Source organism: Myotis daubentonii, chromosome 5 (genome assembly GCF_963259705.1).
Source record: "Myotis daubentonii chromosome 5, mMyoDau2.1, whole genome shotgun sequence".
Taxonomy (NCBI): Eukaryota; Metazoa; Chordata; class Mammalia; order Chiroptera; family Vespertilionidae; genus Myotis; species Myotis daubentonii.
This window is the reverse complement of record NC_081844.1, coordinates 6,267,180-6,396,212: the sequence shown is the minus strand read 5'-3', so window position 1 is coordinate 6,396,212 and position 129,033 is coordinate 6,267,180. Positions and strand designations below refer to the sequence as shown.

At 53.3% G+C, this 129,033-nt stretch overlaps 9 protein-coding genes across 22 annotated transcripts; 6 read left to right on the top strand and 3 right to left on the bottom strand.

Annotated features, from left to right (window-relative positions):
- Window positions 1-37,610: 37,610 nt before the first annotated feature.
- On the top strand, window positions 37,611-52,161 carry CAMSAP3 (calmodulin regulated spectrin associated protein family member 3). Of its 9 annotated transcripts, none has more exons than XM_059695705.1 (19): window positions 37,611-37,880; window positions 43,127-43,380; window positions 43,669-43,791; window positions 43,867-43,962; window positions 44,127-44,159; window positions 44,988-45,035; window positions 45,270-45,408; window positions 46,114-46,274; window positions 46,356-46,449; window positions 46,522-46,576; window positions 46,721-46,794; window positions 47,126-47,195; window positions 47,354-48,743; window positions 49,999-50,138; window positions 50,218-50,483; window positions 50,818-50,917; window positions 51,252-51,358; window positions 51,435-51,553; window positions 51,632-52,161. In XM_059695705.1, the coding sequence occupies exons 1-19, from the start codon at window positions 37,733-37,735 to the stop codon at window positions 51,935-51,937; spliced, it is 3,723 nt and encodes a 1,240-aa protein (XP_059551688.1). In that variant the 5' UTR covers window positions 37,611-37,732; the 3' UTR covers window positions 51,938-52,161. The 9 variants fall into 9 exon arrangements, with proteins under 9 accessions (XP_059551688.1, XP_059551684.1, XP_059551686.1 ...); XM_059695701.1 differs by having other exon boundaries at window positions 47,303-48,743; XM_059695702.1 differs by having other exon boundaries at window positions 37,612-37,880; window positions 46,135-46,274; window positions 47,303-48,743.
- A 1,237-nt stretch (window positions 52,162-53,398) lies between these two features.
- Window positions 53,399-72,446, bottom strand: XAB2 (XPA binding protein 2). Its single transcript, XM_059695711.1, has 19 exons — window positions 72,316-72,446; window positions 70,103-70,251; window positions 69,725-69,848; window positions 69,303-69,500; window positions 68,652-68,786; window positions 68,403-68,567; window positions 57,340-57,484; window positions 56,722-56,873; window positions 56,511-56,630; window positions 56,278-56,409; window positions 56,053-56,184; window positions 55,848-55,961; window positions 55,167-55,329; window positions 54,893-55,083; window positions 54,515-54,637; window positions 54,254-54,425; window positions 53,853-53,982; window positions 53,620-53,729; window positions 53,399-53,521 (listed from the first exon to the last, which is right to left on the bottom strand). The coding sequence occupies exons 1-19, from the start codon at window positions 72,364-72,366 to the stop codon at window positions 53,460-53,462; spliced, it is 2,568 nt and encodes an 855-aa protein (XP_059551694.1). The 5' UTR covers window positions 72,367-72,446; the 3' UTR covers window positions 53,399-53,459.
- A 117-nt stretch (window positions 72,447-72,563) lies between these two features.
- Window positions 72,564-73,981, top strand: LOC132234616 (protein PET100 homolog, mitochondrial). The gene is made up of 4 exons (XM_059695715.1): window positions 72,564-72,695; window positions 73,282-73,368; window positions 73,506-73,538; window positions 73,838-73,981. Exons 1-4 carry the CDS (start codon window positions 72,669-72,671, stop codon window positions 73,919-73,921), a joined length of 231 nt encoding a protein of 76 aa, XP_059551698.1. The 5' UTR covers window positions 72,564-72,668; the 3' UTR covers window positions 73,922-73,981.
- On the bottom strand, window positions 73,967-76,251 carry PCP2 (Purkinje cell protein 2). Its single transcript, XM_059695432.1, has 5 exons — window positions 76,231-76,251; window positions 75,787-75,900; window positions 75,149-75,263; window positions 74,764-74,888; window positions 73,967-74,157 (listed from the first exon to the last, which is right to left on the bottom strand). Exons 1-5 carry the CDS (start codon window positions 76,249-76,251, stop codon window positions 74,038-74,040), a joined length of 495 nt encoding a protein of 164 aa, XP_059551415.1. The 3' UTR covers window positions 73,967-74,037.
- Window positions 76,252-78,972: 2,721 nt separating this feature from the next.
- Window positions 78,973-86,338, top strand: STXBP2 (syntaxin binding protein 2). 3 transcript variants are annotated; one of them, XM_059695713.1, is made up of 19 exons: window positions 78,973-79,072; window positions 80,275-80,324; window positions 80,564-80,645; window positions 80,918-80,994; window positions 81,149-81,227; window positions 81,321-81,424; window positions 81,709-81,857; window positions 82,055-82,139; window positions 82,217-82,347; window positions 82,458-82,565; window positions 82,887-82,944; window positions 83,042-83,107; window positions 83,245-83,325; window positions 83,499-83,637; window positions 83,989-84,098; window positions 84,773-84,868; window positions 85,550-85,635; window positions 85,747-85,904; window positions 86,185-86,338. In XM_059695713.1, the coding sequence occupies exons 1-19, from the start codon at window positions 79,036-79,038 to the stop codon at window positions 86,268-86,270; spliced, it is 1,782 nt and encodes a 593-aa protein (XP_059551696.1). In that variant the 5' UTR covers window positions 78,973-79,035; the 3' UTR covers window positions 86,271-86,338. The 3 variants fall into 3 exon arrangements, with proteins under 3 accessions (XP_059551696.1, XP_059551695.1, XP_059551697.1); XM_059695712.1 differs by having other exon boundaries at window positions 84,731-84,868; XM_059695714.1 differs by lacking the exon at window positions 86,185-86,338 and having other exon boundaries at window positions 84,691-84,868; window positions 85,747-85,885.
- A 14,254-nt stretch (window positions 86,339-100,592) lies between these two features.
- RETN (resistin) lies at window positions 100,593-102,183 on the top strand. The gene is given in 5 exon segments (XM_059695431.1): window positions 100,593-100,659; window positions 100,662-100,709; window positions 101,553-101,587; window positions 101,590-101,745; window positions 102,148-102,183. Coding segments are annotated over 5 exon segments (342 nt in total).
- Window positions 102,184-113,657: 11,474 nt separating this feature from the next.
- Window positions 113,658-116,420, top strand: MCEMP1 (mast cell expressed membrane protein 1). 3 transcript variants are annotated; one of them, XM_059695699.1, is made up of 8 exons: window positions 113,658-113,718; window positions 113,858-113,966; window positions 114,271-114,360; window positions 114,711-114,824; window positions 115,029-115,079; window positions 115,168-115,314; window positions 115,596-115,661; window positions 115,758-116,420. In XM_059695699.1, exons 2-8 carry the CDS (start codon window positions 113,876-113,878, stop codon window positions 115,778-115,780), a joined length of 582 nt encoding a protein of 193 aa, XP_059551682.1. In that variant the 5' UTR covers window positions 113,658-113,718; window positions 113,858-113,875; the 3' UTR covers window positions 115,781-116,420. The 3 variants fall into 3 exon arrangements, with proteins under 3 accessions (XP_059551682.1, XP_059551683.1, XP_059551681.1); XM_059695698.1 differs by having other exon boundaries at window positions 113,673-113,966; XM_059695700.1 differs by lacking the exon at window positions 114,711-114,824 and having other exon boundaries at window positions 113,671-113,966.
- Window positions 116,421-116,862: 442 nt separating this feature from the next.
- TRAPPC5 (trafficking protein particle complex subunit 5) lies at window positions 116,863-118,642 on the top strand. 2 transcript variants are annotated; one of them, XM_059695696.1, is made up of 3 exons: window positions 116,863-116,948; window positions 117,406-117,523; window positions 118,030-118,642. In XM_059695696.1, the coding sequence occupies exon 3, from the start codon at window positions 118,044-118,046 to the stop codon at window positions 118,608-118,610; it is 567 nt and encodes a 188-aa protein (XP_059551679.1). In that variant the 5' UTR covers window positions 116,863-116,948; window positions 117,406-117,523; window positions 118,030-118,043; the 3' UTR covers window positions 118,611-118,642. The 2 variants fall into 2 exon arrangements, with proteins under 2 accessions (XP_059551679.1, XP_059551680.1); XM_059695697.1 differs by lacking the exon at window positions 117,406-117,523 and having other exon boundaries at window positions 116,876-116,948.
- A 1,392-nt stretch (window positions 118,643-120,034) lies between these two features.
- FCER2 (Fc epsilon receptor II) lies at window positions 120,035-126,482 on the bottom strand. The gene is made up of 12 exons (XM_059695430.1): window positions 126,444-126,482; window positions 125,936-126,041; window positions 125,592-125,645; window positions 124,963-125,025; window positions 124,704-124,766; window positions 124,535-124,597; window positions 124,365-124,427; window positions 124,177-124,239; window positions 123,989-124,078; window positions 121,819-121,970; window positions 121,580-121,686; window positions 120,035-121,278 (listed from the first exon to the last, which is right to left on the bottom strand). Exons 1-12 carry the CDS (start codon window positions 126,480-126,482, stop codon window positions 121,140-121,142), a joined length of 1,002 nt encoding a protein of 333 aa, XP_059551413.1. The 3' UTR covers window positions 120,035-121,139.
- Window positions 126,483-129,033: the final 2,551 nt, after the last annotated feature.

Here is a 129,033-nt window from a genome sequence, read left to right as displayed (position 1 = left end):
CACTCATTCTCCCGCCCCTGGGCTGGTCATACTGTGTGCAGGTACTTCAAGTTTTCTGTATGTTCCTATCATGTGCACTGCTGAGTCTGGTTCCTGAGAGACACGCCATGTGCATGCACATGTACATATACAGGTACACACAGGCACAGGGTTCAGTGACTTTAATCTGTTTCCCAGGCATTGTTCCTACTGTGTGCTCAGCTGAGGTCACACAGAATGAGCCAGTCCCTACTGTGCACTCTTGCCCACTGTCCTGGCATGTTGGTCAAGAGCTTAAGAGTGTGGAGCCACCCAAACCGGTTTGGCTCAGTGGATAGAGCGTCGGCCTGTGGACTGAGGGGTCCCAGGTTCGATTCCGGTCAAGGGCATGTACCTGGGTTGCGGGCACATCCCCAGTAGGAGATGTGCAGGAGGCGGCTGGTCGATGTTTCTCTCTCATCAATGTTTCTAACTCTCTATCTCTCTCCCTTTCTCTCTGTAAAAAATCAATAAATTATATTTAAAAAAAAAAAAAAAAAAAGAGTGTGGAGCCGAACTGCCTTACGTGAAACCACAGTCCGGCCTTTTAACAAAATTCTGCTTCACCTGTGAGGTGGGGGTGTGAGAGCGTCTGCCTCACCAGGTGCTTCTATTACCGGACTCTCCTGCCAGCAGGGTTGGCTTAGGGGGACAAGGCTGGAGGCCAGAGACCAGGGAGAGATGACGAGGCCTAAATTAGGCAGCGGACGTGGAGACGGTGAGGAGAGACAATGCCCCAGAAATATTTACAATAAAATTGGGCAGAACAGAGAGATTAGTGGGCAGTGGGGGAGGCGGGGTTGGGGATGCCAAGGAGGATGAGGGGAGGTTGGCATAGGTGGTGGGGGGACATTTTCCCGAGGCAGAAGGAGGGGGAAGGAGAGGGATGGGAAAGTTGTAGAACTCCATTTAGAACTTGTTGAGTTTGAGTAGCTGAAGGGACCATCAGGGGAGCGGCCAGGGCTCTGGACATTTGGGGGTGGGCACTTAGGAGAGAGCTGTGCCAGGAACACGTCTGAGTGTCAGGAAAATGGGGAGACGGCGGCGGTGAGAACAGCCCTGGGGCTGTGTTGGCCCCACTGTGGGTGGCTGCTGTCTCTACAGGCTCCTCTAAGCTCCCTCCTGGCCTTGAAGAGCCTGGCAGTTTCAACCTGCTGGGGGAGGTGGGCTTCCTTCCTGATTCTGGTGACTGCGTTTGGGGGCACTGCTCTTCCAGAGGGGCTTGGGCTGAGCCTGAGAGGGGCTGGAGTGTCCCACAGTCCCAGCTTCCAGGCAAAGCACCACAGCTGGGGCGTGGAGATTTATTATCAGGGTCTGCAGGCTGGGGGTCTGCGATCAAGGTGTCTGCAGGGTCGGTTCCACTTGGACTTTGTCCCTGTGCCCCCACATGGTCTCCCCTCTGTGTGTCTGTGTCGCAATCTCTTCTAAGGACGCCCATTCTATTGGGTCAGGGCCACCATAACAGGCTCATTTTTTAAATTAATTACCTTTTTTTTAATTGCTTAAAGTATTACAAAGAGTATTACATATGTATCCATTTTATCCCCCCGCCCTAGACAGTCCCCTAGGCTCCCCTATCCCCCAGTGTCTTATGTCCATTGGTTATGCTTATATGCATGCATACAAGTACTTTAGTTGATCTCTTACCCCCCTACCTCCTGCCCCCCAACCCTCCCCGGCCTTCCCGCTGCAGTTTGACAATCTGTTTGAGGCAGCTCTGCCTCTGTATCTATTATTGTTCAAAAGTTTATAATGGTCTCTATTGTCCATGAATGAGTGAGATCATGTGGTATTTTTCCTTTATTGACTGGCTTATTTCACTTAGCATAATGCTCTCCAGTTCCATCCATGACGTTGCAAATGGTAAGAGTTCCTTCCTTTTTACAGCAGCATAGTATTCCATCGTGTAGATGTACCACAGTTTTCTAATCCATTCATCTACTGATGGGCACTTAGGCTGTTTCCAAATCTTAGCTATGGTGAATTGTGCTGCTATGAACATAGGGGTGCATATATCCTTTCTGATTGGTGTTTCTGGTTTCTTGGGATATATTCCTAGAAGTGGGATCACAGGGTCAAATGGGAGTTCCATTTTCAGTTTTTTAAGGAAACTCCATACTGTCTTCCATAGTGGCTGCACCAGTCTGCATTCCCACCAGCAGTGCACAAGTGTTCCTTTTTCTCCACATCCTCTCCAGCACTTGTCGTTTGTTGATTTGTTGATGATAGCCAGTCTGACAGGTGTGAGATGGTACCTCATTGCTGTTTTGATTTGCATCTCTCGGATGATTAGTGACTTTGAGCATGTTTTCATATGTCTCTTGGCTTTCTGAATGTCCTCTTTTGAAAGGTGTCTATTTAGGTCCTTTGCCCATTTTTTGATTGGATTGTTTATCTTCCTTTTGTTAAGTTGTATGAGTTCCCTATAAATTTTGGAGATTAGGCCCTTATCAGATATGACATTGGCAAATATGTTTTCCCACACAGTGGGTTTTCTCGTTGTTTTGTTGATGGTTTCTTTTGCTGTGCAGAAGCTTTTTATTTTGATGTAGTCCCATTTGTTCATTTTTTCTTTAGTTTCAAGTGCCCTAGGAGCTGTATCAGTGAAGAAATTGCTTCGGCATATGTCTGAGATTTTGTTGCCTTTGGATTCTTCTAGAATTTTTATGGTTTCCCGTCGTACATTTAAGTCCTTTATCCATTTTGAGTTTATTTTTGTGTATGGTGTAAGTTGGTGGTCTAGTTTCATTTTCTTGCATATATCTGTCCAATTTACCCAACACCATTTATTGAAGAGACTATCTTGGCTCCATTGTATGTTCTTGCCTCCTTTGTCAAATATTAATTGAGCATATTGGTTTGGGCCGTAATTAATTACCTTTTAAGCACTCTGTCTCCAAACACTCACATTCCGAAGCTCTGAGGACTAGAACTTCAACATGAATTGGGGTGAGAGGGACGCAGTTCGCCCATAAACCAGGGAGAGTGTGTGTAGCCTGGGGAGGCAGTGCGGGCCACTGGCCTGGATCAAACCACCTGATTTGAATTCCTGTTTCTTCCAATTCCCTCTAGGGCCTGCTGTGCACCCTCCCACCCCTGTGCCCGGCATAGTGCCCAGCACATCCTAGGTGTTCACTGGAAAATGCCTTTTCTTTTTTTTCCCCTGATCCAAGAAGTGAAGATATTTTCTCCACTGATTTTTAGAGAGAGTGGAAGGGAGGGTTGTAGGAGAGGAGAGAGTGAGAGAGAGGAGAGAGAAACATTGATGTGAGAAAGAAACCTTCACAGAAGAGCTCCTGGCTCTTAGTAGGTGCTCAATCAATGTTTGTTGAATGAGATCAAGCCCTGAAGATGAGGAAAAGATGCCTGAGGTGTCTCCCACGCCCTCTGAGCCACAATGAAACCACAGTAATTTCCCCTTTTAATATGTTTTTTTAAAATTGATTTCAGAGAGAGGAAGGAAGAGGGAGAGAGAGATAGAAACAATGATGAGAGGATCATTGATTGGCTGCCTCCTGCATGCCTCCTACTGAGGATCGAGCCCAAAACCTGAGCACATGCCCTGACCGGGAATCAAACCATGACCCCCTGGTTCATGGGTCAACACTCAACCCCTGAGCCACACTGGCCGGGCAATCTCCCCTTTCTTTTAAGCACATATGAACACCACCAGCAGCAATAGCAGTGGTAGCTGATTATGGCAGGATTGCCATATATCAGGTATATTCTCTTTGATTTCTCATAGTAGCTCTAAGGAGAACACGTTATGATCCTCTAAGACCATCCTGCATTTCAGATATTTACATTACGATTCATAACAGTAGCAACATTACAGTTATGAAGTAGCAACGAAAATAATTTTATGGTTGGGGCACAACATGAGGGACTGTATTTAAAGGGCCAGAAGGTTGAGAACCACTGATATAAAAGAAGAAACAGAGGCTCAGAGAGGTGTCTAAGTTGCACAGTTGTTGGGAGATGAGTCGGGGTTCATGTCCGTAAGCTTTCTCACCATCCTGTGCTGTTTCCCCAGGGGTGGGTTTGTTGAGGTTTCCACTGCAGTCTGCAGTCCTGGGAGCAGCACTTGATCCCCAGGAAAGAAGTCTTCCATGGACCTAGAAGGAGCCCCCTAGAACCTCCTGCTACGATGTCCCAAGTCTCACCAACTTAGACTGGCATCAGCCTTCACTCATCCTGGGCAGGATGGGACCCCTGGCACCTTGGAGTTGGAATGGAGCCTGTTCTAACCTGGATTGTGTCCCTCAATTCATATGTTGAAGTCTTAAGCCCCAGTACTCAGAATGTGACTACAGGCAGGGAGGATCTTTAAAGAGGTACCTAGGTCTTTGGGGGTGTCCTAATCCACCATGACTGGTATCCTGATACATAGAGGAAGTTTGGACACACACACACACACACACACACACACACACACACACACACACACACACGGGAAGACAGGGAGAACGTCATGTATTTACCAACAAACGCCAAGACCACCAGCAGCTAAGAGAGAGGCGTGGGACAGTCTCCCTCACAGCCTCATAAGGAACCAACTCTATTAACTCCTTGATCTTGAACTTCAGCCTCCAGAACCGGGAGAAAATACATTTCTATTGCAGCCCCCCAGTCTGTGGTCCTTTGTTATGGCCGCCCCAGCAAACTAATATAGAGACCTTGGTGGCAGCCAGGTTATGTGGCTGGGTTGGTGTATCAGTCAGGATAAGTTACAGTAACAAATGACCCCAAAATCTTGAGGGCCTAAAACAATGCAAAATTGATTTCTTGCTCTCAGGATGTACCCGTGACAGGTCACTTGGGAGTTTTTCCCCATGTGCCCCACTCCACCAAGGTGATTCAGCAGCCACTGCCTGGAATGGTTCAGGCCTCTGTAGCAGGGGAAAGAAATCTCTGGGGCCCCAGCAATTAAATGCTCTGGTCTGGAAATTATACTGCATTTCTGCTCACTGCTCATTGGCCAGAAGAAGTCACATGGCCTACCCAGCCAGAGGGGGCCTACCCTACCAGTGTATTCCGGGAGATCGATGTAAGGATTCGTTAACATCATTCATGACTGAGTTAGCCGGGTTTCCACTGGAGCTTCCAGGCGACTTCTCTCTGGTTCCAGAACTTGAGGTTCAGCTAATGCCAAGAAATCTTGGGGTTCCAGTGAGGGCCTGAGTTCTAGGTCAGAGGACCTCCCCTGCATGCAACTCGCAGGAGTTGGAGGACGCTGATGGGGTCAGGCTCACAAGAGGGTTTGCTTGGTGTGTTTCTGGCCTGGTCTCTGGAAATGGCCATGCAGAGGCCAGACAGGGAACTGACAACCGGATCAGACCCCAGGATCTGGGAGGCTAAGTTAAAAGGCCTCTCATACATAGTGTTACCATAGGACCCCTCAAACCCCTCCCTGGTCTCTACCCAAGAGAAGGGAGAAGACCTGTCCACCAAAATCTTGTACTTGAAAGTTCATAGCAGCATTATTCATAGTAGCCCATCAAATGATAAATGGATATCAAATGCCTGTCGAAGGATGAATGGATAAATTTCTACCCATACAGTGGAATATTATTTAGCCATAGAAAGGAGTGGAGTCCTGATACAGGCCACAAAGTGCATGAAACTTGAAAACATTATGCTAAGGGAAAGAAGTCAGATACAAAGGCCACATATTGCATGACCCCATCGGTATGAGTGATTTATGGTATGAAGTATCTAGATAGACCAGGGGTGGGCAAACTTTTTGACTCGAGGGCCACAATGGGTTCTTAAACTGGACCGGAGGGCTGGAACAAAAGCATGGATGGAGTGTTTGTGTGAACTAATACAAATTCAAAGTAAACATCATTACATAAAAGGGTACGGTCTTTTTTTTTTTTTTTAGTTTTATTCATTTCAAACGGGCCGGATCTGGCCCGCGGGCTGTAGTTTGCCCACGGTTGAGATAGATAGTAGATGAGCAGCTGCCAGGGGATGAGTAGGGGGATGTGGAGTGACTGCTAACGTGTGTAGGGTATCTTTTGGGGGTGATGGAAGTGTTTTTTTAAAAAGTTTTAAAATATATTTTTATTGATTTCAGAAAGGAAAGGAGAGGGAGAGAGAAATAGGAACATCGATGATGAGACTCATCGATCGGCTGCCACCTGCATGCCCCACACTAGGGATTGAGCCTGAAACCCGGGCATGTGGCCTGACCGGGAATCAAACCATGACCTCCTAGTTCATCGGTCGACGTTCAACCACTGACCCACACTGGCCAGGTGAAATGTTCTTCTTTTCAGCTTATCCTATCTAATAAAAGAGAAACATGGTAATTAGCCGTACCTCCGCTACCCTTCCCATTGGCTAATCAGGGTGATATGCAAATTAACTGCCAGCCAAGATGGCGGCTGGCAGCCAGGCAGCTGGAAGCAAACATGAGGCTTGCTTGCTTCAGTGATGGAGGACTCCAACATTCCCCGCCTGCCACTGCCGGCCTCTGAACTTGCAGTTTGAAACATTGTTACAAATATAGAAGCTAAAAAAAAAACCAGAAACCTGCTTTCAGCCAGCCAGGATCTCAGAGCTGGAGTTGAAACAGTGTTTCGATTTTAGAACCCAAACAAATCAGATACCTGCTTTCAGCAGCGGAGGCCTAAGAGCTGGAGCCAAGCCTCAGAGCTAAAGCTGGCCCAGAATAAAAAAGAAAAAAAGAAAAAAAGGAGCGGTTGGGAGCTTCAGTCACCCGCCAGCCTGAAAACAGCCCTCAGCCCCTCACCCAAACTGGCCAGGCACCCCAGTGGGGACCCCCACCCTGAAGGGTGTGTAACCAGCTGCAAACAGCCATCATCCCTTCATCCAGGCTGGCCAGGCACCCCAGTGGGGACCCCCACCCTGATCCAGGACACCCTTCAGGGCACACCAGCCGGCCCCCACCCATGCACCAGGCCTCTATCCTATATAGTAAAAGGGTAATATGCCTCCCAGCACCGGGATCAGTGGAGCCGCGAGGCCTCCCGGCCCCAGGATCAGCGTGACAGGGGGCAGCACCCAAACCCCCTGATCGCCCTGCAGCTCTGTGTGTGACCGGGGTCGGGGCCACAACCTCCCTATCCGCCCTGCTCTGTTCATGACAGGGGAAGGCACCCCAACCTTCTGATCAGCCCTGCTCTGTGCCTGATAGCGGGGAGCTCCCCAACCCCCTGATTGCCCTGTGGCTCTGTGTGACAGGGTGCAGCGCCCCAACCCCCCCCCCCCAGGGGCCCTGCTCTGTGTGTGACGGGGTAGAGCCATAACCTCCCCATCAGCCCTGCCCTGAGTGTGACAGGGTGCGGTGCCCCAACCCCCGATCCGCCCTGCTCTGTGGGTGATAGAGGGTGGCGCCCCAACCGCCCCCCACGGGCCCTGCTCTGTGTGTGACAGGGTAGAGCCATAACCTCCCCATCGGCCCTTCCCTGAGTGTGACAGGGTGCGGCGCCCCAACCCCCTGATCTGCCCTGCTCTGTGTGTGACAAGGGGCGGTGCCCCAACTCCCCTATCAGCCCTACTCTGTGAGTGACGGGGGGAGCTCCTCAATCCCCTGATGGGCCCTGCTCTGTGAGTGACAGGGGGCAGCGCCCCAACCCCCTGATTGGCCCTGCTCTGTGCGTGACAGCGGGCGGTGCCGCAACCTCCCAATCGGCCCTACCCTGAGCATGACTGAGGGTGGCATTGCAACCTCCGGATCTGCCCTGCTCTGTGCATGACAGGGGGTGGTGCCCCAACTCCCCAATCAGCCCTGCTCTGAGCCCAACCAGGGGCTGCACCTAGGGATTGGGCCTGCCCTCTGCCACCCGGGAGCAGGCCTAAGCCAGCAGGTCGTTATCTCCCTAGGGGTCCCAGACTGCGAGAGGGCACAGGCCGGGCTGAGGGACCCCCCCCCCACCCCCCCGAGTGCACAAATTTTTGTGCACTGGGCCTCTAGTTGTTGTATAATTGACAAACAAAACTGTATAATATATAAAGTGCACAATGTGATACATATGCATTGTGGGAGGATTCCCCATGGAGTTAACACCTCTATCACCTCACCAATTTACCTTATTTGTGGTGAGTACATTTAAGTTACACTCTCTTAGTAAATTTCAATCACATTACACAGCATTATCAACTCCAGTCACAACGTTTAACATCAGGTCCTCAGACCTTCGTCATTGTATAGCTGGAATTCTGTGCTCTTTTCCCAACCTCCTACCCCCAGCCTCTGGCAATCACTTCTCTGTTTCTATGAGCTCTACTTTTCAAAAAAAAAAAAAAAAAAAATATATATATATATATATATATATATATATATATATATATATATATTGATTTTTATAGAGAAAGGAAGGGAGAGAGAGATAGAAACGTCGATGGGAGAGAAACATGGATTGGCTGCCTCCTGCACAGCCCCCAGTGGGGTTCAAGCCTGCAACCCAGGCATGTGCCCTGACCAGGAATCAAACCAGCGACCTTGTGGTGCAGGGATCGACGCTCAACCACTGAGCTACACTGGCTGCCTGTTCTACTTTTTTGTTTTAGAGTCCATATATAAGTGCTACCATGAAGTATCTATCCTTCTCTCTCTGACTTATGTCACTTAGCATAATGTCAGGTTCATCCATGTTGTTGCAAATGACAGGATCTCCTTTTTAAAGGCCGAATAATATTCCACATTCCGAATAATACGTGTGCACCACAGCTCTTCACCCATCCATCCAGGCACAGCTACGTCAGTTGTTTCCCTGTCTTGGCCACAGTGAATAACGCTGGAATGAACATGGGCGGTGGGCAGGTCTCTCTTCGAGATAAAGATTTCCTTTCCTTTGCATATATATCTAGAGGTGAGATTGCTGGACCCTGTGATAGTTCTATTTTTAATTTCTTGAGGAAACTTGACGCTGTTTCCCGTAATGGCTGCAATTTCCATCCCCAACCACAGTGCCCGAGAGTTCCCTTTTCTCCACACCCCGTGGTGGAAGCGTTCTCAACGAGTGTGATGGTCGCACAGCTCGGTGGATACCGTAACACCCCTGAACTGTACACTTTCAATGGGTGAATTATGTGGTATGGGAGTTAGACCCACAGACAGGGCAGGGAACTTTTGGGGGCAGAGCACTCAGCGACTAAAAACAGGCATGTGGCCCTGGCCAGGCGGCTTGGTTGGTTGGAGTGTGGCCTGTTCACCAAAGGTTATGACTCTGATTCCACGGCAGGTCAGGGCCCATACGTAGGTTTCAGCTTGATTTCTGGTCCGGCACCTGTGGGAGGCAGTTGAATAATGTCCTCCCCCCCGCCCCTCCACTCTTCTCTCTCTAAAAATCAATTTTAAAAAACCATACCCAAGTTTGAGGATTAAAAATAAAACTGAGCTTGGACTTTTCTGAGCTAGGGGACTCTGCCCTTGTCAGGTGGGTGACTCAGATTTCCGACCTGCCTTTTACATAATTCAATCCCCAACTCAAAGGGCTGCTTTGTGATTTAGATAAAATGAGACAGATTCTTAGAGGAAGGGACACGTGCGCACCCAGGCCTGCACGCACCCCTCCCTGATGGCCACCAGGGAGCGATCCTGTTGTGAAGTTCGGGTCTGTTGCCGCGAGAGTGGAGATGTCAGGGCGTAGCTTTCTTCTGCGGGCTGTGGAAGGGTTGTGTGCAGCAGTTCACTAACTCCTTGCTTTTTTTTTTGGCCTTTAGTGTAAACAACATTTATTGGGGAGTAGGTAATGCTTTTTTTCATTATGTATTAAATGATTACCCTGTGCTTAAAACAAAGCATAAAAGTAAAGGTAATATGCATTCATTTGGAGCTATATATTCACTAGAGGCCCAGTGTACGAAATTCATGCACTTGGGGGGGTGGGAGAGGTGTCCCTCAGCCCGGCCTGCACCCACTCACAGTCCAGGAACCCTGGAATCTATCGCCCCACAGAGGGAGGCCCCGCCCACCCACAGCCCGCCAGTCAGTGGCCTGGGCCTCCCTCTTCGGGGTGATCAATTGCAAAGGCCCCTCGATCAATAGCCCTGCAGAGAGTGGCCTGGGCCTCCCTCTTTGGGGTGATCACGGAGCCCCCCTGACTGATCACCCCGCTTGCCGGTGACCTGGGCCTCCCTCTGCAGGGCAATCGTGAGGCAATGGCAAGGTCCCCGGCCAATCGCATCGCACCTGCCTTCGCTGGCCTGGCACCAGCGTGTGTCATAGCGTGGTCGTCCAGACAGGAGTTCTGCTGTTTGGCCGTTCAGTCGATTTGCATATTTCACTTTTATTATTATTATAGATGATATATGTTCATTATAACATTTGGAAAACAGTATAAAAAGGAAAACAAATCATCCAAATTTCATTGCCCAGACATAACTGCTGCTATTTTCTTCTCTTTTCCCAGTTTCTTACTCTGGGTTCAGTTTAAATGTCTGGTTTTTCTTTTATTGAAACTCAAGGCCATGAAAGAAAAGATGGACAGATCTGATGACATGACAAAGAAAACAGACTGATAAAGCAACAGCCTGGAAGGAAATATTTGCAAAATAAATTATAGGCAAAAAGGTCAATAATTGCTAGTGTTTATTGAATACTTACTATATACCAGGTGCTGCTCTAGGTGCTTTCTATATACAAAGTAATTTAATGTTCAATCCTTTGAAATAGATATTATTACCTCCATTTTACAATGAGAAAGAGAGACACAAGGAGTTAGGTAACTTGCCCAAGGGCACACAGCCGGTAAACATCATACCTTGAATCAAAGCAGCTTGGCCCCATGGTACATACTCCTAGTCCCTACATCATTTTCGGGTCTTTATATAGTTTAGGTTGACACTGGAACTATGTAAGCAGTAGAAATATTTACAATATGTAACAGTACAACACAAACAGCAAAAAAAAAAAAAAATAACCACATGCTCAACTTTCCTAGTAATCAGACAAATTTTAGTTTTCTTTCTTTTAGTGCGTTTCTTCCCCAATCCTTAAGTATAGTTTTCATGTTAAAAATATGTAAAACGTCAGATTTTATCAGAGAGTTGGATGAATGATCAGTCAGCATGGCCACACTATTGGGCGAGGAAATGTAAATTATTGAGCCTCTTGGGAGGGAATCTGACTGTGGTTGAACAAAATATTTAAAGCAGGTCACTGATGCAGCCATTCTAAACCCAACAACTAATTCCACTAATATAGGTGCCTGATGATGTGTGCCCATTGCAGCCTGGCTTGCAATGATACCGATGCTTGTAAAACTGAAGCAGGGAAAACAGTCTCGATTACTGGCAATAGGGGCATAATTAGGCAAATTAAGGCACGGCATGCTATGGGAACAGTCTGCACCCATTAAAAAGAGAGAGAGAGTGAGCCCTGGCTGGTTTGGCTCAGTGGATAGAGCGTCGGCCTGCGGACTGAGAGGCCCGGGATCGATTCCGCTCAAGGGCACGTGCCCGGGTTGCAGGCTCGAGCCATTGGGGGGGTGTGCAAGAGACAGCTGATCAATGATTCTTCTCATCATTGATGTTTCTGTCTCTCTCTCCCCTCTCCCTTCCTCTCTGAAATCAATAAAAATATGTTAAAAATAATTTTTTAAAAGAGAGAGAGACAGACTTACATTTCCTGACATAGAAAAATCCTAGGTGTATTGCTCCATGAGACAAAAAGCCAGGGAACACTGTGTACAGCGTGATTAGATTTATGCTAAAAAACACGAATGACACACAAGTACATACATGCAGAAGACGCCCTAAAAGTTTGTTCCAAACAGTCACAGTGGTTCCTTCTTGGGAAGAAGTGGCAGGGTGAGAGTTCCAGAGGGATTTTTGTATTTTCACTTTTACAGTTAGACTGTATTATATTGAGAGTTCTTAAAGCCCCAGAAAATATCTTGTTGTTAAATATTCCTTTAAAGCATGACTCCTTCCTCTCTCTCCCACTCCCATGACTGCATCAGTACTTAACCAGTTCCTGGCTGGGTATTGAGGCTGTTCCAACTGTTCACCATTAAAAATTAAATCGGAATGAACACCCTTGTACATTAACCTTCGTGTGCCTTTCTGGCGATTTCTTTATGCTACCCCCAGTTCCCTGGGAGAAATAAACGGACAAGCACACATTATAGAAAAAAATCTCAGAGGAAGAAATGCTGGATCGCGGTGGTTCTGTTATAGTTCTTGATGCACGTTGCCAGGTTACCCTGGGAGAAGTGGTGCTGTGCCCAGGAGGGATGCAGAGTCCTGCTCCGTGCAGCACTGGAAAGCACCAGGCAGGGTCGCAGTCCTACGGCATCCACTGCTGCTGCTGAAGCAGAATGTGTGACATCCACACAGGGAATTCCACACCTTCTTTTAAAAATTATTTCTTCCTTGCAACAACCCTTTTTAGCTCTATGTAAAGGGAGGCACAGAATATTCAAATGACTTGGTCAATAGCCTGACTTTAATTTGCATTTTTAAGCCTCTTCTTATTTAATTTTTTTAACAGGCTGACTTTTAAATACTAAGCCCAGAGGTAGACAGAATGGCTTGAGGCTCTGAGTTCTTAAGTACTCTAACACTACGTCTTCTCAACTTTCTCTGTAAAGGGTCAGTATGTACATATTTTTGGTTTTGTGGACCATACAGTTTGTGTCATGACCACTCAGCTCTGCCACTGTACCTGAAGGCAGCCAGATAATCCTATCTAATAAAGAGGGAATAAGCTAATTGACTTCCCTGCCCTCAAAGATGGTAGTGCCCACAGCCAAAAAGGAGGAAATATGCTAATTGGAGGCACCTCCCAGTCCCATCAGCCCCCCAGCCACCCAGGGCTGGCCCAAGGCACAGGCAAGCCTCGGCTGTCAGCTGTCCAGCCACCCAGGGCTGCCAGAGGCTCAGGTAACCAGGGCCGGCCAAGGCTTGCGCTGCCAGCAGTGGCAGCAGCAGAGGTGTGATGGGGGCATTGCCTCCCCCTGATCTCCAGGCCTCCTCCTGCCCCTGAGGGCTCCCAGGCTGTGAGAGGGGACAGGCCCAGCTGAGGGACCCCCTCTCCAGTGCATGGATTTTCATGCACCGGGCCTCTAGTATGTAAATGAGTGGGTATAGCTGTGTTCCAATAGAACTTTATGTGTGAAATTTGAATTCCATATAGCAGGAGCTGTCAAATATTCTACTTTTTCTTTCAAATGTTAATAGCACTCAAAGGGCTTTCTTCTTCCTTTTTAAAAAAGTATTTTTATTGATTTCAGAGAGGAAGGGAGAAGGAGAGACATTAAGGATAAGAGAGAATCATTGATCGGCTGCCTCCTGCAAGCCCCCTACTGGGGATTGAGCCTGAAATCTGGGTGTGTGCCTTGACCGGAATTGAACCAGGGACCCTTTAGTCCCCAGGCAGACGCTCTATCCACTGAGCCAAACCAGCTAGGGTAAATATTCTACTTTTGGGTTTAAAAAATCATTTTAATATGGCTAAGTCATTCTTAGCTTGCAGGTCATACAAAAACAACTGGTGTTCCTGGCCTGTTGCTCAGTGGTTAGAGCATCGGCATGCACACCGACGGGTCATTGGTTTGATTTCTGGTCAAGGGCACGGACCTCGGTTGCAGGCTCCATCCCCTGCCCAGAAGGGGCATCAGTGGGAGGCAATGAATCCTTATGTCTCACATCAGTTTTCTCTCTCTCTCTCTCTTCCCCTCCAACCACCCTTCCACTCTCTCTAAAAGTAATGGAGGAAAATGCATTAGTTAGGGATTAAAAATTGCAGTGGAGTAAGTGGAAGCTACACTGACACTCTCCCAGGACCAAACTGGAAATACAAATAAATACAGAAAAGCCACCCTGAAAAATCAACTGAAGACTCGCTGGAGAGCACCCTGGTAACCAAGGACGGAAAGTGGAGACTGCGTAGGGACTGGTAGGAGGGGCAGAGACGCTAGGGCTGGCCGGGCTCCCACAGACAGCACGCGAAGGTCCGGAGGGATATCTGAGCTGTGGAGGTTCCCACTGAGAACTCTGGGGTCTAAACCCCAAGCTGGGCTCCGCAGCCCAGAGGACTAGACTGAGAAAGGAACCCACATAACATTCAACTGTGAAAAGCAGCAGGGATATCTGCCTGCCAGAGACGGCTGGAAATTCAGGCACCCTCTTAAAGGGCCAATGCACAAAATTTCGTGTGCAGCCACTCACCTTGTGCTCTGGCAGAGGGAGGGCAGAGTGGAGCTGTGTCAGAAGAGTCCAAGTTTGGGGGCTTTGGGGTTGGAGCTTGGAGGGCAGCCACCCCAGTTTCCTCTCCTGAGCCATTCCCTCACACTGTGGAGGACATCTTTCTCTGATGGACCTTTGCTATCCAGGCAGGTTTTGCCTGGGGAGGGAAGGCAGTTGCCCCACTCTGTTGAAAAAAACTCTCGCCCCACTCTGTGGTCAATAGCCTGCAGTCAGGCCCATCTGCTCTAGGTGCGCTGGCCCCTGCTCGGAACCCGTGCCCCCACCCTGCTTCTGCCTGCTGGCGTGAACCCTGCTGGTTGCCCCACAGATCCCCATCTTTTCCAGGAGGTTGCAACGCAGTCCTATTTCCAAAATGGAATCAGAAGGATGCAGACAGCAGCTGGGCGGGGCCTCCACGGCGGGCTTCAGGGAACCAGGACCACCAGGTCACCATTTTGTCATGCCCGAAGCGGAGCTGGGGATTGGGAGAGCCCCCCTAGTGAGCCCAAAGGATGCCTGGGTTGAAGACCAGAGTGAGAGAAGAGAGAGAGCCATTTCCTGCAGAGAAGGAAAGGGAATTGGGGACATATAATGGCACCAGTGGCTTGAGAAGTGGACAGAGTTGCAGCACTAAGAAGAAAAGCAGCCCTGAGAGGCACAGTTGGTACAGTCTTGGGTGCCCTGATGTACAAAAGCAATGTCATAAAATATTGACACATCTCTCTCTGATGGATGGAAGGAGAAGAAAATAACAATCATGCCTGAATAGCTAAAATCACATTGTGCAATCACAAAAGATACCCAGCTATCCCTTCACCAGCTAACGTGACTACTTCAGTGACATCTCTAGGCCTGCTTTCTAAATAAAATTTACTAATTACTGAAAAAAAAGAACACATTGGAAGGAATACATAGCAGGTTAGGGAAAGCCAAGGATCAGATCAGTAAATTAGAAGACAGGGTAGAAAAAAATCACTCAATCAGAGGACCAACAAGAAAAAAAACAGTAAAATAAAAAACAGGAGGACAGCTTCAGGGAGCTGTGAGACAACATGAAACATAACTATATTCTCATAATTGGAGTGCCAGAAGGAGAAGAACGTGAGCAAGGGATTAAGAAAGTGTTCGAAGAAACAATGGCAGAAAACTTCCTAAACCTGGTGAAAAAATAAAAAAGGTCACACAAGTCCAGGAGGCATAGAGAGTCCCAAGCAAGAAGAACCCAAACAAGCCCATGCTCAGATACATCATAATTAAAATCCCAAAATTAAAGACAAGGAACCTTAAAGGCAGCAAGAGAAAAGCAATTTGTTACCTACAAAGGAGCTCCCATAAGGCTGTCAGTTGATTCCATGTCAGAAACTCTACAGGCCAGAAGGGAATGGCATGAAGTATTTAAGGTAATGAAAAGCAAGGACCTGAAACCAAGATTACATTATCCAGCAAAGCTATCATTAAAAATAGATGGTGAAATAAAGAGCTTCCCAGACCAAAAAAGATGAAAAAAGGGACTGCTGTAATGAGAAGAAGAAATGAGAGAGAGAGAGAGAGAGAGAGAGAGAGAGAGAGAGAGAGAAACAGGCTTACAGAATTAAAATGGCACTAAGTAAGTATTTATCAATAACAACCTTAAATGTAAATAGATTAAGTGTTCCAATCAAAAGACCTGAATGGATACAAAAACATGACCCAATTTTATACTGTCTACAAGAGACCCACCTCAGAACAAAAGACTCACACAGGATGAGAGTGAAAGGATGGAAAAAAAATTTCCATGAAAATGGAAATGAAAAAAAAAAATCTGGGTAGCAATAGTCATATCTGACAAAATAGACTTCAAAATGAAGGCCATCACAAGATCACAAGAGTAGCAAAGGTTACATAACACTAAAGGGATTGATTCAACAAGAGGATATAACCCTCGTAAACATATATGCACTCAATATAGGAGCACCTAAATGTATTTAAAAAAAAAACTTCTAGAGGATTTTAAGGGAGATATATGAAATTCAGTCATAATAGGGGACTTTAACCCCACCAACTGCACTGAAGAGACCTCCCAGACAAAAAATTAACAAGGAAAGGGTGACTCTAAATGACAAATCAAATGGATTTAATTGACATTTAAAGAACATTACATTCCAAAGCTGCAGAACACACATTCTTATCAAGTGGACATGGGTCATTCATAAACATAGACCATATGTTAGGACACAAAACAAGTCTCTACAAGTTCAAGAAGATTTAAACCATATGGAGCATCTTCTTAGATTACAATGGAATGAAATTAGAAATCAACTACAGTAAAAACACTCAAAAACATTCAAACACATGGAGGCTAAATAGGATGTCATTAAACAATGAATTGGCCAAAACCGGTTTGGCTCAGTGGATAGAGCGTCGGCCTGCGGACTGAAGGGTCCCAGGTTCGATTCCGGTCAAGGGCATGTACCTTGGTTGCGGGCACATCCCCAGTGGGGAGTGTGCAGGAGGCAGCTGATCGATGTTTCTCTCTCATCGATGTTTCTGGCTCTCTATCTCTCTCCTTTCCTCTCTGTAAAAACTCAATAAAATATATTTTAAAACAAAACAAAACAAAACAAAAACAATGAATTGGTTACCAATGAGATCAAGAAAGAAATAAAAAACTTCCTGGAAACAAATGAAAATGAACACATACCAAATCTCTGAGACACAGCAAAAGCAGTCCTGAGAGGGAAGTTCATAGCACTACAGGTATACCTCAAAAAAAAAAAAAAAAAAAAAACAACAAGAAAAATTAATAATAAATGACTTAACCCTACAACTTAAAGAATTAGAAAGAGAACAACAAGAAAAGCCCAGAGTAAGTAGAAGGAAGGAAATAATAAAGATTAGAGCAGAAATAAATGACTGAGAGACTAAAAATAATAATACAAAAAGTCAATAAAACCTAGAGCTGGTTCTTTGAAAACATAAACAAGATTGATTAACCAGCCGTAAAAGGTTTGGCTCAGTAGATAAAGCATCGGCCTGCATACTGAAAGGTCCCAGGTTTGATTCTGGTGAAGGGCATGTACTTTGGTTGTGGGCACATCCCCAGTAGGAGGTGTGTAGGGGGCAGCTAATCAATGTTTCTAATTCTCTATCCGTCTCCCTTCCTCTCTGTAAAAACTCAATAAAATATATATATATTTTTTAAAAGATTGATCAACCATTAGCCACTCATCAAGAAACAAAGAGAGAGGACCCAAATAAATAAAATCAGAAATGAAAGTGGAGAAGTAGCCCTAACTGGTTTGGCTCAGTGGATAGAGCATCGGCCTGCGGACTGAGGGGTCCCAGGTTCGATTCTGGTCAAGGGCATGTACCTTGGTTGCGGACACATCCCCAGTGGGAGGTGTGCAGGAGGCAGCTGATCGATGTTTATCTCTCATCGATGTTTCCCTCTCATCGATGTTTCCAACTCTCTATCCCTCTCCCTTCCTCTCTGTAAAAAACCAATAAAATATATTTTTTTAAAAAAGAAAGTGAAGAAGTAACAACTGACTCCATAGAAATACAAAGGATGGTAAGGAAATACTATGAACAACTATATGTCAATAATGTGGATGAAATGGACAAATTCCTAGAAAAATCCAATCTCCCAAAACTGAATCAGGAAGAATGAAAAAGCCTGAATAGGCCAGAAACATATGATGAAGCAGCAGAAGTAATCAAAAAAATCTCAGCAAACAAAAGCCGTGGTCCAGATGGCTTCACAGGGGAATTTTACCAAACTTTCAAAGAAGAACTAACATGTATACTCCTCAAATTATTCCAAAAAATTCAAGAGGAAGGAACATGTCCAAGCTCTTTTTATGAGGCCAGCATTATCCTAATTCCAAAACCAGATAAAGACACAACAAAGAAAGAGGATTATAGGCCAATATTCCTGATGAAGATAAATGCTAAAATCCTCCACAAATTATTAGCAAATCAGATCCAGCAATATATTAGAAAGACTATATACCATGACTCAGTAGGATTTATTCCATGGATGCAAGGCTGGTACAATATTCACAAATCAATAAATGTGATACACCACATAGACTAATTTAAAGACAAAAATCACATGATCATAACAATGGACACAGAAAAAGCATTCAAAAAATCCAACACGCATTTTTGATAAAATCTCTCAGCAAAGTGGGAATAGAGGAATCATATCTCAACATAATAAAGGCCATCTGTGACAAACCTACAGAGAACATCATACTCAATGGCAAAAACTAAAACCATTTCCCCTGAGAACAGGAACAAGAGAGGGACGTCTGTTTCCACCACTCTTATTCAACATAGTCCTGGAAGTGCTAGCCACAGTGATCAGACAAGAAGAAGAAATAAAAGGCATCCAAATTGGAAAAGAGGAAGTAAAACTCTCATTATTCGCAGATGACATGATATGGTAGATAGAAAATTCTAAAGACTCCACCAAAAAGCTACTAGATTTAATAAATGAATTTGGCAATGTAGTAGGATACAAAATCAGCACCCAAAAATCAATGTCTTTTTTATACACCAATAATGAATTCTCAGAGAAACTACACAAACAATCCCATTTACCACTGCAACAAAATAAAGGAGGTAATGGAGGTAAAAGACTTGTACTCGGACAACTGCAGGTCGTTGGAAAAAGAGACAGAGGAAGATATAAACAAGTGGAAGAATACACCGTGTTCATGGATTGGTAGAATGAACATCATTAAAATGCCCGTACTACCCAAGGCAACCTACAGATTCAATGCCATCCCCATTAAAATACCAACAGCATATTTCATAGCTCTAGAACAAATACTCCAAAAATGTATATGGAATAAAAAAAGACCCTGAATAGCTGCAGCAATCTTGAGAAAGAAGAACAAAGTTGGAGGAATCACAATACCAGATATCAAGTTATACTATAAAGCTACTGTAATCAAAGCAGCCTGGTACTGGCACAAGAACAGACATATAGATCAATGGAACAGAACAGACCCCAGAAATCGACCCAAACCATTACGCTCAATTAATATTTGACAAAGGAGGCAAGAACATACAATGGATTCAAGACAGTCTCTTCAATAAGTGGTGTTGGGAAAATTGGAGAAATACATGCAAAAAATGAAACTAGACCACCAACTTATACCATACACAGGAATAAACTCAAAATGGATAAAAGACTTAAATGTAAGTAGTGAAATTATAAAATCTTAGAAGAAACCATAGGCAGCAAAATCTCAGACATTACTTGTAGCAATATGTTTACAGATACATCTCCTAGGGCAGTGATGGCGAACCTATGGCATGCGTGTCAGAGGTGACACACGAACTCATTTTTTTGGTTGATTTTTCTTTGTTAAATGGCATTTAAATATATACAACAAATATCAAAAATATAAGTCTTTGTTTTACTATGGTTGCAAATATCAAAAAATTTCTATATGTGACACGGCACGAGAGTTAAGTTAGGGTTTTTCAAAATGCTGACACGCCGAGCTCAAAAGGTTCGCCATCACTGTCCTAGGGCAAAGGAAACTAAGAAGAAAATAAACAAATGGGACTACACCAAAATAAAAAGCTTCTGCACAACAAAAGAAACCATCAACAAAACGAAAAGGGAGCCCACAGTATGGGAGAACATATTTGACAATGATACATCTGATAAAGGGTTAATATCCAAAATATATAAGTAACTCATACAACTTCACAGAAGTAAGATAAACAGTCCAATTTAAAAATGGGCCAAGGACCTAAATAGACACTTCTCCAAAATGTATATACAGATGGCCAAGAGACACATGAAAAAATGCTCAAAGTGACTCATCATCAGAGAGATGCAAATTTAAATGACAGTGAGGTATCACCTCATATCTGTCAGAATGGCTACTGTCAACAAATCAACAAATGACAAGTGCTGGGAGGATGTGGAGAAAAGGATATTCTAGTACACTGCTGGTGGGAATTCAGATTGATGCAGCCATTATGGAAAACAGTATGGAGTTTCCTCAAAAAATTAAATATGGAGCTGCCATTTGACCCAGCGATCCCACTTCTAGGAATATATCCTAAGAAACCCGAAGCACCAATCAGAAAGAATACATGCACCCCTATGTTCATAGCAGCACAATTTACAGTAGCTTAGATCTGGAAACAGCCCAAGTGCCCATCAGTAGGCGAGTGGATAAAAAGCTGTGGTACATTTACACCATGGAATACTATGCAGCAGTAAAAAAAGAAGGATCTCTTACCCTTTGAGACAGCATAGAAGGACCTGGAGAGTATTATGCTAAGCAAAATAAGCCAGTCAGAGAAAGACAAGTATCACATGATCTCACTCAGATGTGGAATCTAACGAACAAAATAAACTGATGAACAAAATAGATTCAGAGACATAGAAGCATGGAACAGACTGTGGAAACTCAGAGAGAAGGCAGGGAAGGGTGGGTGGGTGGGAAGAGATCAACCAAAGAACTTGTATGCATATATGCACAACTCATGGACACAGACAATAGGGTGGTGAAGGCCTGGGTTGGGGTTGGGGGGCAGGCTAGAAGGGGTCAGTGAGGGAAAACAGGAGACATATGTAATACTTTCAACAATAAAAGCTTAATATAAATAAATGCAATGGAAAAATATCCTCCGATTAAAAAAAAAAATAAGATGTCCATGACTTGGCCCTGGCTGTGGCTCAGTTGGTTGGAGCATTGTCTGGTACCCAAACAAACAAAAGCCAAAAACAAGTAGTGGATGGCATTGGTCTATGAGCCATAGTTTGCTCATCTCTGTTTTAGTTACCCACTGTATACCAAAGATTTTAACCCATTGTGATTTATATTACAAATATTTTTATACCAACTTATTTTATGGCTTCATTTCTTTTACTCATGGTTCTTTTACCAATCTTGAATTTATTTTTTATATGATGTGTGGCAGGATTTGAATTAACTATTTTCCCAAATGATCATGCCGTATTTATTGAATATTCTATCCTTTCGCTACAAATTTGAAATGATACCTTTATTATAAAATATTAGATATTAGAGGCCCGGTGCATGTCATTTATGCACTGGGGGGAGGGGGAAGTACCTCAGCCTGGCCTGTGCCCTCTCGCAGTCCAGGACCCCTCAGTGGATGTCCGCCTACCAGCTTAGGCCCTCTCCCTGCACAGTCAGACATCCCCTGAGGGGTCCTTAGCGCTGCCGCAGAGATGGGAGAGGCTCCCGCCACCACCGCTGCGCTCACCAGCTATGAGCCTGGCTTCTGGCTGAGCAGCACTCCCCCTGTGGGAGTGCACTGACCACCAGGAGACAACATCTGCATTGAGTATCTGCCCCCTGGTGGTCAGTGCACATCATAGCGACCAGTCGTTCCACAGTTCAGTTGATTTGCATATTAGCCTTTTATTATATAGGACTAGAAACCTGGTGCACAAAAATTTGTGCACTTGGTAGGGAGAGGGGGTCCCTCAGCCCGGCCTGTGCCCTCTCGCAGTCTGGGACCCCTCGGGAGATAACGACCTGCTGGCTTAGGCCTGCTCCCGGGTGGCAGAGGGCAGGCCCAATCCCTAGGTGCAGCCCCTGGTTGGGCTCAGAGCAGGGCCAATTGGGGAGTTGGGGTGCCGCCCCCTGTCACACTCAAGGCAGGGTCGATGGGGAGGTTGCAGCACCACCCCCTGTCATGCACAGAGCAGGGCCAATCAGGGGATTGGGGCGCTGCCCAATGTCACTCACAGAGCAGGGCCCATCAAGGGGGTTGGAGCTCCGTACCCTGTCATGCACAAAGCAGGGCCCATCAGGGGGTTGGGGAGCTCCCCCCTGTCACGCACAGAGCAGGGCCCATCAGAGGGTTGAGGAGCTCCACCCGGTCAATCACAGAGTAGGGCCAATAGGGGAGTTGGGGCACCACCCCCTGTCACACACAGAGCAGGGCGGATCAGGGGGTGGGGGCGCCGCACCCTGTCACACACAGAGCCGCAGGGCGATCAGGGGGTTAGGGAGCTCCCCGCTATCAGGCACAGAGCAGGGTTGATCAGGGGGTTGGGGTGCCTTCCCCTGTCACGAACAGAGCAGGGCTGATAGGGAGGTTGTGGCCCCGCCCCCTGTCACACACAGAGCTGCAGGGCGATCAGGGGGTTTGGGCACTGCCCCCTGTCACGCTGATCCCGGTGCCGGGAGGCATATTACCCTTTTACTATATAGGATAGAGGCCTGGTGCACGGGTGGGGGCTGGCTGGTTTGCCCTGAAGGGTGTCCTGGATCAGGATGGGGGTCCCTACTGGGGTGCGTGGCCAGCCTGGGTGAGGGGATGATGGCTGTTTGCAGCTGGTCACACACCCTTCAGGGTGGGGGTCCCCACTGGGGTGCCTGACCAGCCTGGATGAGGGGATGATGGCTGTTTGCAGCTGGTCACACACCCTTCAGGGTGGGGGTCCCCACTGGGGTGCCTGGCCAGTTTGGGTGAGGGGCTGAGGGCTGTTTTCAGGCTGGCGAGTGACTGAAGCTCCCAACCGCTCCTTTTCTTTTTTTCTTTTTTATTCTGGGCCAGCTTTAGCTCTGAGGCTTGGCTCCAGCTCTTAGGCCTCCGCTGCTGAAAGCAGGTATCTGATTTGTTTGGGTTCTATAATCGAAACACTGTTTCAACTCCAGCTCTGAGATCCCGGCTGGCTGAAAGCAGGTTTCTGGGGTTTTTTTAGCTTCTATATTTGTAACAATGTTTCAAACTGCAAGCTCAGATGCTGGCAAGGCAGGCGGGGAATGTTGGAGTCCTCCATCACTGAAGCAAGCAAGCCTCATGTTTGCTTCCAGCTGCCTGGCTGCCAGCCGCCATCTTGGCTGGCAGTTAATTTGCATATTGCCCTGATTAGCCAATGGGAAGGGTAGTGGAGGTATGTTTCTCTTTTATTAGATAGGACTAGAGGCCTGATGCATGAAATTCATGCAAGAATAGGCTTTCCTTCCCCCGGCTGCCGGCACTGGGTTCCCTCTGGCACTGGGGACCCAGGCTTCCCTCTGGCTGCTGGCAGGCACCCGGGACTCGGGCTTCCCTCATAGCCCCAGCTTTGTCCAGAAGGTCATCTGGAAGGATGTCTGGTCTAATTAGCATATTATGCTTTTATTATTATAGGTTATTATTTTAATGTACTTTTATTTATTGATTTTGAGAGAGAAGGACATTGACTCGTTGCTCCACTCATCCATGCACCCATTGGTTGATTCCCTTATGTGCCCTGACCAGGGATGTAACCCACAATTCCAGTGCATGGGAAGACACTCAAACCAACTGAGCTACCCAGCCAGGGCTGAAATATTAAATGCTATTAAAATGCATAATGCTACATTTTATAGGTAAGAAGAACTTATAGGTAAGAAGAATTCTAATCTATAATAATAAAAGCATAATATGCTAATTAGACCAAGCGTCCTTCCAGACAACCTTCCAGAAGAAGCCGGTGCCAACAGCCGGGGGAAGGAAGGCCTGCTCTTGCACAAATTTCATCCACTGGGCCTCTAGTATATATAGATTAGAATCTGTGTAACCACATAAGAGCTTCATTTCTTTAATATGGCTTTTTCCTTAATCCCAGCTAGCTCTGTCCAGTCCAATGGCACCAGGACTTGCTGCATGTCCATTTCATTAATTATTAAGCCCTTAGGACATCAGGTTCTGATCAGTGTCAAACTATCGTAAGAATAAAGCCTCAGGTCTGTTGATCAAGGGACTAGAGTTTTGGTCAAACTGAAGATGACATCTTGACCTCAGTTGTGTTTCAGCCTCAGGCCCTTGAAAGCTGAGCCTACTGACCATGCCCTCATGAAACCAGACAGAACAACAACATGGCTGACACCAGGACCTGATGTAATGATTACTCCCTACCCTGGCCCCAACCAAACAGTAGAAACTATGACCCCAACTCCCATAGTCCCATGAGGAATAATTTTTCCTGTATATAATCTGTCCCTATTTAGGCCACCACTAGCTCACCTGTGTATCGGGGTTTAGTGCCATTTCCTTAAATAAACCTTTACCTTTTCGCTGCAAACTCTTTATTTTTTTTTAAATCTTCACCCGAGGATATTTTCCTATTGATTTCTAGAGAGAGTGGAAGGGAGGGAGGGGGAAAGAGGAAGAGAGAGAGAGAGAGAGAGAGAGAGAGAGAGAGAGAGAGAGAGAGAGCTGGGGACCAAACCTGCAACTGAGGTATGTGCCCCTGACGGGGAGTCAAACCCAGGACCCTTTGGTCCCAGGGTTGACCTCTAACCACTGAGGAACTGGCCAGGGTTTTTGCTGCAAACTCTTGTTTGCATTTTATTGGGCTTTGATGTACTCAAGCAAATGAACCCCTATAGTTTGGTAACATCTGTTCTTTTCATTTTTAATAGTACCACACTATTTATATTATTGTCATTTTATGGTGGTGTCATTTTTCTTTTCCAAAAATTTATTGTGATGTTCTTATCTTTTTATCCTTCCAATATTCTAGGTCAATCTTCCAGCGCTTTCCCCAAATAGCTTCTCCCAAGCCCATGGAATTTTTATTTGAGAGTATTTTAAACCTACAAATCAATTCATAGAATATCAGCAACCTTACACAGTAGGGCTTTGACTTACGAGTTTAATTCGTTCCATGACGGAGCTCGTAACTCAAATTACTCATCTGTCAAATCAAAAAGTGAACGAGTGAGACACGTGATTCTGGGCTGATGTTGTGGCGTTCACTGTGACGTTCGCTGCGCCAACTAGCGGTGGGGTATCTGAAGCTGGCTCGTGACCCGAATTTTAGCTCGCAACTCAAAGCAAAAAATCGGCCGAGAGATGGCTCGTATCTCGAAAAATTCGCTAGTCAGGACACTCGTAAGTCAAGGCCCCACTGTAATATAAAGTCACCCATCCAGTAATGGTTTAGTTCTCTATTGAATTGAAGCCTTCATTTATGTCTCTCATGATATCATGTCTTACCCATTTCTTAATTTTATGTTAATTTTTCTTACTCTTGTGAATGAGCCTATATAAACTAATCAATTATCACTGGCATTTAGAAAAACTATTGAATGTTCTATTTTTATTTTGTAGCTGACCACACTTACTAGTTCTAATAATTTTCAGTTGGTTTTCTAAGTAGACAATCATGTCAATGATGAATCATCTCTGTTCCCCAATAATAGTATCTAATTTCTGATTCCTGCCTTATTGCATTGGCTAGCACTCGTAGAAACAACTGGACACTACAGATAATGTTTATTATTATTATTGTTATTTAATGTTCACCTGAGGATATGTTTTATTGATTTTAGAGAGAGGGTCTGTGGACCAGTAAGCGTATAAAACTGGAGCTTAATTAGGCTCTCCTGATTCATTCAACACATGTTTGCACCAATTAAGTGCAACTACCATGTTGGAATCTGTGGTATGATTCAAATGATGAGAAATTTAAAAAAAAATAGTCCCTGCCCTTACATTCCTGTGGGGAAGTGAAATTGTTGTGTAAGATGATAAGTGTATGTTTAACTCTGTAAGAAGCTGCCAAACATTTTTCAAAAGCGGCCACACCATTGCACATTCCCAGCAGCAATGTATGAGTAATTGCTCCACATACTTGCCAGCTTTTGGTATTGTCCTATTTTATGTTTTCTTCCCCTGCTCTAGTGGGCCTGTAGTGGTGTCTTGTAGTTTTAATTTGAATCTCTCTGATGACTAATTATGCTGAGCTTTTTTCCCCATATACTTATTTGCCATTTATATAATTTGTTTGGTAAAGTGCTTATTTACATCTTTTACCCATAGGGGAAATGGGGTGTTTGTCATTGTTGATTTATAAGAGTTTTTAATATATTCTGGATACAATTCTTTTATCATATATGTACTTTGAGAAAAATTTTCCAATCTCTGGCTTATATTTCCATTTTTCTAACAGTAACATTGAAAGGCCAAAGGTTTTATATTTTGATTAAGTTCAATTTGTCATTTTGAATTATCTATTTTTTTGTGTCCTACATAAGAAATATTAGCTAAACTGCTGGGGTCCAACCCCAGCGGGTCCAGGCGTCCCCAAAGGTGTGGACGGAGTCGGCGAAGAAGGAATGACTCGGAGGCAGCGTTCAGTAGATCAGCATGGTTGGGTTCTATTGCCAGGTTCTGTAGGTTCTCCAGCCAGGTTCAGTTGCCAGGTTCTGTCCAGGTTCTCTTGCCAGGTCCAGTCACCAGGTTCTAGTCAGGTTCTCTTGCCATGTTCTATCCAGGTTCTGTAGCCATGTTCCCTCGCTAGGTTCTCCAGCCAGGTTCTGTCTAGATTCTCCAGCCAATTTCTGTAGCCAGGTTCTGTCCAGGATCTTTTCCCATGTTCTCTCTCTAGGTTCTGTCTCTAGGTTCTGTCTCCAGTTTCTGTCCAGGATCTTTTGCCATGTTCTCTCCAGCGAAGTTCTTCTGTCTCTAGGTTCTGTGTAGGTTCTGTGTCTAGGTTCTGTCTTCTAGGTTCTGTCTCCTGTTGTCTTGTTACATCTGTATTTATACCAGTTGATTCAATCCTATCAATCTCTATTCCAAAGGTTAGGGCGTTTCTTATCTCCATTCCAGGGAGTAAAGATTATGTAGCTTAAGCATGATTGTTCGTAGTTAAAGTGATTAATTACCCGCCTGGCACTTAGTTGAGGGGTTTTATTCCCTCCCTAACTTCAGGGGAAAATCCCTTCCTGGGGAAACAACCTTTCTCAGAGAGGTGACCTTGGTTAAAACACATAGTGCCAAGAAGGTGAGCAAACATATTAAGAACAGTATGCCATATATGCCAGGTCCCTTGAAACAACAAGGATGAACCGACTCCCGGCACTAAACCTACAACATGGAGATTTTCTCTTATGTTCTCATCTACATGTTTTCTAGGTTTATGTCTATGATCTATTTTGAGTTATTTTTTTATACATGGTGGAAGGTAAGGGTCAAAGTTCTTTTTTTTTGCATATAGATACATAATTGTTTTTATACTATTTTTAAAACAAACAAATAAACAAAAAACTATCCTTTTTTTGGCCTAGCTAGGTGACTCAGTTGGAGCATCATTCTGTACACCAAAAGGTTGCTGGTTTGACCCCTGGATGGGGCCTTAAGGGAAGATGTTTCTCTCACATCAATGTTTCTCTCTCTCTCTCTCTCTCTCTCTCTCTCTCTCTCTCTCTCTCTCGCCTCTCTCTCTCCCTCTCTCTAAACATATCCTCAGGTGAGGATTAACAAAAATAAAAAATAAAAGTACTAACCTTTTCTCATTGAGTTACTTTGACACCTTTATCAAGAGCAGCTGATTGCTCAGTGGCTAACTTGGCTCAGTGGTTGGAGCATCAGCCCGTGGACAAAAGGGTCTCAGGTTCGCAGGTTCGATTCCCAGTCAAGGGCATGTACCTCAGTTGTAGGTTGTCAGAGATGACTCTCTCTCTCTCTCTCTCCCCTCCCTCCTCCTCTCTCACTTCCACTTTCTCTTTAAAGATCAATGGAAAAAATAGCCTGGGGTGAGAATTTAAAAAAAGAAGAGCAACTGCCCTAACTGGTTTGGCTCCGTGGATAGAGCACCGGCCTGGGCCTGCGGACTGAAGGGTCCCGGGTTCAATTCCCGTCAAGGGCATATACCCAGGTTGCGGGCTCGATCTCCAATAGGGGTCATGCAGGAGGCAGCCAGTCAATGATTCTCTCATCATTTATGTTCCTATCTCTCTCTCCCTCTCCTTTCTTCTCTGAAATTAATAAAAATATTTTTTAAAAAAAGATTGCATTATTGTATGATTTACCTGTCTGTACTTCACCCTACACCTGTTCCTCCCAGTGCACTTGCCACAACTGCAATTAAATAATTGTGTCTTTAGCTGTTCAATGTCTGTATCCCCATTAGAACAGAAGCTCTATGAGGACAGAGACTCTGTCTTTTTATTGTCTAAAGTTTTACATGTGTCTCCTTCTTCCCCGATTGACACCCCCCCCCCCCCCCCGCCAGCCATTCCCACCCCGGACAAGCCCCCCCGCCCCAGTGTCGGTGTCCATGGGTTATGCTGATATGCATGCACACAAGTCCTTTGGTTGCTCTCTAACCCCCCCCCCCCACCATTTGTCTCTGGATCTATTCTTGTTCATCAAATTATGTCGATCATTATATCCCACATATGAGTGAGATCGTGTGATATTTATCTTTCTCTGACTGGCTTATTTCGCTTAGCATAATGCTCTCCAGCTCCATCCATGCTGTTGCAAATGGTAGGAGTTCCTTCTTTTTTACAGCAGCATAGTATTCCATTGTGTAGATGTACCACAGTTTTTTAATCCACTCATCTGCTGATGGGCACTTAGGCTGTTTCCAGATCTTAGTTATGGTGAATTGTGCTGCTATGAACAGAGGGGTGCATATATCCTTTCTGATTGGTGTTTCTGGTTTCTTGGGATATATTCCTAGCAGTGGGATCACGGGGTCAAATGGGAGTTCCATTTTTAATTTGCTGAGGAAACTCCATACTGTCCTCCACAGTGGCTGCACCCGTCTGCATTCCCACCAGCAGGGCACGAGGGTTCAGAGACTCTGTCTTTGTCCAGGCTGTATCCCTAACCCCTAGCGCATAGTAGATGCTCTGTTAACCAACGTGTTCTAAATGAAGCCTTACATTGCTACACCTCGGCCACTACCTTCATGTCTAGGATACACACTCACATAGAAAAGTTGAGAAATGCGGAGGGTGGCAGTGAAACAGATTCCACAAACATGACTTGAGCACCTACGATATGCACGATTCTGCTGAAAGAACCAGCGTGTCCATCAGTCTAGAAAGGGCTGCTTCTCTCAGTCGTGCGCTCCCTCTTCATGGAAAGAATCAAGGATGAGCTGGACAAGAGGAGACCGAAGGGCTTGTGTGAGCTCTGGGTCAAGGTCTGGACTAACTAGTGTGCTCTGTCCCTTCCATCTCTGACCATCCCCAGCTCCCCAGCAGGGACGAGTTGTGAGGCACAGTAAGAAGTAGAAAAGGAACGCCAAGGGCTGCCCCCGGGAGGTGGGAAGACTGGCCTGGGGGGAGAAAAGCTCTGAGGAGCAGCGGGAGGAGAGCATGGAGGGTGGCGGGAGAGGCAGGAGGCTTCCGAGGGGAGGTTTAACCAGTAGGCGATGTTTCCACTCCCTCTCATCTTACTCGCTTCCTAATCTGCCCCGTTTCTTCATGCCTCCCCAGACACATACGGTTCAACTGCCTTCGCCAAGGTCACTAGTGAACACTCTGTCCCTGTATCTTCTCTGAGTGTTTGTTTAGTATCTTACAAACCCTCCAGGCCAGTCCTGAGCCCTGGAGATCACGGCCACTTTGCAGAAGCCTCCCCAGGGCTCTGTCCTCCTTGTCCAAGGGCCTCAGTTCCCTGACTCCCCGGGCCATCTGCAGCCCTGACTGCGAGCTCCAACCTCAGATCTGCAGGGCCCAGGGCTCCAGAACCACGCAGCCTTGTCAGACCAAAACATCGCGAGACCCCACAGCTTGTATGTGCTTCTGTGTTCCCCTCGAACCCTCCCCTGTAGCCTCAGGATTGACAAGGGCCAGCAGGCACCGCGATGAGTTCAGAGGATGATTCAGGAACCTTCTGCGTCGAGCCCCCACTGGCTTCACCACCATCACAGGAGCAGCCAGAACCCCCTTCTCTCTACACTGCTTTCTCCACCCTCCTTCCCCTACAACCACTTTGGTCTTCGCTGGTTTGTTTTTCATTTTTAAATATGTTTTTATTGATTTTAGAAAGAGAGGAAGGGAGAGGGAAGAGGGAGAGAGAGAAGCATCGATCGGCTGCCTCCGGCATGTACCCTGACTGAGGATCGCGCCTCCAACCTGGGCATGTGTCCCAACCCGGAATCAAACCAGGGACCATTCAGTGTGCAGGACAGTGTTCAGCCAACTGAACCACACGGGCCAGGGCGGTCTTCATTTTGGTTTTGTGTTTATTGATTTCAGAGAGGAAGGGAGAGGGAGAGAGCGCTAGAAGCATCAATGATGAGAGAATCATTGATTGGCTGCTTCCTGCATGTCCCACACTGGGGATCAAGCCCACAACCAGGACATGTGCCCTGACCGGGAATCTGACTGTGACCTGGTTCAAAGGTCAGTGCTCAACCACTGAGCCACTGGCCAGGCCTGTCTTCATTTTTTATACTTGTGAAGTCACTGCCTCACTTGTGTCTGTCCAAAGACCTTCCACCAGAGGGAGGACAGGGAAGAAAGGGATGAAGTGGACAGAACGTTTCTTCCCATCAAGGACACGCAAAGGAGAGAGGCGACTTGAGAAAATTTCTCCCTTGACCGACATCAATGCAGAGCACGTGCATGAGTGAGTGCGTGTGTATTTAGAGCAGTTTTAGATTCACAACAAAAACAAGCAGAAAATACAGAGATCCCCATAAGCTCCTGCCCACACACAGGCATGGCCTCCCACCAGACGGTGCATGTGTCAATAACATGAGCTACACTGAGGCATTATCGTCACCTGGGCCCAGAGTGGACACGAGGGTCCCTCCTGGGCTGCACATTCTGTGGTTTGGACAAATGCATCATGACATGTACGCATCATCGCAGTATCTGCAGAGGGTTTTCCCGGCGCTAGGTCCTCTGTGTGGCCCAGCTGCTGAGCTCAGGGGGTGAGCACAGGCCCAGGAACCAAGAGGTCCCGGTTCCGTTTCCAGTCAGGGCACATGCCTGGGTTGCAGCTCGATCCCCAGTAGGGGGCGTGCAGGAGGCAGCCGATGAATGATGTTTCTCTCTCATTGATGTTTCTCTCTATCCTTTTTTCCTCTCTCTCTAAAGATCAATAAAAACATATTTTAAAAGTAAAATAGAAGTCCTCTGTGCCCAGCCTATTCATTCCCCACCCCCCGCCCCGCCAGGCCCTGGCAGCCACGGATCCTCTTGCCGGCTCCTTAGTTCCACCTTTTCGGTGCCGCAGCGCTGGAGTCGGTTTGTAGCCTTGCAGACCGGCTTCCTTCACGCAGTCACACACACTTCGCTTCCGCCGGCCTTTCTGTGGCTGATGGCGCACTTCCTTTTAGAGCTGAACACTACCCCATTGTCTATGTGCACGGCCCATGTACCCATCCACCTGCTGGAGGCTCTGGGTGGCTGTGTGGGAGGGGAGGGCCGGCTGCCCTTCGGGGTGCTGTCCATCGGTGGGTGCCACAGGCATCTCTCATCACAACATGTGAAAGGCTGTGAACTGCTCTCCTCCTGGTCCCTCTGGGACCTGAAACTCAACCTGTTCAAGATGAAACGCATCCTCCTCCCTCCCTCACCCACCTGTTCCACCTCAGCACATGAACCCCCACTTACCCAGGGGTGAAAGGTGACGACCTGGCATCCCCCCCCCCCCCCCCGCCCTTGCCTCCTGCCCCTCCAATCAGCGAGTCCGGTCAATTCTCTTCCCCAACCGCCTTCCAGGTTCTGTGCTCTCTCCATCCCCAGAGCCATGCCCGGGGTGGCCTCCTGCGGGCACTCAGGGCCCGGCACCAGGTGGGTTGTCTTGGAAATACCAGACCCTCGACGGCCGCCGAAGCTCACAGATGTGCATGGCTCTTTCCAGACGACTCACAGCTTTGAATTTGTCCCCTGCACGTGCCATGGTTTCCAGCAGGGGAGGGATCCAGCCTGCCAGGGAAGCGGGCGATGCCAGGGAAGCCGGCGATGCCAGGACAGGCGGCGATGCCAGGAAAGCAAGCCAGCGATGCCAGGACAGGCGGCGATGCTGGGACAGCAGGCGATGCCAGGGGAAGCAAGCCAGCGATGCCAGGGACAGCTGGCGATGCCGGGAGACATTTGTGTTTGTCACAGTGGAAGGGGAGTGCTACTGGCATCTAGTGGACGGAGGTCAGCGATGCCGCTCAGCCCCCTACCAGGCACAGCAGCCCCCACAACAAAGAATGACCTGCCCTGATGTCAGGAGAGCGGAGAGGGAGGAGCCCGTTCTAGAACTACCCGACGGGGTCCACACACAGGTGGGTCCCGGCCCACGGATGACCTGTCCATATGAGACAGGAAACAGTGTTGAGAAACTACAGTATCTTTTGTTGTTGTTGTTAATCTTCACCCGAGGATATTTTTCCATTGATCTTTTAGATCAGCGGTTCTCAGCCTGTGGGTCACGACCCCTTTGGGGGTCGAACGACCCTTTCACAGGGGTCGCCTAAGACCATCGGAAAACACATATATAATTACATATTGTTTTTGTGATTAATCACTACACTTTAATTATGTTCAATTTGTAACCATGAAATTGGGGGTCACCACAACATGAGGAACTATATTAAAGGGTCGCAGCATTAGGAAGGTTGAGAACCACTGTTTTAGAGGGAGCGGAAGAGAGGAGGAAAGACAGAGAGAAACATGGATGGGAGAGAAACACATCGACTGGTGCCTCCTGCACGTGCTCTGACCAGGGGCCAGGCCAGGGAAGAGCCTGCAACCGAGGTACAGGCCCTTGACTGGAATCGAACCCGGGGCCCTTTGCTCTGCAGGCCGATGCTCTATCCACTGAGCAACACCGGCCAGGGCAAGAAACTTTATAGTATCTTAATATAGTTATTTTATGACTATTGGGCTCATGCTTTGCATTTTAAAAAATTCTTTTATTCATAGATTTTTAGAACAGTTTTAATTTACGGGCAGTTTCCATAGACTCCCTCCCCAAACACACACACACACACACACACACACACAGGAGTGCCCCCTACTTGTAACATCTTATGCTAATTCGAGACATTTGCTACAATTTATGAACCAATATGGATACGTTACTATTAACTAGCGCCTGTGGCTTTATTCCCAGTTCTCCAGTCTCCCCCAGTGTCTTTTTCCGGCTCAGGAGCCCACGTGACCTTCAGGTGTCCTGTCTCTGAGGCTCCTGGCTGGCAGCTTCTTGAGCTCCTGGTCTGTGATGACCTCGGCAGTCGGGAGGCACATTGTCAGGTACGACGGTGGAGGCCTCCCTGGGCGGATGTTTCTGATGGTTCGATTAGGGTAATGGGTTTGGGGGGAGAAGGTCAGAGAGGCGAAGTGCCACTTCCATCACACATCAGGAGTCTACATTACCGCCCGGCCGGTGTGGCTCAGTGGTTAGCGTTGACCTATGAACTAGGAGGTCACAGTTCCATTCCCAGTCAGGGCACATGGCCGAGTTGCTGGGGGGCGGGCAGGAGGCAGCCGATCAACGATTCTCTCCCACCATGGATGTTTCCATCTCTCTCTCCCTCTCTGAAATCAATAAAAACATTTTAAAAAGAGTATATATTATCACCTCATGATGACTGTTGCTGATGACCTTCGTCACCTGCCAGGTGACACAGCGTTTTTGTCAGGTTCCTCACCGAAAAGTTACTCTTCCCCCGCTTTTCAAACTATCTCTTGGAAGGAAATCACTAAACAAAGTCCCACCCCTCCTCGAGGGTGGAGTGTTTACACAAAATATTTGGAGTTCCCTGCCCTTCAGGTTTGCCTCCTGCCCTTCACCTGCGATGTATTTGGTCGTGTGCACACCCGCGGGGACGCACGGCGAGCTCTCTATTCGTGGGGCGATGCGCCCCACACTCTCCGACGCGGATGCTCACGCTGCTCCGCCGGCCCTGGGAGCCCCCCTGACCTTCGCCGCGCCTGTGCTGGCCGGGGCTCCGCGCTGCCTGGCGCTGTGCCTCTCTCCTTCACTTTTATGCTCCTAGAAATTCATGTTCATGGCACTTCATGGACTGGGGGGGGGGGGGGGGGGGGGGGGGTCCCTTCACTGGAGAGAATTTGCGGAGCACTCCAGAACCTCCCGGCATCTTCCTCCAGGTGCCTCACGGTGCTCCAGCTGCAGTGACCTTCCCAGGGCAAGCGCATACCTGCCCCGGGGCCCTTGCTCTTGCAGGTCCCTCTGCTGGAATGTGTTCCTTCAATGCTCCCTTTCATCATTCCTGTCTCCGCTCACCGCCCGCCTCAGAAAGGCCGCCTCCTCCCAGACCCCACAGCCCGCCCCTGCTCCGTTTCCTCCGCATCCCCGTGCTGCTCCTCCCTGAAATGACCTCTGTTGACATATCTGCTTATCGCTTCTAAAGGCAAGTGTCATAAGGACAGGGTCAGCCAACCCTGAGCATGCGCGGCATGTGCTTGTTCGTCTAATTATTTTGAAATATTTCAGAAGTGTCTCCCAGAGACCCCTGGGGTCTGAGGGTAATCTTCTACTTTGGACAAGCGTCAGAGAGGCCCCCACGGGATACTGGTGGGCAGGGAGGGCCAAAGCAGTGCCACACCTGGGTCCCATCACCACAGCTCACTGCGGGCTGCAGGTATGGAGAGGGGACCCCAACCTCCTCTGCTTTGAGATCCCCACAACCACGGGCCGCCCCCAGCCCCGGCGGGGAGCTCAGGATGTGGAGAGAAGGCACAGCCGCAGGACGGAGGGCAGCAGAGGGGTGCAGGGGCTCAGAGCCCCCTAGCATTCTCCTTGGCTAGGGGTGGTGTGAGGGTTAAATGAGATTGGCTGGACATAGAACCCCTCAAAAACGGTTGCCTATTAGTATGATTCCAGAAGTACACACACACACACACACACACACACACACACACACGTGTGCAGATGACTTTGGAGGTGTTCATACACTCCCCCAAATCTATTCCTGAGCACTTGACCTACAAACACTCTGAATTATCCCCACATCCCACCCCCAGCTTGATCCCCTGAGTTAGGAGGCATGGCAGCTGAAGGAAGCCCCAGGCAGAGAGGAGGCAGGAGGCAAGGAATTGGAGAGGGCACAGGGGAGTTGGGGGGTGGGGGGGGGGGTGCTGCCTTGTGCACTCAGGAGAGCTGGTATGTCTGCACCTGCCTAGGCCCAAAGAACAGCCCCCCAGGGGCAGGTGGGACCCGATCCCAGCAGCCCTGTGTGGGTGGGAAGGTCTAGCCCAGCCCGACGTTCCAGTCGGCCCGGTGTGGGGGCTGGGCCCCACGAGGCCCTTGACGCTGGCAGAGAGGGTACACCCAGCTCCTGCCCTAATGCCCCCAGGCCCTTCCGGCCCAGGAGAGGCGAGGGCCTGTGGACACTCTCCCGGGCTGGAGCCTGAGTGTTTACCGTGCGTCCCCCTGGGGGTGTATGCCCGTGAGCAGGGGCACCGCCTTCACCTGTGTTTGGGTTTTGGGCCCACAGAGGTCATGAGAACCTTCCCAGGAAAAGCAAACACGCATGAGCTGGCTGGACACGCCATGCTCACAGGAGGAGGAAGGCACGACAGTAGGCACACGGTCAGTGCCAGGATGCCTCCCCATGCCAGGAGCCCTGGTTCCCCCAGTGGTGCCACAGAGGAGGAAACTGAGGCCCAGTGGGGAAAGGATTTGTCCAGGTCTCTCAGGGACAAGAGCTGGGGCACATGGATCACACACCCTCACGTGTGCTCAATAAACACACACTGGCCTCTTTGTGCGCCCACGCCCTCTCCTGCGCGGGCACATCCAGGCATGAGGGCCCACGCCCAGCTCCCCTCCCGGGCGCACCCACCGTGCCTGGTCACACTCTCCGGACCTCACGCACACGTGTGCGATGTGTGTCACAGAGACGTGGGGCTTCCTACAAAGGGCGGCGCTCAAGGACCCCCGCCTGGGCTGGGGTAGGGCAGGAGCTCAGGAATTGGCTGGCCGTCATAGGTTTCCATCTCCTAGAATGTCATCCAGTCAGGAAAACACTGATCGCTCTGCGTTGATGGGAGCCCCTCTGTAGTTGTAGATACACCGAATCACACTGACATCCCTTATGTGGAGTTCACCCACCCGCCTCACTTATATGTGATGTACAAATGCATCCAGACCAAAAATACCCATATACACCCACAAACATTCCAACACAACTACTGGTACAGGCATACCTACACACACGACAGCTGTATATTCACAACCAGGCACACCCAGGCCCCACAATGCACTCATGTGTAAAGAGATGTGTTCAGATACTCGATTTACATTCAGAAAACAGGTACCCATACATGTGCACCTTGTCACATTCACACACACATGCAACATCCACAAATTCACAGATGTAAGCACCAGCTTCATTCCCACAAATACGCTCAGAAAGTGATACATGTCATATAAACAAATAACTCATATAAACAAATAACATACAAGCCCTAACACATACGTATACTTATACGTACACAATTACACCCAGAAAAACACCCCTAGACATACAGGCCCACAAAGACCTGGCACACAAACACTGTGCACTCACTGTCACACACAGCTAAGAGGCACACAGCAGATGTTTTGATGCAAACACACAATGGAACTCACAAGCAAATATTAAACAAATATCCACAAACAGGAATATACCCAGACATTTACTAGTAGAAATATACCCAGTAACACGCACTATGTACACAACTATATTCACACACACCTCCATGCTGACATACAATCAGACTCATAGCACACAAATATATTTACTCACACAATACGCAATTCCTAAATAAATGTGCACACTAATAAATGCATCCAGATATGGACATTCTTACACAATTATACCCACTTCCACAGTTTACATATCCTGTCACTCGAGACTGACACCATTATGCAAGTGCCGTCACCCACAAATACACTCATGTAAATACATGTTGCATAAAAATACAGTCCCACATACACACATATGTGCACACACCACACTCAAATGCTCATATACAAATACACGTGGACACACATACATCCCCATCTACACACAATTGGAGCCTCAACAAAGTCTGTTGATACCACAAATGCACATGCAGATATTTGCAACTGTACCCAGTAGCAGCCATTCAAATACACTCATTGACACAAGTAGTCACAAGTACACACACTCTCGGTGTCCCTCCGATATTCCTTCATTGGCCTTAATCAAACCTTTGTACAAAACACAAGTACATTTAGGTGTTCACAAATACACACACTCACAAAGACACCGACACAGACACACACACACACACTCACCACTCCTATATCCTCAGGACACAGACCTACACAGTACGGATCCTCATACACACAACACACAAGAAAAACACGGACACCCCCACACACCTATGCGCACCCGCAGACATCCTCAAATACACCCGTCAGCACCTAAGTACATTCAGGGACACACACAGGTAAGTGCACGCATTTCTGTATGTCCGTAACAGTCAGGAACAGGTGCACCCACGGGAGGACGAGCCCGCGCCAATGCTCGCGCTCGCATCTAAGGACACGCACTCGGGCCAGCACACACATTCACAGCACAGGGTCCCCCATCCTCTCCAGTGCGCTCACAAGCACGCACACATGCGCGCCCCCGAGCGCGCGCGCACGCTGCTCCGCAGCCTCCGCCCCACCCTGCGGCGGGGACCGGGCGAGGCGCGGGCACCGGGCGGGGGCGGGGCGCACCTGGGCTCCGCCCCGGGGCGGGGCCGACGCAGCGTCGCGAACGCCGGCGGCCGCACCTGGCTGGAGGCTGCGGCGGCGGCGGCGGCGGCGCCCCGGGTGGAGCGCAGCGCAGCGCAGCCGACCGGCGCGGAGCGGGCGCCGCAGCCCCGGCAGCGCCATGGTGGAGGCGGCGCCCCCCGGGCCCGGGCCGCTGCGGAGGACCTTCCTGGTCCCCGAGATCAAGTCGCTGGACCAGTACGATTTCTCGCGGGCCAAGGCAGCGGCCAGCCTGGCGTGGGTGCTGCGGGCCGCGTTCGGGGGCGCAGGTACCCGCTGGCGGGCGGCAGGTGCGGAGGGCGGGCCTGGGAGGTCGGGGACGTGGGAACAATAGCCGGGCCGCCGGGGTCCCCGGGCCTCCGCTGGCTGCTCGGCCCGGGCCGTGGACTTTGGTCGCCCCGCGGCGGGAGCGCGGTGGGGGTGGGGCCGGCGGCCCGGCTCCGCGCCTAGACCCCGATGTCGGGGTCCCAGGTGAGCGGGGCGGTGTCTGCGCGCCGCCGGGGGCTCCAGTGCGGGCCTTGTCTTGCACGCCCTCCTCCCCTTTACACACTCGCATCCTGCGCGCGAGGACCCCCAATTCACACCCGGACACACTCCCGGAGGCCCGGACACACAGCCGCCGACGCCCCGCCGGCGCTGCGGGCGGCGCGGGGAGCTCCGGGAACCCCTTCTTTCGCCCCCACCGCCCCGGCCAGGCCCTGGCTGGCAGCTGTGACTTATTGCCCCATTTCGCCGAGGAGGCCGGGAGCCCAGTGGAAGGGAAATGGCTTGTCCAAGATCGCCTGTGGCAGGGCCCAGGTGTGAAGAAGTCGGGTGGAGGGGGGATGTGGGTAGGTAGGTCCCCAGCATTGGCGGCCCTGGGCGGGCTCCGGCAGGGCCACTTGCCAGAGCTGGGAGCGAGGGCCTGCCCATGGGGAAGAAGGGGTTAATTAAGGACCAGGCCTTCCTGTGGGGACGCCCTGCCCACCCACTTGCCCTGCCCACTGGTCTTGGCAGCAGTTGGGCACAGCCCCTCCTCCCTCAGTGGCCTTCCCAGATCAACCTGTTCTGGGTGTGGGTCCCGTGATCGCTGCCCCTCTCCTGGTTCCGCTCAAGCCTGCCTCTTCTCGGCTCCCTGCACCCTGGCATGAGGGCCCGCCCGCTCCGGGGCCTGCTTGCCCCAGGGACCTGCTTGAGGAAGAAAGGTGGTTGGTGGAAACAGACTCAGGCGGCCCCAGCCCCTCACATCCCAGGTGATGAGGCCATAGAGAACTCACCTTTGGGGATCAGAGTAGGGTTGAGTCCTGGCTCCACCACACTGTGGACTGATTCTCCCAGCCTCTAAGCTCCCATTTCCCTTCTGTAAAAGAAGGCATTCCTCACTGACCTGTTTCGCAAGTGTCTGTGGGACCCACTGCACCAGGACAGTGCAAGAATGAGTGGAATCCCAGTCAGGGCCTTCTCAGGGCTGCTGGAGGCAGAGAGCCCGGCCCCAGAATCCCTGCTCTGTGCCTGGCACACAGTGCCGCTACGTGGGTGCTCGCTCTTACTGCTGCCGGCGTCGGTATGATGTTTTTATTTAATAATATTATGGTATTCATTGTCCCCTGGCCAGCGGACAGCAGAAATTACTATCCCATTTCACAGAAAGGAAAGTGAGGTCCCTGAGGAGACGCACGACCCAGCTCCCTGCGCTGTGACACCCTCCCCGAGGTCTTCCCCACCCACCGCCTCTAAGCAGAGGCCTGAGGAAGCGGGGGCACCAGGCCCCGACAGGAAAGTGGGAACAGAACTCTGCTGGGTTCATGAGCTCTGGGTGCCAGGCCAGTGCTGGGTGTTCCGGATGGATTGGGGCTTGGATGTGGGAGAGTGGGGTACGGCACATAAAACCGTATCGTTGCTGCCGTGAGTGGTGAGTAGAGGGGGTGCAGCAGAGCCCAGGGAGCGGGGAGATCCCTGAAATCTTCCAGGGAGGGGAGGAACAGGGAGCCCTCCTCAGAAGGAGGACTTGAACCTTGAAGTATGCATATGAATGTGCGGGGGGTGGGGGGGGATCCCACGTGCTGAGGCATGGGGTAGGGACCAAGGAGGAGTTCTCCCAGGACATGGGGGTCCTGGTGGTCACCGAGGGAGGCTGAGGATGGGGAGGCAGGTGAGACAGGAGGGCTCTCGGGCCCTGGGTGGGATCTGAGGGCCCTGGGGAGTGTAGACCGTGTTTGGGGACTGACAGGATGAGATCAGAAGTGCCAGTGCCCAGGGGGAGTCGTGGCTGGGGAAGGGGGGTCTGGTGACCCCAAGGCACAGGTGTGAGGAGGCTGCAGCAGTCTGGCAGGCGGACCCAGCAGAACTGGAGCTCAGAGAGAAGACAGAAAGGGCGCCATCTTTAAGCAAGTTTGGAAACAGCACATGCAGTCCCCGTGCCTGGTATCAGTGTGTTGCACAGGGAGCTGGGCTTAGGTCAGCTCTGCGGGTTACTAGCCGTGTGAGCTTTGGCAGGTTCCGTCAGCCGGCGCGCTACGCTTTCTCACCTGCGCAGTGGGGGTAAGGATGTAAGTCCTGTAAGACTAATGACCAAATGGACGAAGGTCGTCGTGGCGTAAATGCATGCTAGTGGTGCTTGGAGTCACCGTCCCGTGGCAGCCGCGAAGCCTGCTGGACTGGACCACGGTGCGCTGTTAATGTAACATACACCAAGGCTTCCGAAGACGTGGTGCCACCCCCCATGCTGTATCTCATGACGGTGTTTTTATGTCGAGTCCGTGTTGAAATGACAATGTTTTGAAGGTACAGGGGACCCCTGAACAGCACAGGGGCCAGGGGCACAGTTGGGCCGCTGTGGTAACTTGTTGTGTTGTTGTTAATCCTCACCCACCCAGGGATATTTTTTCCATTGATTTTTAGAGACACCAGAAGGGAGAGGGAGAGGAGGGGAGAGGAAGAGAAACAACGATGTGGGAAAGGCACATCGCTTGGTTGCCTAGGGCTGTGGATAACTTCTGACGCCCCAGAAATTTAACTACATTAGCCTACTGTTGACTGGAAGCCTTACTGATAACATAAACAATCGAGTAGCATGTATTTTGTATGTTCTATGTATTATGTATTGTATTCTTATAATACAGTGAGCGAGAGAAAAGAAAGAAATCATAGGGGCCCTAGCCGGCTTGGCTCAGTGGATAGAGCATCGGCCTGCGGACTGAAGGGTCCCAGGTTCGATTCTGGCCAAGGGCACATGCCCGGGTTGCGGGCTCAATCCCCAGTGGGGGTGTGCAGGAGGCAGCCGATCAATGATTCTCTCTCATCATTGATGTTTCTATCTCTCTCTCCTTCTCCCTTCCTCTCTGAAACCAATAAAGAAATATATATTTTTTTAAAAAAAGAAATCATAGGGAAGAGAAGATGCATTTATAGTATTTATTGAAAAAAAATCCATGTATACATGGACCCATCCAGTTCAAACGCATGTTGTTCAAGGATAAACTGTATATTAGGTTAAATGTATTGCTAAATTAATGTTGCTTGTTTCTACTTTTTAAATATGGCTATTAGGAAATTTAAAACTACATATATGACTTGCACTACATTTCTGTGGGATAGCACTGTTCTACAGTAAATGCTTAATAAACATTTTAGAGCATAGAGCAGTGGGCCTTGACCAGAGGGGGGTGGGGGCTGGCTTCGGCCCTCAGGGGACATTTGGCACTGTCTGGAGACAGGACAGCTCACCCCACCCCTTGCCGAACACAAAGAATTACCCGCCCCAAATGCCAATAGAGAGAGGTGGAGGCACACTGGCACAGGGGAAGTGCTTGTTAAACATTAGCTATCTGTGGCAGTGTCTCTCCTCATGGTTTCATTTTGAAGGCCCTGACAAGTCCCGCGGAAAAGAAACTTGTTTAATTTTTGTGGATGGGAGCAGGAAACGAGTAGGAGCTGGAGAGACAGGGAGGAGGGTTTGGCTTTGAAAGATGCCAGGAGGTCAGAATTGATTGAATGAAGGAGGGATGGTGATTTCTCACTGCAGTGGGAACAGAGAGAAGGAACAGGTTTGAAGCAAGATGCTAAGGATTCTGGGAGATGCCAAGGTTACAGCAGGTGCTCAGATGGTAACGGAGGTCATTGTAGTGTGGGGGTGGGGGGCGGGGGGCATGTCCGTTTACGAGGCCGCTGAGACAGAGCTGCCAGGAGCTCTGCCGTGAAGGGGCAGGTGTGGAGGGGCTGTCAGTGGTGGGAAACCGGGAGGTGCTGGGGGAGGAAGCTTCCAGAGGAGGCCCCGGGCAGAGAGCCCAGGCGAGATACGAGCCCAGAGCCCACGGTGCGTGTTGGATGGCCCCGGCCTTGAGGAGGCTGGGAGCTGGCAGGGGAGGAGCCAGATCTGGGAGGTTGGGTGGGGGTGGGCTGGAAGGAGTGAAGCCTGGAGAACTTGTCTTTCAAGGAGCTGAGCTGAGAGGGGCAGAGGACAGGCACAGCTCTCCAGAGGTGGGGCGCTGAGTGGAAAGGTCCGGTGTGATTTTAGGGGGTGGGGAAGGCCCGCCAGGGAGGGGCTGGAGGCAGGATGCTCGCGGCCTGTGATGGGAACCAGAGGAAGGCCTGGCCAGGTTCGAGTGTTCTAAGCACTAGAATCCTGCCCCTGTTCTTTCAGACACACACAGAGCCCCACACACAGAGCATCTCTGGTTGGATAAGCGTTGGGCCTCCTGGAAGAGCCCGCGAGGCAGGTCCCGGTTGGCCTCAGGCCCCTCTCCCCAGCCTTCTTGGGTCTCTCTACCCTTGGGTCCTACTTGAGGCCCACGCGGGCTCCCTTAAGCCTCTCCCGACTCTGCTGCCTCACTCAGGTCTGCGTGGCTCTTCTGGGGCCTCATCTCCCTGTTCTAAGCCCCAGCCCCTCACACTGAGCCTCCCGCACCTGCCTGTCACACCCTCTCTTCCCGTCTTCCTCTCAGGCCGATGGGGCCTGGCACCCCCTTCTCCTCTCCCTCCTCCCTTCAGTCACCAAAGTCAGACCCCTGACTCCGCCGCCCCCCAGGGTGTCTGCAGTCTGTCCACCTCACCCGTTTGGTGCCCTGCCAGCTCAGCCCCCCAGCCTCCCAGCTGAGGGTGTCCGCTGAAGGCCTGGACTTGAGAGCCAGGCCCTTCACTGCCCAGCTGCGTGGCCTGCCCTAGGCAGGTTGCTGTTCACGGTGCCTGGGTTTTGGAGTTCCCACTTGCTCCCCGGCTGCTGGTCCCTGGGCTGCAGGTGTGAAGGAGCCTGCAGGGAGGCGGTTAGGCATGTTGTATTGTTACTGTCCTCCCCCCAAACCCCCAAAGACCTCCCCCAGCCGGCCCTCCCCCAGGCACTGCTGTCTTCCGCCCTGACCTGTGCTTGCATGGCCGCCCTCCTGCCTGGACACCATCGCCTCCTCTGCAAACTCCTCCACTTGCTCTCCTGTCTTAGCCAGGTCCCGACTCTCCCTTCTCGGTGCCATCCTGTGTGTGGGGGGGTGGGGGGGTGGGGGGGGCTCGTGGCCCTGACCTGCCCTCACCCTCCCTCCCGCAGAGCACGTGCCCGCGGAGCTGTGGGAGCCCTTCTACACGGACCAGTACGCGCAGGAGCACGTGAAGCCGCCGGTGACGCGGCTGCTGCTGTCGGCCGAGCTGTACTGCCGGGCCTGGCGCCAGGCGCTGCCGCAGCTGGAGGCGCCCCCCGGCCCTTCCGCTCTGCTGGCCCTGCTGGCGCGGAGGGGCACGGTGCCCGCACTGCCCGAGCGCCCGGTGCAGGAGGCCGACCTGAGACACCAGCCTGTCCTGATGGTAGGCCCCGCCCACCAGACTCGGGGGCTCCACCCACCAGGCCAGGCTCCTCCCCCAAAGGCTCCTCCCCGGCCAGGTTCCTCCCATCAATACTCCTCCCACCCGGCGTGGGTCCAAAAGACACGCCTATGGCCCTGGAGGACTTGCCTACATGCCCCCCCAGAGCCTAAGGCCTGGCATCTGACCTCAAAGCCCAGCCCACCAGAGGGGCTCTTCCAGGGACCCCTGCCCCGCTAGCCCCTCCCGCTTCCAGCTGCTCCCCTTCACCCGCGGGCCTTGTCCCCACAGGGAGCCCACCTCGCCGTCATCGACGCCCTCATGGTTGCCTTCGCCTTGGAGTGGACAAAGACGCTGCCCAGTCCCTTGGCCCTGGCCAGCTTGGAGCACAAGCTCCTTTTCTGGGTGGACACGGTAGGTGGGGCCGGGCCAGGATGGGGGGGGGCAGGATTGCTGTGACCAGAGCACTGACCCCTCCTGGCCCCCCAGACTATCCGGCGGCTGCAGGAGAAGACAGAGCAGGAGGCCGCCCGGAGAGCAGCGCCCGCAGCGCCCGCAGAGGGGGCGGCCCCCGCGCAGCCCTCGGTGAGGCTGGGCAGTAGGTGGACGGAAGGACAGACAGTCACGGGCGGGGTGGGCAGAACGGGGTTCCTGCACTGAGGGTGTTAGAGGTGACTCTGTCTTCCTCCCTCTCCCTCCTCCCCTCCCCTCCCTGTGCCTGCTCCTCTCATCTCTGCCTCTGGCGTCAGTGCCCCACACGCTGGTACTGGAAGCTGGTTCCTGTAAGTGGGGCCCTCTCTGCCCCATCTGCCTGCCTGCTTGTCGCTCTGTGTCTGTCTGCCTGTCTCCTCCTCCTCCTACCTCCCCTGGCTGTGAGCAAAGGAGGTGTGACCCCAGCCCTGGGGGACAGGGAACCCCTCTGTGAACCAAGAGAAGAGGGAACGCTCTGCTGTTCACTGAGCGGGCAGCCCCCTCCCCTCCCATCAGTCACAGGGTAGAACTCCCTGTTAGCTGGGAAATGAGCTGAGGCAGGGAGTCCTTCTGTCTCTGAAGGAGGGCCCAGCCCATCAGACACATGGTCCTGACCCAGTGGGGCAGGCGCGTGGAGGAGACCCCTTCTGGCCAAGAGGAAGGCCCACACCCAGAAGGTGGCAGATTCTTCCTGAGACTCCAGCTTCCTGGGGATCCATCTCACCTTTGGGGGTGGGAGGTGCCCATCCCTGAAGCACAAGGGGAAAGTGACCGCTGAGTGTAGGGGAGGCCTTGGGCTGGCTGGGGTCCCTGCCTTCTCTCACTCCAGGGCCTCTTTCCCCAGCCTTGGCTTAGGTTGGGGGTTCCTGTCCTTTTGCTTACCTGCTTCCTTTCCCTGAGCTGGGCCTGGGTCTTTTGTGGGGGGAGGATTCCCTGCATGGAGGCTGCTCTGTGGGGTCCCTTCAGGCTGGGAGGAGCTGGGGTCCCCAAAGCCGGCCAGAGTGCAGTCGGGGAGCTGGACGGCCACGGGCTCAGGACTGGGCTCCGGGCTTTCCTCCCCCTGCTCCCGGAGGTGTGCTTGGGTGCCCAGCAAGTCAGCACCCCTCCCGCCCCGCTGACGGCTGCTCCTCTCCCCCCAGCACGCAATTGCCTTCTGTTTGAAGGAGTCGGGGAGCAAACCCCCCATGGTAATGTATCCCCCACCCCAGGTCCCAGGGCCCCTGCCCCGGCCCCCACTGCTGGCCTGGCTGCTCGAAGACACCTCCTCTGCCTTGCTGCTGCCCTCCCCGCTCCAGGCTGGCCCTCACTCTGGCTCTGGGACCCCCCTCGTGGCGGAAACCCCAGTCTTCCCTGCCCCGCCTGCATGACCACTAACCCGAGGGCCAGCCTGACCTCTGACCTGACCTGACTCCCACCCGCAGATCCGGTATCGCAAGGACCGCACTGTGGCCCGATGTGCCCCCTGCTTTCCCACCGTGACTGGCCTCCAGGACCTGGCCAGTGGGGCCGCACTGGCCGCCACAATCCACTGCTATTGTCCCCAGCTGTTGAGGCTTGAGGGTGAGTGAATGGGCCTGGGCCAGACGCCCTCCCCGGAGCCCAGCGTCCAGGCGTCGGTTCCCAGTGTGGTGCAGCCACTGTGAGTGCAGCTTCCGGAATCGGCAGACCTGGGTTTAACCTCTTCCCCTAATTCGCTGTGTGACTTCACATAAGTGTCTAAACTTTTCTGAGCTTTATATGACTCACTCCTGCAGCAAATATTCCTAGCGTGAACTGTGTACCATACTTCATTTTAGAGGCCAGGATCCAGTGGCTCACATTCTAGTTTGGAGAGAAAGACAGCCAGTTCATCTGGAGGAACATTCCTGATGTCAGGTGCCCAGAGGGTGCTGGGTAATCAGGAAAAGCTTGGGGTTTTTTAAAGATTTTTAGAGAGAGAGGAAGGGAGAGGGAGAGAAACATCGATGCCAGAGTGAGACTCCTGCACACCCCCTCCTGGGGATTGAGCCCACAACCTGGGCATGTGCCCTGACCGGAATGGAACCATGGCAGCCTTTCGGTGCATGGAGGACACCCAGCCACTGAGCCACACCAGCCAGGCAGGGAAAGCATTTTGAGTTGAGTCCTTGGGGGACTAGTGCCCTAGGTTTTGGAAGTGGCCGTGAGAGACCTGAGGAACAGCCTGTCCCAGTACCGCCTGGTGACGGCGCCTGGCACTAGACCCACCGGAGGCCTCCTTTTCCCGGGGCCCCTTCTCCTTCTCAGACCGGCACTCTGTCCCCACAGAGGTGTGCCTCAAGGACCCCATGTCGGTGGCGGACAGTCTGTACAACCTCCAGCTGGTGCAGGATTTCTGCGCCTCCCGCCTTCCTCGTGGTTGCCCCCTGTCCCTGGAGGACCTGCTTTATGTGCCACCACCCCTCAAGGTAAGGCCATTTCGGGCATGTGGGCATGTGGGCATCCAGGACCATGATGTCCCCTGGGCTGACCCTGCCTTCCGCTTCCAGATCAACCTGGTGGTGCTGTTGGCTGAGATGTTCATGTGCTTTGAGGTGCTGAAACCTGACTTCGTGCAGGCCAAGGACCTGCCTGACGGTCACGGTGAGGCCCAGCCCGGGGTCCAGGTGGGGGGTGGGGGCCACGCTCTGACTGACCCTCCTCTCTCTGCTGCAGCCGCCTCCCCCCAGGCCACAGAGGCCTCCACCCCTCAGAACAGCAGTGGCAGTAGGTACGCTTTTCCCATTGGGTGAGAGTCCACAGCCGTGACGGGCGCCTCCTCCCGCTGGTCACTGGGACAGGCCTCAGGGATGCTCTGCTCTACCCCGGGAGAGGTGAGGGAGGGGTCCCATGGCTGACGTGCATCTCTTGGCAGTTCTCCTGTCTTCAACTTCCGCCATTCACTCCTGTCACCTGGTGGCCCCCAGTCCCCACTCCGAGGATCCACAGGTGAGGGCACAGGGATGTCCCGGGAAACCCCCGCCCAAAAGACTGCCCAGCTGAATTCATGTTGTCACCCTGTGACCCCTCCATTGGGTCTCTTTGGCACATGGTAACACGCATTGACCCCCACACTGACCCAGTGGCTCAACAGGACTTCCTAATAACATTAAGTGGCCCCCAGCTATCCATCCACATAATGACCCATGGGTGACTCACCCAGTGAGACCCCCTGGCCAACCCCACCCATGGTCCCCAGTGACCCCGCCCCCTAGTGACCAGTGAGTGACCCCGCCCCCCCATAGTGACCACCAAGTGACCCCTCCCCAACCCTCCCCAGGCTCACTGAAGTCCTCCCCATCCATGTCCCATATGGAGGCCCTGGGCAAGGCCTGGAACCGGCAGCTCAGGTGAGTGCATCTCAAGGGCCTGGGCAGTGGAGAGGGCTGGGCCAGGTTGGGGCTGGGGTGGAGCCGGGGCTTGACCCAGGGGCTGACCCCTCCCTCTGGCCGCCCAGCCGCCCCCTTTCCCAGGCTGTGTCATTCAGCACCCCCTTTGGCCTGGACAGCGACGTGGATGTCGTCATGGGAGACCCGGTCCTACTCCGCTCTGTCAGCTCAGACAGCCTGGGCCCCCCGCGCCCTGTGCCGGCCCTGGCCCCTGCCCACCCACCCCCGGAGCCTGGAGACCTGCCTACCATCGAGGAGGCCCTGCAGATCATCCACAGCGCCGAGCCCCGGCTACTCCCAGACGGGGCTGCTGATGGCAGCTTCTACCTCCACTCACCTGAGGGGCCCTCCAAACCCCCGCTGGTCTCCCCCTACCCACCCGACAAAGCACCTGCCTACTTGCCCCACCTCGAGGGCCCCTCAAAACTGTCTCCCGGCCTGGCAGGGGAGGTACTGAATCCACCGGCCCTGTCGGAAGGCTCCCCGAAGGTGGGGCCTTCAGCCTCAGCTGCCAGCAACTCTGAAGTGAAGATGACCAGCTTTGCTGAACGCAAGAAACAGCTGGTGAAGGCCGAGGCCGAGGCCGGAGCGGGCTCCCCGGTGTCCACCCCAGCGGAACCAGCGGCCCTGAGCTCAGAGATGAGTGAGCTTGGAGCCCGGCTGGAGGAGAAGCGGCGGGCCATCGAGGCTCAGAAACGACGGATAGAAGCTATCTTTGCCAAGCACCGCCAGCGACTGGGCAAGAGCGCCTTCCTGCAGGTGCAGCCACGGGAGGCCGGAGGGGAGGCCGAGGCCGAGGTGGAGGCCGAGGCAGGCCCTGCCCCTGGTGGGGAGCGGCCAGCGGGGGAGGGCCAGGGTGAGCCGTCCCCACGGCCCAAGGCAGTGACATTCTCACCAGAACTGGGCCCAGTGCCCCCCGAGGGTCTGGGGGACTATAACCGGGCAGTCAGCAAGCTGAGCGCTGCACTGAGCTCATTGCAGCGGGATATGCAGAGGCTCACAGACCAGCAGCAGCGGCTCCTGGCCCCGCCCGAAGCCCCCGGACCCACCCCACCTCCTGCTTCGTGGGTCATCCCTGCCCCCACGATGAGTCCCAAAGCTGCATCTGCCAGCCCTACGCGGCGAGCCCCCGCTGTCCGGCGCAGCCCCGGGCCTGGTCCCAGCCCAACACCCCGCAGCCCGAAGCATGCGCGGCCAGCGGAGCTACGACTGGCGCCCCTGACAAGGGTGCTCACACCCCCCCACGATGTAGACAGCCTCCCCCACCTGCGTAAGTTCTCGCCGAGCCAGGTGCCCATGCAGACGCGCTCCTCCATCCTCCTGGCAGAAGGGCCACCTCCAGAGGAGCCCATGGCCAGGCCGGGCCTCATTGAGATCCCACTGGGCAGTTTGGAAGAGCCCTCGGCCGAGAATGAGGGGGATGGGAGCCCCCCTGATGCTGATGATTCCTTAGAGGAAGACGGTTCTTCAGAGGGAGTTCCCCGCTCTGGGCTGGGCTTCTTCTACAAGGTGAGCCACCTTAGCGGGTGGGGCCAGGGATGCATGGATGGATGGTCAGGGCGTGGGGAGGTGCGGGGGTGGGTTGCTGGACCGGTGGGTGGACAAATAGATGGAGTTAGTGGATGGATAGAAGGTGGGTGGATGGGGGCTAGGTAGCCACATGGGAGTGGGCAAGTGTGTGCGGCCAAATGGACAGATAGGTGGGGTGTGTGGACACACAGAGGGTAGATGGGTAGACAGACAGATGGGGTGTGCAGATGGATAGATGGGTGGGTGATGGACAAAACGGACACATTGGGCAAGGGTCTTCAATGACATCTCCTTCCCCTCCTGCTGTTTCCTTCCCAGTGGCCTTGCCAGTTCCCCTTCCTGTCCCTGTCCTATATCCCGTTACTCTTCATCCTCATGGCACCCCAGCCTGGGCCACCACCTCTCATCTGCACACCTGCCGTCACATTTTAAAAACAGATTTTTTTTTAAATTGATTTCAGAGAGGAAGGGAGAGGGAGAAACATCAATGATGAGACTCATTGATCGGCTGCCTCCTGCACGCCCCCACACTGGGGATGGAGCCCACAACCCAGGCATGTACCCTGACTGGGAATTGAACTATGACCTCCTGGTTCATAGGTTGATGCTCAACCACTGAGCCACACCGGCCGGGCTGCAGTTATATTTTGACTGGTATACACTGACCTCCTCTCCCAAGTACCTGGCCATTTCCAACTGAGCAGCCAGAGATTTTCAAAAAGTGCAGATTGGTCCTTGCCACTGTCCTGTTAAAACCCTTTGCCCTTACAATTAAAGCCAGTCCTTAGGCCCAGCCTGACCCTGTGCAATGCCATTCTCCCAGCTCCGCGTCCCCGACCAGCCTCCTGCCGCCCCACATGCTTGCGAGGCTTGTGCTGGCCTCAGGGCCTTTGTACTCGTTCCCTCTGCTCTCCACCCTCCTCCTCTGGGTTGCTGCCTTCAGGAAGCCTTGCTTGGTGCCTCTCTACATGTAGACTGGCAGCTGCCGGTCGCTGTGGTATCACACTGCCTTCCCCACTGGGCTAGTGCCTTATGGGAGCAGCACCCAGGTCTGCCCTGCCCGTGTGTCAGTACCCAGCACATGGGGCTCTGCATAACGTGGGCGCCAACTAAATACCTTTAGAACAATCACAAAACCGCAAGTACAGGTGAGTGGCTGGCGGGCTGGGCTGACTGGTCAGACTGTAGCTGTGCCAGGGGAGAGACACCAGCTGGACTCAGTGCCTGCCCCCAGGATGAAGACAAGCCTGAGGACGAGATGGCCCAAAAGCGAGCCAGCCTGCTGGAGCGGCAGCAGCGGCGGGCGGAGGAGGTGCAGCGCCGGAAACAGTGGCAGGAGGCCAAGAAAGAGCAGCAGAGGGAGGAGGCTGCACGGTGAGGCCGGGCACAGGCCAGGGACCCTGCCACCAGAGACCCCGTCACCTGTCTGACTGCTTCCTCCCTCCACCTGTAGGCTGGCCCAAGAGGAGGTGGCCCCCGGCCCCCCAGCCCCCACTGCCAGGGCCCCAGCTGAAGAAGAGGCGGGCCCCCGGCGTGGGGAGTTCACACGGCTCGAGTACGAGCGCCGGGCCCAGCTGAAGCTAATGGATGACCTGGACAAGGTGCTGCGGCCGCGGGCCTCAGGCGGGCCAGGCCGGGGTGGACGGAGGGCCCCGCGGCCGCGCTCTGGTTGCTGTGATGATTCTGCCCTGGCGCGAAGCCCAGCCCGTGGCTTGCTGGGTGAGGACCCGGGGGATGGGGGGGATATGCTGCAGGGGCCATATGTGGGCGATGAAGGTCTCAGGTAGGACTGTCCTGCCTGCTAGGTGAAGACTTCTGGGGATGTGGGGGTTGCAGTAGGGTAAGGGCAGTTGAGCAGAGCTGGCTTAATAGTTGAAGTTCCTTGGGTATGTTTGGGGGTGCGAGATTTCTGCTCGGGGCTACATACGGTGAGGGTTTGGGGGCAGGGATGACCTCGCATTCCCTCCCCAGTCTGCCAGGCAAGGCCCCACTGGGCACTTCGGGAGGTAAGGGGGCTTTGAGTGGGGTCTGATCCAATGCACTCTCTCCCTAGGTTCCCGGCTCAGCAAGGTCTACTCCCAGTCTACCCTGTCCCTGTCCACAGTGGCCAACGAGGCCCCCAATAACCTTGGCGTGAAGAGGTCCACATCTCGGTGAGCGTGGCCGGGGCAGGTGGCCTCTCCAAGTCTGTATGTGCACGTGTGAGCTTCTGAGCGTGACATGGCATGGGTGTGTGTATCTGCCACTAATGGCTGCAAGGGCACCTACAAGGCCAAGGGCGAGTGTCTGTATTGAGGGGCAGGACCTACGGATGTGCCTGAGGCAGGAGAGCGAGGGCACTGCATGGACTTGGAAGTGTACAGCGTACACGCACGTCTCCCCTCTGCAGAGGATGCAGGCTGTTCCATCTCTAGTCCCACTGCAGGCTGGCAGCTTCACTTCCCCTCCCCCACTGACTGCATCTCCATCCCATCCCTTTCCGTGTAGGGCTCCGTCCCCATCAGGCCTCATGTCCCCAAGCCGCCTTCCTGGTGGCCGTGACTGGGAGAACGGCAGCAATGCCTCTTCGCCGGCATCAGTGCCTGAATACACAGGTGAGTGGGACTCCAGGTGGCCGGTGCTGGGCCCTCCTTTTCCCTGGTCATCACTGCTGACTACCCTGCCCCCTAGGTCCCCGGCTGTACAAGGAGCCCAGCGCCAAGTCCAACAAGTTCATCATCCACAACGCCCTGTCGCACTGCTGCCTGGCAGGCAAGGTGAACGAGCCGCAGAAGAACCGCATTCTTGAGGTCTGTGCCCAGGGGTGGGATTCGGCGGGAGGGGTGGGGGCCTGGCTGTGCTGGCTGACGGCCTCCCCTGCCCACCAGGAAATTGAGAAGAGCAAGGCCAACCACTTCCTGATCCTCTTCCGGGACTCAAGCTGCCAGTTCCGGGCCCTGTACACTCTGTCAGGGGAGACAGAGGAACTGTCCCGGCTGGCAGGCTACGGCCCCCGCACCATCACGCCCGCCATGGTCGAAGGCATCTACAAGTACAACTCAGACCGCAAGCGCTTCACCCAGATCCCCGCCAAGACCATGTCCATGAGCGTAGACGCCTTCACCATCCAGGGGCACCTCTGGCAGAGCAAGAAGCCCACCACCCCCAAGAAGGGTAGCAGTACCCCCAAATAGCCCTGCCCGGGTGGTGCTTGGCCACCACCCTCTCGGAGGACATTCAGAGGGGACTCCTGGGTCCTGTCTGTCCCTAACCTTGTCTGGGTGGGGCTGGAGTCCCCACCCTCTAATTTTCGTCTCATCCTGCTGTGGGGGCTGAGCTGGGAGGTTCAGGGACTCAGGGCTCAGCTTAGCCCCCTGTCTGTCCTCCCTACCTTCTTGAATAAAATAATTTAAAGTGACCTTGAATGCTGGCATCTCGGAGGCTGGCTGGGGCACCTGGTGATCTCTGCCTAGGAGGGTTTTCCACACTGTTTCCTGTCACCTATTCACTCTTGAACCTGCCCAGTCTCCTCAGCTCCCTTGCTGGCGCTGACACAGCTCTAGCCAAGGCCACGTCTTCCCTGCCAGCACCCCCACCCCATCCCCATCCCCATTTCTCAGCTCCTTTACTGACCTCTTGGACACAGGCGGCTTCTGACCAGCCCTCCTCTCCCCACGGCCTTCCCATCCCTGCTCACTGTTTTCCTCGCCAGCGTGCCTGTTATTATTTGCCTCGACTGGCACTTGGTCTGTGGCCAACTGCTAAACTCGATCGTCTCTTCCAGCCGCCTGCCTACATTTCTAGGCTGGTTACCGCCCCTGAAACAAGGATTCCCGTGTTGTCTCCTCAGAGCTCCTGGCATGGCCAGATGCCCGACGGGCCCTACACCATAAGCTTGAGCCAGGCTGGGCTCTGTCTCCCTGTAGCTCTGACATGCCAGGGAGGGACCAGCTTCCCAGTGCCATCCAATACCGCACACTTCACCCCCTAGAGCCTCTTCTGTGCTTTATCGCCTCTCTGTCCCCGTGACCACCCCTAGTCCAAGTCAACAGCCTGGGCCTCCCCGAACTCCCAGCCACCGCCTATCACAAGCCAACCCCCCACAGCAGCCTGCATGGCCTATTCAGGACACAAATCTGATTACATCCCTAAATGCTTAAAATCCCTTAATAGCTTAGAGCCTGCTAATGGTTTCCCAGAGCTTAACTTAAGGGCACACCATGGCGTGGCCCAGGGCTGAGTTCCGGCTCCTGGCCTCTGCCCAGGATAGAGATGCCTTGCTAAGTCCCAGGGACTGTCTACCTCTCAAGCTAGCTGACCAGTCCTCCCAGGGAGAAGCTGGGGATCTCTACCTGCTGACTGGGGTGGCAAGACAGACCTCAGGAGCAGGGGCTGGTGGGACCTGGGCAGATGGGGGCAAGGCCCCGCCTCTCCCAAGGCTCAGGGATCAAAGAGGCCTCAGGCAGCCCAAGTCCAGAACTGGCTCTGCAGGGTGAGGATGGGCATGTGCCCTGGCCCAAAGCCCAGTTGCACCACCTCCTACACCAGCCAATCTCGGGGTGGAGGGGGCTGGGCCCAGGGCCAGAGTGAGAATGAGCTGGCAGTCCCTGCAGGCACCTGGGTGGCAGGAGGGGCAGGCAGGAAGGAGGCTCAGACCAAGTCATACAAACAGGCTTCATTGTGAGGGGGGTGGGGGCGGGGGCGGGCAGTGCGCCATCAGTCCTCCTTCAGGCTCCCAAACACAGCAGCCGGCACACTCTGCTGCTCCAGCCGCACCTCTGGAAGGTGGAGAGGACATGGTCACTTGGCAACCCTCCAAAAGGGGGTCCAGCTCCTGCCTCCCCTCACCACCCTGCTGGGCTGGCTGGCCCCTCACCATTGGGCTCCAGGTCCATCTCATCCTCGTCCTCGTCCTCGCCCAGCTCGATCTCCTCCGGGTTGGCCTGTTGCGCTAGCTCAGCCAGTTCCTCCCGGGATGCATCGCTCCTGGGGCGGGTGGGAGTCACACTGTTCAGTGGGTCTGGCCACTTCTCTGGCCTCCCCAGGAACCTCCCTCCTGAGGAAGAACTGGCTTGCTCCCACCCCCCACCCCCGGCCCCCCATCCTCACCTCACGAACAGGATCTTGCTCTGGGCCCGTGGGGGCTGGTCGTGCTCAGCCTCGGCTGCCAGCTGCTCTGCCCGCTGCTCTAGTAGCTTCATGTCATCCATGCCACTCTGCCCGGGGGCAAGGTCGGACACTGGGAAAGTGGGAAGGGGAGTCAGACACGGTGGAGGGCTCTCTCCACAGCCACACCATGTGCTGAAGGACCCCCACCTGTCCCCGAGGCTCCAGCCCTCAAGGAGTTCCCAGTTTCAAGCAGGGAGGTACAGAGTTGAACCTGCTGCTCCCAGTTCCAGGAGGTCAAGGCTGGGTAGAGGGCAGAGGCAGGACCCACAGGCCCTGAGACAGGGGAGTGTGTTGCCCCAGGGTGGACCCAACCAGGGTGAAGGGTGGCTGCAGCTGCTCACCAGTGCCTGTAGCACTGCCCGACACCTTGAGCATCTGCGAGGCCATGAAGTTGACCTGTGTGTTGTAAGTGGCCTGCACGCTTCGGCGGATACGCAGCATCTCCCGGATGGTGTCCTCGTTGCCATGCCGTACCTCGAAGTCCTTCCATGTTTGCCAGAAGGCCCCAGTTGTCTGTGGAGGGTGGGGGTGCCTGTGTAGGAGCTGGCTAGCTCAGCTGCTGCCTCCCCCTGCTCACCCACCTGCCCTGGGCTCATGCCTACCCGAGGGTCACAGATCTGGGAGCAGAAGCTGTAGATGGCCCGGGCGCGGTCAATCTCTCCAAGCTTACACTCCATGTCCGCAAACCGCAGGCACATCTCCCGGGCGTGCTCGTCCGACAGCACCTGGGTAATGCCAATCACCAAGAACAGCATGAGGTGGGAGGAGAGCTGCCACAGGAGATCCCAAAACAGCAGGCTGGTCCCTGAGCTTCCCGAATGCTCTCTGCCAGCCCAGGTCTAGGCATGCTCAGATGTGCAGCCTGCAGGACCCCTCCCATCTTCTAAGGCAGCGGCCGCCAACCTTTCGGACCTCACCGGTTGGCGACTGCTGTTCTAAGGCACCTGCAGCCCCCTGCCCCATGCCCCTGCAGCGGGCACCTCAATGGCCTTCTGGTAGATGCCACGGGTGTGGGTGACTCCATAGATCTCCGCTGCCCGCTTGATGTAGATGTTGAACATCTCGTACTGCTGGGCGGGCTCCACGGCCTGGGTGGCGCGCTCGTACACGGCCATTGCGTGCCGGGCCAGGCCCCACTCCTCCTCCAGCTGTGCGTACAGCAGGTACAGGGCTGTGGCAGGACAAGGGCAGGTCGGAAGTCTGGCCTGGCCCCCCACCCTACCACCCTCCACTGAGCCAACTGGCGCTCCTCACTCTTTGCATATTTGGGGGGGCAACCATCCAGCGCCTGCTCAAAGAGGTCCCGAGCCCGCTCCAGCTTGCGGCCCCCATAGCGGGCGATGAATTTGGTCAGATAGGTGCTCCAGATGTCAGACACATTGGGCCACTTGAACAGCGAGATGCCACGCTCATACGCCTGCCCAGAGAGGGGGAGTCATGTGTGAGTCCTCAGGGCAAGGACAGCCCACATACCCACACCAGCACCCTCCCTCCCCTCATACACACAGAGGCAGGCTATGACCCCTGACATTCATGTGGAAGCCTAGCTCCAGTATTTTAGAATGTGACTGTATTTGGAGATAAGGTATTTAAAAAAGTAAGTTGAAATGAGGTCATTAGGGTGCCCCCTATTTTAATATGATGGGTGTCCTTATAAGAGGAAACCTGGACACATGGAGAGACACCAGAAACATGCAGACACGATGAACAGGTGAGCACAAGAACAAAGATGGTCATCTATAGGCCAAAGAGAGGCCTCAGAAGGAACGAACCCTTGACCTCAGACGTGCAGCCTCCAGAAACGCGCGATAATAAATTGCTGTGCGTAAGCCCACGGCACTTCGTTACAGTAGCCTGAGCAAACGAATACAGGGGCCAACACTGTATGAGGGTAGGAACACTGCTGTCTGGGATCTCCGGATGGGCTCTCCTCACCTTGAAGCTCTCCTCGAAGTACTTGTGCTCCTCCAGGAACATGGCGTAGTTGATGACGATCTGGGGGGTAGCGATGCGCAGGTCCAGAATACGGTCATACACAGCCTTGGTAGACTGCAGGGGCAGGGGCAGGTCAGAGCACATCCTGGGGCTGAGTTGGCAACCCCACCACTCTCCCATGATGCATTGGGCCCTGGCAGCTCACCTGAAAGGTGCCAAGGCTTTCCTCCAAGTCGGCAAGCATGGACCACACCTTTAACGATTTGTACACACGGTTCTGCACAGGCTCCGAGCCATCAAAATACTCAGCCCGGCGGGCGGGCAGTGCTGTTGCCTTCTAGAAACACACCGGAGGGGATGCTGGGAGGGTGGGTCCAGGCTGGGTCACACACCTGCACACTCCCCTCTCCAAAACCCCGGGGACATTTACCCGCAGCAGCCGCAAGGCCTGGTCGTAGTTCTCATGCCGGAGCTCCAGCTCCCCACACTCGCACCACACGCTGGCCAGGTCATCCACCTGCTTGAAGCTCACCTTGGTGGCCTTCTCCAGGATGATGCGGGCCTGGGGCAGGCAGAGGTCCGGCTGAGACCCTGCCCACCCACCTGCCCGAGTCCCCTGAACAAGGATGCATCTACACACACACACAATGCAAATGGACTCACATCATCCAGCTGCCCGTTGTCCTCATAAAACTTGGCAAATGCAACCCACAGCGTATGGGGTTTGCCCGTGGCCTTGAAGGGGTCCACTGTCTGCACAGCCTCCGTGTACGTGTTGATGATCTGTGGAGGAGGGGCAGGGGTCAGGCTGGACAACTGGGGCCGTGGCAGGCGAGGATGGGGTGGGGTTTTGAGGGGCAGGGCCATCACGCACCTCCCGGGGGCGGCCCTGGTGCAGGGCCACACGCTTGTGCCACTCATGGACATGGTGCGGGTTCTGGCGCAGCAAGACGCTGTTGAGGAGCAGGGGCCGCCGACTGATCAGCTGCTCAAAGCGGGCCAGGCGCAGTTCCAAGTCCACGTCATCTGGGACCCATGGGGAGGGCCAGGGGAGTGGGGTTGAGGGCCTCGGCACATACTCGCTTCCATCTCCCAGCCCTCTCTCCCTCCAGCCCGTGGCCCAGTGCTCTGACCTTCCAGTTGTCCCACTGTCCACTCTGCACTCCTTCCCTGAGCTGCCGCAAGGCCATCCCGACCCCAGACTCACTCCTAGCCCTTGTCATTCCCCTAGCCCTCCTGCCCTGCTGCCCTCTGCCATCCTCCAGCCCTCCCTCTCCACCCAGCCTATGTCCAGCCCAAGCTTGAGATGTATCCTCAGTTGGGGTTACTCCCCCAAACCCCCCTGCACTGCCCACCCTTCCTCCCTCCTTGCTGGCCCGACTGACCCCAAGACACACCTCTCCACTGCCCCAGCCCCTTGGATCTCCCCCAATACCTGCAGGCTATCAGAGTCCACTCTCCCTACCGGCCCAGGACTGTCCCAGCAGCTCACCCTCTTCTTCCCGCCCCAGCTCCGAGGTGGTCTCCATCTTTGCTGCAATCATGCTCTCCTCGAACTGGGCATAGCTGTCAAACACCTGGGTGAAGTCCCGCACGGTCATCACAGTCCGGATGGCCTCCTCGTACACGTCCCGAGCCTGTGGGTGGGTATCGGGAGGGGTGAAGCACTGGCATGGAAGAGGCATGCCCCCACCCCCACCCCCCGAAATAGACACAGGGACTCCAGCAGCGCTGCCCCTGGCACCAGTCCCAAGCTGGGACCCTGGAGGGCCTTCCCTTGGGCCTGCTCAGCTCCATCAGGCTCTGAGCAGTGATGCTCAGCAGAGCAGGTTGGAGCCGGCCCCTTCCCTGACAGAGTGGCCTGGGGACCTTGGCTCCTCCTCAGAAAACTGAGAGTGACAGCCCCTCATGCAGTCACTGTGAGGTGCAAGGAAGACATGTGTCAACAACCTGGCACCCGGGTCCACACTGCAGGGACTCTAAACTCAGCTCAGCCACAGAAGGCTCAATGGTTGCTACTAGCACCCGTTATGCCAGTGATGGCAAACCTATGACACGCGAGTCTGAGGTGACACATGAACTCATTTTTTTGGTTGATTTTCCTTTGTTAAATGGCATTTAAATTTATAATATAAATGTCAAAAATATAAGTCTTTGTTTTACTATGGTTGCAAATATCAAAAAATTTCTATATGTGACTCGGCACCAGAGTTAAGTTAGGGTTTTTCAAAATGCTGACACGCCGAGCTCAAAAGGTTCGCCATCACTGCGTTATGCCCACCTGACCCCCCTTCTCCAGCTCAAATTCTCCCAGACACCTTGGCACCCCCAAGCTCAGGCCCCATCTCTCCACCCCTGCTCCTGACGGTCCTGCCCCCTGCCTCCACCAGGCTGCTGGCTTGCTGCTAGCCCTGGCCAGTGCATTCTACTGAAGTGGCAGCCTAGATGGTCGTTGTACAATGGATACCTGGTCATGCCTCAAGACTGCTGGAGGCTCCGAGTGGGACACAGCCAGTCTCTCAGCCTGCAAAGCCCTTCTCACCACTCCCTAGCACTTCACCGCCCACTTTCTCCCCTCAGCCCAGCTCCCGTCTACTCCCTTTCCCCAAAGCTCCAAAACCCCATGCCAGCTCCTCCGGGGATCTCTCAAAGCCCTATGTCTCTCCCCAAGGATGAGGGCAAGATAAGATGGATACTGTAAAAAATAAATGGCCCTAGCCAGTTCGGCTCAGTGGATAGAGCGCTGGCCTGCGGACCTAAGGGTCCTGGGTTCAACTCTGGTCAAGGGCACTGATCTCTGTTGCAGGCTCCTCCCTGGCTCAGGCCCTGGTTTGAGCGGGTGCAGAAGGCAACCAATCGATGTGCTTCTCTCATATCGATATTTCTGTCTCTCCCTCTTTCTAAATCCTTGTCCAGGCCAGCCCCCCCAAAATGATGAGTTTGCAGACCTCCCCAGACCGGCATCTACTTCAACAAACAACCGGGGCTTTCAGTTAACATCACTTGTCTTTACGTTCTGCCATGGCGACTTTCAGGAGACTTTGCCTCTACCATTGGATCTTCACCTTCCCAAGTCCTCAAAAAGTACCTTCCTTGAAGTTCTAGCTAAATATATAGAGAAACATTTTGGTCCTTCGTCTTGTGCCTTTTGAATAAAATAGGCCAAATTAGCCAAAATAATTTGAAATTCTAACAGCCATTCAGGAAAACCTTGTTTTTTAACTCTATCTCAACCTTCTCTCCTCTTAAAATAAAAGATTCCAAACCTCTTGGGAACAAGAGAATACACTCTTTAGTTGATATACAGAAGCTTCTAAAGGACAAAACAGGGTCCAAAATGGCATTGTGTAGGAAGACGGGCAATTCACGTTCTTCCACCAGCACACTGCAATACACACCTACATACAGAGCAATTACTCCCGAGAGACAACTGAGGGCTGATTAAACAGCTTCTCAACAACAAATGAAAGAGACCAAATAGAGGAGGCTGGAAACCAGTTCTCTGGGATCGGCAGGACTCTAGAATCAGAGGTGCTGGTGAGTACCACTGTCATGTCCCACTCCACCCCAGCCGGGAGGGCAGGGGCTCCAGTCAGGCGCTCTGGCCTACTTCCAAGACGGCTGCAGCACATTCCCTGCCACACTGCCCAGAGCCCATTTTGGCTCTGAACAAAGGAGTAAGCAGAATCAACAGGGCATCACCACACCCAGCCTCCCTGCATGAAGCTGCGCCAGCACTCTGGACGCTCCAGGCACCTGCTCACCTCCAACTGGCTTGCAGGAAGCACCCGGCACAGACAGCCTGCCACAGAGGCTGCTTCTACACACGGTCATATTTTCAAGACTGGGAGAGATGGCTATTATGTCTAATTAATATAAATGAACATAGAAAATCAAGCAATGAGAAGATGCCAGAATATCTTTCAAATAAGAGGAAAAAAAATCCTAATGAAATGGAGATAAGTAATTTGCCCAATAAAGAATTCAAAGAGCCCTAGCCAGTTTGGTTCATTGGCCTGCAGACCGAAGTGACCCGGGTTCGATCCCAGTCAGGGGCACATGCCTGGGTTGCGGTCTCGATCCCCAGTAGGGGGCGTGCAGGAGGCAGCCAGTCAATGATTCTCTCATCATTGATGTCTCTATTTCTTTTTTTTTTTTTTATGTATTTTATTTTTTTTTTAATATATTTTATTGATTTTTTACAGAGAGGAAGGGAGAGAGATAGAGAGTTAGAAACATCGATGAGAGAGAAACAGCGATCAGCTGCCTCCTGCACATCTCCTACTGGGGATGTGCCCGCAACCCAGGTACATGCCCTTGACCGGAATTGAACCTGGGACCTTTCAGTCTGCAGGCCGACGCTCTATCCACTGAGCCAAACCGGTTTCGGCTGATGTCTCTATTTCTCTCTCCCTCTCCCTTCCTCTCTGAAATCTGTATTTAAAAAAAAAACACAAGCCGAAGCCGGTTTGGCTCAGTGGATAGAGCGTCGGCCTGCGGACTGAAAGGTCCCAGGTTCGATTCCGGTCAAGGGCATGTACCTGGGTTGCGGGCACATCCCCAGTGGGGAGTGTGCAGGAGGCAGCTGATCGATGTTTCTCTCCCATCGATGTTTCTAACTCTCTATCCCTCTCCCTTCCTCTCTGTAAAAAATCAATAAAATATATTTAAAAAAAAAAAAAACACAAAATAAAAACTTAAAAAAAAAAAAGAATTCAAATAAACAGTTATGAGGATGCTCACCAAACTTGAGAGTGAAATAAAGGAACTTAGAGAGAAATTCAATGAAGAGTTAGAAAGTATAATAAAGAACCAGGTATTGGGGGGATAAGGACACATTTGTAATATCTTAATCAACAAAGGGAAAAATTAAAAAAAAAGAAAGAACCGGGTAGAGCTGAAGAATACTATAACCTGAACGAAAAATACACTAGAAGAAATCAAAAGCAGATTAGCCAATACAGACTAGATCAGTGACCTGGAAGACATGCAAGTGGAAGTAAACCTATCAGAAGAGCAAAAAGAATTTTTAAAAATGAGGATAGTTTAAGAACCCTTTGGAAGAACATTAAGCACCCAAACGTTCGCATTAGAAGGTTTCCAGCAGAAAGAGAGAAAGGAACAGAACCTTTATTTGAATAATGGCTAAAAACTTTCCTAACCTGGGAAGGAAACAGACATCCAAGTCCAGGAAGCAGAGAAAGAGATCCAAACAAGATGAATCCAAAGAGGCCAACACCAAGACATCTTGTTATTAAAATGGGAAGTTAAAGATAGAGAATCTTGAAGAAAGCAAGAAGGAAACAATAAATTATGTAGGAAGGAAATGCCAAAAGGCTTTTGGCTGATTTTTCAGGAGCAATTTTACAAGTCAGAAAGGAGTAACAGGCCAGTTTCACAGGCTGAAAGAAACCTACAACCTAGAATAATTTACCTGGCAAAGTTATCATTCAGAATTGAAGGTTAAAGAATTTCTCAAAGTGAAGTATGTTCCATTTCCTGCTATAATTATTTCTCAGTCAGATTGCAATGTCAGCAGTTACTGCCTCGTTCTTGTCAGCTTAAACACAAATGTCATTATGTTTTCTTGAAAAGCAATTTAAAACACAGATATTTTGAAGTACTAGGCTTATCCTTCATTGGAATAGATGTGTACAGCAATAAGCAGGTTTTCAAATCCATTACTAGTTTGTGCACAAATGTAATTATGTTCATTGTGTATGTATTATACAATGAGCACATGTAAGTAGTGAAGGCTACTATTGTTTAAATGCAAATGATCGTTTCTCATTTCTTTTTTATCATCCTATATAATAAAAGCCCAGCAACCGAATGGCGGAATGACCAGTCGACCAGTCGCTATCACGCACACTGACCACCAGGGGGCAGATGCTCAATGCAGAAGCTGCCCCCTGGTGGTCAGTGCACTACCACAGTGGGAGAGCTGCTCGGCTGACCGGGATGCCTGTCTGGGAAACTTTTTTGGAGCATTTAATCCATTTACATTTAGGGTTATTATTGAGAGGTACTTACTTATAGCCATTTTAATTCTGTATGGCTAGGTTTCTCTCTCTGTTTCTTCTTTCCAGCAATCCCTTACAGCAATCCCTTTAGCATTTCTTGTAATGCCAGCTTGGTGGTGATGAACTCCTTTGGCCTTTTTTTGTCTGGGAAGCTCTTTATTTGACCATCTATTTTGAATGATAGCCTTGCTGGATATAGTAATCTTGGTCTCAGATCTTTGCTTTCCATTACCTTGAGTACTTCATGCCATTCCCTTCTGTCCTGTAGAGTTTCTGATGAAAATTCAGGTGTCAGCCTTATGAGAACTCCTTTGTAGGTAACAGTTTTCTTTTTTCTTGCTGCCTTTAAGATTCTCTGTCTTTAATTTTTGGCATTTTAATTATGATGTGTCTGAAATCACATCAAGCCTCTGTTTCAACCACAATTTTGTGAAACTAGGAATCAACTACCAAGCACACAAATGTGTGGAAAAAAACAGCATGCTACTAAACAACAAATGGATCAAAGAGGAAATCAATAACCTTGAGATAAATCAAAATAAAAATGTAACTTTTCAAAGTTTATGGGATGAGGCAAAAGCAGTTATAACAGGGAAGTTCATAGCTGTACAAGCCTACATCAAGAAACAAGAAAAATCCCAAATAAACAATCTCTAACATTACACCTAAAATGACTAGAAAAAGAAGAACAAAACTTGCCCTAGCTGGTTTGGCTCAGTGGATGGAGTGTCGGCCTGTGGACTGAAGGGTCCCAGGTTCAATTCCAGTCAAGGGCACATGCCCTGGTTTTGGGTTAGATCCCCAGTTGGGGGCATGCAGGAGACAGCCGATCAATGATTCTCTCTCATCATCGATATTTCTATCTCTCTCCCTCTCCCTTCCTCTCTGAAATCAATAAAATATACATACATACATATGAGTGAGTATACACACACACTGAAAGCAGGAGTAAAGAAATAATTAAGATCAGAGCAGAAATAAACAAAATAGAGATTTTAAAAAAACAATAGGAAAGATAAATTAAACTAAGAGCTGATTCTTTAAAAAGATAAACAAAATTGAAAATCCCTTAGCTAAACTCTTCAAAAAAACAGAGCCCAAATAAAATCATAAATGAAAGAGAAGTTACAACATAAATACAAAGAATTGTTACAGAGTATTACAATGTAAACAAATTCAGCAATCTAGAAGAAATGGATAAATTTTAGAAGCATATAATCTTCCAAAACTGATCCAGGAAGAGATAGAAAATCTAAACAGACCGATTACTAGCAATGAAATTGAAGCCATAATAAAAAAACTCCCAACAAATGAAGTGCAGAATCAGATGGCTTTACAGGTGAATTCTATCAAACATTAAACAAGAATTAATACCTATCCTTCTTAAACTATTTCAAAAAATTAAAGAGGGAGGAACACTTGCAAACTCATTCTACAAAGCCAGCATTGCTCTGATACCTAAACCAGACAGAAATATTACAACAAAAGAAAATTATAGGCAAATAACCTTGATGAACACAGACGCAAAAATTCTCAACAAAGTATTAGCAAACCAGATTGAAAAATACATTAAAAGCATTATACACCATGACCAAGTAGGATTTATCCCAGGGATGGAAAGATCGTTTAAAAATCTGTAAATCAATCAATGTGATACATCATATTAACAAAATAAAGGATAAATATCACATAATCATCTCAATAGGCACAGAAAAAGCATTTGATAAAATTCAACATTCCTTTATGATAAAAACTCTCTATAAGTGGGTATAAAAGGAACATACCTCAACATAACAAAGGGCATACCTGACAAACCCACAGCTAATATTATATTCAATGGTGAAAAGCTGGAAGCTTTTCCTCTAAGGTCAGGAACAAGACAAAGATGCCCACTATCACCCGTCTATTAAACATGGTATTGAAAGTCCTAGACACAGCAATCAGACCAAAAAAAAAAAAAAAAAAAAAGGAAAGAAAAGGCATCAGATAGGAAAAAAAGTAAAGCTCTCACTATTTGCCACTGATGATACTATACATAAAAAAGACTCCACCAAAAAGAATTAAGAAAACAATCCCAGTTACAGTTGCATCAAAAATAATAAAACACCTAGGAATAAATTTAACAAAGAGGTGTACTCTGAAAACTATAGGACACTGAAGAAAGAAACTGAAGAAGACACAAATAAATAGAAGGATAGACTGGAAGGACTAATGTTGTTAAAATGTCCTTACTACCTAAAGCAATATACAGACTCAAAAGCAATAGCTGTTAAAATATCAATGGTGCCGGACCGGTTTGGCTCAGTGGATAGAGCGTCGGCCTGCGGACTGAAGGGTCCCAGGTTCGATTCCGGTCAGTGGCATGTACCTTGGTTGCGGGCACATCCCCAGTGGGGGGCATGCGGGAGGCAGCTGATCGATCTCTCTCATCGATGTTTCTGGCTCTCTGTCCCTCTCCCTTCTTCTCTGTAAAAAATCAATAAAATATATTTTAAAAAAATATATCAATGGTATTCTTCTAAAAACTAGAACTAATCCTAAAATTTATATGGAACTACAAAAGACACTAAATAGCCAAAGAAACCTTGAGAAAGAACGAAGTGGGAGGTATATACTCCCTGATTTGAAACAAAGCTACAATAATCAAAAGAGTATGGTACTGGTATAAAAGCAGACATATACTAGTAAATCAATGGAATAAAATAGAGAGCCCAGAAGTAAATCATCACTTATATGATCATTAATTTATGGGAAAGGAGGCAAGGATATACAATGGGTAAAGTGAAATACATCACACATTAAGCCACAAAACCAGTCTCAATACCTTAAAAAATATTGTAATCATACCAAATGTCTTTTCAGACCATAATTTCAAGACACTAGAAATCAACTACAGGAAGAACATTGGAAAGCACACAAATATGTGGAGAAAAAACAACATGCTACTGAACAACAAATGGATCAAAGAGGAAAGCAAGCCCTGGCTGGTATGACTCAGCTCTCTGAGCCTCATTCTGTGCATCGAAAGGTCATGGGTTTAATTCCAGTCAGGGCACATGCTCATATTGTAGAATCCTGGGTAGGGGTGCATGTGGGAGGCAACAGCTCAATGTTTCTCTCTCACATTGATGTTCTCTCTCTCTCCCTTCTTTTCTCTCTAAAACTCAGTAAAAACATTTTTTTAAAAAGAGGAAATCAACAACCTTGAGACAAAGCCCTTCAACAATTGGTGCTGGGAAAACTGGACAGATACATGCAAAACGGTAAAACTGGACCACTTTCTCACACCATATACAAAAATAAATGCAACACAGATTACACCCTTAAATGTAAGATATGAAACTATAAAACTCCTAGAAGAAAACATAGGCAATAAACTCTTTTTCAGTCTTCTTTTTAAAAATTATTTTAAAAATATATATATGTTTTCATTGATTTCGGAGAGGAAGGGAGAGGGGGAGAGAGATAGAAACATAGATGAGAGAGAATCACTGATGGGCTGCCTCCTGCATGCCCCCTCCTGGGGATTAAGCCCGCAACCCCGACATGTGCCCTTGACCAGAATCAAACCCGGGACCCTTCAGTCCGATGCTCTATCCACTGAGCCAAACCGGTTTTGGCAAGAATTTAATTATTAAAGCTGATCTGAGTGTGGTTTGTTGAAACAGACATGTTTTTAGAGTTATCAACATTAAATATAATACTTTTATTCTTTCTAGGCTTATTACAAATTTATTAGTAAAAACAACTTGGGCCCTAGCTGGTTTGGCTAATGAATAGAGTGCCATAAAAAAGAAGGAACTTTTACCATTTACAACAGCATGGATGGAACTGGAGATCATTATGCTAAGTGAAATAAGCCAGTCTGAGAAAGATAAATATCACATGAGCTCACTTATACATGGGATATAATGATCAATATAAACTGATGAACAAAAATAGATCCAGAGACAAGGTAGCACTGAACAGACTGTCCAACCTCAGAGAGAAGATGAGGAGGGGGGGGGGCGCTAGAAATCAACCAAAGGACTTGTATGCATGCATATTAGCATAACCAATGGACACGGATACTGGGGTGGTGGGGGTTTGCCCTCAGGGGTGAGAGTGGCAGGTGGGGGAGTGGGGCGGGGTGTCAATGGAGAAAAAGGAGACATACGTAACATTTTAAACAAAAAAATATATAAATAAATAAAATAAAATACAGGTTTCGGATAAACTTCCAGATCACACCATTAAACTGGTTGAGAATTTGCAGAACACTAAGAAAAACTGAATTCATAAAACTGCTGACAAAAAGATCAATACGAATTGCCCTAGCCAGTTTGGTTTGGTTCAATGGACAGAGCGTCAGCCTGTGGACTGAAGGGTCCCAGGTTAGATTCTGGTCAAGGGCATGTGCCTGGATTGTGCCACACTCCAGTAGGGAGTGTGCACGAGGCAGCCGATTGATGATTCTCTCCCATCACTGATGTTTTTCTCTCTCTCTCCCTCTCCCTTTCTCTCTGAAATTAATTTAAAAATATATTTTAAAAAAAGATCAATAGGAATTAATAGCATGAGGCTGAATGAACTAGTGAGGATGAACATTTTATGTTTTTTATATGAAATATTACTGGGCTTTTTAAATCTTTGTTTTCCAGATATAAAATTTTTTTTCTCCGAAGCTACCTGTGACCTACAACAATTTAGTAAATTATACCTTTGGTAAGCAGAACTGAGTATAAACCACACCTTCATTTTTTCTTTTTCCCTTTAGTTCCTTTCTAGTTCCCTTAATATGTCATAAATAATATGCAAGGCCAAGCACTGAGTATAAATAGCTATTGTTTCCCTTAATTTCTACCTGGGAAGATAACTCAACCTACTTCACAGGCCAAAATGTGCATGTGGTAGCACACATAGTAAAGGATTTCAATGCCTGGGAATGTCAATTCCAATGAAGGTACCCAATTTGGAAGAATACTTTTTCCTCGGGCAGGTACTGCAATTAACAAGTACATGATTAGAAACTTATCACAAACCTTAGAGAAAGTTGCTGGAGCTAGCGCCAAAGCAACAGCCAACCAGGAAAACTTTTTAAGTTCCTTTTCACAAATTATACTAGATGATAAAATTGTGCTTGACTATACTATTCTAGCTGAGCAAGGTGAGGTTTGCTGTGTTAATACTTCTGTTACACTTGGATAAAACACCTTCAGTAAAACAGATGGAACTAGATAAAATCTGGGCACAAGTCAAATGATTAACCACTGACACCTCCTGGTTCTCTAATACCTTGGCTAACTTCCCTCAAGCATTCCTCCTGGTTCAGATCTATTCTTCAATTTGAACTTAGCCTTTTATTTATTATAGAAATTTTTGCTGTTATGAACTTTTGTTTTGCATAGCTCAATGTTTTAAAAATACCACTCAGATACTAGTTGCTCAGCATTTTGAAATGAGCACTAAGGTTTGTGAGACTTCATATGAGAAGTCTCAAGAAACTACAAAAGAGTTTGCCTGTGGAGGAATATGACGATAAAGCTTTCCTCTGTTCCTCAAATGTGCCTGCCCTAAGGCTCCTAAAAAAAACAAAAAACAATTTCCCACCTACGTGGCATATGGCATACCAACATACCAACAAGAGTCTTCCTAGTGATGAGGGACTGACAATGGCATGACATACTAAAAACTAGCCTTCTCAGCGATGAGGGACCAACGGTGCTTTTAATAAGTGATCAGTACTGTTTTCCAGCAATTGATCAGTGATGCTTTCAAGGAAAGATCTCAACCTAAAGGAAGAAAATGTAAAAAATATAAACTGAGCCCATTTAACATGGAGTTGGAACTGCCATGCATGTCTTATTCCTCAAACCTTTGGAAGGTGAAAACAGGGCAAAATAACCTATGGACTGGGCCTAAAGCAACTTACTTGCTAAACAAACAACTGTTTGCAAAGATAAGAGAGAAGATATGATGACTACCAGACTGAAAATTAAAAACATTCTTTAGAGTTAGCACCACTGTTAGCTTATTTGCCCCTACAGATATTCCTCTCGTCTACTCAAATAGTTGTTCCGCTTCCTTTTCTCAAAAATACCCCTTGCCTTCACTCCTAGTAAAAATACTGTTTGGATTTTTGCCTCAATCAGTGCTTCCCGAATAGCTATTATTTGGGATCTCAAACAAACGCTTGCTGCCTCTCACTTTTGCCTTTTATCTTCAGGTTAACAACACCAACATCTCGGGAGTGGGGAGTGGTCAGCAAGTCAGGCACCTGCTTGGCACCTGATTCCCCACAGGTGAGGATATGCTGCTACTCAATCAATTTTTCAAATTGAGGCTTAGGGGATCCAGGGCCACACAGCTGACTCAAAAGCGATGCACTTGCCAGCAGGCCTTCGGCAAGATAAATAGATGCATGAGGTGCACACGTGTGCACACTGGCACACCCACACCTGCAGGTGTTTCTTGCTCAAGCACGTGCCCACATGTGGCCTGAGTACTGTGCTTTGGTGGGAGACTCTGCCCTGCACCCAGTGTACCCACGCACCTTCTCAAAATGGCCACTGCGGATGTAGTAGTCGGCCAGTGAACACCAGAGCTTGCCCAGCTGGTCTGTGAAGCGGGTAAGGCCCCCTCGGATGATGGCGTCCACGTTGAGCGACTGCACCTTGTCCGGGTTCTGGGAGATGAGGTCACAGAGCTCGTGCCACAGCTGCAGGGTCCAGGAAGGAATTTCAGCCTCAGTCCCTGAGCGGGTAATCCCTCCAACCTGGCCCCCGTCTCCCCATAGGCCCACCTGGTAGTTGGACTTGCCAGCCTTGGAAACGAAGCGCTCATCATTCACCACGGTGGCCAGGCGCTGTGCAGCCTCGTCCAGCCGGTCACTTGACTTGAGGTACTCGATGTATTCCTCTGCGCTCTCAGGGCTCAGCTGAGCACCCACACACCATGTCGGCAGTCAGTGGGGCCACAGAGCCACACCGCTGTGCCTACCTTCCCACTCAATGGCTCTGAGCCACCTGTTAGCCTACTACCACTGTCCGGGCCACACCTGTCCACACTAGGCTCTAGTGGTCTAGCCTCAGCCCCACGGTTTGCACCTTGACCTCCACACTGCCTGTTATACATTTCCGTAGCTGTGTCCCCCACAGCTGCAGTTTTACTCTGGTTTTCAATATGGTCAGCTCATGTGAATCTGTTTACCCAGTGAGACTAACAGCTCCCTACAGGCAGGGACTGTCTTAGTCACACCACACTAAACTATTTAAAGAATAAACAAATAAACTACAAACAAAAACCTGCCTGTCTCAAGGAGCCTTTTTCTCATTTACATCTGTTAAGTGACATCCTGCATGGGACTAGTGTCCCAGTGAGCCAGGGGAAACTTTGACCCGGGGAACTGGCCCATCTGCCTGAGGCGACCCCACCTCACCCTCCATAGGCTTACCTTGAGGAAGCGCCGGTAGCCCCGCACGGCTGTCTCAGGTAGCGGGTGTGAGCGCAGGAAGCGCAAGTACAGAGGCCAAATACGAGAGTGCTGTGTGATAGGCAGCGCCCGGAGGGCACGGTCGAAAGTGCGGCGTGTGTGAGTGATACGGCCCTGGTCCACCAAGAACTGACAATAATCTAGCCATAGACGTGGCATCTAGAAGCATGAGGAGAGGCAGGGTCTGAGTTGCTGGCACTATAGCATGGCTACAAAAACACCAGATGTCCCATGGCCAAGCCAAAATGCAGCAGGACCCAGAAGGCGATCCCTCCGGGACTAAGTCTAGCTCAACCTCAAGTGCACAAAGGCAACAGGACTCCAAGCCTCCTGCTTCATCCACCTCCCGACTCATGCCCTGGCCCGGTCCCCCCACCTCGCACCTTGTGCATGAAAACGAAGGCCCTCTCGTGGCAGTTGTTGACATCTTCATAGGCAGGATCAGTCACACAGCGATGCTTCACCTGGGCCCGGCGTGCCTTCAGGTAGCGGTACCAGAGTTTGTAGCTGGAGGAGGCAGACATTGGTTGGTCAGCTTCATGGAGCACCAGACTCCTTCACCCTACCCCATAAGGCCACTGCTGGGAGCAGGAACCTGGGAGAGTGACAAGTATCAGCAATGGGGGACGGGCTGGGATATAAGGGAGGGTGTGCTGGCCCATCCGAGGACATATACTCAGGGACGAACCATAGCCACCACTTGGGACCTACTGGCCAGCTCTGCTGTAACGGGGCGGGTGGGGCCGCTGAAGCCGTCTCACCTGCAGGGCAGCAGCTTCAGCGCGCGCTCGTACAACTGATTGAGCCGGGGCTTCGGGGCCCCCTGCTTGAACTCAATGTAGCGGAGCCAGCATTTGACAGAAAACTGGTTCCGCATAATTTCCTCCTCATAGGGGAGGTCTTCTTCATCCTGCCAACGGGGAGAAGGGAGAACTGCCCTCAGAACCTCAGCACAGCACCATCTACTCCAACTGCAGACCCTTACCCAGATCTTGGTGCCCACCCTCAGAGCCAGGTCACCAGATGCCCAAAGAGGACTCTGGTCCAGACTTAGCCTTCAGAATTCTACTGCCCACAATATAACCCAGACCATCAGACTCCTCAGTCATAGGATTCCAGGCCAGATATAGACTGTCACCCAGACTTCACTTGTTTGGTCTTCCAAATCAAGTTACCCGCTCCCTGGCCCGGACACCAGACTCCTTAGGCTGCCCTGTCCAACACCAGCCCTCTGCCCTGGACAGTAAGCTTCATCTCCTCACAACATGCCTTTTCCTAGACACCAGATCTTTGCCACTTCCTCAGGCTAACCACCAGCCAGAGTCTAGTTCAGCTGTGCCCCAGAACTTGGAAGCTAGACCTTTACTCAGAAGGCAGATATGCACCAGACACAAAGCTTTTAGCCCTAGACACTGAGGAAGAAAGTGAAGAAACAGTGAAATAAATTACACCTTAGGTGACAATACAAGCCTCAATAACTGAAAAAAGGCTGAAATCATATCAAGTGTCTTTTCAGACTACAACTTCATGAAACTAGAAATCAACTACAGGAACAACACTGGAAAGCACATAAATATGTAAAGACTAAATAGCATGCTACTAAACAATGAATGGATCAAAGAGGAAATCAACAACCTTGAGACAAATCCCTTCAATAACTGGTGCTGGGAAAACTGGACAGATAAATGCAATAAATTGAAACTGGACCACTTTCTTTTCTTAAATATGTTTTTGTTGATTTTAGAGAGAGAGGAAGGGAGAGGGGAAAATAGAAACATCAAGGAGAGGCAAAAACCCATCCACTGTCTGCCTCCTGCACACCGCCTCCTGGGGATCAAGCCTGCAACCCGGACATGTGCCCTGACCAAGAATCGACCCCCGGGGGCCTCTCAGTGCATGGGCCACCCTGGCCAGGTGAGACTGGACCACTTTCTCCCACCATATACGAAAACTGAAAGGAGCCAGAGAAAGATAAATACTGTATTATGTGTGGAATTAAAAAAAAAGAATAAACAACAAAAAAAAGGAATAAACAAAACAGACTATAAACCATACATATAAAGAACAAGCTGATAAAAGAAAGAAAGAAAGAAAAAAAGAACAAGCTGATAGTTGCCAAAGCAGAGAGGTAGGGGGATTGATAAAAAAGAAAGAAAAGAAATATCCCCCAAACAAGAAGAAAAGTAAATAAAGTTGGAGTCACTATAATCAAGCTGCTAAATTACTAAAATCAGGTAGGCTGAGCCACGAGGAAACACTCTATTCTTCTTGTAACTATTCTGGGGGCTTGACCTTTTGACCTTTCCGGAGCCATTGCCCGGCTGTACACCTGCTCCCTGAGTATCAACACCTGGACACACACCGGGCCCCGCCGCCCCTGTCCTACCCCCTGAAGCCTCATTGCCCTGACCCCCTGCCGTGACCGGACCTGCCGGCGCCCACACGCCACACTCCCCGGAGCCCACCATCCAGACCGTCTGGCAGGTAACTGTTCTCTGAGCTGTCACTCTCGGGCTCTCTGGGTCCCGCCGGCCATCGCCTGGCATGTCCGCACCAGCAGGTCTTTACTTCCGACGGCAGGGTGCTCCGAAGCCATGCACCACGCCTTTCTCCCAGAAACGGTGCCGCTCAGGACCGTTACCCGGACACCAGAGTCCCGGCCCGGCCACCGGGTTTGGTGCCTTTCCTTCCAAGACCAGGCCTCTCAAGAGTCAGCCATTCGAGTTTCTCTCCTCTCCCGCTCCGCGCGCTCCCCTTTGCGCGCCAGGCCCTTCACCTCCACAGCAGAGCTTCACTCAGGCGCCGGGCTCGGGCACCAGACGTCTACTCCCGGCCAGCCCGGTCCGGACTGCACCTCCAGCCCGGGAGCTTCCTCCCACCCTTGGGCCGACATGGCTTTGGCCCAGATCCCCGGGGGGCCAGGCCCCGACCCCCTGAAGCATCCAGGCTCTGTCTCCAGTGCCTGCGGACTCACAAAGACAAGGTCCGGCCGCTCCTGCCGGGAAAGTCGCGCCATGACCACCATTTTGCCAGCGCTCCACCTACAGCCAACAGTCGCGTTGTAATGACGTCTCTATCCGAAGACCCGCCCTCCCCGAGCCAGATCCGTTTCCCATTGGCTGACCGCGTTGGGAGCGTGCAGTCGGGTCGCGGAGTGGTCCAGTTTCCCCTCAGGCTTCCTCAGCGACCGGAAGTAGAGTGAGAGGCGGAGATGAGGTCATTAAACGCGAGAGCTCCTCGGCCAATCAACTTCTGCGGCCGAGCGACGCTGTGTCTCTGGAGGGTTGGCTTTGGACCCGAGCGACTTTGTGGCCTCAGGGGAGCGACATGGGCGTGAAGTTGGAGGTGTTTCGGGTCCGTGGGCGCCGGGGCGGGTGGGCACCGGAGCGGGAGGGCGGGGCGGGCGGGGCGTCTTCCCGGACCCGAGGAGGCAGCTCTGAGAAGGAGGATCCCAGGAGAGGGCGCTCTGGGGAGGGACCCCGAGATCTGAGAAGGCCCTTTAGGGTCGGAAGCCCAGAGGAGGGGCTCCGGTGAGGGCGGCTCTGGGAGGGCTGCTGTGCGGAGGGCCTGCCGAGCGGGGTGGTCAGAGCCGGGGCTCTGGAAGGAAGAAGGCTGCAGACTCGGGGAGCTCTTGGGCTCAGGATGGGGGTGTGTCCGGTAGGGAGACTCCTACCCTAGGGAGTAGACGCCGAGGAACGAGGGGTTCGGGGAGCTCCCGGGACCCGCCTTGGGGGCGGGGCCGCGAGGGGGGAGCTCTGTGCTCCTGGGCCGGGGGGAGTGTGGCCTCCGGGAGGGAGCTTTCAGAAGTAAGGCGCCTTGGGTGATGGCGGCCAGACCCCGCAATCCTGGGGTTCTCGGGGGCCCCGAGGAGGGCGGCTGGGCGGTGCTAGAGGGTGGTCCGCAGGCTCTGAGCGGCCTGCGCCTCGCCGCCCCCTCGCAGATGACGCTCTACCTCACCTTCCCGGTGGCCATGTTCTGGATTGCCAACCAGGCCGAGTGGTTCGAGGGCTCCGTCATACAGCGGAAGGTGGGCGCCGGGAGTGCTCGTGGTGGGGTGTACGGGGGTGGGAGCGCAGGGGCGCCGGTGTCTGCCGGCCGGGAGCTCACCTGCCCTAGGTGTGGGCTCGGGAGGCTCCTGGCTCACCTGTGGCTTTACCCCCGCAGAGGGAGCTGTGGCCGCCTGAGAAGGAGGACCAGGTACGCGACACCCTCTTCCCCCCAGCGGGACAGGGGGCCTGGCTCCCCGCGACCGGGATGGGTCGGGAGCAGCGAGCGGAGCAGAGGACCACGTGGTTCCCTTGCCGTCCTCTCCCCACGCGGCGAAGCGGACCCGCTTGGACCTGCGTGTGACTGGCCCAGGGCTTCCCGTGCGGACACTGAAGCCTAAAGCCACGGCGGGGCGCAGGGGCGGGGGGGCAGTGCGGGAGGGCAGGGGCACCAATGTCTGCCTCCCATGAGCTGACCTGTCATATGTCCCACCTCTTGCTCACCGTTAGCGCCAAGAACTAGAAGAATTCAAAGCGAGGATACGGAAGCAGCGGGAAGAGAAGCTCCTTCGTGCTGCCCAGCAGAGCGCCTGAAACCCCAAGTGCCCGCGTGCCACCCGTGAAACAACACACACTCAGTTCTTTCTCCTGCAAGTGTTTTATTGTCTGCTTTTGGGGGGCACGAGTGGGGTGCAAAATGGCTCAGGCCCTCACGGGGCTTGTGTCTGGGGCTGGGGGCTGCTGTTCCGACGGAAGCTGAGAGCAGAGGGGTCCGGAGGGGAGAGGAAGGGTTGGGGGCTCAGGGTCCCAGCTCGTTTCTGCGCTCCGTCCTGTGGAGGAAGAGGGGTCAACCAGAGGGAGAGGCCAAGGGCCTTGCTGGCCCGAGGGGACGCAAGCATTGGAAGGAGGTGCAGGTGGGAACCGTTGTTGCATCGCCCGCGTCTGCCCCCACCATCCTGGAGCTTCACGTACCTTCGTTGCTCAACAGTTAGGGTGCAGTCTGGGTGTGAGGTGGGGGACCTTGGGGATCCCACTGGGGACTTGACCAGAACCCAAGCTGTGCATGATTACACGTGACAGACACACGTGAGTGTATGAGCTCGTGTGCCCTCCTCCCTGAGGATGTCTTCCCAGGAGAGGGGTTTGCTCTGTCTACCCTCCCTGACACCCTCAGCCATGGCTCTGGCTTAACGTGCCCTCTGCGTGACCTTGTGGCCCTCTGGCCTTGTCTGGCCCTTCGTTCTCCAGTCTAAAGTCAGGTACTGGATTGGCCAGGGCCTTGGGACGGGCAAGGACACAGGCAGGCACTCATCTCCAAGGAGCACATGATAGACCGGTGGGGGTGGGACCCCATTCACTCCGAACTGGGGGTGAGAGGCAGGATTGGGGTGCTCATCATGGCTGGTCTCCCTCAGCCCCAGCAGAATATCACCTACCTTGGGGCCCACAGGCTGGAAACCAGGCAAGGCGCTGACTGTCACACGCTGGTCATCCATGCGGCGACCCTGGGTGCTGGCCAGCATGTCTATGAGACTGTCCATCTCCGGCGTGGGGCCACTCTCTGCAGAGAGCACAAGCAGGTGAAGGTGGACACATACACAGATGCCAGGGAGCACGGCCAGCGAACCCTCAGCCCACCCTCCCTCCCACTCCTGTTCTCCCCTGCCGAGCCTTGCCCCTAGACCCACAAGCGTCTGTGTCCCCAGCTGCCCGCTCCCTCTCAGACAGACTCTTGCCGAGATGGTAACTTGTCCTGTACCGCCCTACCCCGTTTACTCCTCCAGGCAGCACACCCTCCCTCCACCCACTGCCCACTCTCACGGCTCTTGGAGATGGTGCCTGGCTCTGCCTGCAGCGAGCAGCGCTGCTCCTCCATTCGGTCGCCCTGCACGTGGGTCAGCAGGTTGAAGAAGCCTTCTTGGTCTGGAGAGCCTGCCTGGGAGACAGACACATCTGGTCCAGCTGGCCCCTCAGTTGGGGGACCCCTCACTAGCTCCCACCTTGGCCCCGGCGTCTGCCCTCCCCTCCGTGGCTCTCACCATGGTCCCCGCTGATGCGCTGCTCTGCAGAGCTGCTGTGACTGAGACCAGAGTCTCCTTCACAATCCCAGCCGGCAGGGTCCGGCCATCGGTGCCTCTGCACGTGGTTCTGCCTCAAGGGAGAAGCTTCTCCATTCTAGATTGGGGCCTGACTATGGACACCAGCCAGGAAAACATCCCGGGGGCGGTCCGAAAATCCCAGCACCCCCCCTCCCCGCAGCTCACCGGGCCATCGCTGAGCACTGCCCTGCCCTGGGGCTGTGGTAGGCACGTGGACCCTCATGCCCACCAGTACGTCCTTGGGCAGCAAACTGGGTCAGGGATCCCACGAGACTCAATCACTAATTAGATGCCCTACAAACTAGTCATTGTCATTCACTGCTCTTGAGGAACTGAGAGGGGGCGGGGGGACCTGCTTACCTTGACACAGGGCACTGAACCCCCATCCACCTCTTCCCCGTCCATCTTTGCTCCTGCTTCCTGGACCCCGTCCGTTCTCTGCCGGCCTCTGGCCCAGCCCCAGGCCAGGAAAGGCTTTTTAAAAGGCAGACGGGCAGTGGATACCCAGCCCAAATCCCCAGCTCACACCCATCTGCTCCCACCCAAGCTTAAGCCCCATAAAGATGATCCAGATAATGGTTTGCGCTGCGTGCTGCTGGGGCTGCTGTGGGGTAGGACGCCAGGTGCCCTGGGTTGGAACCTGGCAGGACTCCCTGTGCCTCCAGAACTCTCAGGTGGGACACAGCAGGCCAGAGTGGAGCCCCCACATTGGGTCGTGGGGGCTGGCTGGGCCCCATTGGGAAAGAACAGGGCTGCTCAGGGGGGTCTGCAGCCCAGCAGCGGAAAGCAGTACGGTGGTCTCACCGGCCGGAAGGCAGTTGCCATCTGCAGGCAGTAGGGTAAGTCGGGCCTCAAGGCCCCTGAGGCACTCCCTGCCAGCCTAGCTCTGTCTCCTGGCAACCGCTGCCCCTACTCATTGTCCCTGGGTCTGGTTGCTGCCCATAGGCCCCCAAGGCGAGGTTTGGGATCTCCTGTCTCTGATTTGTGCCCCCAGCCCTGCCTGGGGAGGGAGACAAGTAGGAAAGCCCTGCCCCTGCTGCCCACCTCCCACCCCACAGCTTTGGCTTCCTCTCTGTGGCCTGGGAGGGGATGCCCCTGGGAGGCTCCCGTCCACACCTACTCCCTCCTCAAGATGCCTTTCTAGAAACTAGTGAAAGTTTCTTCCTGGAATAAATGGCCACATTGTCACCACCCCAGCCTGAGGGCCAAGCTTGGTCCCCCTCCGCAGGCAGCCCTGTCCTTATTCAGGGTCACACTCCACGCCTCAGTCCTCGATGCCAGCGTGATGTGCTGCTCCGCCTCGGACGAGTTACTCCTGGGGCTGCCCTGTCACAACGGGCAGCTTAGAACACAGACATTACGGCACACAGTTCTGGAGGCCAGCGTCGGGACCGCGTAGGAGGGCGCGCTCCTGAAGCTTGTGGGGGGCCCTTCCTCGCCTCGCCCTGCTCCTGATGGCTGCCGCGGGCCTCAGTGACCCCTGGATGGTAGCCGCAGTGCCGCACTCGCAGCCTCTCATCACATGATGCTCCATGTGTCCTTGTCTTCACCTGGACCCCAGTCATTGCATCAGGGATCCACCCGACTGCAGCATAACCTCATTTTAACTCACCCGCGATGACCCTATTTCCAAATAACGTCTTATTCTGAGGTCCTGGGGGTTAGGGTTTCTTTTTTCTTTTTATTGATTTCAGAGAGGAAGGGAGAGGGAGATAGAGAAACATCAATGATGAGAGAGAACCATTGACTGGCTGCCTCCTGCACGCCCCACACAAGGGCTTGAGCCTGCAACCCGGGTATGTGCCCTGACCAGGAATTGAACCGGCGACCTCTTGGTTCAAAGGTGGATACTCAACCTCTGAGCCACATCGGCCGGGCTCAGCATACCTTTTTTAGGGATGAAGGGGACAGGAGCCCATTCAGCCTGTAACAGCTGAAAAGCCTGGTCCCCTCACAGTGCAGTGGGTGGCAGGCCCCTGTCCTAGGGGACAGGCTATGATGCCAGAGGTGATCCCAGCTCCTCGTGGTCTCCCAGCGCCCGCCTTGGTCCCTGCAGTTTGTCCTCCCCCCTTAGAAGCTGCAGGGGTCCCTCCTTGCCCTGCTCAGAACTCGCCCTTGGTCCTCACTGTCCTCAGGAGGAAACCCAAACACCTTGGGGGCCATGGAAATCCTGTATTCTAGAACGGACTGATGATGGCTGCGCAACGCTGAATATGCTGAAAGCTGTTTAACAGTACTAATATGTGATATAACTCCACAGAACTGTTTTTTTAAATATATTTTATTTATTTTCCACCGAAAGGAAGGGAGAGGGATAGAGAGAAACATCCATGAGAGAGAAACATGGATCAGCTGCCTCCTGCACACTCCCCACTGAGGATGTGCCTGCAACTGAGGTACATGCCCTTGACCGGAATCAAACCCGGGACCCTTGAGTCCGCAGGCCGACGCTCTATCCACTGAGCCCAACCGGTTAGGGCTCAACAGAACTGTTAAAGAAAAGGAAAGGAGAGCGTGGGCGGGAGGAAGGAAAGGAGGGAAGGGCAGGGAAAGGGAGGAAGGAAAGATAGAAAAAAAGGAAGGAAAGAAAGAATGAAGAAAGGAAGGAAAAGAAAGAAGGTGGAAAAAGAACCCGTCTCTGTCTGGAGCGGCCAGCCCTGGTTTGCCTGGAACCGCTCCAGGTTATCAGGGTCCTGCACCCCAGGAACCCCTCAGTCCCAGGCAGACGGGCTGGCTCAGGCCTACTCTGTCCTCGGGAAAGCTGGCCTGTGCAGCCCCTCCAGCTCACCTCTTGCCCGGCCTTCCCCACCATCTCCTGCTCTTAGCTGCCTGGATCCCTGCATGGCTGCTGCTTGGTGTCATCCCGGTTAAGTCTAAAGGCCACCCCCTCAGAGGGTTCCTCTGTTTGCGACTCAGTGAAAGGACCTCATTTCCACGCGCAACAGTTCCACGGCCGGTAAAGAACCCGTCCCCCACACGGCATTGCTACTATATCTCTGTTCGTTTCCTTCGGGGCAGAATTGATTATTTTCTCTCCTCTCCCTCCGGAACTCCACGCCAAGTCCCACTTGTTGTCTGCCCCGTGCCTGCCCCATGCAAATGGCAATAAACACTAAATGGAGGAGCGGTTCAGGGCTCTGCCTTCATGCACGGGCATCACACTTTAAAGCCGAGCCCCCATCCATGCGGGTCTGACCCAGGGCCAGCCTTTCACACAGCAGGGCCGGCCTGAAATTCCGAGTCAAGTGTGAACTGAGGTGTGTGTGAGCGTGCCACCCGCCCACGTGTCTATCAGCCTGGAATGTGACTGTCACCCATGACGGGTGTGTGCAACCAGCGCACCAGGCTGTGCGGAGCACCTCGGGGACGGCGCCCCCGTTGGTTCCGCCCTCACCTGAGGACGTTTGTGCTGACGGGAGGGAGGGAGGGAGGGAGCGGAGCACGTCGCGAGCGCGGAGGGGGCCCGGCAGCGCTGCCGCTGTTTGGGCACATCCTCCACCTTCCTCCCCAGCCGGGCGGGGCGGGGCGGGGCGGGGCCCACGTGGGTGGCGCGCGAGGCCACGCCCCCACCTTTGACAGACCCGGAAGCGGCGGCGCCCCTTGGGGAAGATGGCGCCCTCGGGGCTGAAGGCGGTGGTGGGGGAAAGTGAGTGTCGCCCCGGGCCGGGCTCTGGCGTCCCCTGGGGGGCGGGGGCCGGGGGCGCACGGACTCTGGGGCCCCGGCGGCGGCCAGGTGGGGGCCGGGCCGGGCGTCGCACCTGCTCCTCGAGGGGGCGGGCGGCACTTGGCTGCACTGCCCTCCCGGCTCCCCCGAGCCGGAGTCGAGCGCACCTGGGGGACTGCGCCCCGGGAGCCCGAGGGCCGGCTCCGGGCACAGCTGGGCGTCCAGGCTCCCGGGTCTCCGAGCGGGCAGCGTGCTGGGGGCTGGGTGCTGGGGCCCGGGTGCTGGGGCCCGATGCTGCAGGTTGGGGCCGGGCTGGGTGCTCTGACCGGCGACCCCAGCTGGGGGGCGTGCTCCGGGGGTGTGTCCAGGCCCGGGTTCCAGTCCAGGGGTGGGGGCCTTCCTCCGCGCCCCATGCGACGTGAGGACCCAGGCGTCCAGGCCGTGCGGGGCTGGACTTGGGGGAGGGGTGAAGATCGCCGTCCTGAACCTCGGGTAGTTCCGGCCTCAGCTGCTCCTTCCGCCCTGGCTGCCCAGATAACAGTGGTGACACTCGGGCAGGGCGGGCCATTCCTTCGTGTCCCCCTTCCGCTGGGCAGGCGGAGTGCGGTCAACCCCAGCACCCCAACTGAAGAAGGAACCTCCTGCATAGTGGTTAAAGGGAGCCCGGAAGGCCACTGATCCCATTTTACAGATGAGGAAACTGAGGCTGGAGGTTGGGTGATGGAATGACCCTAGCCAGGCACATTTCCAAGCCGGGGACCAGGGGCTCCTGCATTCTCGTCCAGTGGAAACTGATGGAGGTGGAGTGGGGACTCTGGTCAAAACCTCCCCAGCAGGCGAGGTTGACGTAGCCCATGGTGAAGCCAAGCCCATTTCTGGAGGCAGGAAGACCGTATGGGAGCCCTGACTTTGCAGTTATTGCTCATCTAAAGTGTATTTATCCGGCTGCTTGTATAACAGGCTCTGAGCCACTTAGCCATTCAGGGTGCCTAGTCTCGTCACTTGCCCTCTTTTAACCTCCGCTTCCCTGTTTACAAGTTGGGGGGTGACACCAGGAGCTACGTCACAGAATGGGGGAGGGGTAAACAGGAGTGAAGATGGAAGTCCAGCCTGGAACCCAGATGGCTTAAGGGTGTGTGTCGGGGGCAGAGGACCCAGCATCCTAAGCCCACCCTCCCCCACAGAAATTTTGAGTGGAGTCATTCGGAGCGTCAAAAAGGATGGCGAATGGAAGGTAGGAGTGAGCCAGAATGGTTCGCGCAAACAAATGTGGGGTGCCCTGAATGTGAGGCACCCCCAAACTCCCTGAGGGGTCTGGGTGGGTCTGATGAGTGGGGCTGGGGTCCTGGGTCCTCCCATCCAGCTCTTGAAGCTGACAGTCCTGCTCACCACCCCAGCCCCACCTCTGGGGCAGCTTCAGCCTCTCTTGCCCACCTGTCCGCCCATCGTCCATCTCTCCGTCCATCTGGACAGGTGCTCATCATGGACCACCCAAGCATGCGCATTTTGTCATCCTGCTGCAAGATGTCAGACATCCTGGCTGAGGGCATCACCAGTGAGTGACACCCCACCCCCATGCTCTCCAGATGGGACCTGAGTGTGGGAGCTCATGATGGGCAACCCCCACACAGGACTCCCCAACTGGGCAACCCCTGTGTGTGTACCTGTGTAGAACCCTCGGGGTGAACTCCGTGTGGGGCCCTCAGAATGCATAGCCCCTGGGGTGTGGCTGTGTGGCCCTGAAGTGCAGAGCACTGCAGTGTCTGACACGTGCCGTGCGCCGGTGCCAGTGCTGCCTTCACGTGTCCCTTCCTCTGTTCCGACTAGTTGTGGAGGACATCAACAAGCGGCGAGAGCCCATCCCCAGCCTGGAGGCCATTTACTTGCTGAGCCCCACGGAGAAGGTGCCTATGTGAGCGAGTGTGTGAGTGCGTGGGTGCACGCCCCTCTGCACGTCTGCGTGTGTGTGGGAGCACAGGCAAGGCTGAGGGGCTGGGGTAGCGGACGGGGGCTCCGGGGGTGCAGGGCCAGGCCTGGAGATGGATGTGCATCCCCCAGTCGGTGCAGGCCCTGATCGCAGACTTCCGGGGGACCCCGACCTTCACCTACAAAGCGGCACACGTCTTCTTCACAGACAGTGAGTGAGGTCCCCTGCGGAGAGCGCCGGAGAAGGGGGTGGGGCTGGGGGCAGGGCCGGCCCTGGTCTAATGTCCCCTCCTGCCCACCCTAGCCTGCCCTGAGCCTCTGTTCACGGAGCTGGGCCGCTCCCGTCTGGCAAAGGTAGTGAAGACGCTGAAGGAGATCCACCTTGCCTTCCTCCCCTACGAGGCCCAGGTACAGCCAGCCTGACCCTGGGCAGGTTGTGGGGCTCTGTTACCCGGCAGCCCAGCTTCCCTCAGAAACAGGCTCAGAGACAAGTAAGGGGACAGCGAGTCAGAGGCAGGGGCCGACATGGAATGACTGGGGCACCTGGAGCTGCGTCCCACTGGGCAGCTGCAGGGGGCATGGAGCAGCCCCTGAGTTGTCCCGCCCAGGGGGGCGGGTGCTGGGGCATTTCTCCGGCCCCTCCTCCAGGCGGGCGCCCGCCTCGGGCAGCGCTGGCACTGGTGTCCTTGCAGGTGTTCTCCCTGGACGCCCCCCACAGCACCTACAACCTCTACTGCCCCTTCCGGGCAGGGCAGCGGGCACGGCAGCTTGAGGCGCTGGCCCAGCAGATTGCCACGCTTTGCGCCACCCTGCAGGAGTACCCAGCCATCCGCTACCACAAGTGGGGACCCCACCCTGATGCTGCCCCCTGACCCCGGCCCCATCCTGCACCCCACCTTTCCCCCCTCTTTGGACCCTAGCCCCAGTCCTCACCCTGTTACCTGACTCCTATCCCTGGCCCCGTCCTTGACCCCCAGTCTGTGCTAGCCCTCCCCAACACCACTCCCGCTGGCCCCACATCTGCCATCCCACCCCCAGGGGACCAGAGGACACGGCCCAGCTGGCCCACGCAGTCCTGGCCAAGCTGAATGCCTTCAAGGCAGACACTCCCAGTCTGGGCGAGGTAAGGGGTGTGCTGGGGAGGTGGGGCGAGGCCCCAGCCAGGGTCAGGGTTAATGTCCTCATCCCTGCCCACCCCAGGGCCCCGAGAAAACCCGCTCGCAGCTGCTGATCATGGACCGGGCGGCCGACCCCGTGTCCCCACTGCTGCATGAGCTCACGTTCCAGGCCATGGCCTATGACTTGCTGGACATTGAGCAGGACACGTACAGGTGGGCGGTCCCCGGAAACCCCTTTTCCCCATCACAACTGACCCGCGCCCTGGGCCCCTGGGCCCTGGTCCTCAGCTCGTGCCCCTGACCTGCGTGTCTCCCTCCTGCAGGTACGAGACCACCGGGCTGAGCGAGGCCTGTGAGAAGGCGGTGCTGCTGGATGAGGACGATGACCTGTGGGTAGAGCTGCGGCACATGCACATTGCGGACGTGTCCAAGTACGTGCGTGGGGGAGGGCAGCTGGGGGTGGGCCCTTCTGCACCGTGGTCCCCGCCTGTATCCCTCCCACCAGCATTGCCACTGCTCCCCCACTGCGGCCTGGCACAGGCCTTCCACCCTTGGTGAGTGCTCCCCTCTACAAGCCACGCCCCTCAGCCAACTCTCCAGTGTCCCCAGTGTGGGCTGGCACCCGGCATGGTGCAGGGACATGTGGCCCCTGGCTCCCAGACCCCCCCGCAGCTGTGTGACCCCCACACTGCCCTCAAGCTACATTCTTGGCATCAGCCCCAAACCTCACCCCTACCCACCCTCACTGCCAGGAAGGTCACGGAGCTCCTGAAGACATTCTGTGAGAGCAAGAGAATGACCACCGACAAGGTACGGCCGGCCTGCAGGAGGAAGGGCAGCTTGGGGGTGGGGCCTCAGCCTGGATCCCAAGCCTGGAGTGGGAACCTCACCCCCACTCCGTCCCTAGGCCAACATCAAAGACCTGTCCCACATCCTGAAAAAGATGCCACAATACCAGAAGGAGCTGAACAAGGTGAGCACAGGCAGGAACCTGCCCCCCACTCCTGCCACCCACCTCCCCTTGGCTCAGTCTCCCTTACCCCTGACTCCCCCTCCCCTGCCCCCGTCTCCCCTCAGTCTGTCACCCTGACTCCCACCCCCACCCCGCAGTATTCCACGCACCTGCACTTGGCTGATGACTGCATGAAGCGCTTCAAGGGCCCCGTGGAGAAGCTGTGCGGTGTGGAGCAGGTGGGCAGCTGCGGGCCGGCCGGACAGGGTGGCCCATGTGGAGGGAGGGCTGAACCTGCAGAGACCAGGCACGAGGAGGAAGCAGGCCCCAGAGGGCTAGGGGGTCCCGGGCATGTTCCTGCCACGCCCCTCCCCCAGGCGGCGGGCATGGCTGCTGACCTCCGCTCCCGCAGGACCTGGCCCTGGGCTCGGACGCGGAGGGGGAGAAGATCAAGGATGCCATGAAGCTGATCGTGCCCGTGCTGCTGGACGCAGCAGTGCCCGCCTACGACAAGATCCGCGTCCTGTTGCTCTACATTCTCCTGCGGAACGGTGGGTGGGGGTGGGGTCTGGGCTCCTGTGACTCCTCAGGACACCCCCTCCACTGACCTGGGAACCCTCATTGACATGCGAGTGCCATTAGCACGCAGGACCCTGAGAACCTGTGACTCCTTCCCACTTGGCCCCTCAACTAATTCCAGAGGACACCCCTCACCCGCCCCCCGCCCCCCCCCACCCCCGTTTGCCCTGCGAGGCTCCATCCCCACCCAGAATCTGATGTCAGGCCCTGCAGGCCCTGGGACCTCCTCACACACCCTAACCCAGGAGGTCGCATGGCCACCTTCTGTCCCCCTGCCCTCCCAGCGCCCACCCCCCTGAGAATCCCACCCACCCCTCCACCAGGTGTCAGTGAGGAGAACCTGGCCAAGCTGATCCAGCACGCCAACGTGCAGGCCCACAGCAGCCTCATCCGGAATCTGGAGCAGTTGGGGGCCACTGTCACCAACCCCGGGGTATGCGGGGGGGGGGGGGGTGTCGGGGGGTCGGCAGGGTCTGGGTGGGAGGCAGATGTAGGCTTAGTGGGGGTGGTGCCTGTGGAGAGGGCATGAGTCAGCCTGAGCCCTGGGGGGTGGGGTCCACAGGGTATGGTGTGGTTTGGGGGGCGGGGGCAGAGAATGCTGTGCAGTGATTGGTCTGTCCCCAGTGGGGTCACCGTTCAGGGTGGTGAGGTGTGGGCAGAGCCCAGGTCCTGGGGATGTGGTGCAGTCCCCACGGCGGGTAGCTCGTCACTGGCCCTGCGGTGAGCACACACAGTGGCCTGGGCTCCTGGGCGTCTCAGGACTCCTGTGCACCCAGCACACCCAGCAGCTTCCTCTGCTCAGCCTTCTGCTCAGCCTCTCCTGTCTCTGGCCCGACACATCCTCCACACCCCAGTGCGCCTCTCAGTTCCCATCTCCCGGTCTCCCAGCTCCACCTCCCACCTCTCCGTTCCCCTGTTTCTGTGTCCTCCCATCTCTGTCCTCATTTCTCTGTCCTCTTTCTCTGTGCTCCCTCTTTGTCTCACTGTCTCTGTATTTCTTCCTCTCTCTCTCATTCTCTCTCTAGTTCTGTCCATATCCCCATCTTTCTGCAACCACCCAAGCAGCAGGAGCCCCCAGCCTCCCCCTCAATCCCCCACCGCCTGCAGGGCCCTGGGGTCTCCAGCCGGCTGGAGCGGAGGGAGCGCTTGGAGCCCACCTATCAGCTGTCCCGCTGGACTCCAGTCGTCAAGGATGTGATGGAGGTACCACGGGTGGGGGTGGGCCCTGGGAGGATGGGGGCTGAGGCCTCACCTCTCCTGCCCCCACCGAGTCCTGCCCTGATCCAGGCATCAGCTCAGCCCCCTCATGCTCAGAGCCCTGGGGCATCATGAAATACCCCTTATTACAGGCATCCCCAGCATCTAGCCTGCTCTGCCAGGGGGTACCCCAAACCCACACCCAAGGAATTGGGGCAGCAGAAGGGCCCCTTGTGGGAGGGCTGTTTCTGTCCACCCACCGGTGCCTCCTGTGACCCTCTCCACCCCCTAGTCTCTTCCCCTGTCTCTGGGAAAGCCCCCGCCCCCCCCCCCGTGCCTCCCCCCTGCCCATCCTCGGCACTAAAAGCAGCAAAAAGAAAAAGGGCCGGTCGGGGCCCGCTTCCTGGCTCCCAGCCCGCTGCCCTGCGGAGTCTGGCACTCCCACGTGCTCGGGGCCAGTGACCTCGACTCCTCCAAGGACCATGAGCGCCTGCTGCCTGGGTCTCTGAGGGGCACTGGAGTCCAACAAGGACAGAGGGTCCAGACTCCTAGGTCCCCACGGGGATGGAGAGGCAGATGGTGGCCCCTGTCTGCCCGGATCTTGGTCCTGAAACACCTAGTGAGGGACTCCAGGGCCTGGGCCCCGTCGCCTGAAGCTTCTCTCCTAAGCCTCCCTTTCTGGCCCAGGATGCTGTGGAGGACCGGCTGGACCGGAAGCTATGGCCCTTTGTGTCTGACCCCGCCCCCATGCCAAGCTCTCAGGCTGCAGTCAGGTGAAGGTGTTGGGGTTGCCCCCTGCTGGTGCCCAGGCCCGTTAGTTGAGGGGCATGGGGGTGTCTCCTGCCCAGACTGACCTCTGCCCTCCCCGTGTCCCACCCACACAGTGCCCGCTTCGGCCACTGGCACAAGAACAAGGCTGGTGTGGAGGCCCGTGCGGGGCCCCGGCTCATCATCTACGTTCTGGGCGGCGTGGCCATGTCGGAAATGAGGGCCGCCTACGAAGTGACCAGGGCCACGGATGGCAAGTGGGAGGTGCTGATTGGTGAGTAGACAGGACTGGGGTCCCTCGGCTGGGGCTGGACTCCCAGGTCCTTTAGGAGGTGGGCCTGACAGCTGGGTGCTTAGCGCCCACCTTTGCAGAGCTAGCGCCTGAGAGCCCGGACGAGGGAAGGGGCCTGGGTTCTCCGGGAGGGGTCGGCTGGGGCTGGTCCCTGTGTGTACACGGGGTGCTCAGAGCCAAGGCCTGGTGTCCCAGTGAGAGCCTCCCTGGCTGGGGGTGTCAGGGACCGAGGCATCGACCCCCACCCTCCCCTCCTGCCCAGGCTCCTCACACATCCTCACTCCAACCCGCTTCCTGGACGACCTCAAGATGCTGGACCAGAAGTTAGAGGACATTTCCTTGCCTTGACCGTCCAGGCCCACCCTGACCTGCACCCCGCCCTTTCCAGAAAAATAAAGTCCTCTCTTCTGTCTGGGGCCAGCACCCATCTGCTTTCTTTCCGAGGGCGCGGTAACGGGCGGCGTCCGCGGCCTGTGCCTCTAGCCCCGTCACACCCTGCGGTCCTGCCAGAGGACGCCTGGGGCCGAGTGGGGGTGAAGAACTTGGGCTCTGGTTTGAATAGTGTCTCCCAGACCGACTAGTTGTTAGGTCCTGGCCGATTTGCGGGGTTCCCCTCCCCCAAACGGGGCTGGTGCTGCCATGCTCTGCAGAGGAAATAAGAGATGGTGGCAGAAAGCTGATGGGTGATGGTTGCTGTTCCTCCAGTGTCACCAGAGTGACCTTGACGGCTCCAATGGGAGCAAACACAGTGCTCCCCCCCCCCCCCCCCACGCCCCTGGGAACTGTCCTGAGAGGCTGCAGCCCCACAGGCTGGGGTCTCCTCCAGCTCCCAGGATCAGCAAATCATGCCTGGCTCCCACCCCAGCAAGCTAGAACTCTCCCTGCTCACCCTCCCCCTAACCCCAGGGTGTGCCCAAGGGCTCCTAACTACAGACTTCCCAGAGCCTTTACCGGAGCGTGCCTTTCCCAGGACTGCCATAACCACGCCCCACAGTCTGGTGACTTCCACCACAAAGCTCTTCTCCCGCTGAGCAGGCTGGAAGCACAAATGAAGGTGTTGGCAGAGTTGGCTTCTCCTGAGGCCTCTCTCCTGGACTCCTAGACAGCTGTCTTCTCCCTGCGCCCCCCCCCCCCCCCCCCGTCCCCTCTAGGTCCCCCTTCTAAGTGTGCCCTCATCTCTTAAAAGGGCACCAGCCATATCGGACTAGGTCCCACCCTCATGACTTCATTTTAACTTGTCTCTTTAAAGGCCCTTTAAATAGTCACATTCCGAGGTACTGAAGGTTGGGGCTTCAACATACGGATTTTAGGGGGACACAGTTCAGCCCAGAACACTCAGCTGAAGTGAGATGTGAGTCAGTAGCACTAATAGGACAGATGAAGACACTCGGCTCGGGTGCAGATGATAGCCAGGCAGACGCCGGGCGGAGGGGTCTGTGGGAGGCCAGCCGGGCAGTCAGGGAAGGCTTCCTGGAGGAGGTAGGTTTGAGCGGAGAACGAAGAGGAGTCAGGGAGGGGAGGAGAGGGCACCGCGGAGGCAAACGCAGGAGAGTGGCATGAAGCCAGAGGGACGGTATCCAGAGGCCGGGACCTGGCGGGTGGCGGGTGAGCTGGGCGTGGCTGCCCCTCCCCGCCCGGAGCGCGGCTCATTTCACTCGGTCACCCCGGGGGTCAGCCCTGGGCTATAGCCCGCACTGGGCTGGGACCGGGCGGGACACCCAGGACCGTTCTTCCCTGCTGCTGAGGACTTGGCGCTGATGTTGGAGCCAACGAGTCTTTTCAGAATTCGGGGCCTAAGGCCGCTTTTCCTAGAATAATCGCACGCACAGTGCGAAGGTGGGGCCGGGGGAAGCCCTGAGTCGGCCCCAGCAATTCTAGGGTTTATGACTCCAACCGGGGCAGGAGGGTGGTGTGCAAAGTTGTCGCGTGGCGGGTGTGTGTGTGCGTGTGTGTGTGCGCGCGGGTGCGTGGGAACGTGGGTCGTACCCACCCCTGAGACGGCTCCCGTGGATGCACGGCTCCCGGCGAGGCTTCGGCACGGAAGCGATTTAACTGGCGGGAGACGGGGGTTGCGGGGAGACGTTTTTAAAAACAATTAAACTCGCCTCCCTGGGAAGGGGCCGTTTTCCTCCACGACCGCTGGTGTAGGTAAGCGCTGTGAACACCAGGGGGCGCTGTGCCTCAACTTCCCGGTCTCTTTGCCCCTTTGCGGCTGCACCGGGAGCTTAGGGACTCCAATTAGAAACACCGGGTGAGAAGGTCAAGGTGTGCTCAGTAATGAAGCCGCAACAAAACTCTGTTGCATAGCCGCCTTGACCTTTGCCCTTTAGTGATACCCAGGCAGGTCTCCGACCTAAGGGTATTTTGATTATACGAGTATTCCTGAGCCCCTATGGGCCAGAGCCGCCAGCGGTATCAGGCTGACAGCGTCCCAGGTGTCATGCCAGGCCCTCCACACCCATGACCCAGAGTCCTCAAAACGTTCCTATGAGAATAAATGCCAACCTCCCTCTGTCTGTGTCCAGTGAAGTCCCCTCCCCAACTCCATTTCCCACTTGCTCAGTCAGTCACAGCTGCTCCAGCAGCACGAGGGTCCCTGCCACAGGGCCTTTGCACCTGTTGGTCTCCTTGCCTGCAAGGCTGTTCCTCCAAATTTTCGCATCCCTCCCTCCTCCCCATCTTAGTTCCAATGTCACCACCTTCGAGAGGCCTCTGCTTTACTAGTTCAGGGGCACGTCTTCTTTGGGGTTCTCCGCCCATCCTGGGGGACGGTCCCCTTCCTGGACTTGACTGGTTGCTTCCTTGTGATCTGTAGCTTCTTCCTTAGGATTCACCCATCCCAACCGATGAAGAGGTACCTTTAGTCTCCACCAGCTCTCTACGTGGGGATGTTAGCAGCCATCAGTTCTCACCACTGGACCCATGATCTCTTGAAGATGATTTCCAACCTTACATTCCTTCTGCTGGAATGAACTGAGGTCCTTCTCAAAAGAACTGCCTCTCAGCAACTAGGGGGTTTGTATGGAAACCCACTAGTTGTATGATTTATGTTCTTACTATTCAAGACCCCCAGGAGGCAACTGGACACATGAGCTCACCAGGGAGGCTTGAGGTGAGGCAGATCTCAGGGTCTCCAGTGGTCACATTATGAGCATACTAGAGGCCTGGTGCACAAAAATTTGTGCACTCCGGGGGGGGGGGGGTCCCTCAGCCTGGCCTGTGCCCTCTCGCAGTCTGGGACCCCTCGGGGGATGACCACCTGCTGGCTTAGGCCTGCTCCCCGGGGGATTGGGCTTAAGCTGGCAGTCAGACATCCCTCTGGCATCCCAGGAGCCCTCGGGGGATGTCCACTTGCCAGCAGGGAGCAGGCCTAAGCTGCAGTTGGGCATCCTTAGCGCTGCTGAGGAGGCGGGAGAGGCTCCCACCACCACCGCTGTACTGGCAGCCATCAGCCTGGCTTGTGACTGAGCAGAGCTCCCCCTATGGGAGCACCCTGACCACCAGGGGGCATCTCCTGCATTGAGCATCTAGCCCCCTGGTGGTCAGTGTGTGTCATAGTGACCAGTCATTCCCAGTTGTTCTGCTGTTAGGGTCAATTTGCATATTACCCTTTTATTATATAGGATAGAGGCCTGGGGGCTGACTGGTTTGCCCTGAAGGGTGTCCCAGATCAGGGTGGGGGTCCCGCTGGGGTGCCTGGCCAGCCTGGGTGAGGGGCTGAGGGCCATTTTCAGGCTAGCCACAGCCCCTTCAGGGTGGGGGGGGGGGTCCCACTGAGGTGCCTGGCCAGCCTGGGTGAGGGGCTGAGGGCTGTTTGCAGGCTGGCCACACCCCCTTCAGGGTGGGGGTCCCTGCTGGGGTGCCTGGCCAGCCTGGGTGAGGGGCTGAGGACCGTGTTCAGGCTGGCCACACCCCCTTCAGGATGGGAGTCTCCTGCTGGGGTGCCTGGCTAGCCTGGGTGAGGGGCTGAGGGCTGTTTTCAAGCTGGCCACACCCCCCGGTGAACCAAGCTCCCAGCCTCTCCTTTTTTTTCTTTCTTTTTTTTCCCTGGGATTTATTTGTCTTCTATAATTGAAGTTTTGTAGCCTTGAGCATAGTCCAGGGCCGGCCAGGGTAGGCGGGAATCTTGGCTTTCTCCGTCACTGGGGGCAACCCAAGCCTCCTGCTCGATACAGCTCCATGGCCACTGCCATCTTAGTTGAGTTAATTTGCATACTTGCTCCTGGTTGGCTGATGGGCGTGGCTTTTGGGTGTGGTGGTGTGATGGAGCGATGGTTAATTTGCATCTTTCTCTTTTATTAGTGTAGATAGGCAGCACCCAGGAACTACTAGCTGACATAGTAATAATATAATAATGTAGATTATAATAATATATTCTTGACATAATAATGTTACGATTATTTAACACTCTAATGGGGGCAGCCCTGGGCTGGGCAGTGGTTCCCAGTGTGCTAGGAAATATGTCCACAAGTGAGAAGAAAGGTTTACTCAGGCTGATGTCCATGCTTTGGGCAGTCTGAAGGGCTTCTGGGATGGAGTGAGCACCCATGTTCTTGAGGTCAGGGACACATTCCAGGATGGGAGTGCCCCACCCGTGCTATCTATGCAGGGGCTCCTTCTAGAATAATACCCAAGTAACAGGAGGGGAAGATCTGTGGTCTTGAACTGCTCGACCTGAAAATGTGAGGGAGCTGCCAGATGGAGCTGCCAGATGAGCCAGGTGATGGGACAGGGAAACCTGGGAGGGGCCCGCGGGGAAAGGGAGCAGAAAAAGACACGCCCGAAGTCTACAGGGAAAGGAGGCTTCATGCCCCCAGGCAGGAAAAGGAAGTGACTGTGAGTTAATTGTTAGGGTTTCGGCCAGAGAAGAGAGAGATGCAGAGAGAAAGTTTATTTTACTTTCCCTGAAGAGAGAGGGCCAGTGTATTGCTAATCAATACAGAGGCAGGTAGGAAACAGAGGCCTACTCTTTTAAAGAGTAATGGCTGCTGTTGCTAGGTGACAAGGAAGGGAGGGGGATTTGGGGCTGAGACAGCCTGGCAGCTCTCTTAGGGAGGTGTCCTGTCTGTATTTTTCCCAAGCCTGTAAAACATGCTTAGAGCAAAAATTATGAAGAGTTCAAAAGAGGCTTGTTTGACGGGGGCGGGGGCGGGGGGGGGGGCTATTAATTTCTATTAACTAGTGCGAATTATCCCTGAGTTGTAAAATAGCAGGGAGGAGGGGTATGCAAGAATGTAGCCTTGGGAGTAGCTTATCTTGTCTTACAGTTTAAACCGAGGGGCTGTTTGAATCAGAGGAGCTAACAATCTTGGGGTTTAATTATCCACATGCTTCTCATAAACTGTGGAAGGCCACAGCAAGGGAAAAGAGGCCTTTTTCTTGTCCTCACACTCACATGAATGAGCCAAAGAAAGCTTGTGGAAGTGAAGAGAGGGGAGGCCAGCGTCCCAGGGAAACCCAGACATCTAGGAAACAAGGCAAACTTCCTGTTTTTGGGGGGGTTTTTTTTGGTTTTTGTTCTGTAAAGTTGCTCAAAACCTTAAAACACAAGTTAACCAACAGTTACAGTCAAGGATGTTGTGAAAAGGCATCTGGGATGAGGAAAGTGCCCTGCTAGTGGGGACGTCCTGCCCCAGGGAGGCCAGAGATGGGGTTCCCTGAGGCTGGAGCATTGGGGGCACAGAGCAGGAAGGGAAAGTCCTGACGGGGGTGACTACAGCTCCCTTTGGGGACCACGAAGAGCCTCACTCCCTGTCGGTGGCTGGGGAAATTTTGGGAAAATAATGATGAAAAAAGGCGACATTTATGAAGCATTTACTATGTACCATACCCCACCTGTTTAGTCTAAACAGATTCACATGAAGTGCTTAAGGAAACAAGACAAAGGCAAATCCTTTATAATCTCACTTATATGTGGAATCTATTTCTCCCCTCCAGCTTTTCTGAGATATATTTGACATAAAGATCATGTAAGGTTAACGTATACAGTGTAGTGTTTGGATATATGTGTATGTTTCAAAAGGATCACCGCAATAAGGTTCGTTAGCACATCCATCCCCTCACATAGTTACATTTTCTTATGTATGATGAGAACCTTTAAAATCTATTGTTAGCAACTTTTAAACACACAGTACAGGATTGTTAACTATAGTCTCCATGCTGTACAGTAGATCCCCAGAAATTATTTCTTTGAAAACTGGAAGTTTGTACCTTTTGGCCATTTCACTAATTTCCGCACCACCCAGCCCCTGGCAACCACCAATCTGTTCTCTGTTTCTACGAGTTTTTCTTTTTTTATATTTATATGTGGAGTCTAAAAAAGCTGAACTCGCCTTGACCGTGTGGCCAAGTGGTTGTGTGTTTACCCATGCACCGGAAGGTCCCAGTTCGATTCCCTGTCAGGGTACATGCCCGGGTTTCCTGTCTGATCCCCAGCAGGGGGCATACAGGAGGCAACCAATCAATGTTGGTGTCAATGTTTCTCTCCCTTCCCTTTTCTCTAAAATCAATCCTATCTAATAAAAGACAAAAAGGGTAATTAACTGTACCTCCGCTACATTTCCCATTGGCTAAGGCGATATGCAACAAAGATGGCGGTTAATTTGCATACGTCAGCACAATGATGGGAGGCAAAAGAGGAAGGACGGAAGAACAGTGATCGGAAACCCAGGCAGCAGGCAAGAGCCGGGTGGCAGGGCCAAGGGGCCGCCTTTGCCCTGCCCCCCCAGCCGGTGATCGCCATCGGAAAGCCAGGACGCAGGCGAGGCGGCACCCCCGGGCCCAGGGGTGCCGCCTCGCCTGTGGCCCTGTGATCGCATGGCAATTGGAGGGAGAGAGAGCCAGGGTGCAGGCCAGGTGGCATTTCCGGGGGCCCGGGGGTGCCGCCTAGCCTGTGGCCCTGTGATCGCATGGCAATTGGAGGGAGAGAGAGCTGGGGCACAGGCCAGTCGGCACCCCTGGGTGCCCGGGGGTGCTGCCTGGCCTGCGCCCCGTGGTCGCCATGGCGATCGGAGGGTGAGAGAGCCGCATTGGGACCGGAGAGCCAGGGCGCAGGCCAGGCAGCACCCGGCACCCCAGCACCTAACATGCAAAGGTCAGGGATGAAATGACTTTTCCCAACCACATCTGCAAACATCCTGGGGAAGGCATCACTGAAGAGCTCACAACAACTCTCTTACTTGGCAAGGAAGAAAACAGTTGGCAACGAAACAATCCCTCACATCAAAGTTAAGGTCCCTCTGGGTAAAAAAGAGTATTTCCAACGTAAAGGAGGGAGCAGGCAAAAATAATAGGTTCTCATGACTTCCACTGAAGTTTGAGCATATGACAGAGTCAAAACGAACATACAAGTTAAAACAGACAGTGGACATTCAAATGACCCGAATCAACTGTCACTGTTTGTCCCAATAGCAGCAATGCTTATGTGATAATATAGTTTAACAAACATACAAAACAAGTCACATGATAAGAGAGGTTCAGCTTCTAAAGTAAATTGAATATGTTCTTTAAAAATTCTCATGTTCTCCCCTCTGACTATAATTCTTAATTTTCCAATCAGAAAATTACCCCAGGTGATCCAGTAGCATGTAGAACTCCAGTAACCTAACTTATTTAAAAACAAAAAAACATCCCAACCATTTTTAAAATATTTAAATTGATATTTTAGGGTTAAAATTATAGAAGATATTTAGATCCAAATAGATTTTCTGAATAGAAAATATTTCAGTTTTTGATTTAAAAAAATAAACATAAAAAAATATCTAAGTGACACATTTTCCCCAGGAACTCTGAATTAGTACCTTTCCCTCTAACTTTCTTCAAATTAAGAAAATCTATGGAGTTCCCTATACTGCACAAGTTTTAATGAAAGAAAATAAGACTTTTAAAGAGTATCAAATACATGTTTTCTTATTTACAAACATATATACTCTTCTCTCTCTCTCTCTCTTTCTCTCTCTCTCCCTCTCTCTTTAAAATATATTCTTACTGATTCAGAGAGGAAGGGAGAGGGAGAGAGATAGAAACATCAATGATGAGAGAGAATCATTGATCAGCTGCCTCCTACACGCCCTGTACTGGGGATCAAGCCCACAACCCGGGCATGTGGCCTGACGTGGAATCAAACTGTGACTTCCTGGTTCATAGGTTGATGCTAAACCACTGAGTCACACTGGCCGGGCTCAATTCTTATTTATAAATTCATTCCAAGGACATATACAGCTTGAAAAGCTTTGGAAGTAGTTTCAAAAAAAACTAGCTTTTAAGTAACAAGAAAACAGTTATAGAAGAAAGTTTAAATTAAAAGAAAAAAATTGTTTTAATTTATTCAAGAGTGGGAACATCCTCCATGAAAATGTGTACCTTGACTGTGGATGGCTGGGTGGCCTTATCACACCTTAGAAATTCAAATGCTTTTTACAATGAAAAGAAAGAGAGTTTCATCTCATTTCTCTCCCAGGGTAGATGTCTGTCAACAGAAGGTGGACATCAATAAAAGGAGGGGCTTGCACAATCAATCCAGAATGCCAGCAATCTATGAATAATCCAGAATCGAGTATTTATCTCCTCTGCCACACACCCTCCCTCCCAGCCAGTGAGCAAGATAATTACTCTCAAGTCAAACTAAGTGCCCCCCAGTCACAGTGGCCCAATGCTGACATACAAAGCATACAAATAATTCTCACTCTGGCATAAAAGTGACAACTTTCTTGGAAGAAAAGCAGATACTGTAAATTTCTCAAAGTCTTCCTGAAACATTTTTTAAAGTATTTTTTACTTCTTTAGAAAAAATGCATACATGGCAAACCATCTATATATATAAAAACCTAAGCGACCTTTACAACCGGTCCACTGAACTGACCACCAAGAGGCAAATGCTCAACATAGGAGCTGCCCCCTGGTGGTCAGTGCGCTCCCACAGACAACCTCCCCTGGCTGACCAACTTACCACAGTCCCTCCCCTCCGCCAGCCCCAATCAGCCCCGATTGCCGACCAGATCAAGGGGCTCCATCCATGCACGAATTCGTGCACCGGCCTCTAGTCTGTAATAAAAGGCTCACTCTATAAAATTTTACCTGGTCCTACTCATTTCTGCAATCATAACCGTACTTACAGACAAATATATCTATACTAATAAAAGAGTAATATGCTAATTAGACTGCAAGACCTTCCAGGAGACCTTCCAGATATTCTTCTGGACAAAGCCATGGTGGTGGGGTCGAGGTAGAGGCGGTTAGAGGCCAAGAGGGGAGGGTAGTTGTGGGTGATCAGGCTGGTGGGGGATGGGGCCATTGGGGGTAAGCAGACCAGCAGGGGGGCCAGCTGGGGACAAGCAGGCCATCAGTGGGGGTCAGTTGGAGGTGATCAGGACAGCAGGGGGGCAGTTTGGAGTGAGCAGACCAGCAGGGGGACAGTTGGGGATGAGCAGGCCAGTGGGGAGGGAAGATAGCGGTGAGCAGGCCAGCAGGAGGTGCAGTTTGGGGTGATCAGGCTGGCGGGGGGGCATTTGGGGGCAAGCAGGACGGCAGCGGGGGGGGGGGAGTTGGGTGCGAGCAGGCCGGCAGGCAGAGTGGTTAGAGGCAATCAGGCAGGCAGGCAGGCAGGTGAGCAGTTAGGAGCCAGCAGTCCCGGATTGCGAGAGGGATGTCCGACTGCTGGTTTAGGCCTGATCCCTGTAAACTGGCAGTAGAACATCCTTTGAGGGGTCCCAAATTGGAGAGGGTGCAGGCCAGGCTGAGGAACACACCCTCCCCTGTGTATGAATTTTGTGCACCGGGCCACTAGTAATAAAATAAAATGAAACAAAATAAAATAAAAAAGTTGAACACAGAAACAGAGAATAGATTGGTGGTTACCAAGGGCTGGGGGAGGTGGAAATGGGGAGACATTGTCAAAGGGTACAAACTTCCAGTTATGAGATGAGTAACTCCTGGGACCTAATGTACAGCACGGTGACTATAGTTAATTAGAGGCCCAGTGCATGAAATTTGTGCACCTGGGGGGAGGGGTCCCTCAGCCCAGATTGTGAGAGGGCACAGGCCAGGCCAAGGGACCCTGCAGGTGCACAATCAGGGCCGGAGAGGGACACAGGAGGCTGGCCAGCAGGGGAGGGACCACGGGGTAGGGGGGTACCAGGAGATGTCTGGTCCATCTCATTCAGTCCCCATTGGCTAGACCCCAGCAGCAAGCTAATCTACCAGTTGGAGCATCTGCCCCCTGATGGTCAGTGCACATCATAGCGAGCAGTTGAGCGGCCTTAGCATATCATTTTACACTTTGATTGGTTGAATGGACGACTGGACGACCAGACACTTAGCATATTAGGCTTTTATTATATAGGATAATTATACTGTGTGCTTGAAAGTTGCTAAGAGAGTAGAACTTAAATGTTCTCACCACAAAAAGGAACTGGTGATGGAGATATTAGCTAACCTTATGTGATAATCCTTTCATGATATGTACATGTATCACATCATCTCACATCACATGGTATACCTTAAACCTGCACAATGTTATATGTCAATTCTACCTCAACAAAGCTGGAAAACTCTTCCATGAAAATGAATGAAATCTTACCATTTGTGACAACATGGATGGACCTAGAGGGTATTATGCTAAGTGAAATAAGTCAGTCAGAGAAAGATACAGTAAATACCATATGATTTCACTTTGAGTCTAAAAAACAAAATAAACAAAAAAGATATAGAGAACAGACTGATGGTTGCTATATGGGAGGAGGGTTGGGGGAAGGTTGGTGATAAAGGTGAAGGGATTAAGCAGTTCAGATTGGTAGTTACAGAACAGTTACAGGAATATAAAGTACAGCATAGGGGATATAGTCAATTATATTGTAACTAGAGACCCAGTGCACGAAATTCGTGCACTTGGGGGAAGGGGGTCCCTCAGCCCAGCCTGTGCCTTCTTGCAGTCTGGGAGCCCTCGGGGGATGTCTGACTGCTGGCTTAGGCCCGCACTCCCCCCCCCCAAGCCATCAGTCAGACATCCTTAGTGCTGTGCTTGCCAGCCATGAGCCTGGCTTCTGGCTGAGCGGTGCTCCTGCATTGAGTGTCTGCCCTCTGGTGGTCAGTGTGTGTCATAGCAACCGGTCGTTCCACTGTTTGGTTGATTTGCATATTAGCCTTTTATTATCCTATCTAATAATAGACAAACATGGTAATTAACCATACCTCTGCTACGCTTCCCATTGGCTAATCAGGGTGATATGCAAACTAACTGCCAACCAAGATCGCGGCCGGCAGCCACGCAGCTGAAGGGAACAGGAGGCTTGGTTGCCCCAGCGATGGAGGAAGCCAAGGTTCCCCACCTGCTGCGGCCCAGCTCTGAGCTCCGGATGCAACAATGTTGCAATTATAGAAGCTAAACAAACCCCAGATACCTGCTTTCAGCCAGCCGGCCTCGGAGCTGGAGCCACAACAAAGTTTCAATTACAGAAGGTAAATAAATCCCAGAATAAAAAAAGAAAAGAAAAAAGGAGAGACTGGGAGCTTCAGTTGCAGGCTTGGCCTGCCTGAAAACAGCCCTCAGCCCCTCATCCAGACTGACCAGGCACCCCAGTGGGGACGCACACCCTAAAGGGGGTGTGGCCAGCCTGAAAACAGCCCTCAGCCCCTCATCCAGACTGGCCAGGCACCCCAGTGGGGACCCCGACCCTGAAGGGGGTACGGTCAGCCTGAAAACAGCCCTCAGCCCCTCATCCAGGCTGGCCAGGCACACCAGTGAGGACCCCCACCCTGAAGGGGGTGTGGACAGCCTGAAAACAGCCATCAGCCCCTCATCCAGGCTGGCCAGGCACCCAAGCGGGACTCCCACCCTGATCCGGGACACCATTCAGGGGAAACCAGCCGGCCCCCACCCGTGCACCAGGCCTCTATCCTATATAGTAAAAGAGTAATATGCAAACTGACCCTAACAGCAGAAAGACTGGAAATGACTGGTCACTATGACACAAATTGACCACCATGGGGCAGACGCTCAATGCAGGAGCTGCCCTCTGGTGGTCAGTGAGCTCCCACATGGAGGAGCTCTGCTCAGCCACAAGCCAGGCTGATGGCTGCCAGTACAGCGGTGGTGGTGGGAGCCTCTCCTGCCTCCTCAGCAGCGCTAAGGATGTCCGACTGCAGCTTAGGTCTTCTCCCCGCTGGCAAGTGGACATCCCCTGAGGGCTGCCGGGCTGCCAGAGGAATGCCTGATTGCCACCTTAGGCCCAATCCCCTGGGGAGCAGGCCTCAGCCAGCAGATGGTCATTCCCTGAGGGGTCCCAGACTGTGAGAGGGCACAGGCCTGGCTGAGGGACCGCCTCCCCCCACCCACCCCTGGCCGAGTGCACAAATTTTTGTGCACCGGGCCTCTAGTATAGGATAACATGGGTCAAGAAAAATGTACAAATATTATAAATGAATTTGTGTGGTATGTTCTTTTGTGTCTGGGCTCTTTTGCTATTATGTTGATGAGAATCATCCAGATTGTTGTATGTAGCTGCAATCCATACACTGCTTGACCAGGGTGGGGCAAAAGTTTTTTTTCTGTAAAGGGCCAGATAGTGAATGTGTTTGGTTTTGTGGGCCACAGGGTCTCCATCACAGCTACTCAACTCTGCCACTGACATGCCAAAGCAGCCACAGATGATATATTAAAAAGTGGGCATAGCCCAGCCAGCATGGCTCAGTGGTTGAGCCCCGACCTATGAACTAGGAGGTCACAGTTTGATTCCTGGTCTTGATCCCCACTGTGGGATGCACAGGAGGCAGCTGATCGATGATTCTCTCTCATCACTGGGTTTTCTATCTCTCTCCCTCTCCCTTCCTCTCTGAATTAAATAAAAATATGTATATTTTTAAAAATTGGGCATGGCTGTATCCCTAGAAAAATTTCTTTATACAGACTGGGATTTGAATGTCATATACTTTTCATCTGTCACTAAGTATTATATATTTTTTCAATGATGTAAAAGTGTAAAAACTGTCCAGCAGTTCCCAAAAAAAGTTCAACATAGAATTGCCATATAATCCAGCAATTACAATCCCACGAGAATTAACAGCAGGGACTCCAAGAGATATGTGTACACTAATGTTCATAGCAGCACATTCATGATAGCCGAGCGGTGGCAACAACCAGACAGTCCATCAAGAGATGAATGGAGCCGAAACCGGTTTGGCTCAGTGGATAGAGCGTCGGCCTTGGAACTGAAAGGTCCCAGGTTCGATTCCGGTCAAGGGCATGTACCTGGGTTGCGGGCACATCCCCAGTAGGAGATGTGCAGGAGGCAGCTGATCGATGTTTCTCTCTCATCGATGTTTCTAACTCTCTATCTCTCTCCCTTCCTCTCTGTAAAAAATCAATAAAATATAAAAAAAAGAGATGAATGGTTATCCAAAATGTGACATAAAATGGAAGTTCTAGAGACAGAAAGCAGAATAAACTCTAAACTCCCTCTGCTAGATCTCCTGGTACAGGTTAACCCTGAAGCTCGCTCTCCCTTTTACTTTGTTATGGGTTTCCCAGAATTTATGAGAAGCACCTGGCAATTAAATCCCGAAACTGCTGGCGTCTCTGTTCCAGGGGTGGGGAACCTCCTCTCTGCCAGGGGCCATTTGGGTATTTATAACAGCTTTCTCCGGCCAGACAAAATTACCAACTTAAAAAATAGCCTGGTATATCTGGTCAAACATGTAATTAACTCACCCCTGATGCCTTGACAGGGCCAGACCAAATGATTTCAGGGCCTGATATGGCCCGCAGGCCTGATGTTCCCCACCCCTGATACTTCAAACAGTGGGACGAGATAAGCCTTCCCTCCCCCGCCCGTCTGTTAGTTTCAGGTCGATTTAAGCTGTGGATTCTCCAGTTGCATTAAGGTTCCTTCCCTTCTCCCCCTTCCCTCCCCCTCCTCTCCAGCATTCTTTGGGGAGACAACCCTTTGCTCTCCAGCTCCCTGGCTGGGGGAAGATAAGGGCTTGCTATTTACAAGCTGGTTGCAGGCTGCCTAACTGCTTGGCCTTGTTTAATTTTCTTGTCTCAGTTTCCCTATTCCTCCTGCCCTGAAATTTTCCTAGCTTTTTGCTGTCCTATAGCAGGTCACATGAAAATAGATGGTGGGCTGGATTTGCCCACAGCCGTTGTAGATTGTTCTATTGAGGAAACAAACCGCAGTTTCCTTTACCCGTTCTCTGCGGATGGACACTTGGGCATGAACCTAGTCTGCAAGTCTCACACAGGGACGTTTCTCTGCTCTTGTTTGCAATCCCACCCCTACATGCTTCACTCGTTTCTCTACCTGTCCCTTGGACTGTGGCTTCTGGAATCATCCCCAAGCACCACCTCCTGGACCAGGCCCAACCAGATGTGGGGAGGGAGAGTTCTCGAAGAGGGCGGCTGTGGCAGGGAGAGTGACAGCTCCCACCCCTGGTCCCTGCAATCTGCTCCAAGGGCTTCCTCTTGGCCCCGGATGTGGGCAGGGAGGGCTAGGGGGCTGAGGGACATATTACCTAAGACAGGAAACCCTACGCGCAGAAGCCTTAAAGAGAGAGATATGTCAGCGGCATGGAATTTGTGTCCAAGATTTGGCTTACTGCGTCTGCTGGAAGGATAAGTGACATGTTCGGGGGGCCTGACCCTCCCAGATGGACAGGGGCTGACCCAGCCCTTGCAGGATGAAGGCTCTCTCACTTCCCCACCTCCCTATCCTGGGGCTGCTGGTGTGGGTCGAATTGCTGTGTCCGTGGACGAAGCCATCTATGAGAAGATCCAGGATGTTGTCAGCTCCCTGAGTAAGGACTTTAACATACAACCCAGCAGGGCCTCATTGGCCCCTCTGATTCCTGACCTGGAGGGAAGGTCAAGCCAGCCCCAATCCTAACCCAAACCAGAGCTCAACCCCAACCCGACCTAATCTTAACCTCAATCCTAAATGAACCTCAACCTCCAGCCTAAACCAAATTTAAAGTTCAAACCTCAAACCCAACCCAACCCGAATCCCAACCAAACATCAACCTCGAGCCCAATCGCAACTAAACCTCAGATTCAAACTCAGCCCTAAAACCCAGCCCAACCCATCCAGCTCCAGCTAAATTTAACCACAGCTCCACCCTTCCTTGCTCTAAACCCCACCTCCAGACAGACCCCAGACGAGCTCTCCACCAGGCTTCCCTAGGGGGCTTCTTGACTCGCTCCCTATCTCCAAGCCACCAGGGCCCAGGCAACAGGAGAATTGGGGAGAGGCAGCGTGGTCTCACAGAACCCCTCCTCCTGCAGGCCCAAGGCCACAAGACACATTCGATCTGGAGGAAGGAGTGCCACCTCGGGCCCTGGACACCGCGGGCAGATGAGCACAGAAGTCCGTTTCCCATGCTCTCAGTTCTGTGCCCAGTGCCCTGAAACCCCATCCCCATGTCCGGCCTCCCTAGGGTCCTGGTCCACCTGCCCAGCCTTCTCCCGGCCCCTCTGGCGGGATCCATTTTCTTAGGACACTGATGTCTAGGCCCCCAGCCTCCAGCCTCCTCACAGCCCACGGACCTGGCTTTCATTGCCTGGTGGGGAGCCGCCAGCCCCTTACACCTCACCCCCCCCCCCCTCCCCAAGCCAAGTTCCCTCCGCTACTGCTACTGCCGCAGGCTTCGCTGTCACCCGCTGCAGGTGTGATTCTGTCTGGTCTGTGGCTATTGGGAGGTGCGTCCCGAGACCACCTGCCGCTGCCAGGAGGCGCGCGGGCGTGGGGCGCGGCTGGACAGGAGCGCGCTGCTGGGCGTGCGGCTGCTTCCTGAGGTCACTCGGGCGGGGGGCGTGTCCAGGCCTCTTGGGGCGAGTGTAGGCCTTGGAGGGGTGGGGCGGGAAATAAACCCTGAGAAGAGGGTGAAGAGGTGTGGGCGCGGGAAGACTGAGCCGTGTTCCTAACGGAGCCAGGTGCTTAGCTGGAGGGAGGCGGGCAGCTGGCTGAGACTTCCTTCTGCCCTCTCCCCGCTCCCATGTTGACCCTCACCTTTAGCCCCGAGAATGGGGCCTCGGCATTCTCTAATGACCCACTCCCAAGGCTCATGGCCTCCAGGAGGGGAGTGAGTGCCACCTCTGAGGCCACCTGGACGGCCACCCTGGGTCCTGGGTTTCCCAGGAAGTTGCTGGTCAATCTCCCTCGCACCCCACAGTGAGGCCTCCTCAGGGGTCTGGGTCTGGAGGAGACGGATCCCTGCCCCCAGCCCACATACACTCCAGACCTCCAGCAGCTCCCGCGTCAGCGTGGACCCCTGAATCATCTCTCAGCCCGGAGCCCGGAGCCCTGTCCTCACTCCCCATCCCACTGAAGGAACCCCACGCGCAGGCCAAGCCGGGTCACGGACAGAAGAGTCTCCAAGGGGCCTGCTGAGCTCTGCTCTCCGAGGCCACGCACCACTGTCCGTTCCACACGGGCGGGTGCAATTCCAATGGTTAACCACCCGCGGCCACAGCAGCACATGCACCCTCACGAACACTCAAGTATAAAGACACAGGGCAGGGCACTTGCTTGTCCCTTGGTGTGTCTCTGGCACTTACAGGAAACTGTGGCACATAGTAGGCACTCAGGAAATGTCTGTTGAATATATAGCCACATAGCACACATGAATACACCACCATGCACACTACGTGCACAGTTACACATGGCCACGTGCACGCACAGTACACAACCCAGTCATCACACACGTGCACGCACAGTACATCACACAGAGACACTATGCCCACAGACACACGTGGACACAGGAAGGCACCCCTGAAACACACAGACAAGCCCACAGGGTGGGGTCATAGTGACACGTAGACACATACACCCTGGGCCGACTCTCATACTCCCAACATTAAGTCCCACCCCAGCCTGGAGGCCCTTGTCCCTGTCTGGACTCAGGGCCCTAAAAGGCAAACCCCAGCATCCCTGGGAGCACAAATCCAGGCGATTCAGGGTCCAGTTTCCTAGGAAGCCTAACCAACTGGTTTTGTTACAGGATCCCAGGGCAGGAGGAACGGGGAAACTGAGGCAAAAACGTTAAAACAAGGCGGAACAGTGTGGGCAATCTGCAGCCAGCTGGTAATTAACAAGCCATTATCTTCCCGGCAAGGACATGAGAGCAAATGGTGAAAAACCTTCAGAATGAGAGAATGCAGAGAGGGAGGGGGAGGGGAAAGGGGAAAAGGCAGTTCTACTCCCTCAGCAGAGAAGCCCGCAGTCTCAGGCTGGGCAAGATAAAGTTGCAGGTTCTTCTCATGAATTCTGGGAAGGTCACAACAAAGTAAAAAAAAAAAGGGGGGGGGGGGGCTTGAGAATCACTCTGCACCAAAACAGCCAGCAGAGGAATGTTGAAGCCTATGCACAGGAGGGTATATGATGCCTCAGACCCCACCCAACTCGCTCTTCAGTGAGCTGAGAGCCCGTCTGCTCTCATGGGCCAGATGTCTAGGTTTGCTGGCTTTGCTTTTTCAATAAAGGTGCAGCTTTAATAGATTGGCTTTTCACAACACAGTCAAGGTCTCTTGTATAAATGCATTTATATGAGAAGACTAGAGGCCTGGTGCACGAAAATTCATGCACTGAGGGGGTTGTCCCTCAGCCCGGCCTGCCCCCTCTCACAGCGGTCTGGGAGCCCTCAGGGGATGTCCTACTGACAGCTTAGGCACGCTCCCCGTGCCTAAGCTGAAGTCTGGCCTCCCTCGGTGGGAGGCGACTGGGCAATCAGGGGAAGGCGCTGCCCCCATCACCCCACTACTGCTGCCACTGCCGGCCACCAGCTCTCCTCGGCCCTCACAGCTGCTGCAGCTGCTGGCCCTCCTCGGCCCTCGCGGCTTTGTCCGGAAGGACGTCCAGGAGACGTCCAGTTTAATTAGCATATTACCCTTTTATTAGTATAGATAAGGATCGCCTTAGCTGGTTTGGCTCAGTGGATAGAGCGTCGGCCTGTGGACTGAAGGGTCCCTGGTTCGATTCCAGTCAGGGTCACATGCCTGGGTTGTAGACTTGATCCCCAGTGGGGAGGTGTGCAAGAAGCAGCCGATCAATTATTCTGTCTCATTATTGATGTTTCTATCTCTCTCTCCCTCTCCCTTCCTCTCTGAAATCAATCCTATCTAATAAAAGAGAAACATGGTAATTGGCTTACGATGATACACTTTTCATTGGCTAATCAGGGCTATATGCAAATTAACTGCCAACTATGATTGGCAGTTAACTGCCAACTAAGATTGGCAGTTAACTGCCAACAAGATGGCGGTTAATTTGCATATGTAGGCACAATGCAGGGAGGCGAAAGGGAAAGCAGGAAGAAGCCCCCTGCCACGGACAGTGATTGGAAACCCAGGGGGGAGCTAAGAGCTGGGGGGCAGGACAAAGGCGGCCCCGGGGCCGCCTTTGCCCTGCCCCCCAGCCATGATCGGAGAATCAGGCGCCTTTGCCGCCCTGGCCAGTGATAGTAGGAAGTAGGGGTGGAGCCAGCGATGGGAGCTGGGCATGGTCGAAGCTGGCAGTCCTGGGAGCTAGGGGTCCCTTGCCTGGACCGAAAGCGGAGCCCACGATCGCGGGGCCGCTGCAGCTGCGGGTCCCCGCTGCCCGAGGCGGACGCCTCAGCCAGAGGCCTTAGGCCTGGGCAGGGGCGGAGCCTGAAACCGGGGGGAGCTGGGGGTCCCCTGCCCAGGCCTGACACCTCTGCCGGAGGCCTCAGGCCTGGTCAAGGGGCTGATTTGGTGATTGGTGATCGGAGGGTGATGAGGGTCAACTCCTCTGGCCGAGGCATCAGGCCTGGGGGGGGGGCTGAGCCGGGGATTGGGGGGATATGATGGTCCCCTTGCCCAGGCCTGAAGCCTGGGTCAGAGGCGTCAGGCTTGGGCGGGGGGTGGAGCAAGCGATCAGAGGGAGATGGGGGTCCCCTGCCCAGGCATGATTCCTGGGCCAGAGGCCTCAGGCCTGAGCGGGGGCCAGAGCCAGTGATCGGGGGGAGATGGGGGTCCCCTGTCCAAGCCTGACACCTCTGGCGGAGGCGTCAGGCCTGGGCAAGGGGCCGATCAGGTGATCAGAGGGTGATGGGGGTCTACGCCTCTGGCTGAGGCATCAGGCCTGGGCAAGGGGCAGAGCCAGCAATCGGAGGGGTCTGGGGGTCCCCTGCCCAGGCCTGATGCCTGGGCCAGAGGCATCAGGCCTGGGCTGGGGGCAGAACCAGTGATGGGGGGAAATGAGGGTCCCCTGCCCAGGCCTAACACCTCTGTCAGAGGCGTCAGGCCTGGGCAAGGGGCCGATCCTGCGATTGGAGGGTGATGGGGGTCAACGCCTGAGGGCTCCCAGTATGTGAGAGGGGGCAGGCTGGGCTGAGGGACACTCCCCGCCCCCACCCAGTGCACGAATTTCGTGCACCGGGCCCCTAGTGTGTGTGTGTGTGTGTGTGTGTGTATATATATATATATATATATATATATATATATATATATATATATGTTTTAAAGAAGATAAGGATAGAGGTTTGGGACAGCCCTCTCCCACTTACTCAGGGGCTTTCTGGTAACACCTCTCTGGTGTCAGTGAGAGGTGCCTATTAGTTTTATAATCTAGCCCCTGAGAGCTGCACAGTTTAGAAACTTGGTGCCCAGTCTTGAAAGGAACCCCCGACTCAAAAGTCACAGCCCCAGCAGCATGCTCCAGGAGCTGGAGCGTGGGTGATGTGGGGGGAGCTGGCTTTCAGGATGTTTTGGATTCTCCTTCCACTGCCACCCATCCCCTGAGATGGCACAGCCCCTGTCTGATCATGTGGGCCATGAGCTAGGCTCACAAACACTCTTGGTGCCCACGGAGCCCACTTAGGTCCCAGCCCAGGGATTCCCCTCTCGGGCCCTTCCTCCTAACTCCGCTGTGGCCCTGGGTTGGAGTGAGACCACTGAGTCAAAAGGGTGTCCAGGACCAGAGAAGGTGAACCTGGTGTTTTGCTGTCTCCCTCACTGATTTGTGGTTGGGGGCCCTGATGTGTATGCCTTTGTCTCCAAGTCCCACCCAATTGTCCCTCTATAACTGGACCCCAAGGAGGGTCCCCTCAGAACCCTAAATTCCAACACAGTCACCCTCCTGTCCCAGAGTGAAGACTTGGGATCACATCTTACTGCCTGTAGCCCCGTTCTTGAACCTCTATTTTTCCATCCACCAACTGCCCAGCCCCCTGAGGGAGTCAAGATCCTTCCAGCTGCAAGGTCCACAGACCCCACTTTAAGCTAACTTGAGCAAAAGTGAAAGGAAGGTTCTGGATTATGTAACTGAGAGGTCCAGGGCTGGAACAACAGGTTCAGGTTGAACCCAGGGACTCAAATAATGTCTCCAGGACTCAACTCCCTCTAGAGCAGCGGTTCTTAACCTTCCTAATGCCGCAACCCTTTAATACAGTTCCTCATGTTGTGGTGACCCCCAACCATAAAATTATTTTCGTTGCTACTTCATAACTGTAATGTTGCTACTGTTATGAATCGTAATGTAAATATCTGATATGCAGGATGTATTTAGGCGACCCCTGTGAAAGGGTCCTTCGACCCCCAAAGGGGTCGTGACCCACAGGTTGAGAACCGCTGCTCTAGAGTTTTGCTCTCAGCCAGGTTCTCCCCTGCCACAGCTCTTGGCTATACATTCTCCCAGTGTGACAGCCCCCGTGGAGAGAGGAAAGAGAGGATACCTTTTTTCCTTGGTTAACCCAACAAAAGTTCCAGGTCTGAGTTTCATTGGTTGAGTCTGACTCATTTGTCTGCCCTTGTGCCAAATTTTACACTCTGATTGGCTGGGCCTGGATCATGTGCCCATCTTAAACCAATCCCTGATTGTGACCCGTGTTCTTTCTTTAAGGAAAAGAAAGCTGTTTCCCCACGAAAGGGGCTGGTCAGGCAACCTCATGGAGCCCTCTCAAGCCGCTGTGGCATGATTGGCGGGTTCCCAAACGCAGCTGCCTTTTCTCAGCTTCCAGAGGGCTGGAGCCCAGCTTAGGCCACCTGAGCCAGGGGAGTGTGCAAGCCTGAGGCCCTCCCCCTGCACCTGTCCATCAATCAGAGCCAGCTCTCCTTTGGTCTGTCTCCTCTGTGGCTATTACATCACACGGGGGGCGGGGGGGGGGCAAATTGCTCAATGGCTGGCTGCTTTCTACCACCAGCAAGGAGCTGGCATTTCACCGCTGCTAGGTCGACCTTCCTGGAGCAGACAAGGTTGGCAACAGTTTAGGAAGGGGGACGTTATCCTCGCCAGATCCTGGGGGACCATTCCAAAGCTCTCTTGAATTTAACCACGTATTTTAAACAGAGAACATCACACTTCCTGCACATTGTCAGAAAACCTTGCCTTTTTCCAAAGAGAGAAACCTCTAACACTTTAGACCAGCGCTGTCCAACAAGGCAGCCATTAAGCAGCTGAACGTGGCCCCTGTAAATGGAAAGGCACCTTACGTGAAAACACACATTTGATTTTGAAACTTAGTACCTCCCAAAGGCGACATATATCAATAATATTACAATAACACCCATACATTGAAGAGATAGTATTTTGGGTATATTATGTTGAATAAAATATGTTATTAAAATCAATTTAGCCTGTCTCTTTTTATCTTTTTAATATGGCTGTTAGAAACTTTTAAATTAAAGTGTGGTTCATATTATATTTCTCTTGGAAGGCACTGGACTTACAGGGAAAATTCCCTATGCATATTGTCTCATTTTCATCCCCATTTTCAAGGTCAGATAGACACAAAGAGGGTTTTAAGACACCTGGACAGAGTGGAGGCATGTGACTGCATGAATATGTATATTTCTCTGAGCATGTGAATGCATGTGCTATGTGTATACGTGACTCCCGATATTCGGAAGTGTGTGCGTGTGAGTCTGGGTGGGCGGGCAGATGTCTGAATGAGTGTGCTTCTGAGTATTTTTTTGAGTGGGGTCTCCAGGTGGAGGGAAAGCAGTTCCAGGGAAGGTCTTGGCACCGTTGCCTCAGATCTGTTCCTTTCCTCCAGGTAGACACACACACACACACACACACACACACACACACACGTGCACACACACACATGCATGCACACACACATGCACGCACACACACAGCTTCCTGTAAAGATCCTGTTTGTTTAAAAACTTGGTCTGTCTGAGGAACAGCAGCTGTACGTGAAATCTCCCCCTACCAGCCAGAAGAGCTACCACAGCTGTGAACAGCACCCACCAGAGGAGCTGCTGCCAACTGAGAAGCAGCTGCTACCGCAACCGCCCGAAGAGCAACCACAGCCCAAGGAGTCACTGCCACCAAGGAAGCAGCCACTGAATGACTCAACGTCTAGATATGTCAGTGAGATCAAACATGGGTAGACAAAGAAACCCCCAAAGGAAAGAAAAAGGGGACTCGCCAGAAAAGCAGCTAAGTGATACAGAGGCATGCAACATGACCAAAAAAGAATTCAGAATAAGGGTCCTAGAGTTCATAAACTGGACGGAGGAAAAAATCAATAACATATGCAAGAAGCTAGAAGAAACAGATGAAAAAATCAACAACTTAAGTAAGACCCAAGAAGAAATGAAGAGTGATATAGCTGCAATAAAAAACACCATTGAAAGTATCAACAGTAGACTAGGAGAAGCGGAGGACCGAATTAGTGAATTAGAAGACAAGGAAGCAAAACACACCCAAACTGTACTGCAATTGGAGAAAAAAATTAAAAGACAGGAGGAGAGCCTAAGGGAGCTTTGGGACAACATGAAATGAAACAACATACGAATAATAGGGGTGCCAGAACAACAGAAAGAGGAACAAGGTTAGAAAACCTACTCGAAGAAATAATATCAGAAAAGTTCCCTGAGGTGGGGAAGAAAAAAGTCACACAAGCCCAGAGAGTCCCAGACAAGGTGAACCCGAAAAGACCCACACCAAGACACATCATAATCACCATGGCAAATGTTCAGGACAAAGAGAGAATCTTACAGGCTGCAAGAGAGAGACGGAAAGTTACATACAAGGGATCTCCCATTAGATTGTCAAATGCTTTCTCAACAGAAACACATCAGGCCAGAAAAGAATGGACTGAAATTTACAAAGTGATGCAAAGCAAAGGACTGAATCCAAGAATACTCTATCCAGCAAGGCTATCATTCAAAATTGAAGGGGAAATAAGAAGCTTCACAGACAAAAAAAGACTAAGGGAGTTTATCACCACCAAGCCAGCAATGCAAGAAATGCTAAAGGGACTGGTGTAAAAAGAAGAAATAAAAAGCTCAGAAAGAAAACAGCCACACAAAAAAAGAAATGGCTACAAACAAGTACCTTTCAATAATAACTTTAAACGTAAACGGGCTAAATGCTCCAACCAAAAGACATCGAGTGGCTGAATGGATAAAAAAACATGACCCATACATCTGCTGTCTACAAGAGACCCACCTCATTAGAAGGGACTCACACAGACTGAAAGTGAAAGGATGGAAAAATATCTTTCAGGCAAATGGAAAGGAAAAGAAAGCTGGGGTAGCAATACTTATATCGGACAAAATAGACCTCAAAGTGAAGGCCATAACAAGAGATAAGGAAGGCCACTTCATAATACTAAAGGGATCAATACAACCAGAAGATATAACCCTGGTAAACATATATGCACCCAATGCAGGAGCACCCAAATTCATAAAAAAAACTCCTGGAAGATATCAAAGGAGAGATCAACAACAATACAATCATAGTAGGGGACTTTAATACACCACTGACAGCACTGGATAAGTCCTCTAGACAAACAATCAGCAAAGATACAGCAATCCTAAATGACTCACTAGATCAGATGGACTTAATAGACATCTTCAGAACACTTCACCCCAATGCCACGGAATATACATTCTACTCAAGTGCTCATAACACATATTCAAAAATAGACCATATATTGGGTCACAAGCAAAGTATCCCCAAATTCAAGAAGATTGAAATCATAAAAAGTGTCTTCGCAGACCATGATGGAATAATATTAGAAATAAACTACAATAAAAACAAACCAAAATACTCAAACACCTGGAAGCTGAATAGCATGCTATTAAATATTGATTGGGTTACCAATGAAATCAAAGAAGAAATTCAAAACATCCTGGAAACTAATGACAATGAAAACACAACAATCCAAAACCTATGGGACACAATGAAAGCAGTCCTGAGAGGGAAGTTTATAGCTCTACAGGCCTATCTCAAAAAACAAGAAAAAATGGTAGTAAATCATCTAACTCTACAACTCAAAGAATTAGAAAGACAGCAACAAGAAAACCCCAGAGTGAGCAGAAGGAAGGAGATAATAAAGATTAGAGCAGAAATAAATGACATAGAGACCAAAAAAAAAAAAAAAAACAATACAGAAAATCAATGAAACCAAGAGCTGGTTCTTTGAAAGGATAAACAAAATTGACAAACCTCTAGCCAGACTCACCAAGAAGCAAAGAGAGAGGACCCAAATAAACAAAATCAGAAACGATAGAGGCGAAATAACAACAGACCCCACAGAAATACAAATGATTGTTAAAAAATACTATGGACAGCTCTACTCCAACAAACTAGACAACATGGAGGAAATGGACAAATTCCTAGAAAAATACAACATTCCAAAACTCAATCAGGAAGAATCTAAAAATCTCAACAGGCCAATAACTATGGAAGAAATTGAAGCAGTCATCAAAAAGCTTCCAGCAAACAAAAGCCCAGGACCAGACGGCTTCACAGGGGAGTTTTACCAAACATTCAAGGAAGAACTAAAACCTATCCTCCTCAGACTACTACAAAAAATTCAAGAGGAAGGAACACTTCCAAGCTCATTCTATGAAGCCAGCATCACCCTCATACCAAAACCAGGTAAAGACAACACAATGAAAGAGAATTACAGGCCAATATCCCTCATGAACATAGATGCCAAAATCCTCAACAAAATCTTAGCAAATCGGATCCAGCAGTACATCAGAAAGATCATACACCATGACCAAGTAGGATTTATCCCAGGGATGCAAGGATGGTACAATATCCGCAAATCAATAAACGTGATACATCACATAAACTAATTGAAAGAAAAAAACCACATGGTCATATCAATTGATGCAGAAAAAGCATTTGACAAAATTCAACACCCATTTTTGATAAAAACTCTCAGCAAGGTGGGAGTAGAAGGATCATACCTCAACATAATAAAAGCCATATATGACAGGCCCACAGCCAACATCATACTGAATGGACAAAAACTAACACCATTTCCCCTAAGAACAGGAACAAGACAGGGATGCCCACTCTCTCCACTCCTGTTCAACATAGTACTGGAAGTGTTAGCCATTGCAATTCGGCAAGAAGAAGAAATAAAAGGCATCCAAATTGGAAAAGAGGAAGTAAAACTGTCCTTATTTGCAGACGGCATGATATTATACATACAAAACCCTAGAGACTCCACCAAAAAGCTACTAGACTTAATACATGAATTTGGCAATGTAGCAGGATACAAAATTAACCCCAAGAAATCTGAGGCATTTCTATACACCAATAGTGAACTTTCAGAAAGAGAGATTATAAAAACAATCCCGTTTACCATCGCACCAAAAAAATTAAGCTACCTAGGAATAAACTTAACTAAAGAGGTAAAAGACCTCTACTCAGAAAACTACAGGACGTTGAAAAAAGATATGGAGGAAGACATAAACAGATGGAAGAACATACCGTGTTCATGGATTGGTAGAATCAACATCATTAAAATGTCCATACTACCCAAAGCAATCTATAAATTCAACGCACTTCCCATTAAAATACCAACGGCATACTTCAGAGATCTAGAACGAACTCTCCAAAAATTCATCTGGAATAAAAAAAGACCCCGAATAGCTGCAGCAATCCTGAAAAAGAACAAAGTAGGTGGGATCTCAATACCAGATATCAAGTTGTATTATAAAGCCACTGTTCTCAAAACTGCCTGGTACTGGCACAAGAATAGGCATATAGATCAATGGAATAGAATAGAGAGCCCAGATATCGGCCCGAACCAATATGCTCAATTAATATTTGACAAAGGGGGCAAGAACATACAATGGAGCCAAGATAGTCTCTTCAATAAATGGTGTTGGGAAAATTGGACAGATATATGCAAGAAAATGAAACTAGACTACCAACTTACACCATACACAAAAATAAACTCAAAATGGATAAAGGACTTAAATGTACGACAGGAAACCATAAAAATTCTAGAAGAATCCAAAAGCAACAAAATCTCAGACATATGCCGAAGCAATTTCTTCACTGATACAGCTCCTAGGGCACTTGAAACTAAAGAAAAAATGAACAAATGGGACTACATCAAAATAAAAAGCTTCTGCACAGCAAAAGAAACCATCAACAAAACAACGAGAAAACCCACTGTGTGGGAAAACATATTTGCCAATGTCATATCTGATAAGGGCCTAATCTCCAAAATTTATAGGGAACTCATACAACTTAACAAAAGGAAGATAAACAATCCAATCAAAAAATGGGCAAAGGTCCTAAATAGACACCTTTCAAAAGAGGACATTCAGAAAGCCATGAGACATATGAAAACATGCTCAAAGTCACTAATCATCCGAGAGATGCAAATCAAAACAACAATGAGGTACCATCTCACACCGGTCAGACTGGCTATCATCAACAAATCAACAAACAACAAGTGCTGGAGAGGATGTGGAGAAAAAGGAACACTCGTGCACTGCTGGTGGGAATGCAGACTGGTGCAGCCACTATGGAAGACAGTATGGAGTTTCCTTACTGAAAATGGAACTCCCATTTGACCCTGTGATCCCACTTCTAGGAATATATCCCAAGAAACCAGATACACCAATCAGAAAGGATATATGCACCCCTATGTTCATAGCAGCACAATTCACCATAGCTAAGATCTGGAAACAGCCTAAGTGCCCATCAGTAGATGAATGGATTAGAAAACTGTGGTACATCTACACGATGGAATACTATGCTGCTCTAAAAAGGAAGGAACTCTTACCATTTGCAACGTCATGGATGGAACTGGAGAGCATTATGCTAAGTGAAATAAGCCAGTCAATGAAGGAAAAATACCACATGATCTCACTCATTCATGGATAATAGAGACCATTATAAACTTTTGAACAATAATAGATACAGAGGCAGAGCTGCCTCAAACAGATTGTCAAACTGCAGCAGGAAGGCCGGGGAGGGTTGGGGGGAAGGAAGTAGGGGGTAAGAGATCAACTAAAGGACTTGTATGCATGCATATAAGCATAACCAATGGACATAAGACGCTGGGGGATAGGATAGGCTAGGGGACTGTCTAGGGCGGGGGGATAAAATGGACACATATGTAATACCCTTTGTAATACTTTAAGCAATAAAAAAAAAGAAAGATGAACTCTGCAGGAGGTGTTTCCAAAAAAAAATAAAATAAAAAAAAAAAATAAATAAAAACTTTATTTTTATTTAATACTAGAGGCTCGGTGCACGAAATTCGTGCAAGGGGCTCAGCCCCCACCACAGCAGCTGCCTCTGCCCTCACAGCCACAGCTTCATCCAGAAGGTCATCCAGAAGGACGTCCAGTCTAATTAGCATATTATGCTTTTATTATATAGGATAATTGACACACAATGTTATAAAAATTTAAGGTATACAACGTGTTGATTTGATATATTTCAAAATGATGACTGTAGCATTAGCTAACTCCTCTTTCACAAGTTCCGGACCATCTGGTCTGCCTCCAGGTCTACGGGCTTCTCTTTTCCGTCCTTCCTGAGACCTCTGGTCTCCTAAGACTGCTCTTGATCTGGGGGTACGAGGATGCCCCAGGGTGGGAGGTTCTGGATCCCTGAAATTAGGAGGCTGACCTCTCCTTCCTCCCCCACACCCCAAACCCGAGATTTCCTCATCTGACGAGACACCGTCCGGGGGGTGGGGATATGTGTGGACAGATTGGCAGACTGGGGATCATGGAGGCTGAAGAAATCTACATAAACCAGACCAGTATGCAGGCAGCAGCCGTCAAAGACAAGCAACGAGGGACACCAGCCAATAGGAAAGGTTAGACACCTTGGCATGGGGGGGGGGGCGGGAGCGGGGAGCCAAGAGGGAGAGGTTGGGATGGGAGAGGTAGGAGCTGAGAGTGGGGGTCAAAGGGCTTCTTCCCCTCCCCAAAAGGTGTGAGTGTATGTGTAACCCACCCTCTTCTCTTAACCAAGAAGCAAATCTTAGTTAACTTTTATCCCCAGAAATGTGTGTGTGCAGGGGTTTGGTGAACCAAGACTTCTGAGCCCCCCTCCCATCCCTACCCCGACCCCAGAGCTCCAGGAAGGTTTCCAAACCCTTCCCACTGACCCGCCCACAGGTGTAGAAGACCCCAACTATGCGAATATCCCCGTGATCTTAAGAAAACAGGATCATCCAAAGGGCAGTCACTCACCCTCCAAGAGTGAGGGTAAGGGGCCCTGCCAGCCCACACCCCACAGCTTTGGGAGGGGCCTGTGGGAGGGCGTTGCCGGGACAGTGGGCAGCACTGGAGGTCAGGGTCAGTGGTGTGGGGTGTGGTAGCATCAAGGCTTGTGAGACAGTGGTGGGGCAGCTCTGTAGGTGGCGATGATGATGGCATGGTGCTGGTTGTGTCGGTGGAAGTGTTGGTGAAGGTTTGGGTGATGGTGATGGTGAATAGGTCACAGCTGCTAATGGCATTGGGAAGAGTGGGCGAGGTGACAGCGCTATTATGGTGTTAGAATCAGTACTGATAGCTGAACCCTGGAGGTCACCTGCCCTGCCTCTGTCCCGTCCCAGCCCGGTCCAGGCCATCCTCGGACTCTGCCCAGGGTTTGCACAAAGCCTTCACAAGCCTGTACATTCTTCTCGCCCTGGTTTCCATCATTCTGTTGGTCTGGGTTCTGGTGAAGAGTGAGTAGGCTTTCAGTTGGTGGGGGGGCAGGGACTGGGCAGTGTGGAGGGGTCCACAGGAGCTGGGGGCCCCAGTGTTCCCACTGTTCCCTTTCCCCCTAGTTCCTCCCCCCCTCCTCCCCCCGCCCCCCTCCCCCGCCTGCTCCCAGGGTTGCAGAACTGGGGCAATTGATGTGTTTTCCTACCCTCCCCCATCCTGAACAGATTCTGTGATGTCCCAGGAGCTGCTGGTCTTGAAAACCGAGATCTCGAATGGTGAGGGGAGGCCCTGGGGGAGAACAAAGGGTCAGGGTGGGGGTAGAGAGAGCAGCCGTGACACGGACACCCCCACCCCCACCCGCAGTCTCTATCTCCACACGTGAATGGGAGGCGGGGCAAAGGAAGGGCTGGAGCTACGTCAGGCAGAGCCTCAGTAACGCCAAACAGAGCATTGACTTGGCCAACCGCAATGTGCAGGCTGGGAATGAGAAGCTGAAGAAGCTGACGGAAGGTGCCCTGTGGGCCCCACTCCGGGACTGTGGTGCTGGGAGGCGGGGAGGTGCCCTGTGGGCCCCACTCCGGGACTGTGGTGCTGGGAGGCAGGGAGGGGACGGCAGAGGCCCTCCCTCCCGGAGCGCAGGGTTTGGAGGGCTGATGGGTGTCACCTGTTAGTAATGTGGGGGTATTTAAATGCTGCTGGGCTCTGCAGCACCCCAGCCTGGAGGTTTGGGCAAGGTGGGGGCCTTGTCTGAGGCTCCACCCCAGTTTTCTCCTGTCTCCTCCCACCCCCAGACATGACCCAAATCAAGACTCAATTACAGCAGATCGCTGAGGTGCTGAAGAAAATGCAAAATCCACGTAAGGCAGGGCCAGGGGAGGTGGAGCCTGGATGTGCCCTACGTCTCGCCTAGGGGGACCTGCCTGATCTGGGATCGCTGCTTCCCTTCTTTACAGAGCCCACACAGTCCACTCGGTAATCAAGAGGCCCTGGAAGCCTGGGCGCAGCTCCGAGGACAGGGGCGTACCCCCCGTACATATGACACCCGGGGCCCAGTCTTGTCTGAACCTGTTCATCATCCCCACATAGCAAATCCTATGTCACGGCGAATGAGTGTTGTGGAGTTGCGTGTGTGCGTGTGTGTGGGGTAAGCATTTCATGGAGGGCAGGTCTTGGGTGAATGTTGAATGTGGGGTCACAGAGGGTGTGGTGTGCACCTGTCACTGTCCATGTGACACGTGTATATCATAGCGTGTGGTGTCATGCACATCACAGTGGGTAGCTGTGTCAGCAGGGACCACAAAGGTGGGTCACAGGGAGGGTGGGTGCTGGTGACACATGTTACCCATGCATGTTTCACTGTTGGTGTGAATATGCATGAATGCCCTGCAACATGTTACATGTATGTATAAACGTGTCATGGTGGAATTAGTGGGAGCACCCCGTGGGAATGTAATTGCGGGTGTCACGGTGTGTGCCTGTCACTCCCTGTGCCCCGAGAACAATGTGTCCATGTGAGTGTGCCTGTCACCGAGGGTGCTGGGAACACGCACACCCGTGTGCCTGTGTTTCTGCATCACATTTTGTGGTCCATGGAAGTAAAGGCCAAGGGAAAACAATGTGGCTTTCAGATCTGTTATTGGGGCGACTGGGGGCCCTGGGGAGGGTCTGCAAGTGTCTGGACTTGGGGGTGGGGAACATCACACCGTGAACAGGTGGACGTGTGCCAGAAACGCTGGCGATGGGCACGTGTCTGTCTCTGGGCACCTGTGTACACGGTGCATCTCAGGCCACACCCTGGGGCACACGCTCAAGGGCACAGGGTCTCAGCCGCTGCCTGGGTACACGGTCCTGGACACGGGGACCCACTCCAGACGGCATTCTCACACACCCGCGCGCCCCCAGCCGTTCCCCCTGAGCACGTAACCATCGGTGCTGCTCCCCTGCACGTGGGCCTCCAGGGCCAGCGAGACCCCAGGCGCGGGCCGCCCTCCGGGGCCGCCCTTGGGGACGCGCGCGCCCCCCAGCGGTGGGTTTAGGGAACCGCGGCGCGCAGCCCGCCCCGCCCCCGCCCGCCGCGCCTGCGCACACTGGGCCGTTTACGGCGCCGTAAAGCAGCTCGGCCGAGCCGCGGGCCGCAGTTCCCGGTGAGACCTCGCCCGCCCGCGCCCCCGCCCGCCGGGCCCCGTGGGCTCCACACCCCGCCCCGCGGGCCGATGGGTCCTGGGCCGGGGTCTCGGCGTCCGCGCCCCCCGCCGCTGGCCCCGTCCCAGAAGGACGCAGGAGGCTGGGCTCCTCGGCCCCCCTCCGCCCGCCGCCCGCCCGGTAGAGGGTGTCAGCCCCGCGCTCCCGTCTCCCGTCTCCCCTCTCCCTGCAGCGGCTGCACCTGCTGGGTCCCGTCCCCCACGCAGACCGCCGGGGGCGTCTGGGCACCCAGACCTGCGGCCTCAGCCCCGTCCCGCCGGGGGGGTGGGGGGCTGGGTTCTCAGTTCCCCCTCCGACCTCCCCGGGCGGCGGCTTCTCACTGAGTGGGCGAGGGTGGAGGAGAGGGTGCCTCAGCGCCCTTGGGGTCCCCCATTCGCCGTCACCCCCCACTCCCCTCAGAGCCATTGCGGAGGTCTGAGCAGCCCCTCCCGAGTCTCCCCCACCGACGCTGAGGCTCCTAGCGCTGGGATGGAGGATCACAGCGCCCCCTAGGGGCTCCCTTAAACCCCGGTCTAAGGTCAGCCCCTCCCTCCGGCCCCATCACTTTCCTGGGAGCCTGGGGGTGAAGGGCTCCCAACTCCTCTGTCCCCTCCCGCCCCCCCCCCCCCAATCCTACAGACGCAGGTCCGTCCTGTCCCGAGGCGGCGCTGCCCGCGCGCAGGCCGGGGCCGCTCACTGCCCCCACCCGGCCCTGGGTCTGACCTCCCCCGCCCGGCCCTAGTGTTCCAGTTGCTGCCACAGGTGGTGGAGGGGTGCAGAGGTGCTTTTCTCGCACCAGGAATTAGCGGGGAGGAGGGGTTTCTTGTGTCCCCACCCCGTCTCCTCCCACCTTACGCGTGGCCCGCCTGCCCCCCCATCTGTCCTTTGCCGGATAGGGTTCATGGGGACTAGATTTGCGCCCAGGTGAATGTCCCTTTTCCTTCCACTCTTCCCAGCGGGGAGGCCCGTGACAGGGCCCACGGGCTGGGCTGGGTCCCAGGGTTCCTCCCCCGCCCCTGACCCTGCGGCCTGGTCTCCCCGCAGGGAAGCGGTGCGGCATGGAGGCGCGCTTCACGCGGGGGAAGTCGGCGCTGCTGGAGCGCGCGCTGGCGCGGCCGCGCACCGAGGTGAGCCTGAGCGCCTTCGCGCTGCTCTTCTCCGAGCTGGTGCAGCACTGCCAGAGCCGCGTGTTCTCCGTGGCCGAGCTGCAGGCGCGCCTGGCCGCGCTGGGCCGCCAGGTGGGCGCGCGCGTCCTCGACGCGCTGGTGGCTCGCGAGAAGGGGGCCCGGCGCGAGACCAAGGTGCTGGGCGCCCTGCTCTTCGTCAAGGGCGCCGTGTGGAAGGCGCTCTTCGGCAAGGAGGCCGACAAGCTGGAGCAGGCCAACGATGATGCGCGCACCTTCTACATCATCGAGCGGGAGCCGCTCATCAACACGTACATCTCGGTGCCCAAGGAAAACAGCACGCTCAACTGCGCCAGCTTCACGGCAGGCATCGTGGAGGCGGTGCTCACGCACAGCGGCTTCCCCGCCAAGGTCACGGCGCACTGGCACAAGGGCACCACGCTCATGATCAAGTTTGAGGAGGCTGTCATCGCCCGAGACCGGGCCCTCGAGGGCCGCTGACCCCGCCGGAAATAAAGGATGAGAGAGCACCCGTCCCAAAGGTGTCTTGTGTCTTGTGTGGGTGCGTCCCAGATCCACCCAGCAGGACCCAGATCCCTGCCCCAGGCTGAGGCTGTGTGTACCAGGGAGGGCCAGGTTGGACCCAGCTTGGGCTTTCAGATGGAGCTGGGGGCGCCCAGAGACAGCTGGGAGGTAGACCAGGCAGAAGGAGTCGCTGGAGTGGGGAGTTGCTGGTAGTTTTTGGATCACAATTGGAGGCTAAATATAGGCTGGAGAGGTGTGGGGCAGGGGAAGGATCGGGAAGAGATTCCTCTAGGCCAGGGCTGGCACACTTCTTTCACAAAGGTCCGGGTAGTGAAGAGTTGGTGCCCAGTAGTAGGTCAGGAGGGGTGTGGCTGTGCGCCTAGAAAACAGGCTGACCACTGCTTTAGACTTGCTACTCAAAGTGCGGCCCAGGGACCAGCAGCATCAACAAATCTGGGGAGTTTGTGGGTAATACAGACTCAGGCCCAGCCCAGACCCACTGCCAGAGTCTGCATGTTAGCAAGACCCCCAGGGGGTTCCTGTGTACCTTAGTTTGAGAAGCAGCGTGCTAGGGCACAGAGTATTAAGTCCTCCTGAGTTTCAGATCCTGCAGGGTTGGTGGCCAGGAGATTTGCATGTCTAATAAGTTCCCAGGAACCGCTGAGGCACCGTGGGCCCCCCTTTGGGAACTATGGCCCCAGACACCTGGCTCTCAGGGGGAAGTAGGTGAGCTCACTTCAGTCATCCGGACGCTTAAAATAGTTTGAAGTTAATTTCTAAAAACGCTATTGGTGCACACATATCCCTTGTTTAAAAAAATACACCTCAGGCAGCCCTTTCCTTCCTGCCCTCTATACCCCGAGACCCTAGTCACTCCTCCCGAGGGAAGTCATGCCAGTCTTGGGGAACCTCGTTCGAGTGCCCGCTGTCCCCTTGCCCAATGGCACCTGACCGAGTCTGTTTCCAGAGGGACCTTGGTGCGGCCCGCTGGGCCCCTCACTGCGTGCGGAGGGCGGGACCCAGCACCTGCCACGCAGGCAGCAGCATCCCCTCATTTCACAGGCCACAGAGCAGTTCCCAGGAACCGGTCACCCACGGTCACGCATTCATTCATTGGACAAATGTCTATTGAGTGCCTGCTCTTTGCCAGGTGTTGGGGACGCAGCTGAGAACAAAACAAAGGTGCCTTCTCTGAAGGTAGATGCTCGTGTTCTAGCCAGCAGAGACATCAGTAAATCCAACATTTTGTTAAAAGGAGTGCCGCGGCGAGAAGTGCAGTGGGCAAAACATCAGAGGTGGGGTGTCATTTTAAATGCGGGGCAGAGAGTGCTCAGGGTAGGTCTCGCTGAGGAGCGTGGGGAGGGGACAGCGGCCAAGGCCTGAGGCTGGAGTAAGCCCAGGTGTTTAAGGAACAGCGAGGAGGCCGGGGTGGTGGGAGGAGAGAGGAGATGAAGCTGAGGAGGTGAGGTGCATGGGAGGGATTCTGCGATGGCAAAGTCCTTTAGGACTTTGGCTTTTTCTCTGAGCTAGAAGGAAACTTCTGGAAGGTTTGGGCCAGTTGAGGTGGAGCGAGGAGGGGGTGAAAAGTGGGTGGGCTCTGAATATGGCTTCATGGCAGAGCCCATAGCTTTCCTTATGGGTTTGGAGGGAAGGGAAGGCGAGGACGACCCACTGTTGGCCCGAGGGACTGGTAGAGTGGAGTCATGAGTTCCCACACGGAGCATTCTGAGGAGGGGGCCGGGGGAGACCAATCTGGGGGTGGGCAGCAGGCAGAGAGAAAAGGTGATCTGGGATGCCAAGGGTCTAGCTCTGTCCCTTACTCCTGAGCCCAGGACTCCCAGGTGCCAATAGAGTGCCCTCCCCAGGCCCCTGGGTCATGGTTGGACCTCGGTCTGGCCCTTGACTCCCAGGGTCCCAGGTGGTCCAGTGTGGGCACCTGCCATGATTCGTCCTCCTGCTGCAGTGGACCTGAGGGTCACAGGAGCGGGCCAGGTACTGGGGGTGGGGCATTAAGGAGGGGTGGCCTCAGAGCCTGGCCTGCCTCCCTCCTGCCTTCGGTGCTGGGCTGACGGTGGCCAAGCCTGGGCCTGGTGCTGCCTGGGCTGCTGAGTGGGAGTGGGGCTGGAACCTCTGGACCTGTGCCCAACCAGGAGGGAGCGCCCAGCACTCAGGCTGATGGGCAGGGGTTCTTGAGGGGGGAGCTCTGAGCACTGGAAGGCAGGGAGGCGGTGACAGCAGGTTGGGTTGCAGGGCGAGGGACAGGCCCTCTGGGGAGCTGGCAGGAGCCGGGGAAGGGTCACTGTCCTTGGGGCAGGAGGAGTTGTCAGCAGGACTCTACAGCCATGAAAGGGGCACCCAGGCCTTGGTTGGGGTGCTCGGGGTCCCAGTTTGGCCCTAGCTGTTCCCGTATTTGAGGTGGGGGAGTCACAAGGAGGGGCACATGTGGCGGGTAGGCAGGGGGCTGTCAGGGTCCACGTCTGGGGGACCGAGGCGGCCGGCGGGCCGTCAGCAGGTGGCCAGCCGGTCACATACCCAGCCGTCGAGATAGCTGCTGCAGAAGGCATCGTTCCACTGCCCGGAGCCCAGCAGCATCACGCAGTCCTCGCCCTGGCCCCCGTTGTTGGGTTCCCCCGGCCGCCAGTTGCTGGAGCAGAAGGCTCAGGTTGGCGTCGGGGGAAGGGCCCCACTGCCTTCAGCCTAGACACACCCCTCGGAACCTGGGTCCTCTCACCCCACCCCATCTCTGCAGCTCAGAGACACACCTGCCTTCTCTCATCCCAGCTCCCCAGCCCTCCCAGCCCTGACCATCTCCTGCCATTACAGTCCAGAAGCTCCCCCAAGTCTGGGCCTGGGGCACGTGCCTCCAAATACCCTCCCCTCTATCACAGCGATGTCCCCCTCTCCGCGTCAGCCTGGGGCCGTCTCTTTTTCATTCCCCTTCTCACCTATAGTCCAGGGGGCTCTGGTCCATCCAGACAAACTCTCCCTCTGTATGCAGGTCCCGGAGGCCGATCCAGGAGCCCTTCTTGTTGCTGTGTGTGGCCAGGAAGTCCTGAGGAGCAGGACAGGCTGAAGGGCTGGGGCGCTGAGCGCGGGTCCCTCCGCCCGCCACCCAGGAGGCTGTGTCGGGCTCCCCTCCCCCCGACCACATGCTGGCGGCCCCCGCTGCAGAGCCCGGGCCCACCTGCTCCTCCTGGCTGTGGATGCTGACCAGCCGCCCCCGGAGCCCGCTGCAGGCATTCCGCGCCTGGATCCACCGCTTGGCGCCCTCTCCGAAGTAGTAGCACTTCCGCTGGAAACTGACCCACTTCTCAGGGCATGTGTTACACACGGAGCCTGCGAGAGGAGAGACTCAGGGGCAGCTGTGGTGGGCACCACAGGGGCGTTGTGGCTGGTGCTGTGCTGGGCACTGTGGCAGGCACGGTGGCGGACAGCCTGGTGGGCACCTTGTTGGGTACCCTGGGTGAGTACAGTGGGCAGAGGGGGTGGCAGCATGTCTCCCGGAGTCCCTCTTGGGATCCGGGCTGAAAGCAAACCCACCCCGAGCCTAACGGAGGGTCTCGCCGGTACCCCGCTTCCCTGGGACTCGGATGCGGACATGCAAGACCAGCCCCAAACAGGAGCACCTCCACTGCCACACCATCGCCACACCTGGCCTCCCAGAGCAGAACATCGGCCACCGACACAATGGCCATCAGCATCGCTCGGCCGCCAGCACTTCCGTCATCAGTGACACCCCCGCAGCTGCACGCCTGCGGCACTCACACCCCCTCATCGCCACACCGCCAGCTCCACGCGGCAGCGCCCCAGTCACCAGTGTCCCGACCACAAACATTTTCGTGGTCAGAAGCACCTGGTCACCAAACCGTGACTACAAATGTCTCCATAGCCATAGCATCTCATCTGCCAACACCACGTCCCCAAACACCACCACTGTCAGCAACACCTTTAGCACTAGTATCACCGCAGCAACGTCTATCCAACGCCAACACCATGGCCGACACCGCCTTCACCAACATCAGACCAGCCATGTCTTAACCACCAGTGCTGACGGCAGTGCTGAGGCCAGGCCCCGGCACTGTTCTTGCCAGCTGCTCCGATGACAGCCCTGCCGCCATCACTGCCAGCACCCCCAAACCAGCCCTTGGCCACTTTCGGGGATATCTTGACTTTCTTCTCACTGGCCAGGAGAGGCTGTGGGAGGGGGAAGGGGCTGAAGGGCTGGGTCCCCATGGCCTCGACCCAAGGCCACCTTGGTCTCTCCCCTTGGCCCCCCACCCCACCCCAGGACACGCTCAGGCTCTGTCACTGCCACCAGCATTTCCAGGCGGAGGGTTGAACCCACTGTTACTGGGCCCTCTCACGCATGCTTTTAATCGATTTTCTTCGAGTGACACCTGGGAGGGGTTGTTGTAAGGAGTCTGGGGCCCACAGAAGGTTGTGAAGCCCTGGGAGGAGCAGAGCTGGGCGTGCGCCTCACTCACGGAATGGCACCCGGTACGCAGCCCCCTGGGGCGCCATGTGGAGACGGGAAGAGGACATCTCTGGTCCCTTCAAGAAAAAGCTGGGAAGGTGTCGTGGCTGTGTGCCACCCAGTCATTGAGAGACAGCCCTGGAGCTGGCGCTCCGTCAGAGGTAACCCTTCAGAGTGAGCGTGGCCCAGGCCCCAGCCCAGCCTGCCCCGGGGAGCACGGGGGCTTCCTGCTGGAAATCCCACAGCCACACCACGTTCCCGGGACAGTCCTGCCCACCAGGCACAGATCCTTCCTCTTCTCTCACCCAGCTGGGCAGCCGGGGCTTCCCAGAGGTGAAAGACCAAAAGTCAAGGGGGGTGGGTGGAGGGGGACTTCAGGTTAAAGGCACAGTGACTGAGTAGCCGCTCCCCCTGCAGGCGGCTGGCCTGCTGGGGCCACCCCATGGCCCTTGTACCTGCCAGCGTTGCCTCCCTCACGGCACCTCTGGGGCTTATGCCATGATGCTCGTCATCCCCACGGTGACCCCGCCACAGCCCTCGGGCTGGCCAGACCATCTCCTGGGGGGGCTGTGGCTGAGGGCATCTACTCATGACCCTCTGCTGAGCCACGGTGGACAGAGGGCTGGTCAGTGCAGAGAACCCGGTGGCTGCTTTAACCGGGAGGAAAACATGTGGGCCCCACCCTCAGGTCGGTGGAGGGGTGCAGCCGGACTCAGAACGGGCTTCCTCGTGTGCCCTCCGTTGGCCCTGCCACACACATACACACATACCCCTCCACGTTGTCACTCACACACCTGCCCTCACATTCATGCACCACCACACACCTGTGCTGTCACACGATTGTATCAGCACACCTGTGGGCACCGGCGCACACACTCACCGTTGGACACGCGGAGCTCTATCCACAGCTTTGCCACCTCCTCCTGGAGTCCTTCCAACGAATTCAAGGCCGAGCGTCTCTCATTTAAGCCTTGGGTGGTTGGACGGGGGCAGCGGTCACAGACAAACTTGTGGGCCTCTCCTGCCCCCCCCCGCCCCCCCAAAACCCCGGGCTCTCCCAAGCCTCACCCTTGGACTTGAAGTTGCTCAGGTCCTCTGCAAGTCCATCCAGGTTCCGAGAGAGCTCAAAGTCTGATGGAGGAGGTGGACGGGGGGGACAGGACGGGTGTCAGGAGTGAGGCCTGAGGGTCTTGAGGCCCCCATGGCTCTAGGACAAGCCCCCCCCCCGCCCCTCACCCCTCGCCCCCAGCTCTCACCCTGAATTTCTGTTCTCTTCTGTTCTGCTTGCATTTCCTCCATGTTCTGCAGCACCTGGGCCACTGGTTTCAGGGCAGAGGGCTCAGTGGTGAGCAAGGCCTGAGGGTCTCGAGGCCCCAATGGCTCTAGGACAAGCCCCCCCCCCCCGCCCCTCACCCCCAGCTCTCACCCTGAATTTCTGTTCTCTTCTGTTCTGCTTGCATTTCCTCCATGTTCTGCAGCACCTGGGCCACTGGTTGCAGGGCAGAGGGCTCAGTGGTGAGCAAGGCCTGAGGGTCTCGAGGCCCCCATGGCTCTAGGACAAGCCCCCCCCCCCGCCCCTCACCCCCAGCTCTCACCCTGAATTTCTGTTCTCTTCTGTTCTGCTTCCATTTCCTCCATGTTCTGCAGCACCTGGGCCACTGGTTGCAGGGCAGAGGGCTCAGTGGTGAGCAAGTCTGTCAGGGCCACCCATTCCCCACACCGGCCCCCTTGGCTCCGAGCCGGGGGCTTAGGGCCGCCTGCTCACTTTGCAGTTCACAGGTGGTCTGCGGCACTGTCTCCACAGGCCCCCCAGTTCCCTTCCCTTCCTCCCAGACACCCCCTGAAACCACTCACCCTGGGCTTTCTGGGCCATCTGGTCACCCTTCTGTCCTTCCATGTCCTTGGAAACCTGAGAGACTGGGGAGGGGAGGGAACACGTGTCCTCAGGAGCCAGGCAGGCAGGTCCTTGGACCCCCCACCCCTTCCCCCAGCCCCAAGTGCAGGGACCCCCTCCCATAGTCACAGGCCGCAGCTTTGGGTTTTTAATTTTGGTGGTAATAGTACTCAGGAAAGTGCCGGCAATAGAAAGAATTTGTGTACCTTTCCTGCCCCCAGAATTAAATGTAAAAGCAGCAGGCATTTAGTGAAAGCTCACTGGGTGTTAGGGGCCTTCTAAGTGCTGCACGAATCTCAGCTCGTTTCCACCTCACAGCACCGAAATGGTGCCCATTGTACAGGTGGCTAAGCTGAGGCGCGGAGCAGTTATACAACAGTTCGCCAGGCGCTTCTCAGAGCCCTCCCCTGCCCGCCAAGAGTCACTGGGCTCACCCCCACATGGGGAAGGGGGAACACAGGCTGCCCCTGGAGTTCCTGGGGGGACACTGGAGCCCAGTTCACCTCCCACATCCCACAGTGGTCAGCGGCAGAAGCAGGACAAGAACCGGGTTTCCTAGCCCTTCCCACGCTGCCCCCGCCCCCCCTACCGTTCTGGGCAGCGATGTCCTCCAGCTGTCGCAGGCCCTGCAGGGTGTCCCGGTCTGGGCAGGGGAGAGGGGAGGGGAGGAGAGGAAGGGGTTTCAGCTGCCCCACCGGCCCACAGCCCGCCTGCCAGCTGGGGTGGAGGCCTCGGGGATGTCAGGTGGGAGGTGCCCAAAGGGTGGGAGGTGGGGTTGCTGAGTGGGAGGGGGGCCCCGCCGAGAGAGGGGCTGGAGGGGCAAAGTGGGAGCCGTGGTGGGAGAATGGGCTCCCAGGGCGGTGCTGGGCCCCAGGATCTTGGAGTGGGTGTCTGGGGGGAACGGGGGGCCCATGGGGCGGGGGGTGTTCTCACGCCACAGGAGAAGCAGGGTCAGCAGCCCAGCCCACAGTGTGGCCGTCACCAGCCCCAACAGCACAACCTGCGTCCGGCGCCTGCAGCATGGCCGCCCTCTGCGAAGCTGCAAGACGTCTGCCAGGGGAGGGGGCGAGGAGGGCGCAGGGTGAGGCTGGGCGCAACGCCCCGCCCCGTCCCTCCCCGGGGCTCAGGGCCCCAAGGCCAGGGAGCCTGCCAGAGCCCACCCCTTCCCCTCACTCTACATTCGTGTCCACCTGCTCATCTGCCCATGCACCCCCGGATCTGCTGCTCCTTCTGCCCCAACTGCAGCCGTCAGCAAGCCTGACTCGGGGCCAGGCCCTTCCAGAGAGACCCGCGGGGGGGGGGGGGGGCTCCTCCGTGTGCTCCTCCGCAGGTGGCTGAGCCCCCCAGCTCTCCTGCCCCTCTGCCCGTGTACAGCGTCAGCCACCCCCACTAATGTCAGGACCCAGGCCTCCCCCGAGCTCCTGCCCCCACAAAACTCTACCTTGATGCTCCACTGCAGGTCCAGCTCCCCGCCCCGCATCCTGGCCGTGAGGGCTCATCATGCTGAGCCTCACGTGCTCTGAGTCCCCTGCGACCTGCTCCTCCACCCTGCTGGGCTCTGGCCCCAGCTGGACTGCCTCGCTGTTGGGAGGCTGTTGAGTCAGAGCAGGGAGGTAGCCCGGCTTCCCTTTCTGAGTGGCTCTGTGCCCGCCCCCCCACAGTGGGCCTTTCCTAGAAATTCACTCTTCTTCCCAGGGAGGGCCCAGGAGCCGGGGGTGGAAGGAGGAGGTCGGCGTTCTGGCTTTTGCCAATGTCAGCTCCAGAGTCCTCTCACCTGAGTATAAGCCTTCCTCCATGGCAGTGCTGATGGGACCCTCCCAGCGATGGGGTGCTCCCCGCTGCCAAGACAGTCCGCGCGACGGGCTCAGTCACAGCTGTGGTTGGGGTCTGTGTTCTAACAAGGGTTGGGGGGAGACATCAGCTCCAGGCCCTGGCACAGGACAGCATCTGAGGTGGAGACGCTCTGAGCACCTGCGGATGTTGCTTCGTTCACGGCCAGGCGTCAGTGTCGCCGGGAAGAAGGAGACACGGCTGGTGTGAAGGGTCGCAGGCTTCGGGCCAGAGTCGAGTGCCCAGGCCATCCCATGGGAGGCACACGGCAGAGGCTCAGTGAGCGTGCACCTGTGATCTGGACGCGTGGCTGAGCCTCAAAACCAATTTCCTTCTTTATAAAATGACTATATTAAGAATCCCTCTGCTCGGGGGAGTGCCGGCTCTCTATGAACGGCCTGGCACACAGTCCTATCCTCAGCGCTTGTCAGTCTTGCTGCCTGTGCAGCCTTGGCCCGGGATGCAACCTTTCGGAGCCTCAGTTTTCCCCTCACTAACATGGGGCCCAACTCATGAGGCCACGGTGGGATCACATGGGAGAATGCTGTATGCGAGGCTTTCAGCACAGGCTGGACACGGCGGGTCTTCAGATGCTGAGCCTTTACCCGGCACCTGCGCTGTGCGGCCCCGCAGGGGAACGAGAGCCCGGTCACCAGGCCGCAGCTACCTCTCCTGCCAACCTTTCCAAACATCTTTAAAGTCGCTTGCCTTTATTTCGTTTTGGTTAATCCTCACTGAGGATCTTTCCACTGAATTTTAGAGAGAGTGGAAGGGAGGGAAAGAGGGGGAGAGAGGAAAACGCCGATGTGAGAGAGACACATCCATCGGTTGCCTTCAGCAGGTGCCTTGACCTGGGCTGGGGATCCAGCCTACAACCCAGGTACATGTCCTTGACCGGGAGTTGAACCTGCGACCCTTTGGTATGAGGACCTGATGCTCTAACCACTTAGCACACTGGCCAGGGTGAAGTCACTTGACTTTAAAGCACCTACTATGTGCTGAAGAGCGTGGACTTTGGGTCAGACAAGCCTGGGGGTCGCTGGCTGCCCCTCTTGCTGTGTGACTGTGGGCAAGTGGCTTCCCCTCTCTGAGCCTTGGGGGGATGGAGATGTGGGGCTGCCCGGCTCTGATTACTGGCAGCTCGAACCAAGTATTTGTCATCTTGGAGGAGGCCAGAATGTCACCATTCTGTGGCTGGACATGCCTGAGCCCAAGCTGGTCAGACCTGGGGCTGAGTCCTGACTTCTCCCTGGACGAGTGACTCAGTTTGCTCTCTGTAAACTGGGGCGAGTGACAGTGCTGACTCCACTGATGAAGTACAGGGGCTGTGAGAAACCGGCATGCAGTAGCTGCTCAGTGACTCACCGGTGGGGAGCGGACAGCTGGGAGGGTAAGTGACTTGCCCCTTCCCAGTGCTTGAACCCAGGAACTGTGCCTTGAAGCTTGTTTGCTCAACCACCTGGGCCATGGCCTCCTGGCGGGCATCTGCTGGCAAGCGTCAAGGTGCCGGTGCAGAAACCAGGCCATTTTTCCAGCCCAAGAACTCTGGCCTCTGCTTACAACCATCCATGGCTCCCCAGGGCCCTCCATCACCGGCCCCCAGTGCACACGCCTCACTCATCTGTTTGGCTGGCTTCCACTCTGCCCAGCCAGTTCCCTGCGCACCCGAGAGTCTGTCCAGGACACCCGTCACCACTGCCCTGCCCTTCCCCAGACACCTCCTCTGGGTGATCCCGCGAGACTCAGCCCAGAGCTCGTTTCTTCTAGCAAACCAAGGTCCACTTCCCACCACCAGCCCCGACACACACACACACGGAGTCACACGTGTGCACACACATTCACACACTCACACGGGCACACCCTCAGAGGCACGCACACACAGGCACACATTTGCACAGTGACAAGCATCACACATTCACACTCACGCATATGCGTCCTGTGTGAGTTGCTGTCCTCCCGGTCCGTTGGGGCCACTTGCAGAGGCCGCAGGCTGCGGTGAGGAGCTGAGCCTGGAGGCACACTTTCTCCTGAGAGCAGAGCCGCCGGCTCTATGGTCACAGACCTGATCGTGGGCGCGCCGGATGAGCGCGTCCATGCATGGCCGCATCTGTGCGCCACAGCCCGGCAGAGTCCCTTCTATTATTATCTCCATGTCTCAGGTGAGCAAACTGGTTCAGAGACGTCACCCCACGTTCCCAAAC

What these genes read in the sequence shown, in the direction of transcription:
- FCER2 (XM_059695430.1), bottom strand. Translation starts at nt 126,482, where the DNA reads ATGCGGGGCGGGGAGCTGGACCTGCAGTGGAGCATCAAG. An exon ending in GAAGAGAACAGAAATTCAGG is followed by an intron (nt 124,240 to 124,364) that starts GTGAGAGCTGGG and finishes CTCCTCCATCAG; the next exon opens with ACTTTGAGCTCTCTCGGAAC. An exon ending in GAGCAACTTCAAGTCCAAGG is followed by an intron (nt 124,079 to 124,176) that starts GTGAGGCTTGGG and finishes CAACCACCCAAG; the next exon opens with GCTTAAATGAGAGACGCTCG.
- STXBP2 (XM_059695712.1), top strand. Translation starts at nt 79,036, where the DNA reads ATGGCGCCCTCGGGGCTGAAGGCGGTGGTGGGGGAAA. An exon ending in ACCAGAAGGAGCTGAACAAG is followed by an intron (nt 83,108 to 83,244) that starts GTGAGCACAGGC and finishes CCCACCCCGCAG; the next exon opens with TATTCCACGCACCTGCACTT. An exon ending in CTACATTCTCCTGCGGAACG is followed by an intron (nt 83,638 to 83,988) that starts GTGGGTGGGGGT and finishes CCCCTCCACCAG; the next exon opens with GTGTCAGTGAGGAGAACCTG.
- CAMSAP3 (XM_059695701.1), top strand. Translation starts at nt 37,733, where the DNA reads ATGGTGGAGGCGGCGCCCCCCGGGCCCGGGCCGCTGCGGAGGACCTTC. An exon ending in CCAGCTGTTGAGGCTTGAGG is followed by an intron (nt 45,409 to 46,113) that starts GTGAGTGAATGG and finishes TCTCCTTCTCAG; the next exon opens with ACCGGCACTCTGTCCCCACA. An exon ending in CAGAACAGCAGTGGCAGTAG is followed by an intron (nt 46,577 to 46,720) that starts GTACGCTTTTCC and finishes ATCTCTTGGCAG; the next exon opens with TTCTCCTGTCTTCAACTTCC.
- TRAPPC5 (XM_059695696.1), top strand. Translation starts at nt 118,044, where the DNA reads ATGGAGGCGCGCTTCACGCGGGGGAAGTCGGCGCTGCTGGAGCGCGCG.
- MCEMP1 (XM_059695698.1), top strand. Translation starts at nt 113,846, where the DNA reads ATGTGTGGACAGATTGGCAGACTGGGGATCATGGAGGCTGAAGAAATC. An exon ending in GACACCAGCCAATAGGAAAG is followed by an intron (nt 113,967 to 114,270) that starts GTTAGACACCTT and finishes ACCCGCCCACAG; the next exon opens with GTGTAGAAGACCCCAACTAT. An exon ending in GCTGAAGAAGCTGACGGAAG is followed by an intron (nt 115,315 to 115,595) that starts GTGCCCTGTGGG and finishes TCCCACCCCCAG; the next exon opens with ACATGACCCAAATCAAGACT.
- LOC132234616 (XM_059695715.1), top strand. Translation starts at nt 72,669, where the DNA reads ATGGGCGTGAAGTTGGAGGTGTTTCGG. An exon ending in GCTCCGTCATACAGCGGAAG is followed by an intron (nt 73,369 to 73,505) that starts GTGGGCGCCGGG and finishes TTACCCCCGCAG; the next exon opens with AGGGAGCTGTGGCCGCCTGA. An exon ending in CGCCTGAGAAGGAGGACCAG is followed by an intron (nt 73,539 to 73,837) that starts GTACGCGACACC and finishes GCTCACCGTTAG; the next exon opens with CGCCAAGAACTAGAAGAATT.
- PCP2 (XM_059695432.1), bottom strand. Translation starts at nt 76,251, where the DNA reads ATGGCAACTGCCTTCCGGCCG. An exon ending in GTTCAGTGCCCTGTGTCAAG is followed by an intron (nt 75,264 to 75,786) that starts GTAAGCAGGTCC and finishes TCTGTCTCCCAG; the next exon opens with GCAGGCTCTCCAGACCAAGA. An exon ending in AGGCACCATCTCCAAGAGCC is followed by an intron (nt 74,889 to 75,148) that starts GTGAGAGTGGGC and finishes TGCTCTCTGCAG; the next exon opens with AGAGTGGCCCCACGCCGGAG.
- XAB2 (XM_059695711.1), bottom strand. Translation starts at nt 72,366, where the DNA reads ATGGTGGTCATGGCGCGACTTTCCCGGCAGGAGCGGCCGGACCTTGTC. An exon ending in GCTACCGGCGCTTCCTCAAG is followed by an intron (nt 68,787 to 69,302) that starts GTAAGCCTATGG and finishes GTGGGTGCTCAG; the next exon opens with CTGAGCCCTGAGAGCGCAGA. An exon ending in ACAACGGGCAGCTGGATGAT is followed by an intron (nt 56,410 to 56,510) that starts GTGAGTCCATTT and finishes TGCCTGCCCCAG; the next exon opens with GCCCGCATCATCCTGGAGAA.